Here is a 144,179-nt window from a genome sequence, read left to right as displayed (position 1 = left end):
GCCAGCGTTCTCTTCCTCTGCTGCCGCGTTCTACCTTTCCATTTTTCCTTCTCAAGTGTGGAACGATCTGCATGCCGTCCTTGATGCACCAGAACGACCACTGCATGCATCGCGGCATGGCGTTGATTGGGCATGCACGATAATTTGGTTCTGCTCGCAATATGGATGATACCTGAACGATGAAGTGAACAGGCATGCTAGCACGGGAGACCTATTTCCGCTATACAATACTAGAGTACTCATGTTCCTACTAGTAGTAGTAGTAGTACAACTGTGGTACACTTGATGGTCAAAATACTATTCATCCGGTCCTCACAGTGAAGTGACAACACCCTGCGCCTGACACTAGTCCAGGCGGCGTGTTCGGGTTACCAAAGTCAGCCTCACCCTGTGCACTGTGCAGTCTGTCACCGCCGCTGTACAGCACATTGGCGCCTCGCCTCGTCTCCCTCTCCGCTCCCATAGCACCACTCCATCTCCATCTCCTTCTCCGTCTCCGTCTCCATCTCCACTGTGCCCCCGTGTACCGCCGCCTCACTCGCCTCCCCCAGTACCACTATTCCCTCGCTAGCCGCTCCAGCACCGACATCCTTCTCCCCCGTAAATCAAGCCCCCTTCCAAACTCCACCATGGCCGAACGCGAACCACGCAACATCCATATGAGCCGCGATTGGAGAAATCTCCCCAGTGACATCCTCGACCTCTGTTGTTCATGTATGGATATGTTGAGCGCCCTGCGGCTGGCTACATGCTCGAGGGACATGCACACGGCCATCGTCGAAGCGAGGCCTAAGCTTTTCAAGACACCCTGCTTGCTGCTATCTGGTCTTGCGAGATTGGCTCACCATGATACGGAGGCGTGCATGATGCCCCTCGACTTCAATCCGATCTCCATTAGCCGAAACTTCTTTGCAGGTATGTAGTGGGTCGCCGTACATCATTTCCATCGACATCGATCCGATCACCATCACCCGAAACTTCTTGGCAGGTATGTACTGGGTCGGCATGAACTCCCACTGGATGGCTGCCTTCAGAGAAGACGGTAAAAAGTTGGTGCTCATGAACTTCCAGACCTCCCATGAGATTATCCTTCCTCCGTTGGATTATATAGAGTATTACCATCGTGGTCCAAGTCATCTAGATTACTACGTCAGTTGGACGGACCTTGTTTTGCAGAAGATTGTAATCTGCCAAGTGCCCACACAACATGCGAATTATGCAGACTTCAAGCTAATTGCCTTGTTCGACCGTGGACTCGCCTATCTTTACGCCGGTGCCTTCTTTAGCTGGAGACAACTCGGCTCGCAGTGGATCATTGTCAAAGCTGATACACACTTCTGTGATGCTATTGAACACAATGGCATCATCTACGCGATCGACAAAGCAGATGGCACCACGTATTGCTGGGACGACGCGTGTAAGTTGTTTTCGTCTCATGTTAATGATGACGCCATGACACTGTTTGAACTTTTTGTGATGATTGGCATATCCCTGTTTGAGCAGAATTTGAGTAGAACTATGGCAATGTATTAGAGATGCCGTAAATCAGCTATATTTGGAATGAGTTAATTCATGCGATTGTGACCATGTCATTACAGCCAATTTGTACCCTGAATAATCAAACGGTTAGGAATATATGGATATTATCCTTATTTTACAGTAATCTATATACTACTACTAAATTAGAGTGTGTATCAATGGCCATGTTAGTTTCCTCATTTTCATGATGTAGAAACATGCACCACACTGTTGGTTTCATCTAACCATACATTAGGGAAGTAAATGTGCATATGGAGAACTCTATATTTGGAAGTAGTGAAATCCTGCAATGCTTACCATGTGTACATACCTATATTCGCCCTTCAGTAATCAATGGCTAGAATAATATCCTCACAAAAATTTGCCCATAGAACACGAGTATATAACAATGCATGGTCTGTTAGTTACCTTGAAGAATTTGTTTGTGAGGACAGAACATGATTACTCCCTCCGTTCCCAAATATTTGTCTTTCTAGAGATTTTAACAAGTGACTACATACGGAGCAAAATGAGTGAATCTACACTCTAAAATATGTCTACATACATCCGTATGTTGTGTCTATTTGAAATGCCTAGAAAGACAAATATTTGGGAACGAAGGGAGTACATAACATGCATGACATGGTAGTTTCCTGTGAAGAATCGATTGCGAGATAACATGAGTATAACCATGCATGGCACTTCTATATTTTCGAACCCAGTATACATTTCCCTGTATTTTCCTCCCAGTTCCAACAGGGACATATCAATGATGTTTCTTGCATTATCCTACTCATACTCTGAACAATGCTGATCTTACATTAACAATGCCTGTCCTTTTTGATATGATGCAGTGTCCCTACAGTTACTGCCCTTTGTAATCACACCACCTTTGCCAAGAACAGGGAAGCACAACTGGTTCCTCGCTCGATCAGACGACGGCAAAAGACTGATGATCATTCAGACACATGAGCTGGAAAAGTTATATTGCAAAACCGCACTGTATACAAGCACCATGTAATACGTGAGTATCCGGACAGTGGCTGTTACGTCTATGAGGAGGATACCAGCTTGTTGGGGCCTTTAGGATTTTTTAGTTGGAGGCGGGTAAACAGCCTTGGTTCACACTCTCTGTTTCTCGGACTCAATTATCCGATTAACCAGGAGATCACCGTTGGCAAGGACCTTGATGGCAGAGAGGCTCTGTTTGCTATGGAAAACTGTGTCTACACGGCGAGCCCTAGGAGTTCGGGAGCAAACTCCCCTGATTGTCAACGATACAGCCTGCGGCCAAAAGAAGGTGAGAATGACAAAGGCATCCGGATTAACTTTGATCCTTGGATGTCTCAATTACGACATGCAGTGATGTGGTTCAAGCCTTCAGGTTGATAGGTAATTGGGTTGTTGCATCGAAAGGGTGGAGTACTGGTGTCTCCGGATCACTGGTCGCTGAAGCGGGGCTGCAAATTATGATGGTGTTGGATCATCTCTTCGAATGACTTTGTTGTCTTTGCTGCTATTTCTGGATGGGTAGTTCTTTCTTTTGTTATTCATATTCCTTGTCATTTGGTCATCCTCGTCTATGTCACTCTTACTATGTAATAGTTGCTTCTATTTAGAATGTCATTCTCGTCTGGATCACGAGAGTCTGAGCGCTGCAGATGGGTGCGTTTTGGTGGTGTAGCAAGACTTCTTATGAACTATCATGTCTTGCTGTTTATGTCAGTAGTAGTCACTAGTCAGTGTTTGAATGTTGTATATATCGTTGTTTCGAACTGTTTATTGTCTCGAACTACTGGTGGGCTAAATGAGGGCATCACCATTCTCCAGTGTTCAGAGTATATCTCCTTTTTTCAAGTTATATAATTTGAGCTCAGTGTCTTTTCGATGATGTACACTTGTTTGGGCCAGTGAGGTGTCGTTGAATATGGGCCGAGTAGTAACGCAATGCCAAACAGGTCAATTATGACTCTCAGGCCGGGCTCTCAAAAGATCCTGAAAAAAAAGGCCGGGCTCTCCAAAAAAGAAAGAATAAGGACTCTTAGGCCGACATGTGGGCGCCACCGGTGTTTTCGTGCGCTTGCGTGCCGAGAGCATATTGGCGCGTGCTCGAAATTCATGCTACCTTTTCATCCCCAGTCTCCCGCCCCTCCCCCACCTCTGGAATCTCGATTCCTACTCCAGTTCCCCCAAATCCCTCTCCTGTACTCCCTGTACTCAAGCGCACTATCATGTCGCCGGTCAACGCGGATCTCCGAGCTGGAGCTCCTGAGGTCCATCCTACCTTCGTTCGCTGCGTGCTGTCACTCAACAGTGGCATGGCGGCGCTTGACGACCAGTTTGCTGGCAAAGTGCTGATGGTAACCATCAACGGCGACCGGCCTCCCATCTCGCCGGGCGACCTTGTCAAAGCTCTTGGCATTGCGCACGGCATCCAAATAAGTGACTTGCTCGTCGAAGTCTGTCCGCCACCGGCTGATTTCTTTGTCAGGTTCTGGACAACTTTCGACTGCAGTCGTGTGTTCGAATCTTCCCGGCGTTTGTTCAGCGATGGCGCGCTGGTGAGCTTTGATCGGTGGCACCCAGGATGGGGCTCGGTGCCCTTTGAGCTTGAGTTTTTAACAAAGCTTACCTTCCACGGCATGCCTCGACGTGCTTGGAACAGCGAGTCCATGAACGAGCTTATCAATGACCTTCGAGGTGAGCTCGTAAGTATGTTTGTTCCTCCAGACAGCTGGGCTCTGACGGTTATGGCATGGATGAAGAAGCCGTCCACCATACCGAAGGTGATTGGTGTTGAGATACCGGTGCAGGAACCGGGGTTGTACTATTCATCGCCACCAAGGCCGCCGCGGACCACGTTAGGGATGTACCTGTATCGAGTGTTCGTGCATGTCGAAGAAGTGGTCAATCCATCAATCGAAGTCCTGCCGCCGCCGCTGGTGCTAGGGTCCGTCGACGACGTCCATTACAGGAGTCAACATCAGACTTTCCCCGTGTTGCTCGGAACGATGGATGGCACAGGGCCTACTCCATCGCGCGGCGGAGGCCACTGCTTCTTTGGGAGAAGAGGCAGGGCTGGCTGCCTGGATGTGCTCTAATTTGAGGTAACAACTGAATCTTGTCAGATACTAGTTAAATCCGAGTTATGGGTGTGAAGCACTGATATGCCAGTACATTTGATTGTGACCTGTTCTAATTTTGTACCTGAACTTTTTTTAGAAAGGGATGCACGTCAACTTAATGTGCTAGCAGAACTTATTGTCTTGTCTGTCTATTTTCTTTGCACAACATTCAAGATATTTCCCTGTCATTGATAAAGACGATGAACCATTATGTACGACTTCGTTGGTTTCAACATAGTCCTTCCCGTAGCGATCCACTGCTTCCATCCTGATTGTGCCGCCTGCGTGAAATTTTTGTATGCAAGTTCAGTGTGCTATGATGTTCTATATGATTGTGTCAACTATATAAGTTTTTACTGAGCATCAGCAATGCATATGGCTGAACTATGTATTTACGAGCATCGACCGATGGGTCTCTCTCTATCTCTCTCTCTCTCTCTCTCTCTCTCTCACACACACACACACACACGCACACACACACGCGCACACGCACAAGTGGGACCCGTTGAATTATTTATTTGCTCGTGACAGCTTTTAATTAGGTTCCACTGTAATCTAAATTTTTTCTTAAGTTATTAATTGAGGTCAGTGACTTCAAAAAGTTGTACAGAAGCCTTGTTTGGGCCTTTCTGGCGTCGCTGAATGTGGGCTGGGTAACCATGTTAGGTTGTACTGTACTACACAGGCCTTTTTTTCAACATCAGCAATGCAACTGGGCCGACAGTTGTACACAATATCCGGGTCAACTTGTTATTCTCCGCCCCGCTGGGCTACAAACTTTCCTAGGAGGTATGCATTACGCTTAACAAGAAAATGGACTTTAAGAAATAATAAATGGGATGTAATTATAATAACTGGACAGTTACTATGCACCAAACACGTAATTAGTTTGAAAAATATATTATTTTTGGAATTTGAAAATTTTAATTTCATTACTTGTTGCGCGCGCAATATTTTGTTGGATTTTAACGTAATACAACTTTATTTTGAAATTATATTTAACCTGACTAGAAATTTCGGATAAAAATATTTCGGATCCCATCAAAATGTGGGAATTTTTTTTGAATTCTGTTTTGAGCGGTTGTTTGAAATTATTAATCGTTGTCCTAGCTAGAAGTTGGGTTGTACTTTTAACAAACTGTAAATGGGCTGTAGTAAATTCCATTAATTAAAAAATGGGCTGTACATTCTTACAAATCGCAAATGGGCTATATGTTCTCTGCCAAATCCGAGCTGTGGGCCTACTAAGTTGACGCGTACCAAGGGCTTTGTCAACTTAGTCAATATAAACGATTCTAGCTGCAGTGATCGTACAATGTCCATCCAACGGCCGTAGTGCTTCTTCAACCTTTGGTCTTCTTGCTCCAGCCGCCCAAAGCAGCGCCGGTCGTGTCGCGTGCTCCTGCCTCCCGTGGCCGGCTGTGATGCCGTGGAGGCCTCACCGCCCCGTACTACTCCCACCGCTGGCTAGGCCATCCCTCTACTCACCCACACCCCCTGTTATTCTGCGGCGACGGCAGCCTCACACCGCAGCCGAACCAGTGAACCCTCGGACTCCTCTCCGCGCGGGCTTCCACTGCTGCGTCTTCCCCGGCTCCGCGTCGTCCCCTTCCTAGGCCTCGCCGTCGTCCAGACCACCGCCCTGGTGCTCTCGGCGCGGCGTGGTCAACGTGGTCAACGACCAACTTCCATCGGAAGAGTACTGTACGTGGAGAGGCTGACAGCTGGGTCCAGGCGGCCGCAAGGAAGTGCCTCCTTATTACGCGCAAAATAATTATTCCTCCACCTGACAGCAGGGACCCATCAGACGGGCCACCTTATTTCGCGAAAAAACGTTTCCCCCCTGACTGCTGGGACCCACCGGATGGGCCAGCGTATTTCGCGAAAAAAACGTTCCCCCCGCTGTCAGCTCGGACCCAACGGAACCCCCTGCTAGCTGGAACCCACCATGGTGGGAGGCTGACTTGTGGGCCTACTAAGTTGACTGGGACGGGGGCCTTTGTCAACTTTAGCCAATATGAACGATTCTAGCTCCAGTGACCGTACGATGTCCATCCAACGGTCGTAGTGCTTCTTCAACCTCTGGTCTTCTTGCTCAACCTGCCCAAAGCAGCGCCGGTCGTGCCGCATGCTCCTGCCTCCCGTGGCCGGCTGCGCTGCCGCGGAGGCCTCACCGCCCCCTACTATTCCCACCGCTGGTCAGGCCCTGCGGCGACGGCAGCCTCACACCGCACCCGAACCAGTGAACCCTCGTACTCCTCTCCGCGCGGGCTTCCACTGCCGCGTCTTCCCCGGCTCCCCGTCGTCCCCTTCCTAGGCCTCGCCGTCGTCCACCGCCCTGGTGCTCTCGGCACGGCGTGGTCAACGTGGTCAAGGAACGACTTCCATCGGACGTGGAATGTACGTGGAGAGGCTGACAGCTGGGTCCACGGCCGCAGCAAGGAAGTGCCTCCTTATTACGCGGAAAATAATGATTCCTCCACCTGACCGCAGGGACCCACCGGACGGGCCACCGTATTTCGCGAAAAAAACGTTTCCCCCTGACTGCGGGGACCCACCAGCTACATCTTCGCACGCAAGGAAGTGCGTCCGGGCAAAAAAAAACGATTCGCCCCATAACTGCTGGGACCCACCAGCTACATCTTCGCAGGCAAGGAAGTGCCTGACAGTCGGGACCCACCTGGTCGAAGCGTACGTAGCATTGTCATTCTGGTCGCGAACGTGTACGTACATACTGGTCGATGTAGAGGCGCGCACGTGTCGTAGTAGAGGCGCGCACGTGTCGTCGTAGAGGCGCGCACGTAGCATGTACACGTACGTACAGCGGCCAGTATGCAAGAAAGAAAATACGGCCACGTATGTACATACGGGCAGGGTCTCGAACGCCTACTCGCGCATACGTACGGCCAGGGCTCGTGTACATGGCTGGGTCAGAACAGAGAAACAACATCGTCATTGTGTTCATGGGGAGCCAACCGGCTGGGTCGGAACGGAATGCGTCGTCGTGTTCATCGGGAGGGCTTGGAAGGAATAACCGATGGAAACGAGGCCTGGCGTACCGCAGAACGGAGGAAATGGCCCTGTGTTCGACCGGCCACGTTTGAAATGGGATCCTGTTCATCGGGAGGGGTCTGGCGTACTGCAAAACAGAGGAAACAGACCTCCTACGGTCGAAACGGGGGTCCTGTTGATCGGGAGGGGTGTGGCGTACCGCAAACGGAGGAAACGGACTTGTGTTGGAGCGCTACGGTCGAAACAGGGGTCCTGTTCATCGGGAGGGGTGTGGCGTACCGCAAAACGGGACTCCATGGGACACTGTTCATCTCCACCGTCGACCCCCTCCAGCCTCCACGGGCTACTGTTCATCCACCGTCGACCTCCTCCAGCCTCCACCTGCGACTGTTCATCCACGGGCTCCTGTTCATCCAGCCTCCACCACGCGCTACCCCACCGGCTACTGTTCAACCAGCCCTCTCCACGGGCTCCTGTTCAACAACCCCTCCACGGGCTACTGTTCATCCAGCCCTCCACTGTCTACTGTTCATTCTGCCCTCCACGGGGTGGTCCTGTTCATCCTGCCCTCCACGGGGTCCTGTTCATCCAGCCCCAACCGGCTCGATCGATCAGGGTCCTGTTCATCCAGAGGCAACACCACGGGGTCCTGTTCATCCACCCCCACCGAGAACTGTTCATCCAAACCCCCTAGCAACGCTCTCTGTTCATCCAGAGGCAGCATCGATCGGCTTCAGTTAGCAGCAGTAGCGAAGGAATCGCTCGATCGGGTTCAGTTAACAGCCATCAATCGATCGCTCGGGTTTAGTAACGCGCAGCCTGCAGTGCAATCACTCGGGTTCACTTAGAGCCCAACGCCTCGCTCGGGTTCAGTTAGAGCCAACGCCTTGCACACACGCGCGTATGTGTATGAGAGAAACGCGCATCGCTCGGCCCCCGACCTCCCACCGTAACCGGGAACTCCCCGAAATTTTCCTCGCCCTCGCTTATACCACGGTTTTTCCGTCATGGACAGCCCAAAGAATGTCATGCAGCTGCGTCTCCGGCCCGCCCAGGATGAAAAGCCCATTTTCTGTCATGATTTTTTGTCATAGAAGTAGGAGCCCACCACATCTATGATGATACCGGGTTTTGTCACAATTATCTTCATAGAAGTGTCATATGTATGACAGAAAAAAATTCGTTCGGCCCAAAATGTCACGGATGTGTCTTTTTTGTAGTGTATAGTCAGGACCTCAAGGAGCATTTGGCAGCGGAGAAGCAAATCATGGCCGCACACGCGGATGAGGTCGCGATGGCTGTCATTCGTGCCGACCCCCAGATCTTGGAGGATCACCTCGCCGTCGAGGCCACCGTTGACGCCTCGCGCCGACGCTGCAACGTGGTTGGCTGCTTTAAACGACAGTTAGTGGCGTTTTCTCAAGCCACCGTCGGTGCCTTCGACGAAGACTACGAGGTGTTTTCTCAGCGTGCACGTGCTTACCTCATCTCGAGAGCCAGCAGGTTGGTGCCCGGAGCGGCTCAGGCAACTCACCACTACAACGAGGGCACCCATGATGCAGAGGCCTCACCCTCTTCCATGTCCAAGGAGCCAATCGTCATCGATATCTCCGACAATGAGGAGTATCTTGTCTTATTAGCTCACTATAAGGACCCATGTTCAGTTTGCTAGCTACTGCCTTTCCTTAACAAATTCTAGTGAATTGTGCTATCTACTTTCACCATGCAATCTTCTGCTATAGTGTATATGTTCTATATGTCGTGCAATGTGGTGTTCAATTAACTGCTTGGTTCAATTCTGCAAATGTGATGTTCAATTCTTCAGGGTGCAATATTTCCAAGTTGTTAAGCATGCTTGGTTTGGTTAACTGTCTGATCTTCTATTAGGAGTATGTTATATTGTTCAATTGGTGTTTAGTTAACTGCTTGGTTCATTTGTTGTGGCTTGGTTCACTTGTTGTGGTGTTTAGTTAACTGCTTGGTTCAATTCTGCAATGCGATGTTCAATTGTTGTGGCTGCATTTTGTTATTGTATACCATGTGAGGAATAAATCAAATTTGGCTGTACTAAATACATGAGAAACAAATATAATTGCTATATTTACAAGTTGTTAAGCATGCTTGGTTTGGTTAACTGTCTGATCTTCTATTAGGAGTATGTTATATCATGCAATGTGGTGCTCAGTTAACGTTTGGTTCATTTGTTGTGGTGTTTAGTTAACTGCTTGGTTCAATTCTGCAATGCGATGTTCAATTGTTGTGGCTGCATTCTCTTATTGTATACCATGTGAGGAATAAATCGAATTTGGCTGTACTAACTACATGAGAAACAAATACAATTGCTGTATTTCCAAGTTGTTAAGCATGCTTGGTTTGGTTAAATGTCTGATCTTCTATTAGGAGTATGTTATATTGTGCAATGTGGTGCTCAGTTAACGTTTGGTTCATTTGTTGTGGTGTTTAGTTAACTGCTTGGTTCAATTTTGCAATGCGATGTTCAATTGCTGTGGCTGCATTCTATTATTGTATACCATGTGAGGAATAAATCGAATTTGTTTGCACTTAATACATGAGAAACATATACAAGTGCTATATTTCTTCCTAATCATGCTTGGTTTGGATAAATGGGTTTTCCATGTGGCTTGAATTAATCTGATGAATCTGCAATGTGCTTATTTATCATCAACATATTTTACTGATAGCATGCGAACCCTTACTTAACCTGATGACTAACTACCTTATATGTGTTGCAGGGAAACAATGGGAAGCACTGAGGTTTACAAGATGGTACTAACTATTATACCTTGCCTTTTGTATTCCTTTGCCCCGTTTCCTATATAGAGAAGATATTTATGCACATCCTTGTTTTCAGGCTTCACTGATGATTACCTATCAAACCACCTCTGTGGTCAGGAGGCGAGGAAAGTTTTCATACAACACCCACGGTTCAATATTGAAGTGTTCCTGAAGAGGTCGAAGGATGGACGGTCAATCATCCACAGGCACTGGCCTAAAGTTGCAAAGGCCTTCAACATGAATGAAGGCTCAATATTCGCCTTCCGCTTCAGCAGTTTTCCAGATGAGATGCATCTCTCTATGTACCATCTATGATGCTAATTTCGAAAGGTTCTAGATGTTGCATGTGAAACTTGCTGCTGGTGCTGTTGTGTAATGGGGTAGCTGAGTGCTGAAGCTATATCATGTTGTACTCCGATGTATTTCAATTATGAAATCATGCTTCCTTAATATGGAAATGGAATATATTATGTGGTTAATATGAATGTCAATTAGATTAGTAAATGGATTATTAATAATAGGCCAATTAGCCTGCTAATTGGGTTTTCCTATTGCAAACGGTTAATGAGAAAACACCGTGGGCGATGACCTAAGGCAATGCACACAGTTTCTAGGAATAAACCGTGTTGGATCAATGAACAATCACACACGACATTCTCTTCAAAACTGTTTGCGTTACGCCACCTTACGCAAGCGTTTTCCTTGTAGTGACTGTGTGGGATGTATATACGAACGGAAACGTTTAGTGGTGATTGACTGTGTGGGATGTATTTACGACCAGAAATGATTTTGCCTGTATAATTGTATTTTTTTAGCACTACTATCGGCGTTCTGGGAACGGGGGTCCCCAGACTTGCCTGCCTGCGGCCCACGGCGTGGCTCTCCGAGCGGGCCCGTACGGCCCATCTTCACCAACAAACATTCGAGACCCTCGCGAGCGGCCAAGCCTCGCGAGGCGGACGACGCAACACCTCCTCGGGAGCGGCCTCACCAGGCTGGCTCGCGAGGGGCAGAGAGATCAAGGCAAGGCAAACCTCGCGAGGTTCCAATGACGTGAGCCATGACGATCGAGACCAGGCAGGCGCCAGCGCGCACAGTGTCCTTGTTTCCTCTTTGGTGCTAAGGAGGCAAGCGCAGGCGAGGAGTACCGAGGCGTCAAGCAAAGGTTTCCATATCAGTGCAACAAGACCAAGACCAGCAGGACGGCAAGATGGAGGTCACCATGGAGCCCAAGGCGGCGTCACCACCAGAGCCTTTGGCAGGCGAAGTCTGCTTTTGTTAGGATAACTTGTACTAGTTGTCCCCTTTCAAATTGGCCGTTGTTGGCTTCCTTCCCGCTCAATATTTGGGGAGAGGACCAGGGCCTCTATAAATAGGATTAGCCACCACAGTAGGAGGCAACTCGAACTGGATCGGGTCCTCACCCACCAGAACTCATCTTGAGCGATCCTCGTCCGCTCACCAACCCACCAAACAGAAGAACACCTCGCCTCAGGAGGCTGTTCTTCCCCTTGTACTGTTCATCCTCAGCCCGAGAGACAATCCACCACACTGGAGTAGGGTATTACACCACAACGGTGGCCCGAACCAGTATAAATCTTGTGTCCCTTGTGTTGCGAGTTCGTCGAGCTAGCCTTTGAGATCGCGGCGAGGTTGAGGGCGTGATTTGGTAGGGGGAGATCTTCGTGCGCACCCCAGTGTTCGAACCTTGAGGGTATTGCCGGAACCCGAGATCCGGCATTTGGCACGCCAGGTAGGGGTGCGCCGGAGTTTTCCTTTCATTGATTCCCGCTCCACCATCCTCGTGCCCATTCTCCATGGCTGGTGCCGCTCTTCCGACCGGATCTACGGACGCCCACGGTAGCGCCTGGGGGCTCCGAGCCCTTGCTCCCGCCTTGAGACAGGTGCAGTGGCCACCCAAGTTCAAGCCGGAGATGCCGCCGCGCTACGACGGCGCGGCGGACCCGCCAGCTTTCCTGCTGGCGTATGAGGAGGCCGTCCTTAAGGCCGGGGACGACGACAAGGTCATGGCCAACTGGCTTCCCATGGCCCTCGCTGGCGCACCACACGCCTGGCTGCTCAACCTCCCCGGATCCACGGTGGCATCTTGGGAGGAGTTGCGCGGTCTCTTCGTTGCGCGCTACGCGGCACCGGTGCACCACGCGGTTGCGGCCCTCCTCGGTGGCTCGCAAGCACCACCCTCGGATCGTCACGTCAAGCCGTTCCTTCGCCAGATCGGCGCCACTTCCAAACGCCCGGGGGCTCCACCGGGCTGGGACGCGCCCGAGGCCGACCTCACCTTCAACTCAGGGGATCATCCCGTCTCCACCATCGGCTCGGGTGTGCTCCCAATGCTTTGCACACCCACCATCTGCAACGTGTCCGTCACCAAGACGCTCATCGACGGCGGCGCCGGCCTCAGCGTGCTCTCCGTCGAGGCCTTCAACCTTCTCCACGTACCGCTCGAGCGGCTCCGCCCTAGCAAGCCTTTCTCAGGGGTTGGTGGAGGTTCCGCCCACTCCCTGGGGCGGATCCGCCTCCCCGTGACCTTCGGCACGTGCGACAACTACCGCACCGAGCTGTTCGACTTCGACATCGTCCACATCGGCCTCCCGTACAACGCCATCCTCGGGTACCCGGCCCTGGCTCAGTTCATGGCAGCAACCCATCTGGCCTACAACCTCATGAAGATGCCCGGGAGCAAGGGTGTCCTCACAGTGGCTGGGGACACCAAGGAAGCCTTGATGACGCTCAAGCTTGCCCTCAAGACCGCCGCGACGGCGCAGCCCGCTGACGCAGACACCTCCAAGGCCAAGGGAGCTGCACCAACCAAGAAGAAGCAGTTGTTCACTCAAGACAAGGCAGAAACCAAGCAAGTGCCAGTCGAGGAGGACGGGTCGTTGGGGGCAACCTTTACCATAGGTGCCAACCTCGAGCCTGATCAGGAGGAGGCGCTGGTGAAGTTCTTGCGCGCAAACAAGGAAGTGTTCGCGTGGGAGCCCGATCAGCTGGTAGGGGTCCCAAGAGGGGTGATAGAGCACCACCTGAAGGTGTGCCCCAACGTACGCCCCGTAAAGCAGAGGGCAAGGTGGCAGTCCACAGAGAAGCAAGCTTCATTGTCCAAGAGACCCGCAAGTTGGAGGTTGCGGGTGTCATTCGCGAGGTTCGGTATCCCGAGTGGCTGGCGAACCCTGTCGTCGTGCCCAAGATAGGAGGGAAGGAGCGAATGTGCGTCGACTTCACTAACCTGAACAAGGCCTGCCCCCAAGATCCATTCCCGCTCCCACGCAACGACCAGATTGTCGACTCCACCGCCGAATGCGACTTGCTGTGCTTCCTGGATGCGTTTTTAGGATATCACCAGATCAAGATGGCGGTTGAAGATGTGGAGAAGACAGCCTTCCTGACCCCGTGCGGGGTGTACTGCTACACTTGCATGCCGTTCGGGCTGCGCAATGCTGGCGCAACCTTCCAACGGCTAATGCACATCGCCTTGGGTCGGCAGCTCGGGAGAAACGCTGAAGCCTACGTCGACGACATTGTGGTGAAGTCTCGGGAGGCGAGGAACTTGCTCCAAGACCTGGAGGAGACCTTTGAAAGCCTACGCCAGGTAGACTTGCGACTCAACCCGGAGAAGTGCGTGTTTGGCATCCCTTACGGCAAGCTGCTGGGCTTCCTCGTGTCCCACAGGGGGATCAAGGCTAACCCAGAGAAGGTCAAGGCCATCGAAGACATGAGTCCACCGCAAACCCTCAAGGAAATGCAGAAGCTTGCTGGACGGGTGACTGCGTTGGGATGTTTCATTTCCAAGCTGGGAGAGCGCGCCCTACCCTTCTTCAAGCTGATGAAGAAGAAGGGCCCATTTGAGTGGACCCCGGAGGCCGACCAATCGTTTCAAGACCTCAAGAGATACCTGACCAGCCCACCAGTGATGGTGGCGCCGCGACCTCTCGAGCCCCTAGTCTTTTGCCTTGCCGCCACTCCCTACTCCGCCAGCGCGGCTCTAGTGGCGGTTCGGGAAGAACACCAAGCCAAGGGCACATCACGCTGAGCTACACCCCCAGCAGGGACGGCGCAGGACCAGAAGGGCGCCGCCAAGGCCGCAACTGCGGCAGCAGAGGATCAAGCTCAGCAGGGTGACGCCCCCGAGCCCGCAGGGACCCCAGCAAGCGATCAGGCGTTGGGGGCCCCACCGCCTCAGGAGGCGCCCCAACTTCCGGAAGGCGCAAGCCTCATCAGCACACCTGCCCTCGTCGAGCACCCGGTATACTTCGTCAGCACGGTGTTGAGGGATGCAAGAGCACGGTACCCCATGCCTTAGAAGCTCTTACTCGCGCTCTTGGTGGCCTCGCGTAAGCTGTGGCACTACTTTCAAGGTCATCCCATCAAGGTCGTCTCGGCCTACCCATTAGAGAGGGTGCTCAGGAGCCCCAACTCAGCCGGGAGGGTCGCCGAGTGGAACATCGAGCTACAGGCATTCCAGTTGGAGTTCAGCACCACCAGGGTCATCAAGGGAGCCGCGCTCACCGTTTTCGTGGCAGAATGGACGGACGCCCCGTCGCTTCAAATAGGCGAGGATCGGTCCCTCTCGCCGGGAAGTGAGGCGCCCGACGGCTGGGTCATGTACTTCGATGGTGCTTTCGCGCGCCAGGGCGCGGGGGCTGGAGTAGTGCTCATCTCGCCTACTCAGGACAAGCTCTACTACACTGTGCAGCTCTGCTTTCAGCAGGGCGAGAAGGTCTCCAACAACGGTGGCCCGAACCATTATAAATCTTGTGTCCCTTGTGTTGCGAGTTCGTCGAGCTAGCCTTTGAGATCATGGCGAGGTTGAGCGCGTGATTTGGTAGGGGGAGATCTTCGTGTGCACCCCTGTGTTCAAACCTTGAGGGTTTTGCCGGAACCCAAGATCCGACAACTACTGTATGTATTTCTGTATTTGAGTGCTCGCCGGTCGCGCACGACCTCATTTTGCCGAGCGTGTGTGCCAAGAGGGCATATCCCCAACGGTTTCTGGGTCGTGCGGGAAGGACCCCCCTATCGCCCACACTCACTTGGCGACGGTTCCAAATGTTGTCGCGGAAAGGGGTAAAAAACCGTTTGTTTAGGACCGACGCGTACTAGTGATGGCCTTAAGCCATGTTATTGTATTAAGTTCTCTTTTGAGATATTCGATGTAATAAGTGTGTGATTGCACTCTGTTATAAATCCTTCGAGTACTGTGTGTGTCAGCATTACCGATCCAGGGATGACACTTATGCACAAAGATTTGACCGTTTGAGGTCGGATCTCTACAAGCCGAGTGCCAAGCACGCTTGTCCTTGTTGCAGGAATCCTTCATGTCTCTGTAGTAGGGGTCGATGATAGCGTCGGCGAGGTGAACCAGTGAGTCCTTCTCATGCTCCTTGTTGCTCCACATCTTGTATTGGCCCTGGATGTCGACAACATTCTGGCAGGCGATGCCCGAATTCTTGAGCACCTTTACATCGTTGGCGATGTCCACCGTAGCGAACAGGTAGTGGGGGCTATTGACAAACCTGGCGAAACGCTCGCAAGGCCTTGTGGACAGGCAGTAGTGGTAGACGAGGATGTGGTTGCGCACGCACATCTGGGCGACAACAACCTTGGGATGAGACCTGTCACGAGCGCGGGTGTACTCGAGGTCAAACCCGACTACCTTGTACTTCTCCTCGGCAAGCAATAGCTCCATGATGTGGATGGAGTGCTCCACCAAGACCGGGTTGTTGGTGTACACCACCGAGAGCTCCGTGAACCTTCTGTGGGTGTCCACCACGGCATGCATAGTGAACTCATGCTCATTGTCGGCAGCCGCAAGGAGCGCCATTGGAGCCGCGCAAGATACCCTCTAAGAATTTGTCGTGGTGGGTGTGCTTCTTGCAATGGTGGGCGCGATCGAAAGGTTGAAGAGATACAAGAGTTAAATGGCCGCTGTAATAAATGGGGGAAGGCCGGCCTGTAATCGTCACGTCTTGTCACAGTGTTCATAGCAGAGGATTCCAGTGCACGCTGATGACCTACAAGTATAGGGGATCTATCGTAGTCCTTTCGATAAGTAAGAGTGTCGAACCCAACGAAGAGCAGAAGGAAATGACAAGCAGTTTTCAGTAAGGTATTCTCCGCAAGCACTGAAATTATCGGTAATAGATAGTTTTGTGATAAGGTAATTCGTAACGGGTAACAAGTAACAAAAGTAAACAAGGTGCAGCAAGGTGGCCCAATCCTTTTTGTAGCAAAGGACAAGCTTGGACAAACTCTTATATAAAGGAAAGCGCTCCCGAGGACACATGGGAATTATCATCAAGCTAGTTTTCATCATGCTCATATGATTCGCGTTCGTTACTTTGATAATTTGATATGTGGGTGGACCGGTGCTTGGGTACTGACCTTCCTTGGACAAGCATCCCACTTATGATTAACCCCCTCGCAAGCATCCACAACTACGAAAGAAGAATTAAGGTAAACCTAACCATAGCATGAAACATATGGATCCAAATCAGCCCCTTACGAAGCAACGCATAAACTAGGGTTTAAGCTCCTGTCACTCTAGCAACCCATCATCTACTTATTTGTTCCCAATGCCTTCCCCTAGGCCCAAAGAATGATGAAGTGTCATGCAGTCGACGTTCACATAACACCACTAGAGGAAAGACAACATACATCTCATCAAAATATCGAACGAATACCAAATTCACATGACTACTTATAACAAGACTTCTCCCATGTCCTCAGGAACAAACGTAACTACTCACAAATCACATTCATGTTCATAATCAGAGGGGTATTAATGTGCATAAAGGATCTGAACATATAATCTTCCACCGAATAAACCAACTAGCATCAACTACAAGGAGTAATCAACACTACTGGCAACCCACAGGTACCAATATGAGGTTTTGAGACAAAGATCAGATACAAGAGATGAACTAGGGTTTGAGAGGAGATGGTGCTGGTGAAGATGTTGATCGAGATTGACCCCCTGCCGATGAGAGGATCGATGGTGACGATTTCCCCCTCCCGGAGGGATGTTTCCCCAGCAGAACAGCTCCGCCGGAGCCCTAGATTGGTTCCGCCAAGGTTCCGCCTCGAGACGGCGGCGCTTCATCCCGAAAGCTTCCTTATGATTTTTTTCTAGGGCAGAAGACACCTTATACCAGAAGATGGGCATCGGGGGGCTTCCAGGTGGCCCACGAGGCAGGGGGCGCGCCCAGGGAGTAGGGCGCACCCTCCACCCTTGTGGACAGTGGGTGGCCCCCCTCTGGTGCTTTCTTCGCCCAATATTTTTAATATATTCCAAAACTGGCTTTCGTGGAGTTTCAGGAATTTTGGAGTTGTGCAGAATAGGTCTCTAATATTTTCTCCTTTTCCAGCCAAGGATTCCAGCTGCCAGCATTCTCCCTCTTCATGTAAACCTTGTAAAATAAGAGAGAAAAGGCATACGTGTTGTGACATAATGTGTAATAACAGCCCATAATGCAATAAATATTGATAAAAAGCATGATGCAAAATGGACGTATCAATTCCCCCAAGCTTAGACCTCGCTTGTCCTCAAGCGGAAGCCGATATCGAAAAATATGTCCACATGTTTAGAGATAGAGGTGTCGATAAAATAAAATACGGACATGAGGGCATCATGATCATTCTTAGAATAGCAACATATATATATTGTCATATGATTTCTTATGCTGAAGTAACAATCTATTCACAATGTAAAGTATGAATCAGAAACTTCATTGAAAAACTAGCAAACTATAATCTCAGTCGTTGAAGCAATTGCAATTTATCATAACATCGGAAAGAGTCAATATAAGAGCTTTTCAGTAAGTCCACATACTGAACTATCATTTAGTCTTTCACAATTGTTAACACTCATGCAATACTTATGTGTATGAAGTTTTAATCGGACACAGAGAAAGATAGGGGCTTATAGTTTTGCCTCCCAACCTTTTACCCCAAGGGTAATATCAACAATAATGCTTTATGAAAACCCACATCCAATTGGATATATATATCAGGATCTTTCCAACACATAGTTCTTGCCAAAGGATAAAGTGTAAAAAGGAAAGGTGAAGATCACCATGACTCTTGTATAAGGTATAAGACAAAAATAGAAGATAGGCCCTTCACAGAGGGAAGCAGAGGTTGTCATGTGCTTTTATGGTTGGATTCACAAAATCTTAATGCAAAAGAACGTCACTTTATATGCCACTTGTGATAGGGACCTTTATTATGCAGTCTGTCGCTTTTATTTCTTCCATATCACAAGCTCGTATAAAGCTTATTTTCTCCACACTAATAGATCATACATATTTAGAGAGCAATTTTTATTGCTTGCAGCAATGACAACTTACTTGAAGGATCTTACTCAATCCATAGGTAGATATGGTGGACTCTCATGGAAAAACTGGGTTTAAGGATATTTGGAAGCACAAGTAGTATCTCTACTTGGTGCAAAGAATTTGGCTAGCATGAGGGGGAAAGGCAAGCTCAACATGTTGGATGATCCATGACAATATAATTTATTTCGGATATAACATAACATACCCCATTACGTTGTCTTCCTTGTCCAACGTCAACTTTTTAGCATGTCATATTTTAATGAGTGCTCACAATCATAAAAGATGTCCAAGATAGTATATTTATATGTGAAAACCTCTCTTTCGTTATTACTTCCTATTAATTGCAACGATGACCAAAACTATGTTTGTCAACTCTCAACAACTTTTATTCATCATACTCTTTATATGTGAAGTCATTACTCTCCATAAGATCAATATGATCTCTTTATTTTTGTTTATTCTTTCTTTTTTCTTTTATTCCCTCAAGATCATAGCAAGATAACCAAGCCCTCGACTCAAGACTAATCTTTATTATATATAGCTCACGGACTCGATTACATAGATAAGGATCAACACAAAAACTCAAGATCATACTAAAATTTATTCTACTAGATCAAGACATAACCAAAAGGATTGAACTAAGAAAAAGGTAAAGATAGAAGTGTGATGGTGATACGATACCGGGGCACCTCCCCCAAGCTTGGCATTTGCCAAGGGGTGTGCCCATACCCATGTATTTATGTCTCTTTCTTAGGAGGTGGTGATGTGACATTCTTGGCGATGATGCCCCTTAGGATATGATTCTCTTCCTCAAGATTATTGGCTTGTTGCTTGAGATCCATTGTTTCCCTTCGGAGCTTACCCGTGACGGCTAAAGCTCACCATGGATGTTGCATAGCTGCGGGAGAACAAGTAACACTCTTTTTCATATTTTCATAAGAGAGAAATCTAGCATTGGGAGGGATGACCGAGTTTGGAATTGCTAAGCTATGAAGTTCCTCCATCGTGAATCTGGCTGGGAGACGAGAGGTAACTTGTTGATCCTCATCCATGGCATCTATCCTTTTCAAGTCGGCCTCCATCTCTTCCTCCATTGATGGCCCAAAGTGGTCAGCATCACTGTTTGCTCCTGGCCCCGGTGTCGGATGAGACACCCGACTCTCCCCGACTGACTCTTGAGAAGACATCTTGCTCTGATCTGCGGTAGAAACAACTCAAAACAAAAAATAGAGGATTGTGTCGTGGTACGGTGGTCAAAACCTTCGGGAGATTATATAATGAATTTTTACCGACCAAAAGAAATATCGTCCAAGAAAACGGAGTCCGGAGGGCACACGAGGTGCCCACGAGGTAGGGGGCGCGCCCAGGGGGGTAGGGCGCGCCCTCCACCCTCGTGGATGCCTCGTGTCCTTTCTGGACTACTTATTTTCCTATTTTCTTAAGTATTCCAAAATGGAGAAAAATTGCTGTTAGAACTGTTTTGTAGTCGGTTTACTTACCGTACCACATACCTATTCCTTTTTGGAGTCTGAAACATTCTGGAAAGTGTCCCTTATGTACTCCTCCGGGGTTATGGTGTCAATAACATTGGTTTCAACATTTATGGGATTACCTGAGATATAATGTTTGATTCTTTGACCGTTCACCACCTTCGGATTTATGCCTTCGAAGTTGTTGATTTTTTATGGCACCGGAATGATAGACCTCCTCGATAACGTAAGGACCTTCCCATTTAGAGAGGAGTTTTCCTGCAAAAAATCTTAAATGAGAGTTGTATAACAAAACATAATCACCTACATTAAACTCACGCTTTTGTATCCTTTTGTCATGCCATCTTTTAACTTTTTCTTTAAACAGTTTGGCATTCTCATAGGCCTGGGTTCTCCACTCATCAAGTGAGCTAATGTCAAATAGTCTCTTCTCACCGGCAAGTTTGAAATCATAACGGAGCTCTTTAATGGCCCAATATGCCTTATGTTCTAGTTCGAGAGGTAAGTGACATGCTTTTCCATAAACCATTTTATACGGAGACATACCCATAAGATTTTTATATGCAGTTCTATAGGCCCATAATGCACCATCAAGTTTCTTGGACCAATTCTTTCTAGATTTATTAACAGTCTTTTGCAAAATTAATTTAATCTCCCTATTACTCAGTTCTACCTGACCACTAGACTGTGGGTAGTATGGAGATGCAATTCTATGATTAACATCATACTTAGCAAGCATTTTACGAAAAGCACCATGAATAAAATGTGAACCACCATCAGTCATTAAGTATCTAGGCACTCCAAACCTCGTAAAAATAACTTCTTCAAGCATCTTAATAGAGGTGTTATGATCAGTACTACTAGTTGGGATAGCTTCTACCCACTTAGTAACGTAATCAACAGCAACTAAAATATGTGTATACCCATCAGAAGAAGGAAACAGTCCCATATAATCAAAGCCCCAAACATCAAATGGTTCAATAACAAGTGAATAGTTCATAGGCATTTCTTGACGTCTACTAATATTACCAATTCTTTGACATTCATCACAAGACAAGACAAACTTACGGGCATCTTTGAAAAGAGTAGGCCAATAAAAACCGGATTGCAATACCTTATGTGCAGTTCTATCTCCAGCGTGGTGTCCTCCATAAGCCTCGGAGTGACACTTGCATAGGATATGTTCCTGTTCATTCTCAGGTACACAACGTCTAATAACACCTTCTACTCCTTTATAAAGGTGTGGGTCATCCCAGAAGTAATGTCTCAAATCATAGAAAAACTTTTTCTTTTGCTGGTATGTGAAACTAGGTGGTATAAATTTAGCAACAATGTAATTATCATAATCAGCATAACGTGGAGCAGTACGAGAAGCATTTATGACAGCTATTTGTTCATCAGGAAAACTATCATCAATAGGGAGTGGGTCATCAAGAACATTTTCTAACCTAGACAAGTTGTCTGCAACGGGGTTCTCAGCTCCCTTCCTATCAATAATATGCAAATCAAATTCTTGTAGCAAGAGAACCCATCTAATAAGTCTAGGTTTAGCATGTTTCTTTTCCATAAGGTATTTAATATCAGCATGATCAGTGTGAACAGTTACTTTAGAATCAACAATATAAGGTCTAAACTTATCACAAGCAATACAACTGCTAAACATTATTTTTCAGTAGTAGCATAATTTCTCTGGGCACATAATCACTAGAACATTTAATTTCTTATCAACTCTTTGTCCTAGAACAACACCTACAGCATAATCACTAGCATCACACATAATTTCAAAGGGTAAATTCCAATCAGGTGGCTGAACAATAGGTGCAGAAATCAAGGTTTTCTTAAGTATTTCAAATGCTTCTACACAATCATCATCAAAGAAAAAAGGAACATCTTTTTGTAAGAGATTAGTCAGAGGCCTAGAAATTTTTGAGAAGTCTTTAATGAACCTCCTATAAAAACCGGCATGACCAAGGAAACTTCTTATACCTTTATATCCTTAGGACACGGCATCTTTTCAATAGCATCAACTTTAGCTTTATCAACTTCAATACCTCTTTCAGAAATTTTATGCCCCAAGACAATACCTTCATTAACCATAAAGTGGCACTTCTCCCAATTCAAGACAAGATTAGTTTCTTCACATCTCTGCAAAACTCGATCAAGGTTGCTTAAGCAATCATCAAAAGAAGTTCCATACACGGAGAAATCATCCATGAAAACCTCAACAGTCTTTTCACAAAAGTCAGAAAATATAGCAGTCATACATCTTTGAAAGGTAGCAGGTGCATTACATAAACCAAAAGGCATACGTCTATAAGCAAAGGTACCGAAAGGGCAAGTAAAAGTGGTATTTTCCTAATCCTCTTTCGACACAGGTATTTGAGAGAAACCAGAATAACCATCTAGAAAGCAAAAATGTGTATGTTTGGATAATCTTTCTAGCATTTGATCAATAAAAGGTAAAGGGTAATGATCCTTTCTAGTAGCTTTATTTAATTTGCGGAAATCAATTACCATTCTATAACCCGTAACAATTCTTTGTGGGATCAATTCGTCTTTATCATTAGGAACAACGGTAATACCTCCCTTCTTAGGGACACAATGGACATGACTTACCCACTGACTATCAGCAACAAGATAAATTATACCTTCCTCCAGAAGCTTTAGTATTTCATTTCTTACCACTTCTTTCATCTTAGGATTAAACCGTCGTTGGTGATCAACAAGCGGTTTAGCGTCGTTCTCCAATTTTATTTTGTGCTGGCATAGAGTGAGACTAATGCCCTTAAGATCATCAAGAGTATATCCAATAGCAGCATGGTGCTTCTTCAGAGTTTTCATTAAATTCTCTTCTTCCTGCTCTGAAAGGTTAGCACTAATAATAACAGGATATATCTTCTTTTCACCAGGATAAGCATATTTAAGAGTATCAGGTAATGGTTTAAGCTCAAACACAGGATCACCCTTGGGTGGAGGAGGACCCCCTAGAATTTCAACAGGCAAGTTGTGTTTCAAAATAGGTCCCTGTTTAAAGAATACTTCATCTATTTCCCTTCTTTCATTCATAAACATATCATTTTCATGGTCTAACAAATATTGTTCTAAAGGATCATTAGGAGGCACAACAATAGAAGCAAGACCAAGAATTTCATCTTTACTAGGCAATTCTTTATCATGGGGTTGTCTACGGAATTTAGCAAAATTAAAATCATGAGACATATCCCCTAAACCAACAGTAACAATATCCTTTTCACAATCTATCTTAGCATTAACAGTATTCAAGAAGGGTCTACCAAATATAATGGTACAAAAGTCATCTTGTGGGGAACCAAGAACAAGAAAATCAGTAGGATATTTAACTTTCCCACACAAGACTTCAACATCTCTAACAATCCCAATTGGTGAAATAGTATCCACTACAAAAAAATACACTTCTGTGATGATACGTGTTTGTCACAGTATGTCACGTTTTCTGTCATGCATGTACATCCATGACAAATTTATGACAGAATCAAGATAGTCATACCTGTACTGTCGTAGAAGTGTTCCATGACATTACCAAAATTATCATCACGAAAGTGTCCACTTCCATGACGATAAATCGCGCGTCACAGAAGTGCTTTCGTCAAGGGTGACAGACACGTGGCATCCACCGTAACGGAACGCCGTTAAGCTATCGGGTCCGGTTTTGGATCCGATAACCCGTTAACAGCCCCGACCAATGGGGATTTTCCACGTGTAAAATCATCATTGGCTGGAGGAAACACGTGTCGGCTCACCGTTGGGACAGATGTCATCCACTCATTGGACCGAAAGCGCCTATGATACGCCGACACGTGGCATGGCCTAACAGAGGCCCATTCGTGTGAAAAGGCCGGCCCGTTTGACTTGGTCAAAAGGTGGCGGGCCGGCCCACGACAAGCCTGTTAACGGCCTGTTCGCATATAGCCCATTTACAGCCCGCTATCCCAGGGCCCGTTTACAGCCTATCCGAATTAGGCCTAGTAGCGTCATCTGGGCCGTCCAATATAATTCCAGCCCGTTTTAACTTCCGGCCCATGTATGGCCCATGATGTCTTTCGGCCCATATGAGGCCCTTAGTAACCCTCGGCCCCTTAACGACACGTGGTAAAACTGGCCCGTAATGAACAGTGTATCACTTTATACCCATTAATGGCCCATTATTCCATTGGGCCGTTTCCAGCCCATGATATCTTTCGGCCTTCTCAGGGCCCATTTATTCTTGGGCTCATTTCCAGCATTCGGTTACTTACGGCCCGTTACTGCCATTTTCTGCTTGTGGGCCAAATTCAGCCCGTGGTTACAGTCCACCCGTTTGCGGCCCGTTAATACGTTGGGCCGTTTTCATGTCGAAAAAACCCCGTTGGGATGTTTTCATAGAGTTATCAAATACGGCCAATAAACGGCCCGTTATTGTCCATGAATAGTACGGCCCACGATTGGCGAAATGATGATACGCCCCGTAGAAGGCCCATGGATCGTACGGCCCATAAAAGGCCCACGGATCGTACGTCCCGTAGAAGGCCCATGGATCCTACGACCCGTATAGAAGGCCAATGGATCCTACGACCCGTGGAAGGCCAATGGATCATACAGCCCACAGGAGGCCCATGGTTACAACAGTCCGTGTGTTGCCATGATTATTTTGGCCTAGTTTCCAAAAATAGGTTATTGTGGCCACTAGAAAAACACAGAAAAAGAACTGCAGTGACTACAAGCAAACAACTAAACAAGACAATAAGGAAATAAATAAGCAAGCAATTAACGCTAGCCTATTACCGCTATTACACATATTACATCCACTGGGCATCAAAGTTTGCCACCAGTGCAAATATAGGGAACAAAGCAGGATATTAAATACACTGGCCGTCAAAATTGGCCACCAGTGCAAATAAACGCGGCAGCAAAACAAGAGCATAACTGAAACAACTTCATCAGAGCTCAAGAAACGTGGCATCCACCATGCTGGCAATAAGCTTAGCAAGCTTATTAGCTTTGTCCTGTTTGGCGCTAAAATCCTCCAACGCTTGCTGTTGCACCAGAAAGTATGCATCTGAATGCTCCAGGGACTTTCGCAGTCCTTCCGCTTCTTGTTGCAGCACAGCTAATCGATGTCTTTCAGCTTGTAGTTGAGACTCAAGAAACCGAACTGATTCAGACAATGAGTTTGAATAGCTTGTGCAAGCGGTAGTGGCCAGTAACTCCAACACTAAACCAAGACAGGACTTTGGGGTTGTCTCACTGTCTTCGAGATAGTCTTCCTTAGCTGTTTTATCAGCTTTGTTGGAGACCTACAAGGATGTGTCACTATCCTGAACATTATCTGCATTACTTCCTTTACCATTTCTTAATAAGGCACTCTTCCCCAATATTCTGTCAACATTCTAAAAGAAGAAACAAGCAGACACATAACAGTTTAGCATGTACTAGTATATGAAACTCATTTCGGTGAACCAGTTCATTAGTAAGGTGGACAAGATTAAACTACCAAGTCTTCTACTGCCAAGTACTAGTACATAATAAAAGCATCAAACAAACATATGTCTATGTCCTATGGTCACTGCATTGTCTTGCCAAATCAAAATAGAGACACGGTTCAAATCATATCAGTTCAAGACAAAGCAGCAGTGAAAGAATACAAAGTGTGGGAAACTACACGACACAACAAGATTTCAGATGGGTACCACGGGTCTACATGTACAACAACACTATTGGCTCTGTTGTGATGCTAGTAATGTGCATAGAAGTCAACTGTATACACAATTGAAATTGAAATCAACAGAGCTATTGATAAGAGCAAGCCTGTTAAAGAAACATGCGTGAACATACCTGCTGTGCCATTGAAGTTTCGATTGGATCCTTCAATTTAAAAATAAGTTTGTATGAGTAAATACAGTGATACAAGAGCAAAGCAGTATGCACGATAGCAATCATAGTTAAAAAAGGCGCGCCTAAGCGAGCGCTTAAGCGCGCCTAGGCTCTAGGCGTTGGCGAAACGCATTGCGCATAACTATGCTTAATCTGTGCATAACTGCGCATAAGCATGCGCTTTGGTCAGTAAAGCGCAAGGCGGTGGCAAAACGCACAATTAACGCCTAGCGCTTTTTTGAACTATGATAGCAATGGAATCTTAAATTAGAACAGTTGTTCTTCAGGTTTTGGCACTTGTTCTACATGAACAGAGTACAGTAAGACGCAAGAATATAGTACTTAAAAATAGAAAATGAGCTCATCGACCTTACCACATTCTTGGTTCGGGACCATACAGAACAAGGCGTTCCCAGTCATCATCCAGTAAATGTGTCTCAGGAGAACGTAAGGGAATTTGATGAGTTTCTTTGCCTGTGAAGTACGTTTTCTTCAGGTAATTCCGATACTGCCACCAAGCATTCTTGAAGATAGCAGAGGTATTAGCACAGGTTACCTCATCCTGAGTTTCCAAATCGGTCCTTCTCTATAGAGAAAAAATGGGAAAATTTGCTGTATTATAACCATCATGGAGGTAGGATGTATGGGACAAAGCAAAGTAATTGCCATGAATAACATTACTTACACATAACTCCTGGACAAACACCTGCAACTGGCATTTTCCTTCATCTTCAGTATAATATTTCCAAGATGGGAAGATACGCACATACGATTTAACAACATCAAATGCGATAGATGCTAAACTACGACTAGCTGGTTGTGCTTCCTCCACAGGAATAGGCGTACTAGCTGGTGGAGTTGGAGTTCGCCGTGGTAGTACTGGCCCTTTGGGCACTGGAGCTGCCTTACTAACTGCTCTTGTTTGGGAGCTCTGTGGTGGATATGGTGTTGTGTCAACAGGAACTGGGTTACTATCTGCTGGGGTTGGGGTTAGATTGGGTGAAGCTGGTTCTCTGTCCATCGCAGTAGGGGTACAATCTGTGAGAGTTTGGGTTATGTGTGGTAGGGCTGGTTCTCATGCATGTACAACCGGGGTGCTATCTCCACCAAGAGGTAGCACTGTTTTATTTGAAGACCGTGTTTTTAGTCCGCTAGATGCTGGCATCACCCGCTCCAATTCAAATGGCTGATAAATAGGAAACATAGTTGAATGTACAGACATTGTATGAGAGACAGATGCAATAGATAGTGTGGAAAAAAGAGGGCATGAAATAGTTGACATGTATATTGTTTAACTAAAACGGATAGCATGACATAATTTCACATATATGATGTCTATCTAAACTGGATAGCATAGCATAACATAATTCAAAGATATGATGAATAACTAAATATGATCGCATGACATAATTCACCTACATGTTATCTAAGTAATCAGGATCGCATCATTTAATTCACATATGTGATTTATATGCTAAACAGAGGGCATTAGATATGATGTCTGAACTAAGAACATGGTGTTGAATATTGTGTATATGATGTCTAATCTATGCAATGCAAGACACCATATGCATGATATGAGCAGTATAACCGTGCCAAGTTAGAGCATACACCTCGGTGGGGGAATAGGACTGGTCATCTATCTCGGAATCCATCTCTGAGGAGCTATCGGGACCCAACAAGAGATCTGCTTCGACAGGTAGCACTGTCTGCTCAGAAGGCCTTGTTTTCACTCCAGATTTTTCAATCTCCCACCCAAATGGCTGATTCACAGGAAGAGTAGTTTAATGTACAAACATTGTCGACAAATGGAAATGTAATGAAGAAAAGGATGGGCAAGATATCATTCAAATATATGACGCGTGGTTAAACAGGATGGCATTGCACATTTCACGTATATTATGGCTGGCTAAAAGACATGAGACTGCACAATTCCCATATATGATATAGAAACTAAACAGGTGGCATTACAAAACATGTCTAAAGTAAGCAGATGACATATATGATTTCAAAAGTAGGCACTGCAAGGCAACATATGCATGATATGACTAACATCATCATGCCAAGGTAGAGCAAACACCTTGGGGGGTAAATAGGAGTGGTCAGCGGCGTCTGAATCTGCCTCAAAACAGATATCTTCCTCTGGATTACAATCTGGAGAGGGGTGGGGAGGGTTTGCCATTGAACCCACCATGGAGCGATGTCTGCATGACATTGTATTGCCGCACAAAACTCTTCTCTTTTTCTCTACATGTTCAGCATGACTGTGTACAATATCTGACATGCATACGAAAAAATATGGTGAGATTATGTAAGGAGAGCATGCAGAATTTAGAGTGATGGTAACAACCAGTGGATGGATCCAAAAATAATGATAGCAGGCTGATGATTGCTTTAATTTAATAAAAAGACAGATGATGATTGCTTTAATATTTGTTTCCCACCCAAGATGAACAACATAGGCATACCCTAGGTGAACCAGATATTAGACAGAGATACTATTCATCGCTTCCTCGTTATGTGCCGTAAGATGTCAAGGCTGAAGCAGCCCCGGTGAGCCGTAAGACGTCAAGGCTGAAGTAGCACAAGACAGACATCGTCAATCTCAAGTGGGATTCTAATAGCATCTTCAATAGATGATGTAAAATAGATGTAAAATTTACATCACCAAAAACCACCTGACTACAACAGATGAGCTAAAAACTATCGACTCTGAACTTAACTGTCGAAACTGAAATTTACTGTGGAATCTGAATGTTACTGTCGAAACTGAACGCAATGGTAGCAGAGAGGCACTTGACATGTAGTTTAGGGAGGGCCTGCAGTGCATCTTCAACCTGCACCCCCCTGAGCCGCCAGCCACCACCGGCCGAACCGCTGGCCCCAGTGCCGCCTCGCCACCCCGAAACATCTCCACACCGCCGGTCCGCCGCCGCCCCGGCCAGCCCTATAGGCCCCCTGCCCCCACCCTGAACCCTAAGATGGATAGTGGGGTACCTCTCCGGCGAGGCCCCGTCATCGCTGCGGGTGGTTCTTCCTTAACTCCGGTGAGCCCTCCCACCCCCTGAAAATCAACTGACCAAAAAGTCGATTCAGTCGACTGAAGTGTAGCTAAATCGGAGCAGAGCAGCAGCACGAGCGAGGGGGAGAGCAGCAGCAGCAGCGCGAGCGAGCGAGAGCTGGAGCAGCAGCAGCTGGGCGAGCGAGCGATCGAGCGAGAGCCGGAGCAGCAGCAGCAGCAGCGCGAGCGAGTGAGCGAGAGCCGGAGCAGTGATACGTCTCCAACGTATCTATAATTTTTGATTGCTCCATGCTATATTATCTTCTGTTTTGGACATTATTGGGCTTTATTATTCACTTTTATATTAGTTTTGGGACTAACCTATTAATCGGAGGCCCAGCCCAAAATTGTTGTTTTTTGCCTATTTCAGAGTTTCGCAGAAAAAGAATATCAAACGGAGTCCAAACGGAATGAAACCTTCGGGAACGTGATTTTCGGAAAGAACATGATCCAGAGGACTTGGACCCTACGTCAAGAAATCAAACAGGAAGCCACGAGGTAAGGGGGCGCGCCTACCCCCCAGGCGCCCTCCACCCTCGTGAGCCCCACGTTACTCCACCGACGTACTCCTTCCTCCTATATATACCTACGTACCCCCAAACGATCAGATACGGAGCCAAAAACCTAATTCCACCACCACAACCTTTTGTACCCGTGAGATACCATCTTGGGGCCTGTTCCGAAGCTCCGCTGCTGGGGGCATCGATCACGGAGGGCTTCTACATCAACACCATAGCCTCTCCGATGATGTGTGAGTAGTTTACCTCAGACCTTCGGGTCCATAGTTATTAGCTAGATGGCTTCTTCTCTCTTTTTGGATCTCAATACAATGTTCTCCCCCTCTCTCATGGAGATCTATTCGATGTAATCTTCTTCTGGGGTGTGTTTGTTGAGACCGATGAATTGTGGGTTTATGATCAAGTTTATCTATGAAAAATATTTGAATCTTCTGAATTCTTTTATGTATGATTGGTTCTCTTTGCAAGTCTCTTCGAATTACCAGTTTGGTTTGGCCTACTAGATTGATCTTTCTTGCAATGGGAGAAGTGCTTAGCTTTGGGTTCAATCTTGCGGTGTCCTTTCCCAGTGATAGTAGGGGCAGCAAGGCACGTATTGTATTGTTGCCATCGAGGATAACAAGATGGGGTTTATATCATATTGCATGAGTTTATCCCTCTACATCATGTCACCTTGCTTAAAGCGTTACTCTGTTCTTATGAACTTAATACTCTAGATGCATGCTGGATAGCGGTCGATGTGTGGAGTAATAGTAGTAGATGCAGGAAGGAGCCGGTCTACTTGTCTCAGACGTGATGCCTATATACATGATCATGCCTAGATATTCTCATAACTATGCTCAGTTCTGTCAATTGCTCAACAGTAATTTGTTCACCCACCGTAAATACTTATGCTCTTGAGAGAAGCCACTAGTGAAACCTATGGCCCCCGGGTCTATTTTCCATCATATTAATCTCCCGTCAACAAGTTATTTCTGGCGCCGTCTTTATTTCGCTTTATTTACTTTGCATCTTTATCACAAAAATACCAAAAATATTATCTTATCATATCTATCAGACCTCACTCTCGTAAGTGACCGTGTGGGGATTGACAACCCCTTATCGCGTTGGTTGCGAGGATTTATTTGTTTGTGTAGGTGCGAGGGACTCGCGCGTAGCCTCCTACTGGATTGATACCTTGGTTCTCAAAAAATGAGGGAAATACTTATGCTACTTTGCTGCATCACCCTTTCCTCTTCAAGGGAAAACCAACGCAGTGCTCAAGAGGTAGCAAGAAGGATTTCTGGCGCCGTTGCCGGGGAGGTCTACGCAAAAGTCAACATACCAAGTACCCATCACAAACCCTTATCTCCCGCATTACATTATTTGCCATTTGCCTCTCGTTTTCCTCTCCCCCACTTCACCCTTGCCATTTTATTCGCCCTCTCTTTTTTGTTCGCCTCTTTTTCGCTTGCTTCTTGTTTGCTCGTGTGTTGGATTGCTTGTTTGTCACGATGGCTCAAGATAATACCAAATTCTGTGACTTTACCAATACCAACAATAATGATTTCCTTAGCACTCTGATTGCTCCTCTTACCGATACTGAATCTTGTGAAATCAATGCTGCTTTGTTGAATCTTGTCATGAAAGATCAATTCACCGGCCTTCCTAGTGAAGATGCCGCTACTCATCTAAATAGCTTCGTTGATTTGTGTGATAGGCAAAAGAAGAAAGATGTTGATAATGATATTGTTAAATTGAAGCTATTTCCTTTTTTGCTTAGAGATCGTGCTAAAGCTTGGTTTTCGTCTTTGCCTAAAAATAGCATTGATTCTTGGAATAAGTGCAAAGATGCTTTTATCTCTAAGTATTTTCCTCCCACTAAGATTATCTCTCTTAGAAACGACATTATGAATTTTAAGCAACTTGATCAGGAACATGTTGCACAAGCTTGGGACAGGATGAAATTAATGATACGTAATTGCCCCACGCATGGTTTGAATTTGTGGATGATCATACAAAAAATTTATGCCGGATTGAATTTTGCTTCGAGAAATCTTTTAGATTCAGCCACGGGAGGCACTTTTATGGAAATCACTTTAGGAGAAGCTACTAAACTCCTAGATAATATTATGGTTAATTATTCTCAATGGCACACTGAAAGATCTACTAATAAAAAAAGTGTGTGCGATAGAAGAAATTAATGTTTTGAGTGGAAAGATGGATGAACTTATGAAATTATTTGCTACTAAGAGTGTTTCTTCTGATCCTAATGATGTGCCTTTGTCTACTTTGATTGAGAATAATAATGAATCTATGGACGTGAATTTCGTTGGTAGGAATAATTTTGGTAACAACGCATATAGAGGAAACTTTAATCCTAGGCCTTATCCTAGTAATTCCTCTAATAATTATGGTAATTCCTACAACAATTCTTATGGAAATTTTAATGAGATGCCCTCTGAATTTGAGACTAGTGTTAAGGAATTTATGAATTCGCAAAAGAATTTCAATGCTTTGCTTGAAGAGAAATTGCTTAAAGTTGATGAATTGGCTAGGAACGTTGATAGAATTTCTCTTGATGTTTATTCTTTAAAACTTAGATCTATTCTTCCTAAGCATGATATCAATGAGTCTCTCAAAGCCATGAGAATTTCCATTGATGAGTGCAAAGAAAGAACCGCTAGGATGCGTGCTAAGAAAGATTGCTTTGTGAAAGCGTGTTCTTCTAATTTCTATGAAAATAAAGATGAAGATCTAAAAGTTATTGATGTGTCCCCTATTAAATCTTTGTTTTGCAATATGAATCTTGATAATGATGGGACTGAATATGATCCACCTTAACCTAGAAGGCGTTCCAAAAATTCGGAGTTTTTAGATCTTGATGCTAAAATTGATAAAAGTGGGATTGAAGAGATCAAAACTCTAGATGTAAATGAACCCACTATTTTGGATTTCAAGGAATTTAATTATGATAATTGCTCTTTGATAGATTGTATTTCCTTGTTGCAATCCGTGCTAAATTCTCCTCATGCTTATAGTCAAAATAAAGCCTTTACCAAACATATCGTTGATGCTTTGATGCAATCTTATGAAGAAAAGCTTGAGTTGGAAGTTTCTACCCCTAGAAAACTTTATGATGAGTGGGAACCTACTATTAAAATTAATATTAAAGATCATGAATGCTATGCTTTGTGTGATTTGGGTGCTAGTGTTTCCACGATTCCAAAAACTTTGTGTGATTTGCTAGGTTTCCGTGATTTTGATGATTGCTCTTTAAACTTGCACCTTGCGGATTCCACTATTAAGAAACCTATGGGAAGAATTAATGATGTTCTTATTGTTGCAAATAGGAATTATGTGCCTGTAGATTTTATTGTCCTTGATATAGATTCCAATCCTTCATGTCCTATTATTCTTGGTAGACCTTTCCTTAGAACGATTGGTGCAATTATTGATATGCAGGAAGGGAATATTAGATTCCATTTTCATTAAAGAAAGGCATGGAACACTTCCCTAGAAAGAAAGTTAAATTACCTTATCAATCTATTATGAGAGCCATTTATGGATTGCCTACCAAAGATGGCAATACCTAGATCTATCCTTGCTTTTATGCCTAGCTAGGGGCGTTAAACGATAGCGCTTGTTGGGAGGCAACCCAATTTTATTTTTAGTGTTTTTGCTTTTTGCTTCTGTTTAGGAATAAATATTTGTTCTAGCCTCTGGTTAGATGTGTTTTTATGTTTTAGTTAGTGTTTGTGCCAAGTTAAACCTATAGGATCTTCTTGGATGATAGTTATTTGATCTTGCAGAAAATTCCAGAAACTTTCTGTTCATGAAAATAATTGTTAAAAATCACCAGAACGTGATAAAATATTGATTCCAATTTCTTCTGATCAATAAACAAATTGTCTAGGTCTTCCTATTTTGGCTGAAGTTTTGGAGTTCCAGAAGTTTGCGTTAGTTACAGATTACTACAGAATGTTCTGTTTTTTGACAGATTCTGTTTTTCGTGTGTTGTTTGCTTATTTTGATGAATCTATGGCTAGTAAAAGAGTTTATAAACCATAGAGAAGTTGGAATACAGTAGGTTTAACACCAATATAAACAAAGAATGAGTTCATTACAGTACCTTGAAGTGGTGTTTTGTTTTCTTTCGCTAACGGAACTCACGAGATTTTCTGCTGAGTTTTGTGTTGTGAAGTTTTCAAGTTTTGGGTGAAAATTTTGATGGATTATGGAACAAGGAGTGGCAAGAGCCTAAGCTTGGGGATGCCCATGGCACCCCCAAGATAATCTAAGGACACCTAAAATTCAAAGCTTGGGGATGCCCCGGAAGGCATCCCCTCTTTCGTGTACTTCCATCGGTAACTTTACTTGGAGCTATATTTTTATTCACCACATGATATGTGTTTTGCTTGGAGCGTCTTGTATGATTTGAGTCTTTGCTTTTTAGTTTACCACAATCATCTTTGCTGTACACACCTTTTGAGAGAGACACACATGATTCGGAAATTGTTAGAATACTCTATGTGCTTCACTTATATCTTTTGAGTTATATAGTTTTTGCTCTAGTACTTCACTTATATCTTTTAGAGCACGGTGGTGGATTTATTTCATAGAAAGTATTGATCTCTCATGCTTCACTTAGATTATTTTGAGAGTCTTAAATAGCATGGTAATTTGCTTAAATAATCCTAATATGCTAGGTATTCAAGAACGGTAAAAACTTTCTTATGAGTGTTTTGAATACTGACAGAAGTTTGATGCTTGATGATTGTTTTGAGACATGGAGGTAGTGATATTAAAGTTGTGCTAGTTGAGTAGTTGTGAATTTGAGAAATACTTGTGTTGAAGTTTGCAAGTCCCGTAGCATGCACGTATGGTAAACGTCATGTAACAAATTTGAAACATGAGGTATTCTTTGATTGTCCTCCTTATGAGTGGCGGTCGGGGACGAGCGATGGTCTTTTCCTACCAATCTATCCCCCTAGGAGCATGCGCGTAGTGCTTGGTTTTTGATGACTTGTAGATTTTTGCAATAAGTATGTGAGTTCTTTATGACTAATGTTGATTCCATGGATTATACGCACTCTCACCTTTCCATCATTGCTAGCCTCTTCGGTACCGTGCATTGCCCTTTCTCACATTGAGAGTTGGTGCAAACTTCGCCGGTGCATCCAAACCCCGTGATATGATACACTCTTTCACACATAAACCTCCTTATATCTTAATCAAAACAGCCACCATACCTACCTATTATGGCATTTCCATAGCCATTCCGAGATATATTGCCATGCAACTTTCCACTGTTCCATTTATCATGACACGTTCATCATTGTCATATTGCTTTGCATGATCATGTAGTTGACATAGTATTTGTGGCAAAGCCACCGTTCATAATTCTTTCATACATGTCACTCTTGGTTCATTGCATATCCCGGTACACCGCCGGAGGCATTCATATAGAGTCATACTTTGTTCTAGTATCGAGTTGTAATCATTGAGTTGTAAATAAATAGAACTGTGATGATCATCATTTTCTAGAGCATTGTCCCAAGTGAGGAATAAAAAAGAGAGAGAGAGAGAGAGAGAAAGGCCATAAAAAAGAGAGAAGGCCCAAAGAAAATGAGAGAAAAAGAGAGAAGGGACAATGTTACTATCCTTTACCACACTTGTGCTTCAAAGTAGCACCATAATCTTCATGATAGAGAGTCTCTTGTTTTGTCACTTTCATATACTAGTGGGAATTTTTCATTATAGAACTTGGCTTGTATATTCCAACAATGGGCCTCCTCAAGTGCCCTAGGTCTTTGTGAGTAAGCAAGTTGGATGCACACCCACTTAGTTTCTTTTGTTGAGCTTTCATATATTTATAGCTCTAGTGCATCCGTTGCATGGCAATCCCTACTCCTTGCATTAACATCAATCTATGGGCATCTCCATAGCTCATTGATTAGCCTCATTGATGTGAGACTTTCTCCTTTTTTGTCTTCTCCACATAACCCCCATCATCATATTCTATTCCACCCATAGTGTTATATCCATGTCTCACACTCATGTATTGCGTGAAGGTTGAAAAAGTTTGAGATTACTAAAGTATGAAACAATTGCTTGGCTTGTCATCGGGGTTGTGCATGATGAGAGCATTCTTGTGTGACAAAAATGGAGCATGACTAAACTATATGATTTTGTAGGGATGAACTTTCTTTGGCCATGTTATTTTGAGAGGACATAATTGCTTAGTTAGTATGCTTGAAGTATTATTATTTTTATGTCAATATTGAACTTTTATCTTGAATCTTTCGGATCTGAATATTCATACCACAATTAAGAAGAATTACATTGAAATTATGCCAAGTAGCATTCCACATCAAAAATTCTATTTTTATCATTTACCTACTCGAGGACGAGCAGGAATTAAGCTTGGGGATGCTTGATACATCTCCAACGTATCTATAATTTTTGATTGCTCCATGCTATATTATCTTCTGTTTTGGACATTATTGGGCTTTATTATTCACTTTTATATTATTTTTGGGACTAACCTATTAACCGGAGGCCCAGCCCAGAATTGCTGTTTTTTGCCTATTTCAGAGTTTCGCAGAAAAAGAATATCAAACGGAGTCCAAACGGAATGAAACCTTCGGGAACGTGATTTTCGGAACGAACATGATCCAGAGGACTTGGACCGTACGTCAAGAAATCAAACAGGAAGCCACGAGGTAGGGGGGCGCGCCTACCCCCCCCCCCCCAGGCACGCCCTCCACCCTCATGGGCCCCACGTTGCTCCACCGGCGTACTCCTTCCTCCTATATATACCTACGTACCCCCAAATGATCAGATACGGAGCCAAAAACCTAATTCCACCGCCGCAACCTTCTGTACCCGTGAGATCCCATCTTGGGGCCTGTTCCGGAGCTCCGCCGGAGGGGGCATCGATCATGGAGGCCTTCTACATCAACACCATAGCCTCTCCGATGATGTGTGAGTAGTTTACCTCAGACCTTCGGGTCCATAGTTATTAGCTAGATGGCTTCTTCTCTCTTTTTGGATCTCAATACAATGTTCCCCCCTCTCTCGTGGAGATCTATTCGACGTAATCTTCTTTTGCGGTGTGTTTGTTGAGACCGATGTATTGTGGGTTTATGATCAAGTTTATCTATGAACAATATTTGAATCTTCTGAATTCTTTTATGTATGATTGGTTATCTTTGCAAGTCTCTTCGAATTATCAGTTTGGTTTGGCCTACTAGATTGATCTTTCTTGCAATGGGAGAAGTGCTTAGCTTTGGGTTCAATCTTGCGGTGTCCTTTCCCAGTGACAGTAGGGGCAGCAAGGCACGTATTGTATTGTTGCCATCGAGGATAACAAGATGGGGTTTATATCATATTGCATGAGTTTATCCCTCTACATCATGTCATCTTGCTTAAAGCGTTACTCTGTTCTTATGAACTTAATACTCTAGATGCATGCTGGATAGCGGTCGATGTGTGGAGTAATAGTAGTAGATGCAGGCAGGAGTCGGTCTACTTGTCTCGGACGTGATGCCTATACACATGATCATGCCTAGATATTTTCATAACTATGCTCAATTCTGTCAATTGCTCAATAGTAATTTGTTCACCCACCGTAAATACTTATGCCCTTGAGAGAAGCCACTAGTGAAACCTATGGCCCCGGGCTCTATTTTCCATCATATTAATCTCCCGTCAACAAGTTATTTCTGGCGCCGTCTTTATTTTGATTTCTTTACTTTGCATCTTTATCACAAAAATACCAAAAATATTATCTTATCATATCTATCAGATCTCACTCTCGTAAGTGACCGTGTAGGGATTGACAACCCCTTATCGCGTTGGTTGCGAGAATTTATTTGTTTGTGTAGGTGCGAGGGACTCGCGCGTAGCCTCCTACTGGATTGATACCTTGGTTCTCAAAAACTGAGGGAAATACTTACACTACTTTGCTGGATCACCCTTTCCTCTTCAAGGGAAAACCAACGCAGTGCTCAAGAGGTAGCAAGCAGCAGCAGCAGATCCGGCTGGTATGGACGCCGCCGCCGAAGGGGCCTCGCACTGGGGGAGAGCCACCGTGGAGATGTCGCCCGCGGCGCCGGCTTCAAGGTAGCCGCTCTATGGGGGTGCGGGATGGAGCACCGTCGGCGCCGGGAGGTCGAGCAAAGGAGAAGGTGCGATGCGATGAGTGTACAACCTCTTTGGTGGCGCCGAGTAGGCCTCGGCTTCGTCCGAGGAGTCAGTGAGGATGTTGCGGTTCCGGTGGAGCAGGTTAAGGTGGCGCTATGGGGATGGAGCAGGTGCGATAGACAAGGCGATCGTCGGAGCAGCTCCTTGGAGGTGGAGGACGGGGCGGCTGAACCGGCGGGACAACGAGATGGACGACGAATCCTCATCCGGGGAGGTGGACGAGGGACGTCGAGCTATTGCGGTGGACAACGTCGTCGGGGAAGAGGCTCCGGCTGGGCAGCAGTGAGGTGGCGGACGGAGGAGGGTGGGGTTTCGCGGCTGGAGCGGAGAGGTTATGGCGGCCTGGGATTTCGAATGGCAAAAAGGAGGCGATGGGAGGGGGTGAACCACGACTTAGGGACGCGCTTGTCCAAAATGTAGGGTGTGTTACAAAAGTACCCCGCACCAATTTGAACTAGCGGCCCTTTCGGCTCAGGGTTAGAAGGGGGATTTCGCGTGTCGGGATTTGGCAGCTGGAGGGAGTTTTCGCGCGCGTTGTAATTTCGGGATAGCAAGGCGCGGGTTGTGAAGGCGCCAGTTTTGGGAGCACGATATCTGAATTTTTGGGATATAACAAGGCGCGGGTTGAATTTTAGGGACAAGCCTAACGTGTAATATTGTACTCATACGTACCAAATCAATTCGTACTTCCCTCAACCAAAAAGAAAACGAAAAAAATAAAACTATTCACACCACACAAAGAGAGAGTCTTGCCCCGTTTTACTATAAAAATGCTATTTAAAGCTACTCATACCAACAATTTAGTGCAATTAAATGCTATTCGGTAGTATGAATCCATGTTATGTCCAATTAAATTTTTTCGCTTGCTGTATAATGCATGTAACCTACTCATACCAACATTTTAGTGCATTCCAAATGTCTATACTACCTCTGCAATTCGAACTGAATTTGAATTCGTTTCTCTATTTCAATAACAAATCTACAATCATGATTGTTGCCAACTTCAACCATCATTCGTGCATTACCTTAATAACACACCACATGATTACTATAGAGATAGATATGAACTATGTGTACTACATGAACTCGAATTCTATTTTTTGAATACACTTGATGTTGATTCCAAATAATAGTACATTTGATGTACTAACTATATATTCATAATCTAAACCATGTTCCATACGTGTACACCGTGTTTATCACACATAGTATAGTGCCCCGCCCCCTACATTATGACAAGTATTTAGACCTGAGCTGCAAAAGCCACACATTAGCCCAAATTATGATCAATGTTCTATATGTTATACGTAGTACTAGCAAGATGCCCATGCGTTCCACAGAACATCAACATGATCAAGGGGAGGCCTAATTTGCAAATATGGAGAGGGGTGTGGGTATCTTTTTTCAAAATTGCCATAGTTTCCTTCCTATCCGTCAGATATAAATCGGACGGCCTATATTGCAGGATGGCACCATCATCAACAACTCCATTTTTTATAAGAGTAGAGATAAAATATATTATATGTAGCATAACATGTTCATAACCACACCATGTGTATCACCGTTATATATATTCACACATGCGTCGGTTTAAAACACTATGATAAATTCTTCAAATATCTGAATTCGCTTTTTATAATGAAGTATGATCTCTATTCGTCTTTTACACCCACACAATCCTCTTATCTTTGTAGCATGCAGACGCCCGCATCCCTCTCGTGCATGCAGACGCCCGCATCCCTCTAACCCTCCCTCAGCATTCTCTAGCTCCATCGCGCAAATTTGTCTTTTCACTTTAGGTCGTTCACCCACGGTGTGTGTAGGCCCCCCAGCTCCTTCTTTACGGCACACATCGATTGATATGCCTCTCTAGCCAGGTGTGCCTAGCACAAAACACAAGCTTCCCCTCTTCTCTTATCACCGTCCATGCCTCACTCCCACCACTCTTTTCATCAATCTCGTACTCGCACACTTCTCCCCCCTCGATATAGTATGACTCTCGCACCACCCCCTAGATGCATCCCTCTCTTTCTATCCTTCTCCCCGTGCCTCATTTGCTTCTAACACACACATGCATGTATACCGATCGATCTCCCAACATATACCTAGGTCGACTTTAACTACCCCCCCATCGATCGACGTACCTCACAAGTTATTTCTTTCCTTTCTCTGACAAAGGACGATTGATCTTCCAATGTAGTTATGTCTGCTTACCACATCCGTATCGCCCCCCCATCATTCGTGCATGCCTCCTGACCCGTCTCTCACATGCATGTGCACAGACAGGCAGCCATCCCCTCTCTTATTGATATTGCGGGCGTGCCCTCCGGTTGTTTAGCAATCCTATCCCACCATTTGTTAGAAGCAACTCCACTACCACCCCCTCCAACACTCTAGCTCTGTCTCTCTCCCAACCTTATTCCTCTCCTGCACATATGCATGGATGCCGATCGATCTCCCTTAATACATGAGGTAGATCAATCTCCCTTAATACATGAGGTAGGCCTCTCTCCTCCTCCACACATATACCAGCCATTGTACCTCTATAGTTAATTAGGCCTCCCTCCCCCCCCCCCACCACACACCGATAGTCGAGCGTTGTAGGTAGGTATCCATGCCACAGAGACAAACTGCACCTGTCCCCTCTCTCGTTCTAGTAGGCTAGCCACTCTATATCTTTGACGTGGGCACACACAAATTCGATGGCACTCTTTATCGACCCCGCGCGCGCGCACACACACACATCCTTCCTCTCTTCGATTCTATGGACACCTCAAGTCGATGATACCTCCACTCTCTTCTCGTGGATCGCCCCCTCTATATATATGATATATCCAGGACTCTATTTCACATACATTGCATATGTTACATTTTTTGATTGACCCCCCCCTAAAAAAAACTCTCACGAACCCACACACTATATCTCTCTACGTTTGTATATCTCTCACACAACCCCACGTAGGTGGTGTACGTATACAAGAAGAGAATAGGTGCACCGTGCACGTACTCACGCTTTGTGCCCAGCCACACCCGCGCGGGTACACGGTGGAGCTCATTTCTGTACGAAACGGCAGCCCACGTGCTAATTTGAACGCGTGTAGCGGTTGTTTACCTACGGAGGTCGTGTACCACGCGTGCACGAAACAAAGTTCGACTTGATGCGTTGGCACGTTTTAAATAAAGTTATATCGCTCAATGGCACGTACACAGAATATAAACCGATTTTTATGGAGAAAAAGGTAGTCCGCTCCACTATATACAATGGAGCCTCCCTGCCTGGTTTGTCTCTCTTCAGAGTATCTCACACAAAGCTGTGGTGGCCTCTCTCTCTCTCACCATTGGTCACTGATCCGGCCGCATCCCGTCCGCCGGCGGAAAGGGAGGACGTGCATCGTTTCTCCGTTCGACAGCGCCGAGGCAGCACGTCCCGATCTGCGGTACACGCCGTTCTCTCTGACCAAGCTCCGGCGCGGTAGGGCCTACGCCACCTGCTCGCTGCCGCAGTATGGGCAGATTCCGCCCGCCGCCGCTCACCTAGTTACATCCCGACGACCTCTAGGTATCCCCTCCGGCCTTGCTCCACTTCGCGTCTTCCCACGTCGCTGCATGTGGATCTTCCATAGTTCTTTGCACAAAACGTAGCTCGTCCAGGGTACTTTCCATATTGCAATCTCGTCTTCACACCGTTTTAGACAAACACAACCGTGTTGTTATCTTCCCTTAGGACAAGGAATATGCTTCTTTTTTGTTGTTGCAACTGTCATCAACAATATTTGTCTTTTTACAAATTTCAAATGGGCATATTTTAGAGTGTAGATTCACTCATTTTGCTTCATATGTGTACTCCCTCCGTTCCTAAATATTTGTCTTTCTAGAGATTTCAACAAGTGACTACATACGGAGCAAAATGAGTGAATCTACACTCTAAAATATGTCTATATACATCCGTATGTAGTAGTCCATTTGAATATCTAAAAAGACAAATATTTGAGTAGTCACTCGTTGAAATCTCTAGAAAGACAAATACTCCGGAGTATATTTAAGAACCGAGGGGGTAGTGCACAACCGCATGGGAGACTCAGACCGGTCGTTGCGCCACATTAATAGTGAGTAATGAGCAGTCAAATCATAAGCCCCACCTTTCCCACTGTAAGTTGCTCGGAAGAAGCAACCATCAATACGCTCTTCTTTGAATCCGCTCATACTACTCCATCTGTCATTGTTTACAAAGCGCGCTTCAGAAAAAGAGAAAATCTCTGGGACCAAGGCGACTAGCGATTGGCCTGAAAAATAGCATTGGTAGTTATAGCACGACGTCTGTTACTAGAGGAAATAATGCGTACACACATGCATGCAGTGCTTCCACCCCGGGTAGACACATGCATGCACGTACTCCACTCCGTAGTACTACATCGAGAGAAAATTGCAGTTACCACGCCCTAATTAATTGAGCATTAAACCAAACGCGTCTAAAGTCTCTCTGGTGGTGGAAATGCATTGAGAGAAATGCATCATAATGAAGCGCGCCCTATAAACTGTGACGGAGGGAGGAGTAGTATGAAGGTGCAAAACCAAGTACGTGTATGGCCAGTTGGTCAACGCACCTCGTCTTGGCATATCACTGACATGTGGGACCGGAGTGTGAGCAAACCGATCTCAATTGACGGCAAAATGGCCAACCCGCCGTTCCTTGAGAGAGACGAGGAGCGAGAACACACAGACGGGCTCGCATGGAGGCCAAGATATAATCGAGCAAGGTTGATCGATATCTTCATTACATGTTGGGCTGCCGTTTTCCGCCCTTCTCCGGAATAAATGTGTACTTTATCAAAGATTAAGAAAAATAGGAGTACAGAGGCTCCACCATGCGGTTCTAGTAGTAGTAGTACTCGTACTACTAAACCTTGCGCTTGGCTCTTCGCCTCTTCATGAAGTCGAACAATGATGGTACTCCGCATGTTCGGTACTAAAGTGTATGCCTCTGGCAATCTGACACCGAATGAACTGATGAATGTCCACCGCCTGGGCGAGGTACGTTGCATTAGTCAAAAGGCGTAAGCGAGCTTCACCTTGTCCTGCAAGCTTCTCCTCGTTCTGCGAGTTGACGGGACACACCAACAAGTAGTGCTAGTCCATACTCCCTCCTTTCCGGTTAATATGGCTTAATCTTTTTTGCGGGTAAATGAGAGAGCTTTATTCATATATAAGCATTCTTAGGACGATCAGCCAAGACACTGGTCACTAGGAAGCGAGGTACCCCGCAAAAAAAAGTAGGAAGCGAGGTGTTTCATCAAGCGAGCTCTCGGCCACATTCAAAGTGCAGCAAGCACGGTTCGCACAAAGATGTGCCGCAAGGTTTGCTAACCTGTTTACATGCTGAATAACAAAAAAGAGAGGAAATATTACCGAGCGCTCCTATTTGTAACAGGATATGAGCCAGAATTAAGCGAGAATTGTGGCGAGTGTTCCATGCAATCAACTTCCATTATCACATGCGAGAACCGTCGAAGAGAACCAAATGTGTTGAAGATTGCTTATTTTAAAAATATAATAAGTGCAGACGCTCCTCCATCCGGTTCCTAGTACTAGTAAACTTTGCGCTTGGCTGTTCGCCTCTTCGGGAAGTGCAACAATAATAGTACTAGTATAGTGTATGCTTCTGGCAATCTGACACCGAATTAACTGTTGCACATCCACCGCCTGAGTGAAAGACATATTGCATTAGTCAAAAGTTTCTCCTTGTCCTGCGAGCCACAGCGTGCAAGCTTCTCCCGTCCTGCAAGCTTCTCCTCGTTCGGCAAGTTGACGGGACACAACAAAGTAATGCTAGTCCATACTGCCTCCTCTCTGGTTAATATGGCTTAATTTCAAACGAGATAAATACAATGTCTGTCACTGTATATTTGTAAAAATATGGTCAGTGAACTTCATAATACGCTCATTGCGCTCAATATATACATTTTCTGGTGTTTATACGGTCACTAGCTCACCCTGGCTGAGTATGTGTGTGCATGCACGTGTAGGTTGAGCACTTGAGCGTGACCGTGTGTGCTCCGTCATGTGCTCGGACATGCATGCATTAGGGCATTGCGTGCGTTTTTGTGTCCATGTGTACGTGCGACTGTTGCATACACGTAGGGGGAGTACGTGTAGGGGCCACTAAAGGAGCAGTCAAATCACACAGTAAGTTAGTCGGAAGAAGCAACCATCATTTCACTCTTCAATGACACGTACGCAATATAAAATGGTTGATATGGAGAGAAAAAGAAAACCACTATATATACACTAGTAGGAGCCTAAGCTACAAGCCTGCTTGCTTGGGTTGCTCTCTTCACAAGCATCGAACGACGATGGCCACACCGCTGGTCACATATCCGGCCTGATCCCGCACCTGGGGGAAGGGAACAATGTTCTGCGTAGACGCGGTCGACATCGGCGAGGGAGAAAATCCACAGTCGGTGCGTCCCAATCGGGGGTCACTGCGGTATGGGCCAATGCCGCGTCCCAACTGCCCTTCTAGCTACAGCCCGATGTCCGTTTCGAAAATATTAGTGCATGTCAACAAAAATTATACTAGTGTCGTTGTTCTGTTTCGAAAAAAAACATATAAGCTGTTACTTCTTACCCAAAGGATCTTTATATCAAACAGACACAAAATATCCATTCAACTGTTCGAAATTACTTTCACTGCTAATCTGATGTTGAGGTAATTGCTGCATCGCCACCAAAACCCACCATCTCTTAAGCTAAAGTAGACCGAGCTAACCCCTATATTAGCATATTACTAAGATAAACAGAAGGCACTGTAGAATCATTTAGGACGTGAGCTTGTCAATCTGAATGTGGAGGGACACCAGCTTAGCCCCGGCCAGCAGCTTTGGCGGAACTGTGAAGAAGGTCAGCTCCTGCACGGCGACGTCGCCGGGATCCCTGCTCCTTGTCACCTCCATTTCCACCTTGACGGCGTCGATCCTGCCTTTGGGCTCCCCCGGCGGGCCGTTCACCCACAGCTTGGCCACATAGTGCGGCAGTGGGGACGCCCCCGCTCGGATGCAGACGACCAACACGGCGATAGGCGCAACGATGTCGAGCACGCTGCCGACCAAGAAAAACACGCGGTCGTCCTCCTCTGCGAACAGCAAGAGCCGTGGCTCCGACAGTGGCACTTACAGCTGGAGCGCCTTGCCGTACTGGATCGTGTGCACGGGCATGGGATGCACGGTGCTGATGTGGTGGGAGAGCCACGGCGGCGGGCCTTCGTAGCCGCAGACGGGCACGGGGCATTTGCAGGGCGCGAGCGGACACACGCTCTAGTGATCGGCGAGCTTGTGGTAAGTGACGTAGAGCCCATAGCCTTCGTGCGGGCACTCCACCCTCACCGAGGAGAGGACAGCGTCCACCGCCGTGTTCCGCACGTCGAAGCCACAGCCGCGCTCGCACTTCTGGCACTGCCGCTAGTTCCCGAGGCGCTCGACGCGGCAGTCCGCGCAAGCCAGGTGCCCTCCCTTGCACTGCACAAATCAATCGAACAACACATCAATCAAGAAACTTGCACCTTGCTCGATCAGCCGAATGGACGAGGTGTATTCGAACCTCATACACTGGAGGCTTCAAGGGGCGGAGGCACAAGGGGCAGTGGAGCAAGGTGAGGTCCATCGAGACCATAGAGAGCTCCATCGTCGGGTCCTGTTTCGTCTGCATGATCTCGCCCTCCTCGTGCACAACCATCTCTCGCTTTATTAGGGCCGGGGCATTACAAAGCTTTACCGTCACATATTCATACTACTTCAAGGTGCATTAAATCAACACATGCAAGTATCAAGAGGAGAGTCACGGCATGCATGCATGCGTTGTAATTAATGCATTGGTAAATGCAAATTATTGAAATATATCGAGTGCAGTGCTTTGATGTGTCGCGTCAACTCGTACAAGACCGAGAAGTTTGATTACTACAACGCCCTCTCGCCTTAACCACACCTGCCTTTGGCTGCATGACAGGTGGGCCACCGACCTGTTGGGCCCACCTGTCATGGGCGCAAAGGCAGGAGCAGTAAGTCAATGAAGCTGCGTTCCTCCCTCGCCCATGAGCGTGGTGGCTGGCAGGACTAGGAGAAGCTTTCGTACGCTACACGCTCTCCCTCCTGTACGCGGTGGACATGCAACAGTTCAATTGGTGTCAGATGGCCAGAAGCATACTGTAGTACTCCTCCACTGGAGTAGTACTCCATCATTTTGTTTGACTTCCCGAAGAGGCGAAGAGCCAAGCGCAGCCCGGACGCTCGTGTGGCAGTTTCATGTGTAGAGTAGTCTAGGATAGCGTGTACCGTGCATGTAAGCTTAAAATCGTTGGGGTCGTCTCCATGCTATATTTTTCTGATTAAAATTATCTTCTGGCCCTACCTGTCATCCTGGTGATTCTAGTTTGCATGCTCATCTGGTCAAGACAGGAATATATATTTTAATTTGTGGTGGGGTAAATGTTAGAGGTTGCAGCAAATGGAGTATTTTAAACTGCGGGTCTTTCAGCCAAGTTTAGAGGCAACCATGTGGGGCTAGTGCTATGATGTGTCGCATCAACTCGTACAATGACGAGAAGCTTGATTTTACTACTACACGCCTTCTCCCTCGCCCATGCGCGCGGTGGCTCGCAGACGAGGACAGGCTTTTGCTTATAGTACTACAACAAGCTATCCCTCACGCTCGCGGTGGACGGACATGCAGCAGTGGATTCGATACTGTAGAAGCAGTAGTAGTAACATCATTGTTCGTCTTCTCGAAGAGGCAAAGAGCCAAGTGCAACCCGAACGTGGCAGTTGCGAACCTTGGAGCACGCATATAGCCAGGCTCTTGCATGAGACAAAATTGCTATGTGAGCCCACTATTGTAGTAAGTACTTGCTAGTATAGCCCTGTAAACCAGAAAGGAGTATTTGCCTTTCTAGAGATTTCAACAAGTGACTAGACTACACCGAGACGGAGTACATATGGAGCAAAATGAGTGAATCTACACCGTAAATAAATACGTACTAGTTCTCTCGTTTTCCTCTCGGCCTTGGTCGCAGTGCACAATATTGAGTATACTAGTACTATCATCTTGAAATTTACGAAGTCACCATAGGCACCTCGTCGTTGACGGGAACGTCTCCTGACACGCGATAGATGCGAGCGGCAGTTGCCTCCATAGGTGCTTGAATGCCAAGGAGGGAGAGGGTAGCGGTTCCCGAGACGTTGAACGGTCAATGATGCATCCTCAAATTACTCTACATGCAGAGGGAATTAATTGGAGAAGCATAATAGAGCCAGCACGATGTGAATGCAACAGAGTTTGGATTCTCATATAAAGGCGCCCCACCACTCCAATCCATCTACTCCTTAGTCTCTGCACAACACTGCTCACTCCAATCCAAGACCAAGTGACTAGAAGCCAGAAGCACCTATGGAGGCGATGGACGCGAGCGGCAGTCGGCTGTGCCAAATCATCCAAGGCGCCGGCCTGCGGCCCCGCACCGTGCAGCGTTTCCAGACGATGCGGGCGACCGCCGGCGTTGTAGACCTAGCCGATGCCGGCTTCGCCTCTCGCATGGACGACATGATGGTCAACTCCATCCGCAAGTTCGCCGCCGTCAAGAAGCGCGCGGACGACCTTGCCGTATTGCTCCAGCCCGCGCGCCCAGGATCCTCAATGCCTGCCACCCTCATCGGCCTCCATGGTGACGAACTATTTCAAGCCCTGGTGGCCCTACAGTTGCCAGAGGTCGCGATGAAGAATGTGCACCTCGAGGCCACGCTCGTCGCGTAGCGCCTCGCCATGCAAGAAACCGTCAACCTGCACATCCATGTCTACGAGGAAATCGTCTACATAGGCCACTACAAGGCCAGCGCGGACAGAAAGACATTGGCCTTCTTCCAGCGGCTGTAATCTTTGGACGCCATTGTTCAGAAGCACGTCGACCTGGCCACGAAAGCCGCTGATACTTAGCCGCCGTTCGATGCATCTCTTCTTCTTGCCTCGTGGCCTTAATGTTTTATTAGTATAGGAGTATATGGCATTTTTATTCCAGTAGTAACATTTTCACTGTGAGGTGGGGCCGCAGTTGAGCAAACCGACCATCGACAAATCCCCACCCTGCCCACCGGGCATCGGCTGAGTTTAGAATTACTAGAAGAGAGAAACGAGGGAGAAGAGCTAGCTGTAGCACAGACGCTGTTGTCAGATGGGACTCGCGTTGATAGAATAGGAGTACTGAGCACTCGTACCTCTTTTTTTAGGGAAAAAACAGTCGTGTGTCTAGTACTACCACTAGTTGGGTGCGTGCGACCTATACCTGTCATCACTTTAGGTCTCCTTTTCGAACCGCAGCTACGCTTCACCGTACATATTTTTTCACGCATTTATCCTCCTACATGTACTCCTAGGCTATTTCCACATGCACCCTTTCGCCGACATGTGGGACATAGAGCATCTGGGTCGTAGTGCATGCACGACTTGGAGCATATGCCGGGGTACTTTACATTTCAGACCTCATGAATTACATGCAAACCCCCTGCAGAATAATAAATAAATAAATGAATTACTACATGAAACCAGATTATTTTCTTAGAAACCGGAGCACGTTCATTAAATTTTGGACATAACACATTTATAAAAAACTACCGGACCTAAACCAGTCTAAGGGCCTCTTTGATTCGCAGGATACTGAAAACACAGAAATGGGGAAAGTATGATGGCGATGAACCGAGACGAGGAGAACTCTACTAACTCAGTTAGAGGTTAGAGTTAGATTCTAACCTTGAACTAACTCTAAACCAAAGAGGTCTATGGATGGCAGGGTTAGATTGACAATAAATGTTCTTTCTCAATCACTGCGCAACACTGCTCACTCCAATCCAAGACCAAGTGACCAGAAGCCAGAAGCACCTATGGAGGCGATGGTCGCGAGGGGCACTCGGCTGTGCCAAATCATCCAAGGCGCCGGCCTACGGCCCTGCACCGAGCAGTGTTTCTAGATGGTGCTGGCGACCGCCGGTGTCGTAGCCCTCGCCGACGCCGGCTTCGCCTCTCGCATGGACGACATGATGGTCAACTCCATCCGCAAGTTCGCCGCCGTCAAGAAGCATGTAGCGAAAGCTCCTACTAGTCCTGCCGGCCACCACGCTCATGCGCGAGGGACGGGGTGTTGTAGTAATCAAACATCTCAGTCTTGTACGAGTTGACATGACACATCAAAGCACTGCACTCGATATAAGTCTTTTTACACATTTGAAATGGACTACTACATACGGATGTATGTAGACATATTTTGCTTCGTATGTAGTCACTTGTTGCAATCTCTAAAAAAGACTTATATTTGGAAACGGAGGGAGTACAACGCATGCATGCCGTGACCTCCCTTTTGATACTTGCATGTGTTGATTTGATGCACCTTGCCAAATTTTGACTATAAATTTAACTAACCAAATTTTCATGCATGTCACAAAAAATTACGGGGCTGTTTGGATTGTGACTATGTTTGTCTTATGTTGCCACATTATTTTTCCCACACTTGCCACACTTGCCTAACTTGAGTTGCTCAAATTGTTAGACACACTTTGGCTTGCCTAAGGGAATCTTGCCACACTTTTTGTGTCTATGACATGTGGGGTTCACTGCTAATAAAAAAATTCTTGTCTTAGGTGTGGCGAATAAAAAAAGACTTATATTTAGGAATGGAGGAAGTAGAAAATATAAATAATAATGCATGTTGGGGCAACCCACGTTTCCGATAATTTTAGCCGTGGGCTTGTTCACAATTTTTACGAGGGGGTGGTTGTTCATTTAATGGAGGGACTTGTACCAGACTTGAACGATACAAAGTGCGACCTGGCACACCGTAACACCACTTGGAACAAGCGGGTAGCTATCTGAAAAAACAATCAACAACTAAAAAAACGGCGACCTGGCACGTACTCCCTCCGTTTCTTTTTAGTCCGCATATAAGGTTTGGTCAAAGTCAAGCTTTGTAGAGTTTGACTAACTTTATATTAAAAAATATAAACATTCACAATATAAAATAAATATTATCAGATGCACCATGAAACGTATTTTCATACTATATAGTTTTAGTATTGTAGATGTTTATTTTTTTTATATAAGTTTGGTCAAACTTTGTGTAGTTTGACTTTGACCAAATCTTATGTGCGGAGTAAAAAGAAACGGAGGGAGTAGTACACAATTTTAAACGATTGTTTTGATGGAGTGAAAAAGGAAAACTACCCCACCACGTATATATTGGCCGGAGCCTCCGCGCTCTTGCTAGGGTTGCTCTATTCACACACTCTCATCCTCTCCAGATCTAAACAAGATAGGGGTGGTAACACTGTCTTTCTCCCTTCAAAAAACACTGTCTTTCTATCCTCACCGCTGGTTACAGATCCGGACGTATCCTCCTCCGCCGGTGAAGGGGAGGAGGGGCAGCGTTTAGGCCATCGTCAACAGCGAGGGAGGAGACCCACTGCCGGCCGCACCGTTATCTCTGGCCGAGCGCCGGCGCGAGAGGTCCTCCGATCCCTTCGTCGTTGCCCTAGTGTGGGCGGATCCGGCCTCCCGCCGCCCACCTATCCACATCCCGATGACCTTCAGGAATATCTTCCTTCGAAACCGCCTTAGCTCCCCAACTCACTACGTCGCTGCATGTGCATCATTTTCTACCTCTCAACCCCTCTCAATCAGATGGTCCAACGTCACCTTTTTTCTTCTTCTATTGTTAGAGGTAAAGCTACTTCATGGAGCCGAATCTTGTACTTGGTTCAAACAATAAATAAAGTGGGGGTGGGGGAATTTAGTATGTAGTACATCGGACTTGGTACAACCAGGAAGGAAAGGGGGTGAAAGTAGTACAGACTGGTCATCCAACCAGTCTCTTGGTCGAAAAGGGAAATATAGGGGTAACGCTGTACACAGTGGTATGACCAGGACTAGATTTGCTATCCACACATAGGAGTAGGTGGCTAGAGTGAACAAAAATGGGGCCAACCCAGTTATGTTTCTTGGATGTTTGTTTCTCGTGGCAACAAACTATGAATGACCACTTTATGCCCCTGTTTAGGTACATGGTGCTGGACTGCTGGGGCACCCACTGTCCCATGCCCTTATACCAAATATTTAGTTGTTCTTAATATAATTCCCCCGGTAAAAATGAAGCCATGCCACTGTTATAATCCATGACAAGTTTAGCCAAATGTTTTTGCTTGTAATTGTTTGAGACTCTGACTGTTTCCTCTGTAGCTTTTTGTGCAAAAAGGGATATCCATTTCACCTGGTTGCTATTGTGACCTTTTGGTGCATTGCACAAAACTCTTCTTAAAAGAAGTGACTTTTGTGCTGTTTAACTGGAATGTCAGAATGGAACAGTTAGTTCATTTCGGTGGAACTACACAAAGGGAGATCTGTGTTCCAATCCTCATCATCCATATTGGCACCATAACCTTCCTTTAGGTAAGAATGATATTTAATGCATGTGTTCATCTCTATTTTGCGACTGCCATGAGAAAATAATGCTATTTTTTACTAGTACACTTGTACTCCCTCACTGACAAAACCAATTCTGAAATAGAAGGCCAATCATGTACTTGGTTTCACCAACTGGTGAGGAGACTGAGAAATAGAGCATGAAGAGGAAGAAGAAGAAGAGTAAACAGTGCCAAGGCGATCTTGCTGAAGCCAGAGGCCTCAGTCGAGGCCATTCAAGGGCTCCGGCAATGACTACCTTACATGTGAGATGATCCTCCAGGGAGCCCTTCCACTTCTGCTTTCTCACTTAATTAATTACGAGTACTTAAGTACCACTAGTTTATTGCTGCCTAATTTTCCTGTCGGAGTTAAACAAATCTTTAGTAGCACCCTATGCTGAATCATGTACGTGTGTATGTTTGTCTATGAGGTGAATCATGTGGTGGAGCAGGGAGGGAATGCTAACTTTACCCATTAAGATAATGAGGGTGCTTCTATTTGTTAGTGTATGTTTCATCAACTAGTCCCACTATTACAGTAATCTCACTCTCTCAATATATGTGCCAACAGGGATGCTCGATTTTGGTGGAACTGCACAAAAACTTTGGGTGCTTCATTGCCTTGACAGCTTCCTTCCTTTCCTGTTAGTCGCTGATCTCGGCTTGCATTCTTCCTTTGCTGTCAGTCGCTTGGCTTATCTCGGCTTCCAGTCAAAGGAAATAGTAATTGATATGCTACCTCACACAGGTTGGTACTGGTCTTTATCCTGATTATTGTGCTTGTCATATGTATTGGTAATTTGGTATTGTGCTACTGTTTTCCAATTTCATAAAGGAGTAACTTGGAGCCTGAACTCGCAGGCAAATCATTACATCGGGTGATTTCAGTAGAACTGCACAAAAAGATCAGATGGACAGGTACTTATGTTGCTGCTATGTACTCCAAAGTTCACTTAGACAAGCATCGATGTTGACAAGAAGAAGTGCCGATATTCATTCGAGTATCAACCGGCGTCAACAAATTGTCAAACTCTAAGTATTAGGAGTGTGAACGCCAAAAATATTGCTTGGCGCATAGCCCAGAAAAACGCAGTCCAGTCTTTGGTCCCAACTTGTGGCTTTTGGTTATCTGCACATATGGTAGCGAACTGTATGGCATGGTGTCTAAAGATTCCAGACAAGTTGGTTGACGCGTATATTCATCTGGCACTTAATCAGTCTGCACGCCAGGGATGCTCCATTTCAGTTGAACTGCACAAAAAATTTGGGTGTTTCATTTTCTCAACCGCCTCCTTTCTCGTCTGCAATGTAGAATTTTGGCGAGATACAGGACCAAGATGAGCCAGTAAACTAGTTGGATGAAAGTAGTGTCCAAGTTGCTCAAACCTCCCTCGGCACGAGGCCACTATTTGAGGATAAACCTACAAGCAAAGTTCAGATTGTCTGTGCTGCCTCTTATGTACTCGAAAGTTTACTCATAGAAGCATTAATTTTAGCAAGAAGTACCTCCGACTGAACACCATTTACCAGTCTGCAATGTAGAATTTTGGCGAGCTACAGGACCAAGATGAGCCAGTAAACTAGTTGGATGAAAGTAGTGGCCAAGTTGCTCAAACCTCCCTCGGCACGAGGCCACTATTTGAGGATAAACCTACAAGCAAAGTTCAGATTGTCTATGCTGCCTCTTATGTACTCGAAAGTTTACTCGTACAAGCATTAATTTTAGCAAGAAGCACCTCCGACTGAACACCATTTACCAGTCTGTACCCTAGGTAATTAAAGTTCGTCCATGGATCATATTGGCTGTGATCTCAATCATTTGGATGCATAAACATACTGAACATGTGTATATCTGAATCTTTTTGTGAATTATCTATGAATATTGTTGTGTGATCTATCAATCATTTGGATCCATAGACATGCTGAACTTGTGTATATATGAATCTTTTCAGTTGTTGATAGTGAATGTTGGCTATGAATATGAACGTGTCCTGTGAACCTGAGTTTGATACAAATGTTTACCTTTTCTGTTGTGCTTGTGTGTGAACTTGTTAGTATGCCTACTGTGGGGTATGTGACGTGTGGGTGTCAACGGCACACCTTCTTCCCGAGAAGAATTGCACCTGCTTTGTTAGGGTAGCAACGGCGCATCAGCTCTTTTTAATGTTTTTGCTCTGTCTTGCCCCCTCCCCCGCTCAACCCCTGCCGTAATGTTTTCGGCTTCAAAACAAACATAGTACTGCGTTGTTTTTGGGGCTTGATGAAAAATCGAGTGCTGGTTTCTGTAGGTTGGCCCGCCCAGCAAATGGGCTGCTGGTCCACCATGGACTGGGAGGCTAAAAATACAAGTTGTGTGGTGCAGAGGCAAGTAAAAAACGCCATCGAGAGCCATCCGCTGAAGAAAAAAATCTCTCCTGATGTGCTTCTTCAGTCGTGCCGCCGGCCCCCTCTATAATCCAGTTCGCTCGGGGATCTGGTATCATTTTTTCCAGAGGGCGAACAAGTATCAGCTAGGCCTAGGTTTTGTATTTTAACATGCGTAGCCCACGGCATACGGGTGACAGTGGTTTCAACTTATTTTTTGAGGTCCATACCGGCCTATGGGCTTTTTCTTAAAGATCGGTAGCCCAATGTATTTCTAACCACATTATATATATTTATATTATTACTATTATCGTATATTTTATAGAGACTTATATATACATTATGAAAACATCCCACGTGTTATTAACTTATAAAAGTAAATGTTTAACAGAAGTTGGCAAGGAAAATCCAGGTTGTTTTTGACTCACAGACAAGGAAAATCCTTGTGATTGCGTACAAAAGCTTGCGAAGATTTTAAGGACCAATGTAATAATAATGCGCTCATTTTTATTCTGAGCAATAACTCGCTAATTTGTTAATTACGTATATAAAAAATGTGCCTCTCCGGTTTATTTTTGATATTAATTGCTCCTTCTAACATAACATTATATATATAACGAGCCCAGCTAATTCGTGTATTTGAAGGAAGTGCAAATGGGCTGGGATTTCTTAGATAATATAAATGGGCCGCATTGACGTGAAATTATTTGTTCACCCAGCCCAGCAAATGGATTGTACATTCTAGAAAACATGGGTTAAATATATGCCACATTTTTGCAGGCTGACATGTGGGCCAATAGGTCGAAGCCTACGCAGGGCGTTGTCAACTTGGTCGGCATGCACCTTCAATCTCTCGTCTTCTTCCTCCAGCATCGCCGGGACCGCCTGGTCCGGCCTCCGGCGACTAGCGGCTCTGCTTAGCATGCATCGCTGTGAAGCGCTACCCCACCGCCGGCCTTTGGTGCGCTCGGCACAGTATGGTCAACGTGGTCAACAACCGAAGTCATCGGAACATGACTGTACGTGAGAGGCTGACAGTGGGGACGCACCACATCCATGGACGCATGCATGTAACGGAACGCGGCGTGGGTAACGTGGTCAAGGAACGACTTCCATCGGAAGTGTACTGTACGTGGAGAGGCTGACAGCTGGGTCCACAGCCGCAACAAAGAAGTGCCTCCTTATTACGCGGAAAATAATGATTCCTCCACCTAACAGCAGGGACCCACCGGACGGGCCACCATATTTTGCGAAAAAACGTTCCCCCCTGACTACTAGGACCCACCGGATGGGTCACCGTATTTCGCGAAAAAAATGTTCCCCCCGCTATCAGCTCGGACCCACCGGATGTACCTCCTTATTACGCACAAAAAATGAATACTCCCCCTGCTAGTTGGGACCCACCTTGGTGGGTGGCTGACTTGTGGGCCTACTAAGTTGACGGGGACGGAGTGCTTTGTCAACTTAGTAAATATGAACGATTCTAGCTCCAGTGACCGTACGATGTCCATCCAACGGCCGTAGTGCTTCTTCAACCTCTGGTCTTGTTGCTCCAGCCGCCCAAAGCAGCGCCGGTCGTGCCGCATGCTCCTACCTCCCATGGCCGGCTATGCTGCCGCGGAGGCCTCACCGCCCCCTACTATTCCCACCGCTGGCCAGGCCATCCCTCCACTCACCCACACCCCTGTTATTCTGCGGCGACGACAGCCTCACACCGCAGCGAACCAGTGAACCCTCGTACTCCTCTACGCGTGGGCATCCACTGCCGCGTCTTCCCCGGCTCCGCATTGTCCCCTTCCTAGGCCTTGCCGTCGTCCACCGCCCTGGTGCTCTCGGCACGGCGTGGTCAACGTGGTCAAGGAACGGCTTCCATCGGACATGGACTGTACGTGGAGAGGCTGACAGCTGGGTCCACGGCCGCAGCAAGGAAGTGCCTCCTTATTATGCGCAAAATAATTATTCCTCCACCTGACAGCGGGGACCCACCGGACGGGCCACCGTATTTCATGAAAAAAACATTTCCTCCTGACTGCTGGGACCCACCAGCTACATCTTCGCACGCAAGGAAGTGCCTGACAGTCGGGACCCACGTGGTCGAAGCGTACGTAGCGTTGTCATTCTGGTTGCGAACGTGTACGTACATACTGGTCGATGTAGAGGCGCGCACGTGTCATAGTAGAGGCGCGCACGTGTCATAGTAGAGGCGCGCACGTAGCATGTACACGTACGTACAGCGGCCAGGGTGCAAGAAAGTAAATACGGCCACGTACGTACATACGGGCAGGGTCTCGATGCCTACTCGCGCGTACGTACGGCCAGGGCTCGTGTACATGGCTGGGTCGGAACGGAGAAACAGCATCGTCGTCGTGTTCATGGGGAGCCAACCGGCTGGGTCGGAACGGAATGCGTCTTCGTGTTCATCGGGAGGGCTTGGACGGAACAGCCGATGGAAACGAGGCCTGGCGTACCGCAGAACGGAGGAAACGGCCTTGTGTTCGACCGGCCACGTTCGAGACGGGATCCTGTTCATCGGGAGGGGTCTGGCGTACCGCAAAACGGAGGAAACGGACCTCCTACGGTCGAAACGGGGGTCCTGTTGATCGGGAGGGGTGTGGCGTACCGCAAAACGGAGGAAACGGACTTGTGTTGGAGCGCTACGGTCGAAACAGGGGTCCTGCTCATCGGGAGGGGTGTGGCGTACGGCAAAACAGAACTCCACGGGATACTGTTCATCTCCACTGTCGACCCCCTCCAGCCTCCATGGGCTACTGTTCATCCACCGTCGACCTCCTCCAGCCTCCACCTGCGACTGTTCATCCACAGGCTCCTGTTCATCCAGCCTCCACCGCGCGCTACTCCACCGGCTACTGTTCAACCAGCCCTCTCCACGGGCTCCTGTTCAACCACCCCTCCACGGGCTACTGTTCATCCTGCCCTCCACCGTCTACTGTTCATCCTGCCCTCCACGGGGTTGTCCTGTTCATCCAGCCCTCCACAGGGTCCTGTTCATCCAGCCCCAACCAGCTCGATCGATTGGGGTACTGTTCATCCAGAGGCAACACCACGGGGTCATATTCATCCACCCCCACCGGGAACTGTTCATCCAACCCCCCCCCCCCCGCAGCGCTCACTGTTCATCTAGAGGCAGCATCAATCGGCTTCAGTTAGCAGCAGTAGCGAAGGAATCGCTCGATCGGGTTCAGTTAACAGCCATCGATCGATCGCTCGGGTTCAGTAACGCGTAGCCTGCAGTGCAATCGCTCGGGTTCAGTTAGAGCCCAACGCCTCGCTCGGGTTCAGTTAGAGCCCAACGCCTCGCACACACGCGCGTACGTATGAGAGAAACGCGCATCGCTCGGCCCCGACCACCCACCGTAACCGGGGACTCCCCGATATTTTCCGCGCCCTCGCTTCTACCACGGTTTTTTCCGTCATGGACGGCCCAAAGAATGTCATGCAGCTGTGTCTCCGGCCCGCCCAGGACGAAAAGCCCATTTTCTGTCATGATTTTTTGTCATAGAAGTAGGACCCCACCACATCTATGATGATATCGGCTTTTGTCACAATTATCGTCATAGAAGTGTCATAAGTATGACATAAAAGATTTTCGTTCGGCCCAAAATGTCACAGATGTGTCTTTTTTTTTGTGATCTCTATTGGCAAGCTTAATTGTAACATCAATACATTCTATCTCAGCAGGTGCAATATCATGCATAATTTCTTCGTATAAGGAATGAGGTATTGCACTCGCACTAGCACCCATATCACATAAGCAATGATAGCAATTATCTCCTATTTTAACAGAAACAACAGGCATGCCTACAACAGGTCTATGTTTATTTTTAGTACCGCGTCTAGCAATTCTAGCAACTTCATTACAGAAGTAAATAACACGCATCAATATTATCGACCAAGAGATCTTTAACCATAGCAATACTAGGTTCAACTTTAATTTGCTCAGGGGTGTAGGTGTTCTAGCATTACTCTTACGAACCACAGTTGAAGCTTTAGCATGATCCTTAATTCTAACAGGGAAAGGTGGTTTCTCGATATAAGTGGTAGGAACAATAGGATCAACATTATAAGTGATAGTCTTTTCTTCAACTTTAATAGGTTCAACTACTTTTACTTCAATGGGAGGATGATATTTAAACCACTTCTCCTTAGGGAGATCAACATGAGTAGCAAATGATTCACAGAAAGAAGCTACTATCTCAGAGTCAAGTCCATATTTCGTGCTAAATTCACGAAAAGCATCGGTATCCATAAAAGATTTAACACAATCAAACTTAGGTGTTATACCTGACTCCTTACCTTCTCGAATTCCCAATCTTCAGATTTGCGTTTAATTCTTTCCAATAAATCCCATCTGAATTCAATAGTCTTCATCATAAAAGAACCAGTACAAGAAGTATCGAGCATGGAGTGATTATTGAGAGAAATCCGAGCATAAATTTTTTGAATAATAATTTCTCTTGAGAGCTCATGATTGGGGCATGAATATAACATTGAATTAAGCCTCCCCCAAGCTTGAGCGATACTTTCTCCTTCGCGAGGACAAAAATTATATATTTAATTACGATCACGATGAACCGGATGCATGGGGTAAAACTTCTGATGAAATTCCAATTTCAATCGGTTGTAGTTCCATGATCCAATATCATCACATAGCCTAAACCATGTCAATGCCTTTCCCTTCAAAGATAAAGGGAAGACCTTCTTATTGATAACATCCTCGGTCATACCTGCAAGCTTAAATAATCCACAAACTTCATCCACATAGATTAGGTGCATATCGGGATGTATTGTTCCGTCCCCTCTAAAAGGATTAGCTAGCAGTTTCTCTATCATACCCGAAGGAATTTCAAAGTAAACATTTTCAGTAGGTTCAGTAGGTTGAGGAGCAACTCCTTGCTCTACTGGTTGGGGTGAAGATACCCCGAACAAGCCCCTCAAAGGATTATTTTCCATAGTAACAAGTGACAGTAAATTTCAGCACACTATATAAATTTTTCCTTACAAAATTCCACCTACCAAAGGCACTTCACTCCCCGGCAACGGCGCCAAAAAAGAATCTTGATGACCCACTAGTATAGGGGATCTATTGTAGTCCTTTCGATAAATAAGAGTGTCAAACCCAACGAGGAGCAGAAGCAAATGACAAGCAGTTTTCAGTAAGGTATTCTCCGCAAGCACTGAAATTATCGGTAACAGATAGTTTTGTGATATGGTAATTCGTAACAGGTAACAAGTAAAAAAAGTAAACAAGGTGCAGCAAGGTGGCCCAATCCTTTTTGTAGCAAAGGACAAGTCTGGACAAACTCTTATATAAAGGAAAGCGCTCCCGAGGACACATGGGAATTATCGTCAAGCTAGTTTTCATCATGCTCATATGATTCACGTTCGTTACTTTGATAATTTGATATGTGGGTGAAGCGGTGCTTGTGTACTGCCCTTCCTTGGACAAGCATACCACTTATGATTAACCCCCCTCGCAAGCATCCGCAACTACGAAAGAAGAATTAAGGTAAACCTAACCATAGCATGAAACATATGGATCCAAATCAGCCCCTTACGAAGCAACGCATAAACTAGGGTTTAAGCTTCTGTCACTCTAGCAACCCATCATCTACTTATTACTTCCCAATGCCTTCCCCTAGGCCCAAACAATGGTGAAGTGTCATGTAGTCGACGTTCACATAACACCACTAGAGGAAAGACAACATACATCTCATCAAAATATCGAACAAATACCAAATTCACATGACTACTTATAACAAGACTTCTCCCATTTCCTCAGGAACAAACGTAACTACTCACAAATCATTTTTATGTTTATAATCAGAGGGGTATTAATGTGCATAAAGGATCTGAACATATAATCTTCCACCGAATAAACCAACTAGCATCAACTACAAGGAGTAATTAACACTACTAGCAACCCACAGGTACCAATCTGAGGTTTTGAGACAAAGATCGGATACAAGAGATGAACTAGGGTTCGAGAGGAGATAGTGCTGGTGAAGATGTTGATGGAGATTGAATCCCTCCCGATGAGAGGATCGATGGTGACGATTTCCCCCTCCCAGGGGGATGTTTTCCCGACAGAACAGCTCCACCGGAACCCTAGATTGGTTCCGCCAACGTTCTGCCTCGAGACGGCGGCGCTTCGTCCTGAACGCTTCCTTATGATTTTTTCCAGGGCAAAGGACACCTTATACCGGAAGATGGGCATCGGGGGGCTTCCAGGTGGCCCACGAGGCAAGGGGCACACCCAGGGTGGTAGGGCGCGCCCTCCACCCTCGTGGACAGTGGGTGGCCCCCTCTGGTGCTTTCTTCACCCAATATTTTTAATATATTCCAAAACTGACTTTCGTGGAGTTTCAGGACTTGTGGAGTTGTGCAGAATAGGTCTCTAATATTTGCTCCTTTTCCAGCCCAGGATTCCAGCTGCTGGCATTCTCCCTCTTCATGTAAACCTTGTAAAATAAGAGAGAAAAGGCATAAGTGTTGTGACATAATGTGTAATAACAGCCCATAATGCAATAAATATCGATATAAAAGCATGATGCAAAATGGACGTATCACACGCTTGACAACACCGCACCGCACGCGTTTCGTTTGACCACGCCTGGGATCGAAGAGGCGCCATTTTATCATCAGTGAGCCTGTTCCCGCCCTACCGCGCAAGCTTCCCACCCGGCTAGTTTGGCCATGCGTCGAAGAGGGACAAATCATGGGCGTTTATTGGCAAAAAGCTTTGTAAAAATGAAGTGTGTGGAATGACTTCGGTCATAAGTTTACCCGTGGGTGATGAGGTCAAAGTTACACATAAGGGTGATGATGGACACTCGAGTGCGATAATTAATTCTGCACTCTACAGGGCACACAGTTGAAGAAACCAACTATGTGCAATAATGTCGAAGATCGCAATCGAGTTAGCTATATAGATCGTGTGCTATGAGATCAACAAGGTAAACAGATTCGATAGTGGTTAATAAAATCTAAGTCCAGTGCATATTAAGGTCAAAATAGTGCTACAATATACGAGTCTCATACAATGCCATTTCAACGATTGTACCACAAAAGCTCGAAATATTACATGGTTCAAATTCCACAGTTATATGGCTCAAATTCTAATATTACAAGGTTCAAATTCCAGAGTTATATGGCTCAAATTCTAATATTACAAGGTTCAAACTGATATTAGAAATGAAATTCAGCTCATCAGCTGCAAACGCTCGCGCTGATCCGCTGAACATGGATATCAGAGAGGTTCAAACTAATATTACCACTTCTAAGTCTGGTTTCGAAACCTCATTATTTTTGCAAAGGGGTCAGCCACTGAGAAGTCATGTGTTGGGTTGACATGATGAATTCTGATTACTCTGTCATCTGAAGTTCCAAAATGAAATTAAGCATTTTCGGAGCCTATTCCATTCTGCCGCAGCCGCCGGCACTGATCAACAAACCATTCATTTTTGCGAAAAAAATGTAGGGCAAACCTCATTACCTTCAGCACCCTTGCTCTCACAACAAAGAACCTGGCGAATATAATCTCCAGTAAGGTCCCTCGGTAGGAGTTCAAAGTAATTTCCGAGAGATGCAGATCTAGGCATTCGACGTGATTGTTATATTGTGTCACATTATCCACCACCGGGCCTAATATTATCTGCAAAAAAAGAAAACATGATAGTGCCTACATGCGGTTTTGAACACCACTACAAGCCTATTTGGTTTGCAGGATTTGTAAAATGCACTAACATGCCATCTTCGATCCGACATGATTAACATGGGCATTTGATTACAATCTAGAAAAATGTAGCCTTCTTCACAAGAGGTTTGGAGTGGATGAAAAGTTCCCTAAGAAAATTAGTACAGATGAATCCAAATGAGAAATGCTTATGGATTGTAACCATATGGATGAAGCAACCAATATGGGGAGGGAGACATGTATGTACTGAAATCCTCCAAAGAATCCTTCAAAAATCATAGTACAATGTCATTGTAAACTTGGAAAAAGGTGTCACAAATTGAACTCCCTTATGGTTAATATTTAACAGGAAAGGAACATCACCTCGATATATAGCTTCTCCAGGCACGGAAACCATCTCAGGAAACTGACAACTTGCTCCAGGTTGGGGCCGATAGATTCTAGTGCCAAGACCTTCACCGTGCGCAGTTTCGGGGTCAAGCTTGTCGGAACCACTTTCTGGATGACAGACGAACATACATCTTTAAAATTAGAAATAATGTTAATTTGTAGAAGAAGAGGTAGAAGGCGGCTGTTGTACTTGAACGGGTGTGGATCCAATAACAAGTTCGGAGTATCTTTCAGACGAGTAGGCCACCACTGTCAATTTCGGTGCAGAAATGACATTGATTCTTGTTGGACCTTCTTGAGCAACTACAAGTAATCTGTCGAGTGCAGGTGTGTCCTCATTGACCATACCGTGGTACACATCTTGTGATGTATTCTTTCCGCACCAGCAACACACATAAATATTCCAGAGAGTCATGGAGGTGATGTGGAAGCTACTCAACCCATTGATCGCCTGAAGACGAAGGTACTCGAGTGTAGTACAGCCATGGAGCAGGCGCTCCATGTCACCGTTTGGGAGACAGATGGCGACGTGCTCGAGGTGCTTCAGTCATGGTAGAATAAGAGCGGGCGCGTCATTAAGGGGGGGATGGCAATTCCTGAACTTGGCGACGCACAGCGTGGGCGCGAGGCGGAGCGCGGACGTTGGCAGCAAGCACATATAACCATCATCAAAAGTGAGATCCTCGAGCTGACCTAGGGCGGGGGATCAGAACCAGTCGTCAAGCTTGGCACGGTCCTTGTCGTTGGAATGGAACTTGCCCATTCTAAGGCGTATGGTTGGGCCAAGGTGACAGCCGAGGATCTTGGAGAACGCATCCAAGCTTTTGCGATAGCCATGGCAGAGCTCGTGGGTGTCGATGAGGTCGAGAGGGGTGGAGTTCCATAGAGGGTGCCACTGCCGGGAAAGGACGGTTGTCCGCGCCCCATATTTGATTGGGAGGAGGGAGATGATGACTGTCAACATATCATTTGGGGGGCTGCTGATGAAGTCTAGGCCTGCTGGAGTCGCTTGTGGTTCTTGCTCGCCCCGCCTCCGCTTGTTGGCAGCCCCGTTCTCCACCTTCAGAGTCTCCTTGCCAGCGGCGCTTTCTCATAGAAGTAGGAGTACAGGGAATACTTAGTTAAAATGGGGCAATAGAAAAGTGTACTGGTAACTAGAAGTTATTAGGTAGGAATATAGTAAGAAAATGAAGTAACAATTGGTTGCTTAAATACTACAGAATTCATTTGATATTGCTGGGTAAGTCAACATGCAGATACTTGAAAAGAAAACTTACTTCGAACAAAGTCTGGACGGATGATATCGTCGGGGAAGTTAGCATATATCTCAAGACTAGGCTCTCTTATGTGTAGTGCAATTTTAGTGCCAGCTTTCAGTACATAAAACTTATAAATTTCTTTCCAAAGGCCAGTGCCAAAATAGGAGTCACCACGTTCATCAAGTCTTACAGTAGCAACGATTGTAAATCCATGGTTTGTGTTCAGTATGACATCCCTGTAGTCTTGATTTATGTAAAGGGAAATATTGTGCACTAGCAGAAATCATTTGCACAAATGAAACAACTAATCACTTATCACTTGTACCACTCAAACAATCAATACACTACACGGATCTAATGAAACTTACTCAGATTTCATTGATTGGGAGAACATAACCATAGGATTTCTATTCCAAAAAGGGGGAGGCAGGAGTAACCAGAGAAACCCTAGGATCTATTTGACACATAAATGGGTATAGATGACTAACCAGTTGTCTGTCATAGTCGGAGTCATCGCTGGAGTGGTCGTCGGAGTCGTCGCCCGAGTCGTCACCGGAGTCGGTGTGGAACTCCGCCTCCGACTGTAGAAGATCGACGTTGTCGACGACGTCAGGGTGCAGCGATACCTCGCCGGCGGTGACGGCAACCTCTGTCTCCATCTCCACGCCGTAATCCGGTGCTTCAGCAGCCCCGGCGTCGCCACTCCCTTCAATGGGGCGTTTCGGCGGCATCCTCATACACTGATAGCTTTGATGACTGAGAGCGGCGTCGAGGATGCAAGCAGAGAGAGAGGATTGTGTGTGTGGCGAGGATGGGGGGTGCGGCCGCTCGGGTGCACCATTAGTATGGAGTAGTGTGAGAAAGGCGGGCGGTGGTCAAACCGCTGGCTCGCCTCCCGGTGAGCCTGCGCACCGGACTGCTGGCATGCCTACCGTCGTTTCACACAGCTACTCGCACGCCTCCTGATGACACTGCGCAGCGAGCACGCCTCTGTCAATTCACACACCTGCACGCACGCCTCCCGGTCTGCCTGCGCGGCGGACTGCTCGCATGCGTCCCGTCAACTCATGCCTGCTCGCAAGGCACACGGGTCGTGTGATGGCACGTATATTATTTTTCTATTTGGATGATTAATGCTGCCGCTTTATTGCTTAACCGAAGCATGGCACGTATCCATTGTCGATCTAACGCTCGCGGTTCAAATAAATAATCCGTTTGGGATATTGCTTCCCAATTATTAATAATCTCCCGTTTGTAAGAAGATAAAGATTACATCAAAACTGGTCTCAAATTTGACCCAAAAAAGTACAATGCCACATTGTATTGGTGTCCATATGACAACACGATAAGTTTCATGAACTTCAAATAAGTTTTGGATGTACTCGAATTTAAAAATCAAGATTCTCAGTGTTTGAAATTTCTTGCACGGGGAGCAAACATGCACCCAATGAGACACATGTGTTTTTGCAATCCATTTAGGTGCACTGTCACATGTGCATGTAGCTCAAATTTGATTTTGCACATTATACCCCTAGAAAACCAATCAATGTACTAAAACATCTTAATGATCTCTATTTTTTTTCAAAATTAAAATGTCCCTCCTTTGGTAACATATGTTCACCGTGGGATAATTTAACATGTATCATAGTTGCAGTGGATTTGGGGTGTGTGTGGGTGTGTGCGTCTGGGGTTGGCGGGTGGCTCGCAGTACACTACGAGTCGTGAGGCACCATGTGGGTTGGCCGTTTTGTGAGGCAGGTGCCACATCAGAGTCGTGAATTTGTTATTTAAAACATTATACACAACCCTTTCATACATTAATGTTTTGGCCACATGCAATCGATGGTTGTCCTACACGACACTCGATACTCGCTTTCTGTGGGCCCGCAAGGTCGTCATCCATCACTTTGACAAACAACCGGCATTGAGATAAATTTGACCAGCAATGTAGAATGAGTCAATTACACCACAGGTGCTTGAACTTGGCAAGAAAAGTCAGTTTGGTGCTCAAATTTGCGGCATACATTGAACCGGTGACACAACTTGACTTGGGCGTGCATCTACGGTGCTAATCACATTTGTATACGCTTAACATGCTGACGAGGCACGCCAACGTGGCATAGGACCCACTGCCCGTGACCGGAAAGGGAGGGATGGGCGTCTGGCCTGGGTTTTTGCAAAAACCACCCTGAATTATTTTCATCACAAAAGAGCCCTTGATTTTTTTTCTTAAAAAACAATGAGGCCCACCCGTCAGGAAATAGTACAAAAATGAAACTAACACGCAAATGTCGGGGATTCGAACACACCAGCTCGTCCTAGCAAACGGAAGGTATTAGCCACCCCGCCAAGTCACTTATGGGATAGCATTATCTAGTGACCAGTATTTGTCTCAAAAACAAAACCTAATTGTTGCAGTGACCGCGGCCCATTTTTACCATGATAGTGTTTTTAATTCATAAATACTATTATAATTCATATTTACTATTTAAATTATATAATTGTTTTTTTAAATAATGTTTGAATATCTTTTAGAATTACGTGAACAGTAGTTTACATAATAATATTTCTCGTAAAGTTAGTACATGAATATCTATCTGAATGCATGAATACATCCAAAAATACATGAATATTTTTTGGACTATAAAAATATTATTTTAACTATAAAAACATTTTGAAATAATACTTGAATATTTAATAGGATAACATTGACATTCTTTTACATAAGAACATTTTTTAGAATTACGTGGAGGATATTTTAAATAATAATATTTTTAGAATTACGTGAACATTAAATAATTATATATTTCGGAATTACATTATCATTATGTTAAATAAGAATACATTTTTAAAATTACATGACAATTTTTAAATATTTTTTATAACTACAAGAACATTATATTAAATAAGTTAATTTGTTTGTATGTATAATCTTTTGAATTTTCGTATTTATTACATATGATATGAAAAAATAAAAAATAACTAACATGTGAAAATGGCACGCGGTGATTGCAGCCCAGTTAAGCCCTATGTACGTGCTTGTCGATAGGTCATTAGGGGTAGAAATCCCACTTGTACAGCAAGTGGTGCGCGGTGTGCTGGCTAGCCTGTCTGGACTAGCGGTAATTGTCATAGTGACAAAATTTAGGGGCTTTTTGTCAGAAAAATAAAAATATCAAGGTGTTTTTGCAAAAAATCAGGCCACACGCCCGTCCCCGCCTCCTGGTCACTGACATTTGGTCCCACGCCACGTTGGCGCGCCTCGGCAGCATGTTGTGCATATACAAAACGTGATTAGCATCGTAGATGCACGCCCAAACCAAGTTTTGTCATCGGTTTAATGTATGCCACAAGTTCTAGCATCAAACTGACTTTTCTTGCCAAGTTCAGGCACCTGTGGTGTAATTGACTCAAATCTTTTTTGTTTGTGTTATGGTGGGAGTATATATATATATAGTACGCGTCGAAGAAGTGGGAGGGGACTAGCATATATACTATACGTACGCGTCCGTGAACAAGTACACCTCACTCAGTGTCGGGACTTTTCGGTTTCCGACGCACGTGCCACATCAAAGTTGTGAAATTGGCTATTCAAACATCACACAACACCTCTTTGGGCCACAGGCATGCAGACGGTAGTTATCCTAGGACACTCACGTGTGACGCTTCCATCTGTGGGCCCACGAGGACATCGTCGATGCATGCATCACTTTGACCTACATCAGGAGAGGTTAATTAATTTCACCATCAAGGATGATTCTTTTTGGGTTGTATTATGGCAGGAGCATATAGTATGCGTCGAAGAGGGGGAAGGGGACCATCATATGTAGTACGCTTCATGAACCTCGCTCTGTGTGGGGACTTTATAGTTTTTGAGACATGTGCCACATCAAAGTTGTGCATTTTGGGTATTCAACATATGTTTGGCCCACATGCAAAGCGATGGTGGTTGTCCTCTCGCACCCACTTAAGCGGTTATCAGCCATATCGATGCTTTCCATCTGTTGGCCCGCTTGGTCCATCACTACTTTGCCTGACAACGTGAGAGGTTAATTTGACTTTGGAGGGGATTGTTTTTTATTTGTAATATGGTATATTTATAGGTCATGCTCGGGATGACATGATACAGTTTGAGCAAACACATGCATGTGTACGCATGAATCCCTCCCATCGAGTCGAAGTGGCTAGTACAACGACACGTTATGAATCGATCTCGCTCTGTGTGGGGACTGTATGATTTTCGACGCACGCGCCACGCACATCAATTTGTGAAATGGTATTCAAACATGCATGCACGCATCACCTCCATATTATTGCATGTAGTGGTTGTCTTCGAATGGTACACTCCCTCGCGTGGTTATCGGGGACAAGCCTATATATTCGTGGGCCCGCGTGGACATCCATGATCACCTTGACCGACAACAAGATAGGTTACCATGGCGGATTCTTCCTTTGGTTCGTGTTATCGTAGTATAGGTCATGGTGAGATTCAAACCTAATTAAGTTTGAGCGTATACTATGCATGCATGGATAAATACCCTTCATCGGATTGAAGTGTGGTGTGACATACATATGCATCGTCAACCTAACCCTCACTCAATGTGGGGATTTCTGGTTCGAAAGCACGATGCCACATCAAAGTTGTTCCATTGTGTATTCAAAACACACCTCTCCATACATATGTTTGGGCCACACGCAGGCAGTGGTTGTCTTCGAGGACTAGCTACTTGCGTGATTATTGGCGAGCTAGCCCATCTTCGGGATCGCATGGACGGCCATCACTTTGACCAACAACAAGAGAGAGGTTGTACGACCAAGGTGGATTATTCTTGGTCCGTTTTACGGTCCATCTTGGTGAGATTCCTCTCCGGCTCGCCGACTAAAAGTGTGTGTGTGTGTGTGTTTGTGGGGGGGGGGGGGGGGCTGCTACTTCGCACTTTGCTAGGTGCATGCATTCATAGATTAGGATTCCCTTCCTGCCGATAAGGGGGTAAGCAATACCGTGCGCTTTGCGAGATAGGTGCCACATCGAAGTTGCATTTGGTATTTGAACATCAAACCAACCTTTTCATACTTATATTTGGTCCACATGCAAGTGTGTTTGTGCTCTAACCCTCTCCCGCGTCATTTTTTGCCAAATTTATGAACATTAGACAAGTCGGATGACGCAACAGACATGGTTCACTCACACTAACAGTGTGCCACGCCGGTGTTGTGACGCCCCCGATTTGACCGTACACTAATCATGCACGCAAATGTGTACGATCAAGATCAGGGACTCCCGGGAAGATATCACAACACAACTCTAAAACATAAATAAGTCATACCAGCATTATAATACAAGCCAGGGGCCTCGAGGGCTCGAATACAAGTGCTCGATCATAGACGAGTCAGCGGAAGCAACAATATCTGAATACAGACATAGGTTAAACAAGTTTGCCTTAAGAAGGCTAGCACAAAAGTAGCAACGATCGAAAAGGCAAGGCCTCCTGCCTGGGACCTCCTAACTACTCCTCGAAGCCGAACTCCATGTAGAATCATCCTCGGGATCTCTAGCTCCTGGACTCCAGCATCTGGTTGCGACAATCAGGTATAAAAAGGGGAAAAGAGGGAGAAAAGCAACCGTGAGTACTCATCCAAAGTACTCGCAAGCAAGGAGCTACACTACATATGCATGTGTATATGTGTAAAGGGGCCATATCAGTGGACTGAACTGCAGAATGCCAGAATAAGAGGGCGATAGCTAGTCCTGTCGAAGACTACGCTTCTGGTCATCTCCATCTTGCAGCATGTAGAAGAGAGTAGATTGAAGTCCTCCAAGTAGCATCGCATAACATAATCCTACCCGGCGATCCCCTCCTCGTCGCCCTGTTAGAGAGCGATCACCGGGTTGTATCTGGCACTTGGAAGGGTGTATTTTATTCAGTATCCGGTTCTAGTTGTCATAAGGTCAAGGTACAACTCCGGGTCGTCCTTTTACCGAGGGACACGGCTATTCGAATAGATAAACTTCCCTGCAGGGGTGCACCACATAACCCAACACGCTCGATCCCATTTGGCCGGACACACTTTCCTGGGTCATGCCCGGCCTCGGAAGATCAACACGTCGCAGCCCCACCTAAGCACAACAGAGAGGTCAGCACGCCGGTCTAACCCTATGCGCGCAGGGGTCTGGGCCCATCGCCCTATGCACACCTGCACGTTGCGAACGCGGCCGCGAGCGACCTAGCAACCCACACGATCACGGCGGTTATGTCAACGCGGTCCAACACGGCGCGCGCCACTCAGTCGCTGACGTCAAGAAGGCTTCGGCTGATACCACGACGCCGGGATACCCATAACTACTCCCGCGTAGATGGTTAGTGCGTATAGACCAAATGGCCAGACTCAGATCAAATACCCAGAACTCGTTAAGCGTGTTATTGAAGTAACCGTGAACGCCGACCAGGGCCAGGCCCACCTCCCTCCTAGGTGGTCTCAACCTGCCCTGTCGCTCCGCCTCAAAGTAACAGTCGGGGGCCGTCGGGAACCCAGGCCCACCTCTACCGGGATGGAGCCACCTGTCCTTTCAGCCCCCTCATCAGAATCACTTGCGGGTACTCCTCGAGCCGACCCGACTTTAGTCACCACATGTGTCATGTATAATGTATATAGTATATACCCGTGATCACCTCCCAAAGTGATCACGGCCCAGTAGTATAGCATGGCAGACGGACAAGAGTGTAGGGCCACTGATGGAACACTAGCATCCTATACTAAGCAGTAGGGTAGCAGGTAAGGGTAACAACTGTAGCAACAATGACAGGCTATGCATCAGTATAGGATTAACCGAAAGCAGTAACATGCTACACTACTCTAATGCAAGCAGTATAGAGAAGAATAGGCGATATCTGGTGATCAAGGGGGGGCTTGCCTGGTTGCTCAGACAAGAAGGAGGGGTCGTTAGTGACGTAGTCGACCACAGGGGCATCAGCATCGTCACAGGGTCTACCGAAGAGAAGAGGGGGAGAAACAGTAAATACATAGCAAGCAAGTGCATAACAGGACAACAGGCAGAGCTAGACGTGTTCTAACGCGGTATGAGGTGATACCGGTGAAGGGGGGAAACATCCGGGAAAATATCCCCGGTGTTTCACGTTTTCGGACAGATGAACCGGAGGTGAAATATTGCAGGTTCACTATGCTAGGGACGCGTGGCGGACGAACGGACTGCGTATTCGGGTTCGTCTCGTCGTTCTGAGCAACTTTCATGTAGAAAGTACTTTCATCTGAGCTACGGTTTATTTTATATGATTATCTAAAGTTTTAAATCATTTTAGAATGTATTTCATTTATTTAATTCAACATTATCCAGAATAGTGCCTGCTGACGTCATCATGATGTCAGCATGATGTCAGCAGTCAACAGGGCGTTGACTGGGTCAAACTGACGTGCGGGTCCCGTTTGTCATTGGCTAGACTAACTCATCATGATTAATTAGTTAACTATAAGTGATTAGGTTAATTAATCATAATTAATTAAGTTAATTAATTAATTAATTAATATTTTTATAACTATTATTATTTTTAATTCCTTTTTTTTATAAAAACTTTCTGGGGCGGGGCCCCCTTGTCATAGGCCCCTGGGGGCCTTAGCGGGTCTCGGGCGCGGTTCTCAGGTGCCAGGACCCGGCTGGGGCACCTGAACGGGGCTGTGGGCGCCGGGTCGTCGGACCCGGGCGCGTGCTGGCTGGCCGGCGGCCACGGCAGGGCGGCCGCAGCTGACCGTAGTGGGGGACAGCAAGGTGAGGGGGCGGTGGCCAGGTGCGGCGCAGGGCGCACGGGGCGAGCGAGGTCACGCGGGGCTGCGGAGCTGCAGGCGCGAGGCCGTGGGCATCGAACGCGCGCGTGGTGACCGTAGTGCGCTAGTGGGGGAGCGGGAGCAGAGAGCTGCGGCCAGGGCGCGGACGTGCGTGGCCAGTATGCGGGCGGAGCGCGGCGGACGTGCGCGGGCGTCGGGACGGCCGTGGTGAACACGAGGACGCGAGCCGGAGCGCGCACGCGCAATGGGGGCATCAGGAGGGGAGTCGGACGGAGGGGGGCTCACCAGCCCTGTGGAGGTGCAAAGGCGTGCTTGGGGAGGGCCGGAGTAGCAGGGCGACGGTGCGCGATGGCGACGGGGACGGCGAGGCGATGACGTCCAGCTCGGGGAGGAAGTAGCGCGAGGGAGAGGCGGGGACGACGCGGTCCGGCGCGACGAGGGCGGTTCTGTGGCGAGGTGGTGGCGGGACGCGCCAGGCGGCGGCATCGCGGCGTCGGGAGCGGTGAGTTTCGGGCGTCGGCGCCCGAGGTTGGGGGCAATATCCCGATCCAGATCGGGATCGGGAGAGGGGGAGAGTGGGGAATCGAGAGAGTGGGCTAGGGTTTACAGTTGGGTAGTGGGGATTATGGGGAAGCAGGGAGAGCTGGGCCGGCCTGGTTCGGGAGGCCAGCTGGGCCGATTAGCCCCGTTGGGCCAGGGGGCCTTCTCCCTATTTTTTTATTTTTGCCTTTATGTATTCGGCTTTCTCATAAATGGCACGGTGTGTACTTATTTAGGCTATCAAAAGATTATGCAAAATATGAAACTTGGCTCATAATTTGTATTGCAATTTTTGACACTGCCATAAAAAGTTCGAGGTTATTTGGAAGAGTTTAGAATCATGTTTGAATTTAAAATGTTCATTAACATGCTGTTGGGCCACTGAATAAATTTCCAGGGGAAATTTGGGAATCCAAAAGTGGTTGGTTCCAACATGACAAATATCCAGGGATTATTTGCCACACTTTGAACATTTTAGATTTCATGTTTGAAAACTTTGAGTTTTGGACTTTAATTTGAATTTGAAATTTGAACCGGTTTCGAACCAACGCGAGTTTAGCAACAGTAATCAAGGTGACATGGCATCATTAGCAGAGTTTTACTGTAGCCTAATTATCCGGGCGTCACAATTCTCCTCCACTACAAGAAATCTCGTCCCGAGATTTAAGAGGGAAGTAAAGGGGGAAGGTTCGGGTTACGAAATTCTAGGGAGTGTTCTTGGTCTTGGTTGTTCTTCTTGAAGAGGTTGATCCATTACATTGATGTCTTCATTCTGCTGCCTCAGGTCATCATGATAAAGTTGTCGTCCTTTCTTCGGGAACTCCATCATACTTACGACAGAGTAAGGGGGTATTCTGGAAGAACGGACCTCTGAACGGTTGACTATCTGGTTGATAACATCGGGGAAGGTGGCGGAAAGTAACTCTCGAATGGAAATTTAAGACAATATCGAGAGCAAAGTAAGGAGGTATCGTGGGGAAGTTTCGAGCGGGAAAGCAATCATTCGATGCCTGAAGGGTTCTGAGCAACGGGAATAAGTATTGTGTCTGATACCAAAATAGATCACTAGGAAGGTGGCCCGCGAATTAAATACAGAGCCAAGTGTGAGGTATAACCATTAGAAACAGGGTTGTATAGAAGAGTCAGGTTTCGATCCTGTGGAACTGTGGGTTATGGGCCCACCATGTGGATTAAAAGTAGGAGGAACGGTGACATCTTGCACGGTCATGATAGCAAGACATGTCAGAGGGTAGCCTGTCGATTATATGTCAGCAACATCGTCGGTACCAAGGGCGAGGGACGAAGAGAACCATTTTCCTGCTCGTTGAAACAAGGCGGACCATTAGGCAAGGTTCTCGTCCATCGGTGGTTACCGAAATGTCACCAACAATAGTAACAGGGTCTTACTGACAGAGTTGTACACCGAGGTGTTTACATAAGCAGGAGAATATTACTGCTTAGATCATATAGATCACCAGAAAGGTTAAGCCAAACAATGGAAAGGAAAATATGATTATCAGATTAAACAGAAGAATGGAAAGGAAAATGTGTTTAAACACATATTTCAAGGGTATATCCTTCCCAAGGACAAGCAGAGCATGATATCCATGACATGATATAATGTAGAAAAATCTTTAGGTATGGGAGAGAATTTTCATGACATTACCCATACAGCGGTGTTTGGATAATTGCGCAGGAAACATTTAGCATTGTGCTTCAAATGTTTCCGTATAAAATCGGAGTACCATAGACATGCTTAGAGATAGCATTGACATGGTCAACAGGTGAAGATCAGACTTTGGAAACAAAAAGGATCCATCAGGAACAACTTATAGAATAAGTCTTACAATTTCCTCATGGAAGAATAGCTAACCTTGCTAAAAGGGAAAACTTATAACAATAGGTCCTCCGGCCAGGTGTGCTAGGCATGTCATCACCCTACCGGGCCATATAAAGACCAATGTTGTGACTCTTGAAAAATGTTCCAACCATCATATCTGACCGAGATCCAGATCTGATTGGTGTCAGGATACCTCAGACTTAGGATGCCTGAGAAGAAAAAGGTGCGGCACAATTTGACGAGATGACATTGTAAGATTCTCGGGAAATGAACTATGGAAGCGAGTTCCGAAACAAGAGTCCCGCAGTAAACCAACGAGAGGATGAGGAGGTGGCTGATGGAATCAGCGACAATTCATCGAGATTAACAAAAGGTGGATTTCCACAACTATGTGAACAAGGAGATAACATTTGTCAGATCAAATGGTATAATGATGTATGCTTGAGGAAAACATACACAATTTAAACATTGGTTGAAAGGGGCACCCGAAATATGGGCTGGGTTGCACGAACAACGTCGGAATGGAAATTTAGCAACCAGCACACTACATTGGAATTATTATTCATTAACTCTGAAGTAACAAGGTTTCTAGAGATATTAAATTCTCATAACAGAGTTCACTCAACACGGGGACCAAGAGAAGAATGATGATGGTGAGAAGCATCACTGTATCAAGAATCTCCTAAGAGGTGGTGAAACTCTCACGACATTCTTGACATAAAAGATGGTAATACTCCAGTCTAAAGAAGAACAATTGCTGGATTGCAAGGAACTCAAGGTATAACACAAAACAAGAACAAGTTTGTGTTGGAGGAAAGGTAGTAGAGTGGTCGATGATAATACTAATCATCGAGGGCAAGGATGGTCTTTCTCATCATGAATTTCATTGATATCCTGGAAGAGCTCGGAATGCTGATGATGATCACGACACATTTGTCGAGAGAATTCATGAAGATGTAATCGATTGGCGATGACATCAACTCAAGGGAATCATGAAGCAAAAAGTTATTGGAACCAGGGGTACGACACAAACTCGAAATCAAGTTTGTTGTTCAAGGCTAAATGATATGGCAAGGAAAATCGACGTAAGATTAGCTCACTGTCGAAATTTGTGCGCTGGGAAGGACCAGGTAGCACAGTTAAAATCGGCACGATAATGACATAGTTGAGCAGGCTAGGGATGACGTGATCGAGTACGAACTCGTAAGCAAAGGAGATTACTAAGAGTTGTTTAATCGTGTTGCGGACTCGATTCAGTTATCGATGTCCTTGAGTGTTTAATAACTCGAAGTCCGTGGACAATTGGAATCAATGAGAATGTAATGCTTGATGGAGAACTCATAAGAAGTTATGAAGTTCCGTGATAATCTCGAGATACCAGGGGGTAATACTCGACGACAGATCAAGGTAAAGGTTGGACTAGGGTATTGCCCTGCAGAAGACAAGTGCTCAAACTTGCATGAGAAACGGAATCAAGGAGAAACATGGTCGGAACCACGTCCATGGATACCAGATGAACTTATTACAAGGGGGTAATTATTATAAGAGAAGCTTCCATGATAGGATCTACATCGTGTCCATGGGCATGAACACAAAGGTTCAAGGTCGACTCCCACTTCTTCAATGCATAACCTTCCATTCGCCTCTCGTATTTTGATAATGACATTAGTTGTCGAAAGTTTTACCTGGTGCAATACCAGATAAGTATGTCCCGCGAAATCTTTCGGGTTCACACAGATTAAGGAAGGCATAGGTTCAACCCATCGGGGCATCGTAGAAAGATATACTACAAACTTCAGGAGTAAATAACACAAGCTCAAAAGTAGAGCATGGTTGACAAAGCAAAGGATACAATTTACCAAAGGCATTATGTATCTGAGGAAAAGCTCTCCAGCTTATTTAATATGGAGGACATTGTCGGATAAAATCCGACAAAAGGGTCTGGTGGTGCACAAGGGATCTGATGTGAGCATCAGTACTCAACCAGAGGAAGAAGAATGCAAGGAGATCCGACTATAGAAACAACTGACTAACTCACAAGCTCAAATGCAAAGGAATTATGAATTCCAAGACAAGGGATCAGAAGCAATGCTCTGATTAGGGATGGATAAGTTGAATAGCCTTAGGGGTACAATCGATGACGATTTGATTGGTCGAGATCCAGCTCATGTTAAAGATGTCTGAGCCGGAAGGATGAATTCTAGGATCTGATTGAGGATTGCGAGCATCCGCAACATATTGAATCAATGGACTCAAAAAGATAATGACAAAGGGTGCCAATAAGATTTCGAGACTTATGGGATTAATCATAATGCTAGTAAGCAAGAATTTCAAGAGCAACAGGCTGCTGAGGATTTTCGGAAGATCGAATGGTATTTCGAAGACTTTGTGGAATACTTGAATCAACTGGGGATGACCGGATACTCGGTAAGTGCGAGAATTATCCGTAGGGGTATTCAGGTGACAAGGAACAGCAAGGCAGTAAGCTCAAAGGATTCTCGGAACAACAGAGAGAATTTCGGGGTATCTTGTAATAACAAGATCAACTGGGAAACATTGTATGAATGGCGAGTATACGTGGTTATCCATAGGAGTTTATCGATGAAAGGGAATTGCAAAAGCGATGAACACAAGTTCTCGGGTTATCAGCGGAGAGTATCTTCAGGGCCTTCACGTGCAGCAGACGATCATCAGTAATAAGGGGCTCTCCGGGTGAAAGTGATAACGAGATCCTAATGTTAGATTTAGCAAAATTCACTTAGCCCGAATAGAAGAGAGATCAGGTCCCAGAGTATAGACAAGGAGTAAAAGATCCTAATACCACCCAATGGCGACGTGGGCCCGTAAGCCACACAGCCATGTTAGTAAAAGTTTTTCAATGACTAGACTCGACTTCGGCCAAGGAGTTGGAAAGGGGGATTCCAACAGGCAGTCGGCTCTGATACCAACTTGTGACGCCCCGATTTGACCGTACACTAATCATGCACGCAAATGTGTACGATCAAGATCAGGGACTCACGGGAAGATATCACAACACAACACTAAAACATAAATAAGTCATACAAGCATTATAATACAAGCCAGGGGCCTCGAGGGCTCGAATACAAGTGCTCGATCATAGACGAGTCAGCGGAAGCAACAATATCTGAATACAGACATAGGTCAAACAAGTTTGCCTTAAGAAGGCTAGCACAAAAGTAGCAACGATCGAAAAGGCAAGGCCTCCTGCCTGGGACCTCCTAACTACTCCTCGAAGCCGAACTCCATGTAGAATCATCCTCGGGATCTCTAGCTCCTGGACTCCAGCATCTGGTTGCGACAATCAGGTATAAAAAGGGGAAAAGAGGGAGAAAAGCAACCGTGAGTACTCATCCAAAGTACTCGCAAGCAAGGAGCTACACTACATATGCATGTGTATATGTGTAAAGGGGCCATATCAGTGGACTGAACTGCAGAATGCCAGAATAAGAGGGCGATAGCTAGTCCTGTCGAAGACTACGCTTCTGGTCATCTCCATCTTGCAGCATGTAGAAGAGAGTAGATTGAAGTCCTCCAAGTAGCATCGCATAACATAATCCTACCCGGCGATCCCCTCCTCGTCGCCCTGTTAGAGAGCGATCACCGGGTTGTATCTGGCACTTGGAAGGGTGTATTTTATTCAGTATCCGGTTCTAGTTGTCATAAGGTCAAGGTACAACTCCGGGTCGTCCTTTTACCGAGGGACACGGCTATTCGAATAGATAAACTTCCCTGCAGGGGTGCACCACATAACCCAACACGCTCGATCCCATTTGGCCGGACACACTTTCCTGGGTCATGCCCGGCCTCGGAAGATCAACACGTCGCAGCCCCACCTAAGCACAACAGAGAGGTCAGCACGCCGGTCTAACCCTATGCGCGCAGGGGTCTGGGCCCATCGCCCTATGCACACCTGCACGTTGCGAACGCGGCCGCGAGCGACCTAGCAACCCACACGATCACGGCGGTTACGTCAACGCGGTCCAACACGGCGCGCGCCACTCAGTCGCTGACGTCAAGAAGGCTTCGGCTGATACCACGACGCCGGGATACCCATAACTACTCCCGCGTAGATGGTTAGTGCGTATAGACCAAATGGCCAGACTCAGATCAAATACCCAGAACTCGTTAAGCGTGTTATTAAAGTAACCGCGAACGCCGACCAGGGCCAGGCCCACCTCCCTCCTAGGTGGTCTCAACCTGCCCTGTCGCTCCACCTCAAAGTAACAGTCGGGGCCGTCGGGAACCCAGGCCCACCTCTACCGGGATGGAGCCACCTGTCCTTTCAGCCCCCTCATCAGAATCACTTGCGGGTACTCCTCGAGCCGACCCGACTTTAGTCACCACATGTGTCATGTATAATGTATATAGTATATACCCGTGATCACCTCCCAAAGTGATCATGGCCCAGTAGTATAGCATGGCAGACGGACAAGAGTGTAGGGCCACTGATGGAACACTAGCATCCTATACTAAGAAGTAGGGTAGCAGGTAAGGGTAACAACTGTAGCAACAATGACAGGCTATGCATCAGTATAGGATTAACCAAAAGCAGTAACATGCTACACTACTCTAATGCAAGCAGTATAGAGAAGAATAGGCGATATCTGGTGATCAAGGGGGGGCTTGCCTGGTTGCTCAGACAAGAAGGAGGGGTCGTTAGTGACGTAGTCGACCACAGGGGCATCAGCATCGTCACGGGGTCCACCGAAGTGAAGAGGGGGAGAAACAGTAAATACATAGCAAGCAAGTGCATAACAGGACAACAGGCAGAGCTAGACGTGTTCTAACGCGGTATGAGGTGATACCAGTGAAGGGGGGAAACATCTGGGAAAATATCCCCGGTGTTTCATGTTTTCGGACAGATGAACCGGAGGTGAAATGTTGCAGGTTCACTATGCTAGGGACGCGTGGCGGACGACCGGACTGCGTATTCGGGTTCGTCTCGTCGTTCTGAGCAACTTTCATGTAGAAAGTACTTTCATCTGAGCTACGGTTTATTTTATATGATTTTCTAAAGTTTTAAATCATTTTAGAATGTATTTAATTTATTTAATTCAACATTATCCAGAATAGTGCCTGCTGACGTCATCATGACGTCAGCATGATGTCAGCAGTCAACAGGGCGTTGACTGGGTCAAACTGACGTGCGAGTCCCGTTTGTCATTGGCTAGACTAACTAATCATGATTAATTAGTTAACTATAAGTGATTAGGTTAATTAATCATAATTAATTAAGTATATTAATTAATTAATTAATATTTTTATAACTATTATTATTTTTAATTCCATTTTTTATAAAAACTTTCTGGGGCGGGGCCCCCTTGTCATAGGCCCTTGGGGGCCTTAGCGGGTCTTGGGCGCGGTTCTCAGGTGCCAGGACCCGGCTGGGGCACCCGAACGGGGCTGTGGGCGCCGAGTCGTCGGACCCGGGCGCGTGCTGGCTGGCCGACGGCCACGGCAGGGCGGCCGCAGCTGACCGTAGTGGGGGACAGCAAGGTGAGGGGGCGGTGGCCAGGTGCGGCGCAGGGCGCACGGGGCGAGCGAGGTCACGCGGGGCTGCGGAGCTGCAGGCGCGAGGCCGTGGGCATCGAACGCGTGCGTGGTGACCGTAGTGCGCTAGTGGGGGAGCGGGAGCAGAGAGCTGCGGCCAGGGCGCGGACGTGCGTGGCCAGTATGCGGGCAGAGCGCGGCGGACGTGCGCGGGCGTCGGGACGGCCGTGGTGAACACGAGGACGCGAGCCGGAGCGCGCACGCGCAATGGGGGCATCAGGAGGGGAGTCGGATGGAGGGGGGCTCACAAGCCCTGTGGAGGTGCAAAGGCGTGCTTGGGGAAGGCCGGAGTAGCAGGGCGACGGTGCGCGATGGCGACGGGGACGGCGAGGCGACGACGTCCAGCTCGGGGAGGAAGTAGCGCGAGGGAGAGGCGGGGACGGCGCGGTCCGGCGCGACGAGGGCGGTTCTGTGGCGAGGTGGCGGCGGGACGCGCCAGGCGACGGCATCGCGGCGTCGGGAGCGGTGAGTTTCGGGCGTCGGCGCCCGAGGTTGGGGGCAATATCCCGATCCAGATCGGTATCGGGAGAGGGGGAGAGTGGGGAATCGAGAGAGTGGGCTAGGGTTTACGGTTGGGTAGTGGGGGTTATGGGGAAGCAGGGAGAGCTGGGCCGGCCTGGTTCGGGAGGCCAGCTGGGCCGATTGGCCCCGTTGGGCCAGGGGGCCTTCTCCCTATTTTTTTATTTTTGCCTTTATGTATTCGGCTTTCTCATAAATGGCATGGTGTGTACTTATTTAGGCTATCAAAAGATTACGCAAAATATGAAACTTGGCTCATAATTTGTATTGCAATTTTTGACACTGCCATAAAAAGTTCGAGGTTATTTGGAAGAGTTTAGAATCATGTTTGAATTTAAAATGTTCATTAACATGCTGTTGGGCCACTGAATAAATTTCCAGGGGCAATTTGGGAATCCAAAAGTGGTTGGTTCCAACATGACAAATATCCAGGGATTATTTGCCGCACTTTGAACATTTTAGCTTTCATGTTTGAAAACTTTGAGTTTTGGACTTTAATTTGAATTTGAAATTTGAACCGGTTTCGAACCAACGCGAGTTTAGCAACAGTAATCAAGGTGACATGGCATCATTAGCAGAGTTTTACTGTAGCATAATTATCCGGGCGTCACAGGTGCCCCTGTCACGCACATCCGCACAGTACATTGGGCTCCACGAGGCTTCACCTCTCAAAAATATCTACCCACCTGCAGCTTTTTTCTGTTTGTAACACACGGTTATTATGTTACGACCGTGTGTGATGTTTCTTGTTCCCAATCCCGCCTGCATCCCTCGAAAATATCTGCCCGCCTCGGTCGGGTCGGGTCGGACCGTGTGGGGGTGGAGAAAAGGTGTGGCTCGCCCCGGTCCGCGGAAGAAGACAAGGCGCGACAGCAAAATACACCCGTGCCTTCTCGCCCCGAAGTCCCTGGGATACCCGCAAATCACCATTCCCCACTCCCCTGCCTCGGCCAGGGGCCTCCCCACAATTTCCTCTGATGTTTGCCTTCACCTACTCTCCCCCTCCCTCCCTCGGCTGCTGTAGCGACAGGCTTTTCCTCCCTCCTTTTCCGCTGCGCTGCGCCAATGCTCCCTCCGCTCCGCTCTTCATCACCCACCCACCACCATCACACCTCCTACTCCTCTGGCACTGCTCTGCTCGCTCGCCCCTGTGCGATGCACCATCATCCAAATTTTCAATAGCCCCGACATTTCACTCCCGCGTAGTAAAATTTTCAGTAGCCGCGTCATTTCCTCAAACACACCCCCGCCCCCTCTCCACACACACACACACACACACCAAAACCTCCTCGGGCGCGCGTGCACACACACACCCTCCCTCGCTTGAAACCCTAGCAAGGTCGCCGCCGTCGCAAGGCCTCCATTGTCAACATCTGCCAGTTTGCCCGTGGTGCTTACCCACCAATCTCCATACCCAGGCCACCCTAAGTTTCTTAGATGACGCCTGCCAAATGCCCCCTTTCCCACAGATCCCCATCCCCATCCCCCACTCCAGAGCGTCGCAGCCTAAGCCCGGCTACGCTTCCCGTGGAGCTCGAGGAGCGACTGGCCCAAAAGAGGTGTATCGTGGTCTCTTCACCCGACGTCGCCGAGGAAGCTAACGACCATTACTGGTCACAGGCACTCAATCAGCGGGCTAGAGTATGCGGGTATGTCGCGGACACCGGCTACGAGATCAAGGTCGTCGACAGCGATGGCCTGAGGCGGGCTATGTCACAAGTTAAGTGGCCCACCCCCAACCCCTCGGGTTCAACCGCCGTCGATCTCATCCATGGCCCCGCCGCTGATCTCCTCTGGCTCGCTGTCAAGAATTTTCCATCCTACATCGCCATCGAGCCCCTTTTGTCATTTTTGAAGGACACATTCTGTGATGCTGGCTTGGGATCCACAGCTTCCAAGTCAGACCTCATCGACGACGACCACGAGGAGGGCACCCTCTCCAGCTCTTCCAAGGGGAAAGAGCCCATATGCTCTTCCAAGGGGAAAGAGCCCGTCTGCGACATCAGGGAGGGCACCCTACAGCCATGCTCTTCCAAGGGGAAGGAGCCCATCTGCGACAACATGCAGCGCATCCAGGGTCTGTGCTCTTCCCACGGGAACGAGCCCATCTGTGACAAGTGAGGAAACCCATGATTTCTTTTGGCGTGCCTCTTCACAGGGGGAACCCATGATTTGTTTTGTCAAGTCCCTTTTGTAGTGTAGTGAGAATATGTCCAATTGTAATTGCTATATTTGGTTGTTTGTAGTATGCTTTGTTTATTTCAGTTGTTCACAATGTGATGCTCTATATGTGCAATTGTTTACTGTGCAGTACATTTCATCAATCCAGTTTTAGACATACCAATAGGAATGCATATATTTGCTTGTTGTTAAGCCTGTTATAGCTAGCATATGCCTCTATTAAAGTTTTTTGATTGTTTGGTTTTTTGTAGTTAGCATATGTCCATTTTCAAATGCTATCTTTGCTTGTTCGTAGTATGCCTTGTTTATTCCAGTTATTCACAACGTGATGTTCTATGTGTGCTAGTATGAACTATGCAGTTCAATTTCTTCAATACCAGTTTCAACAGTACCACTATGAATTACTACATTTGGTTGATGCATCTTGTAGTTAACACGCCTTTCCATTTTTATTTAACAATAACCAGTGTACTTAGACCGGCACAATACCAGTTTGAATGACTATGTTTTCTTGTTGTTAAATGTTAGGCCTGTTGCAGTTAACACACCTTTCCACTTGTTTTGCTTTACTAGCGTGCTTAAACCTACACATTGAAGCTATCTTTTGGAGATTATTTTGTCTGCCATGGATATATTTGGTTGATGTTTAGTTTGTTGTGCTTAACATGCCTCTCGATGTACCTACACAGGACAATTTAGGGAACCACCACTGTTTTCCATCGAGGTTAGTTTCATCCCATGGCTTATATATACTCACTGTTCAGGATATCGGTAGCTGGTACCATATAGGACGGGGGCTGATAAGGGACTAATCGGTGAATCGGATTTTTAACTGAATATATCTATAACCCATTTATCGTTAGGTTAACGAGGGCCATATGTAATATATCTTAGGCTACATAGCAACATGCACTGTACTTAATGTCTAAATATGCAATCCTAGGCTACATAGCAACAAGGAAGAGTGTTACCTTAACGTTCTGATGATGTCTAGATATACGTAGAAGAGCAGCAACAACAACAATAACAACAACACAACCATGTTTGGATACTCAACTTAGCTAGAGGTTAGAGTTAGTTTCTAGCTCATGACTAACCCTGAACTAACTCCATCCAAAGAGGTGTTTGGATGACAGGGTTAGATTGACAATAAATGCACTAGGAGAACTAGCTCCAATTAGCACCTCTTGGGTTGGATAGTTTTTTGGGTGGGTTAGATGCAACTAGCTCAAACTAACCCTCATGTTTGGATATACTTTAGGGCTATTTGAGCCCAAACTAGCTCAAACTAACTCTAACCCATGGATACAGCAGCAGTTAATCAGCTGATAATTTGCAAGAATGCAATAAGCTCCTTCTGTCCCATAATATAAGATGTTAATTCATCTAATATGTGAGTATATTGGATGTTATAAGATATTATAAAGAGTGTTGTACTACATCATTGTGCAATTGCTTTTTAGTTTCTAATATTAACTTGGTGCTTTTAGGTACATATGTCATTGGTAAAGATCCGCGCTTCGACCCTTTCTGCGTATGGGGCAATGAGATATCGATGAACCAGCATCAAGTGAGGAAGATGATAAAGATTGTTAGTAAAATGGGTCAAAATATGGCAATTAAACTATTTGTTTACACTTTATCCAAGACAACAATGAACAGCAGGATGGTAAGTAAGAACTCTGTAGCCTTCTTTTTACTGCCCATAATGAGTTTTGTTAGATGACAATGACTGAATCGTTTTCCTTTGCAGTGGTTTCCAAAGCAGTTTACTCAAGATTACCTCTCAAACTACATGATTGGTGGGCATGCAAAAGTTAAAGTATTTCTACCAGAGCACAATGATTATCTAGATGTTTTCATGAAGACACTGAAGGATGGGCAGTCGGCCATCACAAGGGGTTGGACTAGAGTAGTGTGTGCCTTCTGCATGGAGGAGGGCACAATATGGGCATTCCGCTTCACCTTGTTCAGCAACGAGAATGTATTTCACCTCTTTCTTTACCGTCTTTAATAGTACAAGTATACAACTATGGTTCGTCATTCTTTATTTGGTTCTTATGTAATTCTTGAACATATGTACCTATGAATCGAATAATGCATTGGTTGTTTGAACCTGATACATTCAAATTCAAATTCAAATTCGGTATAATTTGAAATAGCAGCAATTAAATTATGATGAAATTATGCTCTCCAGGTCGTTAAGGCACACACGGTTGGTAAAACACAAACGTTTGCGATATACACCATAATCCGACATGGTTCACGCAGAGGGAAACTTGTGCAAGCATGCACACAGTTGTCGTTTGCAAAGCTTGTGTGATGTCAGACAATATCACAAATGGTGCGGGCAAACTAAACATTTGTGATAGTTGCCTTATCGTACATGATTTGCAACCATGAAATGTTTCTGATGAAGTATGCATCGTAAAGGTTGCACCACAGAATTGCATGTGCGGTAGTTGTCGTGTACGATAATGTTACGACGGTTCGACGTTTCGTAGTCTTGTCCGACACTCATACGACGATTAGCTAATCTTCTTAATTAGTTATCGCATACAATTTGGGAAAAGCGAATGTGTGTGATTGTATGCTTATCATACACGTTCTATAATAGTGAACCGTTTGTGATGGGCCGCGCATCATAAACGTAGCACCACAGAATACCGACTGCGATGGCAATGCGAGCACAAACGAGTAGCGAGTATTGTATATGCATCAAGGCTCCCTATCCTCGACGGTTTCTGGGTTGTGTGGGAAGGACCCCCTATCACCCACACTCACTTGGCGGCGGTTCCAAATGTCGTCGTGGAAAGGGGTTAAAAACCGTTTGTATAGCACCTCGCTGTACTAGTGAGTTTTTTTTCACTTGTCCTTGCACGAGAGGGGCGGTAATAGGGATTCCCAGACCCAAAATCAAAAATTGCAAATAGTTAAACAAAACTACCCCAGGACTGATGTTGGTATGGATGGTAGCAGTGGATTCGGCTAGCCGTGGAGTGTGTTTATTGGTGGAGGGGGAGTAAACCTTTACTTTTATCGCTTGGGAACCGCCACTAATGTGTTTAGCAAGGAAGATATTGATAAATCTTGGTCGTAACATTGACAGGAAGGGTGAACCTCCCAAAATTACATTTATCTTTGTTTTAAAGCTTTGAGCTCTGGCACCGCTACAAATCCCTGCTTTCCTCTTCGAAGGGACTATCTATTTAATTTTATGTTGAGTCATCACCTTCTCAAATAAGTGCCAGATCTGAGAGCACTATTGTCATCCTCATGCATTGTGTATAGTTAATGTTGGATGCATCGTGACTGGATCATTTCTACCATGAATTACAATGTTTAGTCGCTGCTTGAACTTTGGAGGTGCTCTGCATTTATGTTTTGCGGTCTCGGAAAGGGCTAGCGAGATACCATTATTGTCATATTATATCATGGTTATTTTGACAAAGTGTTGTGATTTGAGATATTTTATTATTTCTCACTAGTTGCTTATGCCATTGATATGAGTTAATATAATTTTTAAGAGTTATTGTTGACATGGTTAGTCATGATATTTGCTGAAAACCTAGGTGCTACTTAAGCTTATTTATGTAAACTGATGGAAATAGGCCCTAGAGGCAATAATAAAGTTGTTATTATTATATTTCCTTATTTATGATAAAGGTTTATTATTCATGCTAGAACTATATTAACCAGAAACTTAAATACATGTGTGAATACATAAACAAATACCGTGTCCCTAGTGAGCCTCTACTAGACTAGCTCGTTGATCAAAGATGGTTAAGGTTTCCTAACCATAGACATGACTTGTCATCTGATAATGGGATCACATCATTAGGATAATGATGTGATGGACAAGACCCAACCGTTAACATAGCATGCGATCGTTTAGTTTGTTGCTACTGCTTTCTTAATGTCAAATACATGTTTCTTCGACCATGAGATCATGCAACTCCCGGATACCGGAGGAATACCTTGTGTGCTATCAAACGTCACAACATAACTGGGTGATCATAAATATGCTCTACAGGTATCTCCGGAGGTTTCTGTTGAGTTGGCGTGAATCAAGATTGGGATTTGTCACTCTGTATACGAAGAGGTATCTCTAGGCCCTCTTGGTAATACAACATCACAAGAAGCTTGCACGCAAAGTGACTAAGGAGTTAGTTATGAGATGGTGTATTATGGAATGAGTAAAGAGACTTGCCAGAAACGAGATTGAACTAGGTATGGAGATATGGACGATCGAATCTCGGGCACGTAACATACCGACAGACAAAGGGAACAATGTATGTTGTCATAAAGGTTCGACCGATAAAGATCTTTGTAGAATATGTAGGAACCAATATGGGCATCCAGGTCCTGCTATTGGTTATTGACCAGAGAAATGTCTTGGTCATGTCTACATCATTCTCCAACCCGTAGGGTCTGCACGCTTAACGTTCATTGACGATATAGTACTATATGAGTTATGTGAGTTGGTGATCGAATGTTGTTCGGAGTCCCGGATAAGATTACGCACATGATGAGGAGCTCCGGAATGGTCCAAAGGTAATGATTGATATATAGGACCATGCTATTCGGTTACCGGAAAGGTTTCAAAAAGTACCGGGTATTTATCGGAGTGCCAGAAGGGGCTCTGGGAGGCCATCGGTAAGTGGTGGGCCTTATGGGCCAAAGGGGGAAGCACACCTGCCCACAAGGGGGGCTGGCGCGCCCCTCCACCCCTTCCCACGCACCAAGTAGGGAGGGAAGGAAATGGGGAGGCGCCCTAAGGCAGCCAGCCCCCCTTTCCTCACCCCCATATCCAAATGGAAGGGGGCATGGCTAGGCAGGCCCTAGGGCTGGCCGCTGGCCCCTTGGGGGCGCCTGATACGTCCATTTTGCATCATGCTTTTATATTGATATTTATTGCATTATGAGCTGATATTACACGTTATGTTACAATACTTATGCCTATTCTCTCTTATTTTACAAGGTTTACATGAAGAGGGAGAATGCCGGCAGCAGGAATTCTGGGCTGGAAAAGGAGCAAATATTAGAGACCTATTCTGCACAGCTCCAAAAGTCCTGAAACTTCACGGAAGTCATTCTCGGAATTAATAAAAAATACTGGACGAAGAAAATACCAAAGGGGGGCCACACCCTGGCCACGAGGGTGGGAGGCGCGCCCTACCCCCTGGGCGCGCCCCCTGCCTTGTGGGCCCCCTGGTGGCCCTCCGGTGCCCATCTTCTGCTATATGAAGTCTTTCGTCCGAGGAAAAATCATAAGCAAGCTTTCGGGAAGAAACTCCGCCGCCACGAGGCGGAACCTTGGCGGAACCAATCTAGGGCTCCGGCAGAGCTGTTCTGCCGGGGAAACTTCCCTCCGGGAGGGGGAAATCATTGCCATCGTCATCACCAACGCTCCTCTCATCGGGAGGGGGCCAATCTCCACCAACATCTTCACCAGCACCATCTCCTCTCAAACCCTAGTTCATCTCTTGTATCCAATCTTTGTCCCAAAGCCTCAGATTGGTACCTGTGGGTTGCTAGTAGTGTTGATTACTCCTTGTAGTTGATGCTAGTTGGTTTATTTGGTGGAAGATCATATGTTCAGATCCATTATGCATATTAATACCCCTCTGATTATGAACATGAATATGATTTGTGAGTAGTTACGTTTGTTCCTGAGGACATGGGAGAAGTCTTGCTATTAGTGGTCATGTGAATTTGGTATTCGTTTGATATTTTGATGAGATGTATGTTGTCTCTCCTCTAGTGGTGTTATGTGAACGTCAACTACATGACACTTCACCATTATTTGGGCCTAGAGGAAGGCATTGGGAAGTAATAAGTAGATGATGGGTTGCTAGAGTGACAGAAGCTTAAACCCTAGTTTATGCGTTGCTTCGTAAGGGGCTGATTTGGATCCATATGTTTCATGCTATGGTTAGGTTTACCTTAATACTTCTTTTGTAGTTGCGGATGCTTGCAATAGGGGTTAATCATAAGTGGGATGCTTGTCCAAGTAAGGACAGCACCCAAGCACCGGTCCACCCACATATCAAATTATCAAAGTACCGAACGTGAATCATATGAACGTGATGAAAACTAGCTTGACGATAATTCCCATGTGTCCTCGGGAGCGCTTTTATCTATATAAGGGTTTATCCAGGCTTGTCCTTTGCTACAAAAAGGATTGGGCCATCTTGCTGCACTTTATTTACACTTGTTACTCGTTACCTATTACAATTTACCTTATCACAAAACTATCTGTTACCGATAATTTCAGTGCTTGCAGAGAATACCTTGCTGAAAACCGCTTGTCATTTCCTTCTGCTCCTCGTTGGGTTCGACACTCTTACTTATCGAAAGGACTACGATAGATCCCCTATACTTGTGGGTCATCAAGACTCTTTTCTGGCACCGTTGCCGGGGAGTGAAGCGCCTTTGGTAGGTGGAATTTGGTCAGGAAAAATTTATATAGTGTGCTTAAATTTACTCTCACTTGTTACTCTGGAAAGTAATCCTTTGAGGGGCTTGTTCGGGATATCTTCACCCCGACCAGTAGAGCAAAGAGTTGCTCCTCAACCTACTGAACCTACTGAAATGTCTACTTTGAAATTCCTTCGGGTATGATAGAGAAACTGCTAGCTAATCCTTTTGCAGGAGATGGAACATTGCATCCCGATTTACACTTAATCTAAGTGGATGAAGTTTGTGGATTATTTAAGCTTGCAGGTATGCCCGATGATGTTATCAAGAAGAAGGTCTTCCCTTTATCTTTGAAGGGAGATGCATTGACATGGTATAGGCTATGTGATGATATGGGATCATGGGACTACAAGCGATTGAAATTGGAATTTCATCAGAAGTTTTATCCTATGCATCTTGTTCATCGTGATCGTAATTATATATATAATTTTTGGCCTCGCGAAGGAGAAAGCATCGCTCAAGCTTGGGGGAGGCTTAAGTCAATGTTATATTCAAGCCCCAATCATGAGCTCTCAAGAGAAATGATTATTCAAAAAATTTATGCTCGGCTTTCTGACAACAATCACTCCATGATCGATACTTCTTGTACTGGTTCTTTTATGATGACGGCTATTGAATTCAAATGGGATTTATTGGAAAGAATTAAACACAACTCTGAAGATTGGGATCACGACGAAGGTAAGGAGTCAGGTATGACCTAAGTTTGATTGTGTTAAATCTTTTATGGATACCGATGTTTTCCGTAAATTTAGCACTAAATATGGACTTGACTATGAGATAGTAGCTTCTTTTTGTGAATCTTTTGCTGCTCATGTTGATCTCCCTAAGGAGAAGTGGTTTAAATATCATCCTCCCATAGAAGTAAAAGTAGTTGAAACTATTAAAGTTGAAGAAAAGACTATCACTTATAATGATCCTATTGTTCCTACTGCTTATGTTGATAAACCACCTTTCCCTGTTAGGATAAAGGATCATGCTAAAGTTTCAACTGTGGTTCGTAAAAGCAATATTAAAACTTATACACCCCCTGAGAAAGTTAAAGTTAAACCTAATATTTCTATGGTTAAGGATCTCTTGGCTGATAATATTGATGGTCATGTTATTTATTTATGTGAGGAAACTGCTAGAATTGCTAAACCTGGTGCTAAAGATAAACATATACCTGTGGTAGGCATGCCTGTTATTTCTGTTAAAATAGGAGGTCATTGTTATCATGGCTTGTGTGATATGGGTGCTAGTGCTAGTGCAATACCTATTTCCTTATACAAAGAAATTATGCATGATATTGCACCCGCTGAGTTAGAAGATATTGATGTTACCATTAAGCTTGCCAATAGAGATACTATATCACCGATTGGGATTGTTAGAGATGTTGAAGTCTTGTGTGGGAAAACTAAATATCCTGCTGATTTTCTTGTGCTTGGTTCCCCACAAGATAGCTTTTGTCCCATTATATTTGGTAGACCCTTCTTGAACACTTTTAATGCTAAGATAGACTGCGAAAAGGATGTTGTTACTATTGGTTTGGATGATATGTCTCATGAGTTTAATTTTTCTAAATTTCGTAGACAACCCTGTGATGAGGAATTGCCTAGTAAAGATGAAATTATTGGTCTTGCTTCTATTGGCGTGCCTCCTAGTGATCCCTTAGAGAAATATTTGCTAGACCATGAAAATGATATGTTTATGAATGAAAGAAGGGAAATAGATGAAGTATTCTTTAAACAGGGACCTATTCTGAAACACAGCTTGCCTGTTGAAATCCTAGGGGATCCTCCTCCACCCAAGGGTGATCCCGTGTTTGAGCTTAAACCATTGCCTAATACTCTTAAATATGCTTATCTTGATGAAAAGAAGATATATCCTGTTATTATTAGTGTTAACCTTTCAGAGCAGGAGGAAGAAAAATTATTGAAAACTCTGAAGAAGCACCGCGCTGCTATTGGATATACTCTTGATGATCTTAAGGGCATTAGTCCCACTCTATGTCAACACAAAATAAACTTGGAGAAAGACGCCAAACCAGTTATTGATCATCAACGACGGTTAAATCCTAAGATGAAAGAAGTGGTAAGAAAGGAAATATTAAAGCTCCTCGAAGCAGGTATAATTTATCCCGTTGCTGATAGTCAGTGGGTAAGTCCTGTACATTGTGTTCCTAAGAAAGGAGGTATTACTGTCGTTCCTAATGATAAAGATGAATTGATTCCGCAAAGAATTATTACAGGTTATAGGATGGTAATTTATTTCCGCAAATTAAATAAAGCTACTAAAAAGATCATTACCCTTTGCGATTCATTGATCAAATGCTAGAAAGATTATCCAAACATACACATTTTTGCTTTCTAGATGGTTACTCTGGTTTCTCTCAAATACCTGTGTGAGCTGATGATCAAGCAAAGACCACTTTTACTTGCCCTTTCGGTACTTTTTCTTATAGACGTATGCCTTTTGGTTTATGTAACGCACCTGCTACCTTTCAAAGATGCATGATGGCTATATTCTCTGATTTTTGTGAGAAGATTTGTGAGGTTTTCATGGATGACTTCTCCGTTTATGGATCCTCTTTTGATGATTGCTTGAGCAACCTTGATCGAGTTTTGCAGAGATGTGAAGAAACTAACCTTGTCTTGAACTGGGAGAAATGCCACTTTATGGTTAACGAAGGAATTGTCTTGGGGCATAAAATTTCTGAAAGAGGTATTGAAGTGGATAAAGCTAAAGTTGATGCTATTGAAAAGATGCCGTGTCCCAAGGACATCAAAGGTATAAGAAGTTTCCTCGGTCATGCCGGTTTTTACAGGAGGTTCATTAAGGACTTCTCAAAAATCTCTCGGCCTCTGACTAATCTATTACAAAAAGATATACCATTTGTCTTTGATGATGATTGTGTAGAAGCATTTGAACTACTTAAGAAAGCATTAATTTCTGCACCTATTGTTCAGCCACCTGATTGGAATTTACCCTTTGAAATTATGTGTGATGCTAGTGATTATGCTGTAGGTGCTGTTCTAGGGCAAAGAGTTGATAAGAAATTAAATGTTATTCAGTATGCTAGTAAAACTCTAGACAATGCCCAGAGAAATTATGCTACTACTGAAAAAGAATTCTTAGCCGTCGTATTTGCTTGTGATAAGTTCAGACCTTATATTGTTGATTCTAAAGTAACTATTCACACTGATCATGCTGCTATTAAATACCTTATGAAAAGAAAGATGCTAAACCTAGACTTATTAGATGGGTTCTTTTGCTACAAGAATTTGATCTGCATATTATTGATAGAAAGGGAGCTGAGAACCCCGTTGCAGACAACTTGTCTAGGTTAGAGAATGTTCTTGATGACCCACTACCTATTGATGATAGCTTTCCTGATGAACAATTAAATGTCATAAATGCTGCTCGTACTGCTCCATGGTATGCTGATTATGCTAATTACATTGTTGCTAAATTTATACCACCTAGTTTCACATACCAGCAAAAGAAAAAGTTTTTCTATGATTTAAGACATTACTTCTGGGATGACCCACATCTTTATAAAGAAGGAGTAGATGGTGTTATTAGACGTTGTGTACCTGAGCATGAACAGGAACAGATCCTACGCAAGTGTCACTTCGAGGCTTATGGAGGACACCACGCTGGACATAGAACTGCGCATAAGGTATTGCAATCCGGTTTTTATTGGCCTACTCTCTTCAAGGATGCTCGTAAGTTTGTCTTATCTTGTGATGAATGTCAAATAATTGGTAATATTAGTAGGTGTTGGGAAATGCCTATGAATTATTCACTTGTTATTGAACCATTTGATGTTTGGGGCTTTGATTATATGGGACCTTTTCCTTCCTCTAATGGGTATACACATATTTTAGTTGCTGTTGATTACGTTACTAAGTGGGTAGAAGCTATTCTAACTAGTAGTGCTGATCATAACACCTCTATTAAGATGCTTAAAGAAGTTATTTTTCCGAGGTTTGGAGTCCCTAGATATTTAATGACTGATGGTGGTTCACATTTTATTCATGGTGCTTTTCGTAAAATGCTTGCCAAGTATGATGTTAATCATAGAATTGCATCTCCTTATCACCCACAATCTAGTGGTCAAGTAGAATTGAGTAACAGAGAGCTCAAATTAATTTTGCAAAATACTGTTAATAGATCTAGAAAGAATTGGTCCAAGAAACTTGATGATGCATTATGGGCCTATAGAACTGCATATAAAAATCCTATGGGTATGTCTCCATATAAAATGGTTTATGGAAAAGCATGTCACTTACCTCTCGAATTAGAACATAAGGCATATTGGGCTATTAAAGAGCTCAATTATGATTTCAAACTTGCCGGTGAGAAGAGGTTATTTGACATTAGCTCACTTGATGAATGGAGAACCCAAGCCTATGAGAATGCCAAGTTGTTTAAAGAAAAAGTTAAAAGATGGCATGACCAAAGGATACAAAAGCATGAGTTTAATATAGGTGATTATGTATTATTATACAACTCTCATTTAAGATTTTTTGCAGGAAAACTTCTCTCTAAATGGGAAGGTCCTTACGTTATCGAGGAGGTCTATCGTTCCGGTGCCATAAAAATCAACAACTTCGAAGGCACAAATCCGTAGGTGGTAAACGGTCAAAGAATCAAACATTATATCTCAGGTAATCCTATAAATGTTGAAACTAATATTATTGAAACCGTAACCCCGGAGGAATACATAAGGGACACTTTCCAGAACGTTTCAGACTCCGAAAAGGAAAAGGTATATGGTACGGTAAGTAAACCGACTCCAAAACAGTTCTAATGGCAATTTTTCTCCGCTTTGGAATATTTAGAAAAATAGGAAAATAAGAAGCAGTCCGGGAAGGACACGAGGCTTCCACGACGGTGGGAGGTGCGCCCTACCCCCCTGGGCGCGCCCCCTACCTCGTGGGCACCTCGTGTGCTCTCCGGACTCCGTTTTCTTGCACGATACTTCTTTTGGTCGGTAAAAAGTTCATTATATAATCTCCCGAAGGTTTTGACCACCGTACCACGCAATTATCCTCTGTTCTTGTTTCGAGCTGTTTCTGCCGCAGATTAGAGCAAGATGTCATCTCAGGATTCCGACAGAGAGAGCTATGTCTCACACCTCATTGCTGACCCAAAGACCTATGGGGATCTATCTCCTTGTGGTCGAACTACGGATGAGGAGGAGGATGCTCATTTGATGAGGATTAATGATTCAAGTTCGGAGGAGGAGGATGTCCCTCTACCTCAACCTGGGGATATGCACGTGAAGTTCAAGAAATCTAGTCTCCCTAAGAGGGCTAAACTATCTAACAACCGATCTATTCCTTCTTGTTTTCGGCAGAAAAGCAAAGGAGATTTATGTGACAAGATCTTGAAGCTGGAATCGGAGGTCTATGATTTAAAGGAGGAAATTGCTCTTCTCAATTACAGTATGAAGAAGCTAAAGACACAACTGTCATCATCAACAACTCCATCATCACCTCCTCTGAAAAAGGAAAACTAAGTATCTGGGATGGGCACACCCCTTGGCAACCGCCAAGCTTGGGGGAGGTGTCCCGGTATCGTATCATCATCACACTCCTATCTTTACCGTTTTTCTTAGTTCGATCCTTTTAGTAATATCTTGATCTAGTAGAATAAAGTTTTAGTATGATTTAGTTCTGAGTTTTGCTCTATGATCCCTCTATGTAATCGAGTCCGTGAGCTATATAATAAAGATTAGTGTTGAGTCAAGGGCTTGATTATTCTACCATGATCTTGAGGGAATAAAAGAAAAGAGAAAGAATAAAAAGGAATAAAGAGTTCATATTGATCTTATGGAGAGTAATGACTTCACATAGGAAGAGTATGATGATTAAAAGTTATCGAGAGTTGACAAATTTAGTTTTGGTCATCGTTGCAATTAATAGGAAGTAATAAAGAAAGAGACGTTTCACATATAAATATACTATCTTGGACATCTTTTATGATTGTGAGCACTCATTAAAGTATGACATGCTACAGAGTTGATGTTGGACAAGGAAGACAACGTAATGGGTTATGTTTTCTTATATCTGAAATAAAGTATATTGTCATGGGTCATCCAACATGTTGAGCTTGCCTTTCCCCCTCATGCTAGCCAATTCTTTGCACCAAGTAGAGATACTACTTGTGCTTCCGAATTCCCTTAAACCCAGTTTTGCCATGAGAGTCCACCATATCTACCTATGGATTGAGTAAGATCCTTCAAGTAAGTTGTCATCGGTGCAAGCAATAAAAATTGCTCTCCAAATATGTATGACTTATTAGTGTGGAGGAAATAAGCTTTATACGATCTTGTGAAATGGAAGAAATAAAAGCGACGGACTGCATAATAAAGGTCCATATCACAAGTGGCAATATAAAGTGACGTCCTTTTGCATTAAGATTCCGTGCATCCAACCATGAAAGCGCATGGCAACCTCTGCTTCCCTCTGTGAAGGGCCTATCTTTTGCTTTTACCTTATGCAAGATTCACGGTGATCTTCACCTTTCCTTTTTACATTTTATCCTTTGGCACGCACATTGTGTTGGAAAGATCCTGATATATATATATATATATATATATATATATATATATATACATCCAATTGGATGTAAGTTAGCATGAACTATTATTGTTGACATTACCCTTGAGGTAAAAGGTTGGGAGGCGAAACTATAAGCCCCTATCTTTCTCTATGTCCGATTAAAACTCCGTAACCACAAGTATTGCGTGAGTGTTAGCAATTGTGAAAGACTAAATGATAGTTGAGTATGTGGACTTGCTGAAAAGCTCTTATATTGACTCTTTCTGATGTTATGATAAATTGGATTGCCTCAATGACTGAGACTATAGTTTGTTGGTTTTCAATGAAGTTTCTGATTCATACTTGACATTGTGAATACATTATTACTTGAGCATAAGAAATCATATGACAATATCTAAATATGTTGCTGCTATAAGAATGATCATGATGCCCTCATGTCCGTATTTTATTTTATCGACACCTCTACCTCTAAACATGTGGACATATTTATCATTATCGGCTTCCGCTTGAGGACGAGCGAGGTCTAAGCTTCGGGGAGTTGATATGTCCATTTTGCATCATGCTTTTATATTGATATTTATTGCATTATGGGCTGTTATTACACGTTATGTTACAATACTTATGCCTATTCTCTCTTATTTTACAAGGTTTACATGAAGAGGGAGAATGCCGGCAGCAGTAATTCTGGGCTGGAAAAGGAGCAAATATTAGAAACCTATTCTGCACAGCTCCAAAAGTCCTGAAACTTCACAGAAGTCATTTTCAGAATTAATAAAAAATACTGGACGAAGAAAATACCAGAGGGGCGCCACACCCTGGCTACGAGGGTGGGAGGCGCGCCCTACCCCCTGGGCGCGCCCCCTGCCTCGTGGGCCCCCTGGTGGCCCTCCGGTGCCCATCTTCTGCTATATGAAGTCTTTCGTCCGAGAAAAAATCATAAGCAAGCTTTCGGGAAGAAACTCCACCGCCACGAGGCGGAACATTGGGGGAACCAATCTAGGGCTCCGACAGAGCTGTTCTGCCAGGGAAACTTCCCTCCGGGAGGGGGAAATCATCGCCATCGTCATCAACAACGCTCCTCTCATCGGGAGGGGGCCAATCTCCACCAACATCTTCACCAGTACCATCTCCTCTCAAACCCTAGTTCATCTCTTGTATCCAATCTTTGTCCCAAAGCCTCAGATTGGTACCTGTGGGTTGCTAGTAGTGTTGATTATTCCTTGTAGTTGATGCTAGTTGGTTTATTTGGTAGAAGATCATATGTTCAGATCCGTTATGCATATTAATACCCCTCTGATTATGAACATGAATATGATTTGTGAGTAGTTACATTTGTTCCTGAGGACATGGGAGAAGTCTTGCTATTAGTAGTCATGTGAATTTGGTATTCGTTCGATATTTTGGTGAGATGTATGTTGTCTCTCCTCTAGTGGTGTTATGTGAACGTCGACTACATGACACTTCACCATTATTTGGGCCTACAGGAAGGCATTGGGAAGTAATAAGTAGATGATGGGTTGCTAGAGTGACAGAAGCTTAAACCCTAGTTTATGCGTTGCTTCATAAGGGGCTGATTTGGATCCATATGTTTCATGATATGGTTAGGTTTACCTTAATACTTCTTTTGTAGTTGCAGATGCTTGCAATAGGGGTTAATCATAAGTGGGATGCTTGTCCAAGTAAGGACAACACCCAAGCACCGGTCCACCCACATATCAAATTATGAAAGTACCAAACGTGAATCATATGAACGTGATGAAAACTAGCTTGACGATAATTCCCATGTGTCCTCGGGAGCGCTTTTCTTTATATAAGGGTTTCTCCAGGCTTGTCCTTTGCTACAAAAAGGATTGGGCCATCTTGCTGCACTTTATTTACACTTGTTACTCGTTACCTGTTACAATTTACCTTATCACAAAACTATCTGTTACCGATAATTTCAGTGCTTGCAGAGAATACCTTGCTGAAAACCGCTTGTCATTTCCTTTTGCTCCTCGTTGGGTTCGACACTCTTACTTATCGAAAGGACTAGATAGATCCCCTATACTTGTGGGTCATCAGCGCCCTAGGGTTGCCTCCTCTTCCCCCTCCACCTATATATATGACAGCAGGGACAGGGGCAACACACACCATGATCCCCAAGCCGTGTGTGGCGCCCCTCTGCCTCTAATTCGTCCTCGGTCATAATTTTTGTAGTGCTCGGCGAAGCCCTCCGGAGATAGTTGCACCACCACCGTCACCGTGCCGTCGTGCTACCGGAACTCATCTACTACCTCGCCCGACTTTCTGGATCAAGGAGGTGAGGACGTCATCGAGCTGAATGTGTGCTAAACGCGAAGGTGCCGTGCGTTCGGTACTTGATCGGGCGGATCATGAAGGTGTACGACTACATCAACCACGTTGATAAATGCTTCTGCTAAACAGTCTATGAGGGTACATAGACATACTCTCCCCTCTCGTAGCTATGCATCTCCATGGATAGATTTTGCGTGTGCATAGAATTGTTTTTTGTTTTCCATGCAACAGTCCCCACCAGTGGCATCAAGACCAAGGTCTATGCGTAGATGATATGCACGAGTAGAACACAAAGGAGTTGTGGGCGGTGATGTTCATACTGCTTACCACCAACATCTTATTTTCATTCGGCGGCATTGTGGGATGAAGCGGCCTGGACCAACCTTACATGTCCACACATATGAGACCGGTTCCATCGACTGACATGCAACTTGTTTTGCATAAAGGTGGCTGGTGGGTGTGTGTTTATCCTACTTTAGTTGAATCGAATTTGACTACGAACGGTCCTTGAAAAAGGTTAAAACAACAAACTTGATAATCATCGTTGTGGTTTTGCGTAGGTAAGAACGGTTCTTGCTAGTTGCCCGTAGCAGCCACGTAAAACTTGCACAACAAAGTAGAGGACGTCTGACTTATTTTTGCAGGGCATGTTGTGATGTGATATGGTCAAGATATGATGAGATATATGTTGATGTATGAGATGATCATGTTTTGTAATAAGTTCACGACTTACATGTCGATGAGTACGACAACCGACAGGAACCTTAGGGTTGTCTTTAATTATTGTATGACCTGCTTGTCAATCACTAAGTGCCATGTAATTGCTTTACTTTATTGCTATGCGTTAGCAATAGTTGTAGAAGCAATAGTTGGCGAGACGACCCCGACGCTACGATGGAGATCAAGGTGTCGTACCGGTGACGATGTAGATCATGTTGATGCTTTGGAGATGGAGATTAAAAGCACAAGATGATGATGGCCATATGATGTCACATATTTTGATTGCATGTGATGTTTATCCTTTATACATCTTATTTTGCTTAGAACGATGGTAGCATTGTAAGATGATCCCTTCACTTAATTTCAAGATAAAAGTGTTCTCCCTGAGTATGCACCGTTGCTGAAGTTCATCGTTTCGAAGCACCTCGTGATGGTCGGGTGTGATAGACTCTACGTTCACATACAACGTGTGCAAGCCAGTTTCACACATGCAGAATACTTGGGTTAACCTTGACGAACCTAGCATGTACAGACATAGTCTCGGAACACTAGAGACCGAAAGGTCGAACGTGAGTCATATAGTAGATGTGATCAACATACAGATGTTCAGCATTGATGACTACCCCATCTCACGTGATGATCGCGCATGGGTTAGTTGATTTGGATCATGTATCACTTAAATAACTTGAGGGATGTTAATTTAAGTTGGAGTTCATTAGTAATTTTATTAATTGAACTTAATTTATCATGAACTTATTAATAGTTTTTTCATATCTATGTTGTAGATCAATGGCCCGTGCTACCGTTCCCTTGAATTTTAATTCGTTCCTAGAGAAAGCTAAGTTGAAAGATGATGGTAGCAATTACACGAACTGGGTCCGTAACTTGAGGATTATCCTCGTTGCTGCACAAAAGAATTATTTCCTTGATGGACCGCTAGGTGATGGACCGCTAGGTGACAGACCTGCTGCAGGAGCTACTGCAGATGTTATGAACGTCTGGCAGACTTGATCTAATGACTACTCGATAGTTCAGTGTGCCATGCTTTACGGCTTAGAACTAGGACTTCGAAGACGTTTTGAACGCCACGGAGCATATGAGATGTTCCAAGAGTTGAAGTTGATATTTCAAGATAATGCTTGGGTTGAGAGATATGAAGTCTCCAACAAGTTCTATAGCTGCAAGATGGAGGAGAACAATTTTTTCAGTGAACACATACTCAAAATGTCTGGGTATCATAACCACTTGACTCGGCTGAGAATTGATCTTCTAGTTGAGAGTGTTATTGAGAGAGTTCTTCAGTCACTGCCAACATGCTACAAGGGCTTCATGATGAACTATAATATGCAAGGGATGACGAAAATGATTCCAGAGCTCTTCGCAATGCTTAAGGCCGTGGAGGTAGAAATCAAGAAGGAGCATCAAGTGTTGATGGTTAACAAGACCACTAGTTTCAAGAAAAAAGGGGAAGGGAAAGAAAGGGAACTTCAAGAAGAATGGCAAGCAAGTTGTCACTCCCGTGAAGAAGCCCAAAGCTGGACCCAAGCCTGAAACTGAGTGCTTCTACTACAAAGGAAATGGTAACTGGAAGCGAAACTGCCCCAAATACTTGGTGGATAAGAAGGATGGCAAAGTGAACAAAGGTATATTTGACATGTTATTGATGTGTTCCTTCCTAATGCTCGCAGTAGCGCCTGGGTATTTGATACTAGTTCGGTTGCCCATATTTGTAACTCGAAATAGGAGCCACGGAATAAACGAAGATTAGCTAAGGACAAGGTGACGATGTGCGTCGGGAATGGTTCCAAGGTCGATGTGATCACCGTCAGCACGATACCTCTACATCTACCTTCGGGATTAGTTTTAGACCTGAATAATTGTTATTTGGTGCCAGAGTTGAGCATGAACATTATATCTAGATCTTATTTATTGCGAGACGGTTATTCATTTAAGTCAGAGAATAATGGTTGTTCTATTTATATGAATAATATCTTTTATGGTCATGCACCTTTGATGAATGGTCTATTCTTGTTGAATATCGATCATAGTGATACACATATTCATAATATTGATGCCAAATGATAGTGCAACATACTTGTGGCACTGCCGTTTAGGTCATATTTGTTGGGGAACGTAGCATGCAATTTCAAAAAAATTCCTACGCTCACACAAGATCTATCTAGGAGATGCATAGCAACGAGAGGGGGAGAGTGTGTCCACGTACCCTCGTAGACCAAAAGCGGAAGCGTTAGGTTAACGCGGTTGATGTAGTCGAACGTCTTCATGATCCAACCGATCTAGTACCGATCGTACGGCACCTCCGAGTTCAGCACACATTCAGCTCGATGACGTCCCTCGAACTCTTGATCCAGTAGAGGGTCGAGGGAGAGTTCCGTCATCATGACGGCGTGGTGATGGTGATGGTGATGTGATCCGCGCAGGGCTTCGCCTAAGCACTACGACGCTGTGACCGGAGGAGTAAACTGTGGAGGGGGCCACCGCACAAGGCTAAGAGAACAATTGATGTGTTATGGGGTGCCCCCCTTCCCCCGTATATAAAGGATGGGAGGAGGAGGCGGGCAGCCAAGAGGGGCGCGCCATGGGGGGAGTCCTACTAGGACTCCACTCCTAGTAGGATTCGCCCCCCCCTTTTCCTTTCTTATCGGAGGGGAAAAGTAAGGAGAGGGGGAGGGAGAGGGAAAGGGGGGCGTCACCCCCTCCCCTAGTCCAATTAGGACTCCTATGGGGGGCACCCCATGCGGCCCTCCTCTCTCTCCACTAAGGCCCATGTAGGCCCAATACTTACCCCGGGGGTTTCCGGTAACCCCTCGGTACTCCGGGAAAATACCCGAACCACTCGAAACCATTCCGATGTTCGAATACTACCTTCCAATATATGAATATTTACCTCTCGACCATTTCGAGACTCCTCGTCATGTCCGTGATATCATCCGGGACTCCGAACAAACTTCGGTCACCAAAACACATAACTCATAATACAAATCGTCATCGAACGTTAAGCGTGCGGACCCTACGGGTTCGAGAACTATGTAGACATGACTGAGACACATCTCCAGTCAATAACCAATAGCAGAACCTAGATGCTCATATTGGTTCCTACATATTCTACGAAGATATTTATTGGTCAAACCGCAATAACAACATATGTTATTCCCTTTGTCATCGGTATGTTACTTGCGCGAGATTCGATCGTCGGTATCATCATACCTAGTTCAATCTTGTTATCGGCAAGTCTCTTTACTAGTTCCGTAATGCATCATCCTGCAACTAACTCATTAGTCACATTGCTTGCAAGGCTTATAGTGATGTGCATTACCGAGAGGGCCCAGAGATACCTCTCCGATACTCGGAGTGACAAATCCTAATCTTGATCTATGCCAACCCAACAAATACCTTCGGAGACACCTGTAGAGCATCTTTATAATCACCCAGTTACGTTGTGACGTTTGATAGCACACAAGGTTTTCCTCTGGTATTCAGGAGTTGCATAATCTCATAGTCACAGGAATATGTATAAGTCATGAAGAAAGCAATAGCAATAAAACTTAACGATCATTATGCTAATCTAACAGATGGGTCTTGTCCATCACATCATTCTCTAATGATGTGATCCCGTTCATCAGATGACAACACATGTCTATGGTCAAGAAACTTCACCATCTTTGATTAACAAGCTAGTCTAGTAGTGGCATACAAGGGACACTTTGTTTTGTCTATGTATTCACACATGTACTAAGTTTCCGGTTAATACAATTCTGGCATGAATAATAAACATTTATCATGATATAAGGAAATATAAATAACAACTTTATTATTGCCTCTAGGTCATATTTCCTTCAGTCTCCCACTTGCACTAGAGTCAATAATCTATATTACATAGTAATGATTCTAACAGCCATGGAGTCTTGGTGCTGATCATGTTTTCCTCGTGGAAGAGGCTTAGTCAACGGGTCTGCAACATTCAGATCTGTATGTATTTTGAAAATCTCTATGTCTCCCTCCTTGACTTGATCGCGGATGGAACTGAAGCATCTCTTGATGTGTTTGGTTCTCTTGTGAAATCTGGATTCCTTCGCCAAGGCAATTGCTCCAGTATTGTCACAAAAGATTTTCATTGGACCCGATGCACTAGGTATTACACCTAGATCATATATGAACTCCTTCCTCTAGACTCCTTCATTTGCTGCTTCTGAAGCAGCTATGTACTCCGCTTTACACGTTGATCCCACCACGACGCTCTGCTTGGAACTGCACCAACTGACTGCTCCACCATTCAATATAAACACGTATCCGGTTTGTGACTTAGAGTCATCCGGATCAGTGTCAAAGCTAGCATCGACGTAACCATTTACGACAAGCTCTTTGTCACCTCCATAAACGATAAACATATCCTTAGTCCTTTTCAGGTATTTCATGATGTTCTTGACCACTGTTCAGTGATCCACTCCTGGATTACTTTGGTACCTCCCCGTTAAACTTATAGCAAGGCACACATCAAGTCTGGTACACAACATTGCATACATGATAGAACCTATGGCTGAGGCATATGGAATGACTTTCATTTTCTCTCTATCTTCTGCAGTGGTCGAGCATTGAGTCTGACTCAACTTCACACCTTGTAACACAGGCAAGAACCCTTTCTTTGATTGATCCATTTTGAACTTCTTCAAAAGTTTATCCTGGTATGTGCTTTGTGAAAGTCCAATTAAGCGTCTTGATCTATCTCTACAGATCTTGATGCCCAATATATAAGCAGCTTCACCGAGGTCTTTCATTGAAAAAAATCTTATTCAAGTATCCTTTTATGCTATCCAGAAATTATGTATTATTTCCAATCAACAATATGTCATCCACATATAATATTAGAAATGCTACAGAGCTCCCACTCACTTTCTTGTAAATACAGGCTTCTCCAAAAGTCAGTATAAAACCATATGCTTTGATCACACTATCAAAGCGTATATTCCAACTCCGAGATGCTTGCACCAGTCCATAAACGGATCGCTGGAGCTTGCACACTTTGTTAGCACCTTTAGGATCGACAAAATCTTCTGGTTGCATCATATACAACTCTTCTTTAAGAAATCCATTAAGGAATGCAGTTTTGACATCCGTTTTCCAAATTTCATAATCATAAAATGCGGCAATTGCTAACATTATTTGGACAGACTTAAGCATCGCTACGGGTGAGAAGGTCTCATCGTAGTCAACTCCTTGAACTTGTCGAAAACCTTTTGCAACAAGTCGAGCTTTGTAGATAGTAACATTACCGTCAGCGTCAGTCTTCTTCTTGAAGATCCATTTATTCTCTATGGCTTGCCGATCATCGAGCAAGTCAACCAAAGTCCACACTTTGTTCTCATACATGGATCCCATCTCAGATTTCATGGCCTCAAGCCATTTCGCGGAATCTGGGCTCATCATTGCTTCCTCTGTAACATCCCAAATTTTCAATTTGGATGTTATACATAGGTCATCATATGCATATCATATTTTATTTGCATTTTTTTGTGATCCTAGAAATCTTAAGCAACTCAAGCACCCAAGGAGAGAGTGGGGGATTTCATATATTTTCATATTTGAATTTTTCTCAAATTTGAAAAGAGGATCAATTTGATTTTAATATTTTTCTCTCCAATTATTTCCAATATTAAAAATAAAAGAGTGAAGATAAAATGACTTCTTCAAAAGAGAGGGATATTGGAGAATAAATTTTAAAATCAAATTTATATTTTATTTGAATTAGAAAAATATTCATTTTTGAAAATTGCATTTTTAGGCCAGAAAAATGTTCACCTTGTTCTAAATATTAGGTTTAGACGGTGAAAATTGTTTTTCGCATTTTTAGAATTTATTTTATATTTTATTAGCATTTTTCTTTCGGGAGAATTTTATTTTAAAATAAAGTTTCGCCGCCCGACTGGGCCGAAGGCCCAGCCGAGCCGGGCCGCAGCCCGTGTCGCCCCGCAGCCTTCCTCTCGAGCGGGAGGAGACCCGCCGCCGCACGGACGCCGAGGGGAGTCCGGGCCGGACTCCCATGGCCGCCCCCTCGCCCAAGGAAGCACCCCCTTGGGCCTTTATATACCGCCGCCACGCCGCCGCTTCCACCCCACACCGCCGCCGCAGCCGCCGCCTCCTCGCAGCCGCACCGCACCCCGCCGCCTGCCGCTGCTGCTGCTGTGCGCCGCCTTGCGCCGCCGTCGCCGTAAGCCGCCGCCCGCCGCCTCGCCGGATCCCGCTGCCGCCGACCCGCCAGTTTTTTAGAACCGGTAAAGACCGCCAAACCGCCGCCCCGGTTTTCTTTTCTGGTTTTTTTCGTTAGATCGGTTTTGTTTTTTAGGGTTCGCTAATTAGCGAACGTTTGCTCGAACGTCTCTGTTAGCGAACGTATTCGTTCGTTTGTCCCTAATAGCGAACGTTCGTTCGTTAAGTGGTTAAACGTATTCGTTTGAACGTTCGTCCATGACAGATGTGAGAGCTTTAATTAATGGTTAAACTTAAGGTGGCTATTTTAATACACATCTGGGTGGATTGGTTGAGGCACCCTGGAGCACCCAGTGGTTGTCTGGGCACCTGGAGCAATCCAGCGTTGTCCTGGGATATCCCAAAGTACTCGTGCGATCATCCTACGGTTTGCCACCCAGGCTCAAAGGGATCATAAGATTATTCATGCTGGAAACTTCCGTGTGCAGCCACAAGCCATTATGGGCTCTGGCATAGTTGAGTATGTTGTGTGACCTATTTCAGTGGTAGACTAGCAGATGTAGGGGATGTAGGTGGTACTGTCTACCCAGAGTAAAGAGTTAATGCTTCTGAAAGACTGTGTCTCGGTCATCCGTTTCTCAAACATCATGTAGTGTGAGAAATTCAACAGAGGAGATCGAGTCTTGTGGGGAAAAGTGCGGAAACCTTTGTAGAGTGTATAAACTAATCATGGTTAGCTGTGTCCCCGGTTATGGACATCTTGAGTATCTGGTACTTGAATTATTGATTTGATCTCATCACGCTACTTAATTAATTTGTTGGGTTGATGATTATTAATTTGGGATTGAGTTGGAGGAACCTTCTCAATGTTTTCAACAAACTTTGTAGTTAAATAAAATATATTCCTTTGTTGTAGGAAAAAACTAGCTTTCTGCAAAAATTAACCATAGAGCCTCCCCCAGCCAAATATGCATATAGATATAGCTGTTACATGTTAATTGCTCTATAGTGTTATTTTGCCAGCATATTCCATGTGCTGACCCGTTTCGGGCTGCAACGTATTATGTTGCAGACTTTTCAGACGAAGAGTAAGGTGCGCTAGGTCGTTGTCGTGCACTCAGCTATGCCGTTGGAGTTCATGGACTCATTTACCTTCGAAGCTTCCACTGTTATCTTATTTAGATGGCCTTCAGCCATATTATTGTAATAAGTTATCTTTTGAGACATTCGATGTAATAAGTGTGTGATTCAAATCTATTATAAATCCTTCGAGTACTGTCTGTGTCAGCATTACCGATCCAGGGATGACACTTATACACAGAGATTTGACCGTTTGAGGTCAGATCGCTACAAGATGGTATCAGAGCACACGCTGACTGTAGTACGCGACCACTAAGATAAGCCGTAGGACACTCTTCTCTGCTCATTCCTGACTCTTCTCCACTTTCCACTCTATAGATGGCGGGCCCAAGGAACAAGTTTGCTCAACCGGATGAAGACACACCTTTTGGCCGACACCTGAAGGAAGCCACTAAGTACCTGATCGAGCATCGGAATACCAAGCTTCACGGGGACCTACACCGCCACTCTACCGGAAGAAGAGCGCTGGACAATTCGAGTACATGTTCCAGGAAGGACATTCACACCTGTTACTGAGCCCATAGAGTTTTCCTTTGATGCACCAACCTGGAGTCTAGGAAGGAGCATGGCAGCTCACATCGCCATGGACGCATCGGAGAAGTTTACCACAAGGATCTTAAGGACACCATCTATCAGATATGTGGACGCCAAGATGAGCAATGGGAGATGATTTGCACCAGGAAGGACAAGTCAATTGCAGCCTACATCCAAGAGTTGAACCAACAAATTCGTCGTCAGGAGAACCAGATGTGTGCTAGCATGATGGACATGAAGAAGGCAATGACCCGGAACATGGAGCTAGAAGAGGAACTCCAGTCTACACGTGATGGATATGAAGAGGATATTGCAGTACTACTGGAGAAGAATGAATACTTGAAGAAGAAGCTAGGAATATTCATGGGAGACCCTGCGCCAGGAGAGGACAACCATCCAGAAGACTACATCATCATCGACGACACCGACTCCGACCCCGACAGTGATGATGATTACAAAGACGAAGCTGGAGCGGATATCATGGAGTCTTCCACCTATCAAAATTTCTAGTCGACCACCATATTATCAGTAGAATTTCCTCCTTGTATATAGTAATAGTCCGAGTATTTTTGTAACGGTAGCTAGATCGATTGCATGCCCTTGTTTGAATTGAGTGATGTGATATGAATGTGTTTGTCTCATGTGCATATGGGTAGTGATTTCTCTTTCGACCTCACTTTATTCTTATCTCTCCCCTCTAAACCTATCAGATGCCTCCGAGACGTGACCCCGGATTTGTCTTCTCACCAGGAGCAGAGTATATGGCCAGCCGACGGTGTGATCGGTTACCCTTAACCATTGGTAGCCACGTTTTCCCCTCAGACCTAGTGATTTTGGAGTCACAAGGATTGGATATAATACTAGGTATGGATTGGCTATCGAAGTACGGAGGAAACATCAACTGTGCTAGTAAGTCCATTTTACTCACCACCCCGGAGGGAAAGAGGATCAAGTATGTATCCAGGCATGTGCCAAGGAGGACCCAAGTGAATTCTCTCTCGGGAGTTGTTCAGGAAGAAGTGCCTATTGTGAAGGATTACCCGGATGTATTTCCAGAGGAACTACCAGGAATGCCGCCAGATCGAGACATAGAGTTTTTGATAGAGTTGTTGCCAGGCACCGGACCAATATCGAAGAGACCATATCGGATGCCCGCTAACGATCTGGAGGAAATTAAGAAGCAGATTAAGGAGTTATTGGAGAAAGGTTATATCCGACCAAGTTCATCACCGTGGGGAGCCCCAGTGCTCTTAGTTGAGAAGAAGGATGGATCATTGAGAATGGTTGTTGATTATCGGGCTTTGAATGAAGTGACAATCAAGAACAAGTACCAACTACCAATGATCAATGATTTGTTTGACCAGCTGCAAGGAGCTAAAGTATTCTCCAAGATCGATCTTCGATCAGGATACCACCAGTTGAAGATCCGAGAACAGGATATTCCTAAGACAACTTTTACCACAAGGTACGGGCTATATGAGTACACGGTCATGTCTTTTGGATTGACTAATGCCCCTTCCTATTTTATGAGTATGATGAACAAGGTATTCATGGAATTTTTGGACAAGTTTGTTGTGGTGTTCATTGATGATATTCTGGTATACTCGAAGAATGAAGAGGAACACAAGGAGCATTTGCGCTTAGTTCTCGAGAAGCTCAGGGAGCATCAGCTATACGCCAAGTTCAGCAAATGTGAGTTTTGGTTGAAGGAAGTTGGATTTCTTGGACATGTTATATCAGGAGAAGGTATAGCAGTAGACCCTACCAAGGTTAAATCTGTCACTGAGTGGTTGGCACCCACCTCAGTTGGAGAGATCCGCAGTTTTCTGGGACTCGCATGATATTACAGAAGGTTCATTGAGAATTTTTCCAAGATTGTGAAACCCATGACAGATTTGTTGAAGAAGGACACTAAGTTTAAATGGACCGAAGATTGTGAAGCCAGTTTTCAGGAGTAGAAGAAACATTTGGTTACAGCCCTAGTGCTAATTCTTCCGGATATACGCAAGGATTTCCAAGTGTATTGCGACGCTTCTCACCTGGGACTTGGAGTTGTACTTATGCAAGACGGAAGAGTTGTTTCATATGCCTCACGTCAGCTTCGACCTCACGACTTGAAATATGCCACACATGATTTGGAGTTAGCAACAGTAGTGCATGCGCTCAAGACGTGGAGACATTTTCTTATTGGAAACCGTTGTGATGTATACACGGATCATAAGAGTTTGAAGTATATTTTCACCCAGAAGGAGTTGAATCTCAGGCAGAGGAGATTGTTGGGGTTAATAAAGGATTATGATATGAAGCTGCATTATCATCCAAGAAAGGCCAATGTCGTAGCAGACACTTTGAGCCGGAAGATTTATGTCAATACCCTCGTAAGCGGAGGATTACCGCAGGAGTTAGTCGACGATCTCAAGGAACTTCGTTTGGAGATAGTTCCAAGAGGTTTTGTTGCAGCAATGGAAGTTCAGTCTACATTATTGGGAAAGATTCGAGAAGCACAGAAGGATGATAAGGAAATTGCTGAGATAAAGGAGAAGATGAGCAAAGGAAAAGCCAAGGGTTTTCGTGAGGATGAGCACGAAACTTTATGGTTTGAGGATCGTGTATATGTGCCCAATAATGCGGAGATCAGGAAGTTAATACTTCAGGAAGCTCATGACTCGCCATATTCGATACACCCCAGAAACACCAAGATGTATTTGGATTTGAAGGGACGTTTCTGGTGGACAGGTATGAAGAAAGATATTGCCGAATATGTAGCAGTATGTGATGTATGTCAGAGTGTGCAGGCAGAACATCAAAAGCCAGCAGGATTATTACAGCCTATGCCGATACCCGAATGGAAGTGGGACAAGCTTGGCATGGATTTCATCACCGGATTACCCAGGACACGATCGGGATATGATTCTATCTGGGTAGTAGTTGATCGCTTGACCAAGGTAGCTCACTTTATCCCAGTGAAAACTACTTATACGAGCGCGAAGTTGGCCAAGATATATATGACCAGGATCGTATGTCTGCATAGAGTCCCGAGGACCATCGTATCGGATAGAGGGACATAGTTTACCTCGAAGTTTTGGAATCAATTGCACCAGACTTTGGGTACCAGGCCAGAGTTCAGTACAGCCTTTCACCCGCAGACAGATGGACAGACCGAGGGAGTCAATCAGATTCTGGAGGACATGTTGAGAGCTTGTGCGCTAGATTACGGATCTAGTTGGGATGACAATTTGCCTTACGCAGAGTTCTCATACAACAACAGTTACCAGGCTAGTTTGAAGATGGCACCTTTCGAAGCTTTGTATGGAAGGAGGTGCAGGACACCGTTAATGTGGGATGAAGTCGGAGATGGTCAGTTGTTTGGACCAAATTTAAACAAGGAATCTAAAGAGAAGGTTAAGTTGATTTGAGATAGACTGAAGGTAGCTCAGTCCACGCAGAAGAGTTATGCCGATACAAAATGCAAGGAGGTAGTCTATGAAATTGGAGACAGAGCATATCTTCGTGTGTCACCACTCCGAGGAGTCAAATGATTTGGAGTTAAGGGAAAGTTAGCCCCGAGATTTGTAGGACCATACCAAGTTTTGGAACGTATGGGAGAGGTGGCCTACAAGTTGGAATTACCCGAAGGATTGTCAGGAGTTCACGATGTGTTTCACGTTTCCTAGTTGAAGAAGTGCCATGCTGAGATGGCCGATATTCCTCTAAGAGATACAGTGCCCCTAGAAGCAATACAGTTGGAGAGTGACCTGACCTACGAGGAGAAACCCGTCAAGATTCTTGAGTTTGCTAGCTGAGTTACACGCAGCAAGGTTATCAAGTTTTGCAAAGTTCAGTGGAGCCACCATACTGAGGATGAAGCCACCTGGGAGCGAGAAGAAGACCTACGGAAAGACCACCCACACCTATTTTCTAGCCAACCCAAATCTCGATGACAAGATTCATCTTAAGGGGGGTAGGTTTGTAACATCCCAAATTTTCAATTTGGATGTTATACATAGGTCATCATATGCATATCATATTTTATTTGCATTTTGTTTGTGATCCTAGAAATCTTAAGCAACTCAAGGACCCAAGGAGAGAGTTGGGGATTTCACATATTTTCATATTTGAATTTTTCTCAAATTTGAAAAAAGGATCAATTTGATTTTAATATTTTTCTCTCCAATTATTTCCAATATTAAAAATAAAAGAGTGAAGATAAAATGACTTCTTCAGAAGAGAGGAATATTGGAGAACAAATTTTAAAATCAAATTTATATTTTATTTGTATTTTATTTGCAATTTTATTTGAATTAGAAAAATATGCATTTTTGAAAATTGCATTTTTAGGCCAGAAAAATGTTCACCTTGTTCTAAATATTAGGTTTAGATGGTGAAAATTGTTTGTGGCATTTTTATAACTTTTTATTTTATTTTATTAGGATTTTTTTCGGGCGAATTTTATTTAAAAAAAGTTTCGCCACCCGACTAGGCCGAAGGCCCAGCCGAGCCGGGCCGCAGCCCGCGTCGTCCCGCCGCCTTCCTCCCGAGCGGGAGGAGACCCGCCGCCGCACGTACGCCGAGGGGAGTCCGAGCCGGACTCCCATGGCCACCCCCTCGCCCAAGGCAGCGCCCCTCGGGCCTTTATATACCGCTGCCCCGCCGCCGCCTCCACCCCACACCGCCGCCGCAGCCGCCTCCTCGCAGCCGCGCCGCACCCCGCCGCCCGCCGCTGCTGCTGCTGCGCGCCGCCGTCGCCACCCCGCGCTCACGCCGCCGCCTTGCGCCGCCGTCGCCGCAAGCCTCCGCCGCCGGATCCCGCCGCCCGCCGCCTCGCCGGACTCGCCGGATCCCGCCGCCGCCGACCCGCCGGTTTTTTAGAACCGGTAAACACCGCCGAACCGTCGCCCGGGTTTTCTTTTCTGGTTTTTTTGTTAGATCGGTTTAGTTTTTTTTAGGGTTCGCTAATTAGTGAACGTTCGCTCAAACGTCTCTGTTAGCGAACGTGTTCGTCCGTTTGTCCCTGATAGCGAACGTTCGTTCGTTAAGTTTTTTCTTTTTAATTTTATTTTCGGCCAGGGACCTATTCGCGATACTTTTCTCACAGTTTAGTCTCTGATCTTTAAACCCTCGCAACTTTTTGTTCGTTCGTCGAAATCCAGTGAAACCAACGCCAAAATCTTCGTCTCGGACCCCTCTTTCCAGATAATCAACTTGAACATGGTTTTGACAATTTAAAATTTGGTTTCAAGCAGATTTGAATTCGAACTTCTTTTGATCGTAGTTTGAGTTTCGTATCTCTGATTTGATTGATTCTTTTTGCAAATCGAAGCTCTTCAGTTGAAATTTCAGTTTGGATATTTTCTTTTGAGTTTTACCCTGGCATATTACGCTTGAGTGCTTATGTATGCTATTGTTTGCTTACGTTAGAGTTTTCGGAGTGCGAAGCGTGCTACTATGAGTCACTAGGGTTTTCAGATCGTCAGCAAGGCAAGTAACACTTTGATCATACCCTTTATTACCCATTTTTTATGCATTAGTTTTCAATCCCCAAACACTGCATGGTTAGGACTTGAATACTTGTGAGTTTTGGGAAGTAGTTGATGAGGTAGAACCTATTGTCTTTAATTCAAACCCTGGGAGTTACTTTTACGTTATGCTTATACGGCTATTCTATGCTCGTAGACGTGGTTTGGGTTTGAGTGATCCATGACAGATGTGAGAGTTTTAATTAATGGTTAAACTTAAGGTGGCTATTTTAATACACATCTGGGTGGATTGATTGAGGCACCCTGGAGCACCCAGTGGTTGTCTCGGCACCTGGAGCAATCCAGCGTTGTCCTGGGATATCCCGAAGTACCCGTGCGATCATCCTACGGTTTGCCACCCAGGCTCAAAGGGATCATAAGATTATTCATGCTGGAAACTTCCGTGTGCAGCCACAAGCCATTATGGGCTCTGGCATAGTTGAGTATGTTGTGTGACCTCTTTCAGTGGTAGACTAGTAGATGTAGGGGATGTAGGTGGTACTGTCTACCCAGAGTAAAGAGTTAATGCTTCTGAAAGACTGTGTCTCGGTCATTCGTTTCTCAAACATCATGTAGTGCGAGAAATTCAATGGAGGAGATCGAGTCTTGTAGGGAAAAGTGCGCAAACATCTGCAGAGTGTATAAACTAATCATGGTTAGCCGTGTCCCCGGTTATGGACATCTTGAGTATCTGGTACTTGAATTATTGATTTAATCTCATCACGCTACTTAATTAATTTGTTGGGTTGATGATTATTAATTTGGGATTGAGTTGGAGGAACCTTCTCAATGTTTTCAACAAACTTTGTAGTTAAATAAAATATATTCCTTTGTTGTAGGGAAAAACTAGCTTTCTGCAAAAATTAACCATAGAGCCTCCACCAGCCAAATATGCATATAGATATAGCTGTTACATGTTCATTGCTCTGTAGTGTTATTTTGCCAGCATATTCCATGTGCTAGCCCATTTCGGGCTGCAACGTATTATGTTGCAGACTTTTCAGACGAAGAGTAAGGTGTGCTAGGTCGTTGTCGTGCACTCAGCTATGCCGTTGGAGTTGATGGACTCATTTACCTTCGAAGCTTCCGCTGTTATCTTATTTAGATGGCCTTCAGCCATATTATTGTAATAAGTTCTCTTTTGAGACATTCGATGTAATAAGTGTGTGATTGAACTCTGTTATAAATCCTTCGAGTACTGTGTGTGTCAGCATTACTGATCCAGGGATGACACTTATACACAGAGATTTGACTGTTTGAGGTCAGATTGCTACAGCCTCATAGTTTGTAGGTTCGTCATGGTCTAGTAACATGACTTCCAGAACAGGATTACCGTACCACTCTGGTGCAGACCGTATTCTAGTTGACCTATGAGGTTCGGTAGTAACTTGATCTGAAGTTTCATGATAGTCATCATTAACTTCCTCACTAATTAGTGTAGGCATCACTGGAACTGATTTCTATGATGAACCATTTTCCAATTCGAGAGAAGGTACAACTACCTCATCAAGTTCTACTTTCCTCCCAGTCACTTCTTTCGAGAGAAACTCCTTCTCTAGAAAGGATCCATTCTTAGCAACAAATGTCTTGCCTTTGGATCTGTGATAGAAGGTGTACCCAACAGTTTCTTTTGGGTATCCTATAAAGACACACTTCTCTGATTTCGGTCCGAGCTTATCAGGTTGAAGCTTTTTCACATAAGCATCGCAGCCCCAAACTTTAAGAAACGACAGTTTAGGTTTCTTGCCAAACCACAGTTCATATGGTGGCATCTCAACGGATTTAGATGGTGCCCTATTTAACGTGAATGCAGCCGTCTCTAAAGCATAACCCCAAAACGATAGTGGTAAATCCGTAAGAGACATCATAGATCGCACCATACTAATAAAGTATGGTTACGACATTCGGACACACCATTACGCTGTGGTGTTCCAGGTGGCGTGAGTTGTGAAACTATTCCACATTGTTCTAAATGAAAGACCAAACTCGTAACTCAAATATTCACCTCCACGATCAGATCGTAGAAACTTTATTTTCTTGTTACGATGATTTTCCACTTCACTCTGAAATTCTTTGAACTTTTCAAATGTTTCATACTTATGTTTCATTAAGTAGATATGCCCATATCTGCACAAATCATCTGTGAAGGTCAGAAAATAACGATACCCGCCGCAAGCCTCAACACTCATCAGACCGCATACATCAGTATGGTTTATTTCCAATAAGTCAGTGGCTCGCTCCATTGTTCCGGAGAACGGAGTCTTAGTCATCTTGCCCATGAGGCATGGTTCGCAAGCATCAAGTGATTCATAATCAAGTGATTCCAAAAGCCCATCAGCATGGAGTTTCTTCATGCGCTTTACACCAATATGACCTAAACGGCAGTGCCACAAATAAGTTGCACTATCATTATTAACTTTGCAACTTTTGGCTTCAATATTATGAATATGTGTATCACTACGATCGAGATTCAACAAAAATAGACCACTCATCTAGGGTGCATGACCATAAAAGATATTACTCATATAAATAGAACAACCATTATTCTCTAATTTAAATGAATAACCGTCTCGCATTAAACAAGATCTAGATATAATGTTCATGCTCAACGCTGGCACCAAATAACGATTATTCAGGTCTAAAACTAATCCCGAAGGTAGATGTAGATGTAGCCTGCCGACGGCGATCACATCGACATTGGAATCATTTCCGACGCGCATCGTCACGCCGTCCTTAGCCAATCTTCATTTAATCCATAGCCCCTGTTTCGAGTTGCAAATATGAGAAACAAAACCAATATCAAATACCCAGGCACTGCTACGAGCATTAGTAAGGTACACATCAATAACATGTATATCAAATATACCTTTCGCTTTGCCATCCTTCTTATCCGCCAAATACTTGGGGCAGTTCCGCTTCCAGTGACCAGTCCCTTTGCAGTAGAAGCACTCAGTTTCAGGCTTAGGTCCAGACTTGGGCTTCTTCCCGGGAGTAGCAACTTGCTTGCTATTCTTCTTGAAGTTCCCCTTCTTCCCTTTGCCCTTTCTCTTGAAACCAGTGGTCTTGTTAACCATCAACACTTGATGCTCCTTCTTGATTTCTACCTCCGCATCCTTCAGCATTGCGAAGAGCTCGGGAATTGTCTTTTCCATCCCTTGCATATTATGGTTCATCACAAAGCCTTTATAGCTTGGTGGCAGTGATTGAAGAACTATGTCAATGACACTATCATCAGGAAGATTAACTCCCAGTTGAGTCAAGTGGTTATGGCACCCAGACATTCTGAGTATGTGTTCACTCACAGAACTATTCTCCTCCATCTTGCAGCTATAGAACTTGTTGGAGACCTCATATCTCTCAACTCGGGCATTTGCTTGAAATATTAACTTCAACTCCTGGAACATCTCATATGCTCCATGACGTTCAAAACGTCTTTGAAGTCCCGATTCTAAGCCGTAAAGCATGGCACACTGAACTATCGAGTAGTCATCAGCTTTAGTCTGCCAGACGTTCATAACGTCCGGAGTTGCTCCTGCAGCGGGCCTTGCACCTAGCGGTGCTTCTAGGACGTAATTCTTCTGTGCAGCAATGGGGATAATCCTCAAGTTACGGACCCAGTCCGCGTAGTTGCTACCATCATCTTTCAACTTAGCTTTCTCTAGGAACGCATTAAAATTCAAGGGAACGGTAGCACGGGCCATTGATCTTCAACAACATAGATATGCAAAAACTATCAGGACTAAGTTCATGATAAATTAAAGTTCAATTAATCATATTACTTAAGAACTCCCACTTAGATAGACATCCCTCTAGTCATCTAAATGATCACGTGATCCATATCAACTAAACCATGTCCGATCATCACGTGAGATGGAGTAGTTTTCAATGGTGAACATCTCTATGTTGATCATATCTACTATATGATTCACGTTCGACCTTTCGGTCTCAGTGTTCCGAGGCCATATATGCATATGCTAGGCTCGTCAAGTTTAACCCGAGTATTCTGCACGTGCAAAACTGGCTTGCACCCGTTGTATATGAATGTAGAGCTTAGCGCACCCGATCATCACATGGTGTCTCGGCACAACGAACTGTAGCAATGGTGCGTACTCAGGGAGAACACTTATACCTTGAAATTTAGTGAGGGATCATCTTATAATTCTACCGCCGTACTAAGCAAAATAAGATGCATAAAAGATAAACATCACATGCAATCAAAATATGTGACATGATATGGCCATCATCATCTTGTGCCTTTGATCTCCATCTCCAAAGCACCGTCATGATCTCCATCGTCACCGGCTTGACACCTTGATCTCCATCGTAGCGACGTTGTCATCTCGCCAACTATTGCTTCTACGAGTATCACTACGGCATAGTGATAAAGTAAATAAATTACATGGCGATTGCATTTCATACAATAAAACGACAACCATAAGGCTCCTGCCAGTTGCTGATAACTTTTACAAAAACATGATCATCTCATACAATAACGTATATCACATCATGCTTTGACCATATCACATCATGCCTTGACCATATCACATCACAACATGCCCTGCAAAAACAAGTTAGACGTCCTCTACTTTGTTGTTGCAAGTTCTACGTGCCTGCTACGGGCTTCTAGCAAGAACAGTTCTTGCCTACGCATCAAAACCACAACGATTTTTCATCAAGTGTGTTGCTTTAACCTTCAACAAGGACCGGCCATAGTCAAATTCGATTCAACTAAAGTTGGAGAAACACACACCCGCCAGCCACCTGTGTGCAAAAGCACATTGGTAGAACCGGTCTCCTGAACATGGTCATGTAATGTTGGTCCGGGCCGCTTCATCCAACAATACCGCCGAGTCAAAATAAGGCGTTGGTGGTAAGCAATATGACTATTATCGCCCACAACTCTTTGTGTTCTACTCGTGCATATCATCTACGTATAGACCTGGCTCGGATGTCACTGTTGGGGAACGTAGCATGCAATTTCCAAAAAAATTCTACGCTCACGCAAGATCTATCTAGGACATGCATAGCAACGAGAGGGGGAGAGTGTGTCCACGTACCCTCGTAGACCGAAAGTGGAAGCGTTACGTTAACACGGTTGATGTAGTCGAACGTCTTCACGATCCAACCGATCTAGTACCGAACGTACGGCACCTCCGAGTTCAGCACACGTTCAGCTCGATGACGTCCCTCGAACTCTTGATCCAGCAAAGGGTCGAGGGAGAGTTTCGTCAGCACGACGGCATGGTGACGGTGATGGTGATGTGATCCGCACAGGGCTTTGCCTAAGCACTACGACGCTATGACCGGAGGAGTAAATTGTGGAGGGGGGCACCGCACACGGCTAAGAGAACAATCGATGTGCTATGGGGTGCCCCCTGCCCCCATATATAAAGGAGGGGAGGAGGAAGCGACCGGCCAGGAGGGGCACGCCATGGGGGGAGTCCTACTAGGACTTCACTCCTAGTAGGATTCGCCCCCCCCCCCCTTTTCCTTTCTTACCGGAGGGGAAAAGGAAGGAGAGGGAAAGGGGGCACCGCCCCCTCCCCTAGTCCAATTCGGACTCCAATGGGGGGGGCACGGCCACCCCTTGCGGCCCTCCTCTCTCTACACTAAGGCCCATGTAGGCCCAATACTTCCCCCGTGGGGTTCCGGTATCCCCTCGGTACTCCGGTAAAATACCCGAACCACTCGAAACCATTTCGATGTCCAAATACTACCTTCCAATATACGAATCTTTACCTCTCGACCATTTCTAGACTCCTCGTTATGTTGGTGATCTCATCCGGGACTCCAAACAAATTTCGGTCACCAAAACACATAACTCATAATACAAATCATCATCGAACGTTAAGCGTGCGGACCCTACGGGTTCGAGAACTATGTAGACATGACTGAGACACATCTCCGGCCAATAACCAATAGGGGAACCTGGATGCTCATATTGGTTCCTACATATTCTACGAAGATCTTTATCGGTCGAACCGCAATAACAACATACGTTATTCCCTTTGTCATCGGTATGTTACTTGCCCGAGATTCAATCATCGGTATCATCATACCTAGTTCAATCTCATTACCGGCAAGTCTCTTTACTTGTTTCGTAATGCATCATCCCGCAACTAACTCATTAGTCACATTGCTTGCAAGGCTTATAGTGATGTGCATTACCGAGAGGGCCCAGAGATACCTCTCCGATACTCGGAGTGACAAGTCCTAATCTTGATCTATGCCGACCCAACAAATACCTTCGGAGACACCTGTAGAGCACCTTTATAATCACCCAGTTACGTTGTGACATTTGATAGCACACAGGTGTTCCTCCGGTATTCAGGAGTTGCATAATCTCATAGTCAGAGGAATATGTATAAGTCATGAAGAAAGCAATAGTAATAAAACTTAACAATCATTATGCTAAGCTAACGGATGGGTCTTTCCATCACATCATTCTCTAATGATGTGATCCCGTTCATCAAATGACAACACATGTCTATGCTCAGGAAACTTAACCATCTTTGATTAACAAGCTAGTCAAGTAGAGGCATACTAGGGACACTCTGTTTTGTCTATGTATTCACACATGTACTAAGTTTCCGGTTAATACAATTCTAGCATGAATAATAAAAATTTATCATGATATAGAGAAATATAAATAACAACTTTATTATTGCCTCTAGGTCATATTTTCTTCAATATTGGTGTAAAGCGCATGAAGAAACTCCATGCGAATGGACTTTTGGAATCACTTGATTATGGATCATTTGATACTTGCGAACCATGCCTTATGGGTAAGATGACTAAAACTCTGTTCTCCAGAACAATGGAGCGAGCCAGTGACTTATTGGAAATAATACATACCAATGTATGCGGTCCGACGAGTGTTGAGGCATGCGGCGGGTATCGTTATTTTTTGACCTTCATAGATGATTTGTGTAGGTATGGTTATATTTACTTGATGAAACACAAGTCTGAAACATATGAAAAGTTCAAAGAATTTCAGAGTGAAGTGGATAATCATCATAACAAGAAAATAAAGTTTCTACGATCTGATCGCGGAGGCGAATATTTGAGTTACGAGTTTGGCCTTCATTTAAAACAATGTGGAATTATTTTACAACTCACGCCACCTGGTACACCACAATGGTGTGTCCTAACGTCGTAACCGTACTTTATTAGATATGGTGCATTCTATGATGTCTCTTACCAATTTGCCTTTATCATTTGTGGTTATGCATTAGAGACAACCGCATTCATGTTAAATAGGGCATCGTCTAAATCAGTTGAGACTACACCGTAGAACTATGGTTTGGCAAGAAACCTAAGCTATTGTTTCTTAAAGTTTGGGGATGCAACACTTATGTCAAGAGGATTCAGCCTGATAAGCTTGAACCCAAATCAGAGTAGTGTGTGTTCATAGGATACCCTAAGGAAACTATTTGGCACTCCTTCTACCATAGATCTAAAGGCAAAATCTTTGTTGCCAAGAATGGGTCCTTTCTAGAGAAGGAGCTTCTCTCGAAAGAAGTGAGTGGGAGGGAAGTAGAACTTGATGAGGTAATTGTACCTTCTCTCGAATTGAAAAGTAGCACATCAGAGAAAACTGTTCCCGTAATGCCTACACCAACTACACAGGAAGCCAATGATGATGATCATGAAACTTCAGATCAAGTTACTACTGAACTTTGTAGGTCGACCAGAACACGTTCCGCACTAGAGTGGTATGGTAATCCTGTCCTAGAAGTGATGTTGTTAGACAAAGGTGAACCTATGAACTATGAAGAAGCTATGATGAGCCCAGATTCTGAGAAATGGCTTGAGGCCATGAAATCTGAGATAGGATCCATGTATGAGAACAAATTATAGACTTTGGTGGACTTGCCCGATGATCAGCAGGCCATTGAAAATAAATGGATCTTCAAGAGGAAGACAGAGGTTGATGGTAATATCACTGTCTATAAAGCTCGACTTGTCGCAAAAAGGTTTTCAACAAGTTCAAGGTGTTGACTACGATGAAACTTTATCACCCAAAGCGATGCTTAAGTCTGTCCGAATCATGTTAGCAATTGCCGCATTTTATGATTATGAAATCTGGCAAATGGACGTCAAAACTGCATTCCTTGATGGATTTCTTAAAGAAGAGTTGTATATGATGCAACCAGAAGCCTTGTCGATCCTAAAGGTACTAACAAAGTGTGCAAGCTCCAGCGATCCATCTAAGGACTGGTGCAAGCATCTCGGAGTTGGAATATACGCTTTGATGAGGTGATCAAAGCATATGGTTTTATACAGACTTATGGTGAAGCATGTATGTACAAGAAAGTGAGTGGGAGCTCTGTAGCATTTCTGATATTATATGTGGATGACATATTGCTGATTGGAAATGATATAGAATTTCTGGATAGCATAAAAGGATACTTGAATAAGATTTTTTTTCAATGAAAGACCTCGGTGAAGCTGCTTATATGTTGGGCATCAAGATCTATAGGGATGGATCGAGACACTTAATAGGACTTTCATCAAGCACAAAGTTATGAAGAAGTTCAAAATAGACCAGTCAAAGAAAGGGTTCTTGCGTGTGTTGCAAGGTGTGAAGTTGAGTAAGACTCAAATCCCGACCACAGCAGAAGATAGAGAGAGAATGAAAGTCATTCCCTATGCCTCAGCCATAGGTTCTATAAACTATGCCATGCTGTGTACCATACCTATTGTGTGCCTTGCCGTGAGTTTGTCAAAGGGGTACAATAGTGATCCAGGAGTGGATCACTAGACAGCGGTCAAAATTATCCTTAGTTACCTAAGAGGACTAAGGAAATGTTTCTCCATTATGGAGGCGATAAAGAGTTCGTCGTATAGGGTTACGTCGATGCAAGCTTTGACACCGATTCGGATGACTCTGAGTCTCAATCTGGATACGTATTGAAAGTGGGAGAAATTAGCTAGAGTAGCTCCATGCAGAGCATTGTAGACATAGAAATTTGCAAAATACATACGGATTTGAATATGGCAGACCCGTTGACTAAACCTCTCTCACAAGCAAAACATGATCACACCTTAGTAATCTTTGGGTATTAGTCACATTGCGATGTGAACTAGATTATTAACTCTACTAAACTCTTTTGGGTGTTAGTCACATGGAGATGTGAACTATGGATGTTAATCACATGGAGATGTGAACTAGATTATTGACTCTAGTGCAAGTGGGAGACTGATGGAAATATGCCTAGAGGCAATAATGAAGTTGTTATTATTATATTTCCTTATTCATGATAAAGGTTTATTACTCATGCTAGAATTGTATTAACCGGAAACTTAAATACATGTGTGAATACATAAACAAATACCATGTCCCTAGTGAGCCTCTACTAGACTAGCTTGTTGATCAAAGATGGTTAAGGTTTCCTAACCATAGACATGAGTTGTCATTTGATAATGGGATCACATCATTAGGAGAACTAGCAATGTTACCCGCGCATTTGCGCGGCTAGTTGGTGCATATTTATATATATTCAATTTTTTATAAGCTTTGTGGTAACATAATTTCAGTTTGGCAGATAATAATGTTTACTATTTTTAATGTGTTGATGGTAAAGACGGTTAATACAATACCAAGAGCATTGGGATCTTTCACTAACTTTATGGACTTCTAAGCTATTTGTGTACCTTCAGTGAAGAATGATTAGGGCATGGTGTGAACGTGACTCAATACATTCTAGAGCGCGAGCAGTCATCATATGGAATTTTAGTTCCCAATCAGTATCCATCAATATTTTTTTGTATGTTGGCATCTGATGATTTATTGTCCCAAGTGAACTACCAGGTAGACATCTTCGGTCGCCATATGTCCATGGTTTTTCCAAGCAAACTCATATTACTCTAATTGGCTTTGTCAAAAGAAATTCTTATATGCTATCAAAAATACCCCCCTCCTCGTTCACCCCTCCACCTCTCTCATATACATATATTATGTTTCCAAATCATAGACATTATGTTTTTTGTTAAAAACATCCTCTTACTTACTCCTTATTTACGTGGATGAGTGATGTATAATCTAATTGCATGTTTTTACTTAAAATATATTCTAGAATTTAGCTATTTACATTTGGTGCTACTAAAGTACTTGAAAATTATATTGCATTTAAAAAAATGTATGCAAAGGGAGTTTGTATTTTTGTTATCCACCTAATAAGAGTTGTATCTGGTCAAACATTGAAGCCCATCATTTAAGTTATTAGAAAGATGTGTGACTTATGTGGGTAGTGATGTCTGTACTATGTGCGTCTATATTGAATTTGTTTTTTCTGAAATAATAATTATACATAATCTGAATTTTGAAATAGACATAGATTCTTTATCTATATAGAATAATATGATTGTACCTAGTGTCAAATTCATCGGGACAAATTCAGTTGAGTTGGATTCGCTATAAGTATGCAATCCTTGATTTTATGTCTATATAATAATCAATAATTTTTCTTCAAACATGTGAGAAAACAGTCCGCGGTATAATATTTTAGAGCTTATCCAACCTAATGTCTGCATACATTTGATCTATTGTATATGTGAAACTCCTATTTGCGTACATGTGTTAAGCCAAATCAAGGACCTACATTTTTTGACATCGCCAGCAGGTGAAAATTGATGGGTTGCAGCTCGGTCCGGTAGAAGAGAGGCAATCACACCTCTTGTTCCATTAGTGTGTTATATAAAAAAAACCTTTGCTTTCCTCGTATAAAAATAGAACTCTTCTTTCATTCGATCCTGACCGACTCCGGCCAATCCACGACTATGCACGTGAGCATGACACTTTTGAATTCTTCTATATGCATCAAACTGTACATGTATGTGTGAAACATTTCTTCTGTGCGTCGACTTTTAAATCTGAACCGTTAAATCGTGAAATTAATTATATATATAATTTTGCCTATACGCATTAAGTGTTTCTAATATTGCACCTTAATTCGTATATATTATTTATAAATTTTAACCGCATTTAATATATTTTATAATATGTTTCTAATATTAATTTTCAAAAACTAAAATGCTAGTTTATCATAAAAATATCATATAATACAAAGCAAAGTTGTATTATTTATTTGTCCGGTAAGTGTAATGTATTTCTCGATGGATCTATGTATTTTAGGATTTTCATCCTTTATTTATCACCTTGTTTTTTCCTTTTTGATGTGCTACTATTATTTGCTTTCCAGATGTGATGGAGCGTGAAGTTGGTCAATTGCTCGCAGGTTCCTTCGATCGGCTAAGAGAAAAGATAGGTGGCTCCTCTATGTACACGTAGCGTGGATAGCATTGGAAGTTTATTTCCTGTTGATAGAATTCGAACCGGATTTGGTAGCTGTCCTTGTAGTTGACACATAGTATAACAAAGCGTGATGATTGCTTCGCAACCTTTGAGGTGTCCTTTTCCTATACGTTTTCTTGTTGCACTTTTTCCATCATGGTACTTGTACGTGACAGATTATACATGTGCAAAACATTGCACCTTCAAAATATTTGCATATAACGTATACATCTTTAAATCTTAGCCGTTTATTTTTCATATTAACGGCTGAGGTAATTTAATCTGTGTGGACGAATGTGATGGCTTGTTTGCCTATTGTTTTAATTAAATAATAATAGATAGATGATGTGATGGACAAGACCCAACCGTTAGCATAGCATATGATCGTTCAGTTTATTGCTACTGCTTTCTTAATGTCAAATACATGTTTCTTCGACCATGAGATCATGCAACTCCCGGATACCGGAGGAATACCTTGTGTGCTATCAAACGTCACAACATAACTGGGTGATCATAAAGATGCTCTACAGGTATCTCCGAAGGTGTCTGCTGAGTTGGCGTGAATCAAGATTGGGATTTGTCACTCCGTATATCATAATAAGCTTGCAAGCAAAGTGACTAAAGAGTAGATGATGTATTATGGAACCAGTAAAGAGACTTGCCAGTAACGAGATTGAACTAGGTATGGAGATACAGACGATCGAATCTCGGACAAGTAACATACCGACAGACAAAGGGAACAACGCATGTTGTCATAAAGGTTCGACCGATAAAGATCTTCGTAGAATATATACGAACCAATATGGGCATCCAGGTCCTGCTGTTGGTTATTGACCAGAGAAATGTCTCGGTCATGTCTACATCATTCTCGAACCCGTAGGGTCTGCACGCTTAACGTTTGTTGACGATATAGTACTATATGAGTTATGTGAGTTGGTGACCGAATATTGTTCAAAGTCCCGGATAAGATTACGGACATGACGAGGAGCTCCGGAATGGTTTGGAGGTAAAGATTGATATATAGGACAATGCTATTCAGTCACCGGAAATGTTTCGAAAAGTACCGGGTATTTATCGGAGTGCCAGAAGGGGTTCCGGAAGGCCACCGGTAAGTGGTGGGCCTTATGGACCAAAGGGGGGAAGCACACCAGCCCACACGGGGGGTTGGCACGCCCCTCTACCCCTACCCACGCACCAAGGAGGGGGGAAGGAAATGGGGAGGCGCCCTAAGGCAGCCAGCCCCCTTTCCTCCCCCCATATCCAAATATGGAAGGGGGCGGCTAGGCAGGCCCTAGGGCTGGCTCCCGGCCCCTTGGGGGTGCCCTAGGGCTGCCTCTTCTCCCCCCTCCACCTATATATATGAGAGGAGGGAGAGGGGCAACACACACCACGACCCCCAAGCCGTGTGCGGCGCGCCTCTCCCTCTAGTTCGTCCTCGGTCATAATTTTCGTAGTGCTCGGTGAAGCCATGCGGAGATGGTTGCACCACCACCATCACCACGCCGTCGTGCTGCGGGAACTCATCTACTACCTCGCCCGACTTGCTGGATCAAGGAGGCAAGGACGTTATCGAGCTGAACGTGTGCTGAACGCGGAGGTGCCGTGCGTTAGGTACTTGATCGGGCGGATCATGAAGGTGTACGACTACATCAACCGCGTTGATAAATGCTTCTGCTAAACGGCCTACGAGGCTACGTAGACATACTCTCCCATCTCGTAGCTATGCATCTCCATGGATAGATCTTGCGTGTGTGTAGAATTTTTTGTTTTCCATGCAACGTTACCAAACATAAACAAGAACAAAAGAGTTCGTAAAAGTTTTTCTTTTTCACTTTCAGTTTGTCAACTGAATTGCTTGAGGACAAGCAAAGTTTTAAGCTTAGGGGAGTTGATACGTCTCTGTCGTATCTACTTTTCCTAACGCTTTTGCTCTTGTTTTGGACTCTGATTTGCATGATTTGAATGAAACTAACCCGGAATGACGCCGTTTTCAGCAGAACTACCATGGTGTAGTTTTTGTCCAGAAATAAAAGTTCTCGGAATGGAATGAAACTTTTTAGAGAATTATTTTACAATAGAAGAAAAATACTGGAGCCAAGAACCACCGGAGGGGGGGGCCCTGGTTGGGCACAAGACACCAGGGTGCGCCACCCCCTCTGGCGCGCCATGGTGGGTTTTCCCCACCTCGTGGCCCAGCAGACCCTAATTCCGACGCTATAAAATCCTATTTTCGGAGAAAAAAATCAAGGAGAAAGATTCATCACGGTTCACGATACTGAGCCGCCGCCACCTCCTGTTCTTCATCGGGAGGCCAGATTTGGAGCCTGTTCGAGGCTCCAGAGAGGGGAATCTTCGGTCTTTGTCATCACCAACCCTCCTTCATCACCAATTTCATGATGCTCCCCACCGGGAGTGAGTAATTCCTTCGTAGGCTCGCTGCTCGGTGAGGAGTTGGATGAGATTCATCATGTAATCGAGTTACATTTGTTAGGGCCTGATCCCTAGTATATCCACTATGTTCTGAGATTGATGTTGTTGTGATTTTGCCATGCTTAATGCTTGTCACTTAGGGCCCGGGTGCCATGATTTTAGATGTGAACCGTTTATGTTTTCACCATTATATATATGTTCAAGATCTGATCTTGCAAGTCATATTCACCTATTACGTGTAATGATCCGTAAACCCCAATGTGACAGTAATTGGGATACTTTCTGATGATGACCGTAGTTTGAGGAGTTCATGTATTCACTATGTGTTAATGCTTTGTGTTGATTCTCTATTAAAAGGAGGCCTTAATATCCCTTAGTTTCCTTATGGACCTCGCTGCCACGGGAGGGTAGCACAAATGATGTCATGCAAGTTCTTTTCATAAGCACGTTTGACTATTTACGGAATACATGCCTACATTGTATTTATGAACTGGAGCTAGTTTTGTATCGCCCTAGGTTATGACTGTTATATAATGAATATTATCCAACGAATTCACCGATCCAATGCCTATAAATTTTCCACATACTGTTCTTCCTAAGTTACTACTGTCGTTGCTACTGTTATACTTGCTACAAAATCATTGCTACCACCATTACCGTTACTCCTATTGTTACCACTACTATCAAAACTATCATACTACTATGCTACTGATCACTTTGCTGCAGATATTTAATCTCCAGGTGTGGTTGAATTTACAACTCAACTGCTAATACTTACAAATATTCTTTGGCTCCCCATGTGTCGAATCTATAAATTTGGGTTCAATACTCTACCCTCGAAAACTATTGCGATCCCCTATACTTGTGGGTTATCAAGACCTCCTCACTCCATTGGGAGATGGGAGGCTCTTGAGGACGCCTTCAGGGCAAATTTCGAGGGCACTTATGTCCGATCTTCGAATGCCAACGACCTCAACCACGTTATTCAACAGCCTGGCGAGTCGGCCTAGAAATTTTAGAATCAGTTCTTGACTAAAAAGAACCAGATAGTGGACTGTCCTGATGCAGAGGCAATTGCCGCCTTCTCGCATAGTATCGGGGATGAGTAGCTTGCACGACAGCTCGGGCAAGACAAGCCGAGGACCATGCCGGCCATCACTTCCCTCATAACCCTCTTGAAAGTGTGTTATATCGACTAGAGGGGGGGTGAATAGGCGATTTTTATGAATTCTTCACTGAGGAATTTGCGGGAAGAACTACTTGCAGCGGAATAAGTACTCAAGAGTAAGCATAGCAGAACATAGGCATGGTCATCATGATGAAATGAAGACAAACACAGAGTACAGAAAGCGTAAACACAGGATAGCACAGGATGAAGACAAACAGACTGAAGAAATTGAACTAAGGAAATTGAGAAAGTCTTCAGTCAAAGTCTACAAACACAGATATGAACAAGTGCACAACACAGTTATGAGCAAATGAAAGAGTTGAGGATAGAACCAGTTGGCTTGGTGAAGACAATGATTTGGTAGACCAGTTCCAACTGTTGTCTCAGTTTTACGTCTGGTTAGGGCCGCTAGGTATTTAAACCTGAGGACACACAGTCCCGGACACCCAGTCCTGAACACGTAGTCCAGGACACTTAGTCCTCACCATATTCCCCTTGAGCTAAGGTCACACAGACCTCGCCCAATCACTCGTGGTAAGTCTTCAGGTGACTTCCGAACCTTCACAAACTCGGTCACTTGGCGATCCACAATTTCCTCATGAATGCTCTAGACCATGACGCCTAACCGTCTGGAAGAAGCACAGTCTTCAAAGGTAACAAGCGTCGGATCCACGCAGGATCAATCTCTTCAGTGATGCTCAATCACTTTGGGTTTGTAGGTGTTTGGGTTTGGGTTTTTCCTCACTTGATGATTTTCTCTCAAAGTCCTCGGAGGATGGGATGCTCTCAAATGACAAGTTTCAGTTTCTCTCGGAGCAGCCAACCAGCTAGTGGTTGTAGGGGGCGGCTATTTATAGCCTAGGGAGCAGCCCGTCATGATAAGACATAAATGCCCTTCAATGGTATGACCGTTAGGTGGGTAGATATTTTGGGACAGCTGGCGCATAGCACAATAACGGTCGGAAATTTGAGTATCAAATTCCTCAGGGCTATCATGTTCTTCACTGTGTAGGCAATCCGCACTGGCGAATTCCTAACTCCTCAGTCAGGACAAATTCCTCAGAGACCAGAAGAACTTCGTCTCTGTCACTGAAGAATATGACTGAACTGTATGAGATTTCCAATGGCTTCACTCGAAGGGATTGGTAGGTGTAGGATTTTGAGTTGAGCATCACATGGAAATTTTTCCTTAGTATTTCCTCGACCCCCTTTAACAGTACGGTGTTTCCTATGACTCAAGAAAGAGAAAATGAAACTACGAAAACAAAAGTCTTCACGCTTCATATTCCTCAAATGAATACCAAGTCTTCAAGGTCACACCATTTTCTTCACTTTCAAAGTCTTCAGAAAGTCTTCAGAAATCCAAGGTCTTCAGTCGAAGAACTTCATTTTTAGGGGTTGACTTTTTCTGTAAATATCAAACTCCTCATAGACTTATAGACCTGTGTAAACTCATAAACACATCAGTCTCTTAACCTATAAGTTTTCAATACACCAAAATCACTAAGGGGCACTAGATGCACTTACAATCTCCCCCTTTTTGGTGATTGATGACAATATAGGTTAAGTTTTCAACGGGGATAAACATATGAAGTGTAAATACTGATATTGAGGAATTTGATTGCAAGATATAGAAGAACTCCCCCTGAAGATGTGCATAGTGAGGAATTTTCTTTTGAAGCAATGCACACTTGAAGAGTTGAATCATGGAGATCTCCCCCTATATCTTGTAATTCATACACGCATTTGACATAATATATGAAGAATTTGAAATGCATGATGAAATATGGTGATTGATGTAATTCAGCATGCGTGCAATAACATTAACGAGGAATAAGCATGCAGAAGAAACAGCAAAAGTATCAGGCCACCATAGAGTTTAAGTTTACAACTCGATCCAACAAAGTCATCAGAAGAACGAGAGTTGTAACTTTAGAAGAAAAAAACGCCCATATAAGATAGACCCGCTTGAAGACTAACTCAAATTTCTCCCCCTTTGTCATCAAATGACCAAAAGGGTCGAAAATGAAGACTAACGCCCCTGAAGAATATCAAGGTGATGAAGGAGCGCCAGTGTTGTTGGGGTCGTTTGTTGATGTAGGGCCTGCCGCAGTGTCGTTCAAATCTTCATGTTCATCAGTGTCACGTGATGAAGAATAGGAGCTGGCCACCAAGGAAGGAACCTTGACCTTCTTGTACTTCTTCGGAGGAGGTGCAGCCCAGTCAAGATCTTCCTTGAGACCCATTTTCTTCTGATCTTCTTCACCATATATGTGCGACAGAACAGCCCAGGTGCGGCTGAGGGTTTCATGAAGGTAGTAATGGTTTTTCTTCACTGCACTATGGGTAGCAGTCATGTTGTGAAGAATTGAACCAAACTGACGTTTAACCCATTTGTGATTGCGATCAACCTTCTGGTGAAGACTGAGGAGAAGCTCACGGTCAGTCATCACCCTGGGTGCTGTGCCTTGAGGATTTTGCTTGGGTGCGTTTGTGGCAGAGTCATGGGTGGCAGAGTCATCATTGGTGGAGTAGGATGCAGCCTTGCGAAATTAACCATCCAATGGACGAATGCCTTCATCAATAACAGCAGTAGCCTTGCCCTTTTCATCAGCTGAGGAAAATGTCCGTTTGAGGACTTCAATCGGGGGCAAGTAGCTGCAATGGTTCAGTGTATCCGCTTTGTAGTTGAGTGAAGACCTTGTTCTGATGAATCTCATAATCCATGGTGCATAAGGCTTCAACTCAAATGGTGACATTGCGACATTGGCCAGAGTCCTCATGAAGAAATCATGGAAGTTGACGGGAACGCCATGAATGATATTGAAAAGCAGATTCTTCATGATGCCAACGACTTCTTCTTCATTCGAGTCGTGGCCCTTGATAGGACTCAATGTCTTCGTCAGAATGTGATAGACAGTCCGAGGCCCATACAGCAATTCCTTCACAAGGAATTTTGTTCTTGGGGCCTGACCTGGCTTCAAAGGCTTCATCAGCACTTGCATATAGTGATCGGTAAGCTCAGGTTCATTGTAGACGCAACAAGCACCTTCAAGGGGCGGACTGAGAGGCAAAGCATGAAGCAATTCAGTAGCTGGTGCTTTGTAGTGAGTGTTTTTCAGACATCCAGTCCAGCACCCATGAATTCACGTCTTCAGAGTTGCCGGTGATGTGCAGAGTTGCATAAAACCGAAGCATTAGCTCTTCATTCCAATCACATATGTCAGTGCAGAAATATAACAGTCCAGCATCGTAGAGAACATTGAGGACTGGCCCGAAGCATGGCAGAGATTCCATATCCACGTGAGGAATGTGCTCATGATCGAAGACTTTGTTTTTGTTGAACAGCACTGAGGAATAGAAATTTGCCTGGCTGGCAGTCCAGAAACGCCTCTTCCTTATGCGAGCAGAGTCATAAGGGTTGTAATCACTGAAGAATACGTGCTCGCCGAAGAAATCATCAGCCTTGAATTTTTGCTTCCATGAGAATGGATCCTTTGGCTTGGGCAGTGGAGTGTCAGTCAGTTGCATGATGACCTCAGGAATCGCAATCTCAGGTTCTTCAGGCTGAGGAATTTTTGGTTCCTCTTCAGTGGCAGCCTAGTTCTTCAATTATTCATTCTCATTTTCTTCAGCACTAGCGGCTGGAATGTCTTCATGAGCTTCATCAGATCCCATTTGAACTGTAGTGGCTGGGGACTGAGAAATTTGTTGCAATGGAGTGAAGAGTGGAGAGTTGGGGTGCTGACTTTCCCAAAAGTCATCATTCATTACTGGTGTGGTACAGCCAATGTCCACATCTTCTTCTTCAATTTCTTTAACGCCAGCCTCTTCAGCAGTAAACTGAGGCATAGGCGAGGAAACTGTGGGGGTTGAAGGGATTTTATCCACTTCAATTTCTTCATCAGATCCGCTAGGGATCACATATTCTTCATCAAAAGGGATGATTTCCTTTGATGGCATGGAGGAAACTGGAACAGCATCAATTGGATGAGCAAATGAGCTTGTCAATTTCTTCATCTTCTTCGGTGCTGAAGAATCTGAAGGAGCTGATGCTTTCCTTTTCTTCACTACTGCACGCTCTGCAGCCTTGGTCTTCTTCACATCTGATACAGATGGAAGGATTGGAGTTGGGGTAGGCACAGCAGGAGCAGAGGAATGTGGTTGATTTTCTTCAGGCACAACTGATGCAGTTACCCTGACCTCTTCATTTTCTTCAGGCGCACCACTAGTGGGTGCCCTGGCATGTTCTTCAGCGGCTGGAGTCCAGTCATCAGCCCTGGAACTCACATTTTCTTCAGCAGCCTGATCGTCATCAGCGGTGCTGCCATGTTCTTCAGTTGGCTGAGCCGATGCTTCAGCCTGAGGAATTTCTTGTTGCGATGGGGCTGCAACATTTGAAGTGAACATCTTAGTCAGTTTGACAAACCTGACCTTGGCTCCTTTCCAATCAGCATAGTAAGCATTGAAATCACCGCTGAGGACTTTGATCTCAGATTGGATCTTCACAAGTTCATCAGTTGTCATAGAGACAACGTTGTTCTTCAGGAATTTCTCCTTCCTATACTGAGCTTTCTTGAGCTGTCTGGCCTTCTCAATTTTCCATTTTTCTTCTTGGATGAAGGCAGTCAGCATATGACTTTGACCAGGAGTCAGCTTGAAGTCAGGCGTCGGAGTGTTTGGGTCCTTGTGCCAGAGATCAATGTAGTCGAGGATCAACTTTGGATCCAAAAGCAGTGGCACATCTGTGCCCTTGGCTCTAGCGGCCCTGACTTGCCTGTCTCTGATGATTTCAGCAAGTTCTTCATCATCAGCTTCGCCTTCTTCAGACGGCACTTGGAAGGCGACTTGCCTCTTGTGAGGACTTGGGCGAGAGCCTCGTCCAGCAGTGGTCTTTGTCTTCAGCAGAGATGGTCCTGTTGAAGAATTTGGTGCAGCTGAGGAACTAGCTGAAGCTCCTGAGGCAATAGAGATGCCTGTTGTCCTTTGGCACGTGGCAAGATGCACAGGTGCTGAGGATTTGGTCGGAGCAGCTGAGGACTTTGGAGGAGCAGGAGCGGCTTGAGGAATTGGCCGTGAGGGCTTAGCTGAGGAAATTGGCCGTGAGGGCATTGAAGAAGAGGCACTTGGCTTGTGCGCAGGCTTCTTTGCCATGGATTTCTTCGGCCTTACAGAGGCCTCAGCAGCAGCAGTGGAGTCTTCGTTGAATTTCTTCACTGCATCTTTTGCCTGTTTGGCCAACTTGGCCTGGCGCTTGGCCCATTCTTCAGGAAAATCCTCACCGCGCTTGATGCTAGTGGGATCTGCCTCTTGGCCAGGTGCCAATGGTGGTCTTGAGCATGGAGGAGTAACAGCGAATTTCTTCATGTATTTTGGAGTCACATACCTGTACTCCCTCCACTCTTTTGCCCATCTCCTTTCTATCCTCTGAATGCGCACCTTGCACTGATTCTTATCTTCCTCAGGGGGTGTGCAGTACCCAGCATAAATGTCCTCAGGGATTTCAAAGGCAGTATTGATTTCAGGCCTCTTTCCTCCTTTCTGTGGCTTCTTTCCATCAGCCATTTTCTTCAGTTGAGGAATTTGAACAATTGAACTTTCTGAAGAAGTATGCAACTTTTCATCGAGGAACACTGCAAATGAGTTAAGTTGATGAGAACCTAGTGATTCAGCAGCGGACATGAGTACCTGTGAACAGAGTATAGTTGCGAGGAATTTGGAGAGGTCATATGCGTTCTCAGAAGGTTTTTCAAAAAGAACAAGTTTGAGGAATTTGACCAGTTGAGTCTTGAAAAATTTCACTAAGCGTTCTTTGTCTTAGGTTCCAGAGTTGTATAGATTGAAGATCCACATAATTGAGGAATCTTGAAGAAAAATGATGCTTAGGGAAACGAATCAAGAACAGATGAGATGTGAGGTGTTTAGTGTGTGAAAATTTTGAAGAATAAACACCTTTGAAGATTTTGTAGAAATCATTTGAATCAAAAGGGGCAGTAAAAGTAACTTTTAATTACCCTGAACGAAGAACACGACAAACTGTGAGGTGGAGAAGTGAAGTTCGTCTGTGTAGATCTTCCACGCCCTAACTTGGCGGAGGAAGACGGCTACGGCGGCGGCAGAGTGAAGATTTCCACGGCCGGCGTGAGTACGGCGGCGACGAGGTCGAGGCGGTGAAGCTCTTCCTCACCGGTGACGATGAAGTAGCGGCGGCGCTAGGGTTTGAGAAGCTTGAGCTGGAGAGAGGTCGAGCGGAGTAAAAGAAGTGAGGAAGGGGAGAGGGGGTATTTATAGCCACGGTGAAAAACTGTTCGCCCGAAGAAATTGGACGAACGTGCCCCTGACCCTTCTCATTCGCTTGACATGTGTCACCCACGTACTGAGAAGTGGAGATCGTGTTAGATCGTGGGTGAATACATAAGTATATCGTGGGATGCGGAATGGTTTGAGCGGCAAAGCCGAAAATTTGGATAAGATAAGTTAAAAGTTTTGTTCGCAAATTCTTCAGCTGACAAAGACACAGTGAAGATTTTGAGCGAGTTTCAAATAGAACGCACATGAAGAATTTGTGAATAGATTGGGTTGAGTATAGCATAGAGGGGGAAGGGTCCGATCACATTCACTTAGCAGAACCACCAACTTGAAGAATTAGCCATAAGTGAATGTTGTAGAGGACATAAACTCATATATATATATATATATATATATATATATATATGTGTGTGTGTGTGTGTGTGTGTGTGTGTGTGTATATGTATATATATATATAGCCAATGAAGAAAAACGACGGAAACAGTGAAGATTTTGCAAAGTTGAAGAATTTGAACAACTGAGGAATTTCAAAACTGAGGAAAAACTCAAATTGAAGATTTTCAACTTTTGGTGGTGGTGTGACCCACCGTATAAGAATCATGATTTCAGACACCGCGTACAATTGTCGTAGGGTTCTGAGAATCAAATTCTTCATTAATTTCTTCACACTTAGGGTGTTATTCTTCATTGATTGAAGAAAAACGTTTCTTCATGTGTTGCACATCTAAGTCATCAATTTTGCATCAGTGTTAGGATGAGTGTCCTTTTCAAAGAACATTAGAAGATTCTAAGATATTTAGCACACACCGCAACTTGCTAAATCTCTTCTCATCCAAGGGCTTTGTGAAGATATCGGCTAGCTGTTCTTCAGTCTTCACATGCTCAATAGAAATGTCGCCCTTCAACACATGATCGCGAAGAAAATGATGACGAATCTGTATGTGCTTTGCCTTCGAGTGCTGAACTGGGTTGTGAGCAATCTTGATGGCACTCTCATTGTCACAGAAGAGAGGCACATTCTTCACGTTGACGCCGTAGTCCTTGAGAGTTTGCTTCATCCACAGCAATTGAGCACAGCAAGAACCAGCAGCAATGTACTCAGCTTCAGCAGTAGACAGTGATACGCAGTTCTGTTTCTTCGAGGACCAACAGACCAAAGATCATCCGAGGAAATGACATGTACCAGATGTTGACTTGCGGTCCACACGATCACCAGCATAGTCAGAGTCAGAATATCCAATGAGATCAAAAACCGAGCCCTTGGGGTACCATAATCCTAGTGTTGGTGTGTGAGCTAGATATCGAAGAATATGTTTCACAGCCTTATGGTGTGATTCCTTCGGTGTAGCTTGAAATCGGGCACACATGCAAACACTAAGCATAATATCTGGCCTAGATGCACATAAATACAATAAAGAACCAATCATGGAGCGGTATACCTTTTGATCGAAGTCAATACCATTTTTATCAGTGCACAGATGGCCATTTGTGGGCATAGGAATTTTGACGCCTTTGCAATCTTGCATGCCGAATTTCCTCAGTACATCCTTGAGGTATTTCTCCTGAGATATGAATATGCCATTGCGCTGTTGACGAATTTGAAGACCAAAGAAGAATTTCAACTCTCCCATCATAGACATTTGATATTCTTCACTCATCATATAGGCAAATTCATCACTATAACGTTGGTCAGTACAGCCAAAGATGATATCATCAACATATATTTGGCACACAAACAATTCATCATCATATGATTTAGTGAAAAGAGTAGGGTCGAGTGAACCGGGTTTGAAGCCTTTCTTCATGAGGAATTCCTTCAAAGTATCATACCACGCCCGAGGGGCCTGCTTGAGGCCATAGAGGGCCTTATTTAGTCTGAAGACTTTGTCAGGATGCTTAGGATCTTCAAAACATGGGGGTTGAGCAACATATACTTCTTCCTCAAGCTTACCATTGAGGAATGCACTTTTCACATCCATTTGATATAAAGTGATATCATGATGGTTAGCATAAGCAAGTAATATGCGAATAGCTTCAAGTCTAGCAACAGGTGCAAAAGTTTCATCAAAATCAATTCCTTCAACCTGTGTGTAGCCTTGAGCTACAAGCCGTGCCTTATTCCTCACCACAAGACCATTTTCATCTTGCTTGTTGCGGTAGATCCACTTTGTGCCAATGATATTGTGTTTGCGAGGATCTGGACGATTGACCAGTTCCCAGACATTGTTGAGCTCAAACTGATGTAATTCTTCTTGCATGGCCTGAATCCACTCGGGCTCTAGAAATGCTTCATCTACCTTAGTGGGCTCTATGATAGAGACAAAAGCATAGTGCCCACAAAAGTTAGATAAATGTGAAGCTTTTGAGCATGTGAGAGGACCTGGTGCTTCAATGTCATCGATGATCTTTTCAACTTGCACTTCTTTTGCAACGTGAGGATGAGTTGGTTGTCGTCGCGGAATTTGATCAACATTTTCTTCAGCACCATTTTCTTCAGCATTTTCTTCAGGTGCATTAGCTCGACGTTCTTCACGTTCTGGAATGAATTCTTCAGCAGATTCTTCGGTAGGAATGACATCCTCGGTAGCCTTGAACTTGATAGTTTCCTCAGGTGCTGGTTCATCTATCACAGAGGGTAGGTGCTCTCTTTGCGAGCCATTAGTTTCATCGAACCGCACATCTACAGTTTCAACAACCTTGTGAAGAACGTTGTTGAAGACTCTGTAGGTGTGCGAGTCCTTTCCGTAACCAAGCATAAAACCTTCATGTGCTTTCGGTGCAAATTTAGCATTGTGATGAGGATCTCTAATCCAACATTTAGCACCGAAGACTTTGAAATAACTCACATTGGGTTTCTTGTCAGTGAGGAGTTCATAGGCAGTCTTCTTGAAGAATTTGTGAAGATATACCCTGTTGATGATGTGGCAGCAGTATAAATTGCCTCAATCCAAAAGTGACGAGGCGTCTTGTACTCATCAAGCATAGTGCGAGCCATCTCAACAAGAGTCTTGTTCTTGCGCTCCACGACGCCATTCTGCTGAGGAGTATAAGGAGCAGATAACTCATGAGTAATACCAAGTTCATCAAGATAGTCATCAAGACCAGAATTCTTGAACTCAGTTCCATTGTCACTTCTGATGTGCTTGATCTTCACACCAAAGTTGGTTGAAGCCCTCGAGGAAAATCGTTTGAAGACTTCCTGCACTTCATGTTTGTAAGTAACAATGTGTACCCATGTGTATCGAGAGTAATCATCAACAATAACAAAGCCATAGAGAGATGCGTCATTTGTGACTGCTGAGTAATGGTTAGGACCAAAGAGATCCATATGAAGCAATTCAAATGGTCGAGTAGTGGTCATGATAGTCTTCGCTGGATGCTTAGCCTTGGTCATCTTTCCATCTTCACAAGCTCCACACAGGTGATCCTTGAGGAATTTGACATTCTCAATGCCAATGACATGCTTCTTCTTCGCAAGCGTGTGCAAATTCCTCATGCCTGCATGACCAAGTCGTCGATGCCATAGCCAACCTTCTGAAGCTTTTGCAAGTAGGCACACGGCTGGTTGAGGTCATGTAGAGAAATCAACAATATACAAGTCTCCTCTCCTAAAGCATTTGAAGACTTTGGAATTGTCAGCTTCCATAACCACAACACAACGATACTTGCCAAAGACAACTACCATATCAAGATCACAAAGCATTGAGACAGACATAAGATTGTATCCTAAGGACTCAACAAGCATGACTTTGTCCATGTGTCGATCCTTTGTGATCGCAACCTTACCTAGACCCAATACCTGACTTTTGCCTTTGTCAGCGAATATGATATGCTTCAGATGCGATGGTGACAAAGGTGCATCCATCAATAGATTCTTGTCACCAGTCATGTGATTTGTACATCCACTATCGAGGACCCACTCAGTGGCTTTGGGTTGATCATCCTGCAGATGAATTTGTGCAGCTTATGAACTTCATATACTTCATCAGTGAAGAATATGACATCACAATTCATCAGACGAATTTCATCAAGCAATGCAACAGTTAAAACAGTATGAGGACGTGAGAAATGAAAGTTCATTTCTTCATGATTAGCCTGCGTCCTTTCAGGCACTCTTCAGGTCTCCAGCAAATTCTTCAGACGTTCAAACACGTCTGAAGACCTGACCCTGCAAAAGAGATTAGTTCTTTTTCTTCACCACCCACATCTGAAGGGGTGGCAAAGAGTTCATCACTCTGCGAGCTCCATATGAGAAAGGTGGCATAGAAGCCAATCCATTTCGTTTCATATAAGAGAAGTTAGGGTAAGCATATCAGTAAGCAGAGAAATTCTTCGAGGACTTATGAACATAATGATTAGAAGAATAATGCTCATATTCATAGCCCTTGGCTCTTCCCTGCGAAACAAAGTTGTTAGCACGATGATGTTCATATGAGGACTTTGATCCTTTTGAGGAATTTGATCCATGTGAGGAATTTGGTCCGTATGAGGACTTGGATCCATATGAAGAATTTGGTCCATATGAAGAATTTCATCTGGGGTTCATATTCTTCACAGGTGGTGTCATGAGGACATTCACCTGAAGACTTTCAAGGCACTTTTTGGGAACCCAGATTTTCTTCATAGGAGAACCGTTCCTGCAGTTAGTGCCAACATATCTAGCAAATACTTCACCATTCTGATTTTTAAACAGTTTATAGTTGGAGTCAAATGACTCATCAGAAGAATGAGAAGATTCACATGTAAAGCCAAATAAATTAGATGGATCAACTGGAGGTCCCTTTGCAGCAACCCATGAGGTTTTGGGGTACTGCTCAGGCTTCCAATATTTACCATTAGCATTGAGTTTCCTCTCAAAGGCAATACCCTCTTTCCTAGGGTTCCTGTTGAGGATCTGCTTTTTAAGCACATCACAAAGAGTCTGATGCCCTTTGAGGCTTTTGTACATGCGTGTCATGTACAATTCCTTCAGCCCTGCAATGTCAATGTTACTAGCAATGTCCTCAGATGAGGAATTAGTGATAGCAGAGACAGTTGAGGAATTTGTAGCATTAGAAGCATTTGCACATTCAGGTGAAGAATTAGCAGATTCACGTTCAATGCATTTCAAGCATGGAGGAACAAATTCTTCCTGAGCAGCGCTGATTTGTTGAGCAAGTAATGAATCGCGCTCCTTCTGAAGATCTTCATAACTCACTCTTAGCTTCTCAAGATCCTGCTTTCTTTGAAGAAATTCATAAGAAAGCTTCTCATGATCAGACAAGAGAGTGTTATGATGACCTTGAAGGTTGTCAAACCTAGTCTGAAGTCTCTGAAGATTTTCAGTCAAGGTTTTAGTGCGATCCATTTCTTCACCCAACATATCATCACTTTTGTCTAGCATGTTTTGAACCTTTTCAAGGGCCCTTTGTTGTTTCACAGCAATCTTAGCAAGTTTAGAATAGCTGGGTCCAAATTCATCATCAGATTCATCATCACTAGATTCAGACAGATAGCATTCAGTTACCTTTTCACCATCTGCCATAAGGCATGGTGAGGAGGATGATGATTCTGGTTCGAATGTTATCGTTTTGAGTGATTCCTTGAAATCCTCAAACCAGGGATCATCACAAGTTTGATGACCTTCATAGACGTTAGAGATGCGGTCCCAGATAAGCTTCGCATTGCAAAGATGCATAATGCGCCTGAATTCATCTCTGGATAGGCAGGAACAGATGATATCCTTCGCCATGATGTCAAGTCGAGTGTACTTGCGAATATCATCAGCATCCGCCATCTTGCATAGATCAGTAAGACCAATCTCAGTGACGGTCCACAGCTCGATGTTCATCGTCATGAGGCGCTTCCTCATCATGGCCTTCCACTTGGGATAATCATGACCGTCAAAGATGGGGCATGTCACTTTCTTCATACCTGCGGTCGACATAACTAAAACTCCAGGCGGTTAAACCAAAATCACACAGAACAAGGGAGTACCTTGCTCTGATACCCATTGAAAGTGCGTTATATCGACTAGAGGGGGGTGAATAGGCGATTTTTATGAATTCTTCACTGAGGAATTTGCGGGTGAGGAAATTCCTTAGCGAAGAACTACTTGCAGCGGAATAAGTACTCAAGAGTAAGCATAGCAGAACATAGGCATGGTCATCATGATGAAATGAAGACAAACACAGAGTACAGAAAGCGTAAACACAGGATAACACAGGATGAAGACAAACAGACTGAAGAAATTGAACTGAGGAAATTGAGAAAGTCTTCAGTCAAAGTCTTTAAACACAGATATGAACAAGTGCACAACACAGTTATGAGGAAATGAAAGAGTTGAGGAAATAGAACCAGTTGACTTGGTGAAGACAATGATTTGGTAGACCAGTTCCAACTGTTGTCTCAGTTGTACGTCTGGTTAGGGCCGCTAGGTATTTAAACCTGAGGACACACAGTCCCGGACACCCAGTCCTGAACACGCAGTCCAGGACACTTAGTCCTCACCGTATTCCCCTTGAGCTAAGGTCACACAGACCTCGCCCAATCACTCGTGGTAAGTCTTCAGGTGACTTTCGAACCTTCACAAACTCGGTCACTTGGCGATCCACAATTTCCTCTTGGATGCTCTAGACCATGACGCCTAACCGTCTGGAAGAAGCACAGTCTTCAAAGGTAACAAGCATCGGATCCACGCAGGATCAATCTCTTCAGTGATGCTCAATCACTTTGGGTTTGTAGGTGTTTGGGTTTGGGTTTTTCCTCACTTGATGGTTTTCGCCCAAAGTCCTCGGAGGATGGGATGCTCTCAAATGACAAGTGTCAGTTTCTCTCGGAGCAGCCAACCAGCTAGTGGTTGTAGGGGGCGGCTATTTATAGCCTAGGGAGCAGCCCGTCATGATAAGACATAAATGCCCTTCAATGATATGACCGTTAGGTGGGTAGATATTTTGGGACAGCTGGCGCATAGCACAATAACGGTCGGAAATTTGAGTATCAAATTCCTCAGGGCTATCATGTTCTTCACTGTGTAGGCAATCCGCACTGGCGAATTCCTAACTCCTCAGTCAGGACAAATTCCTCAGAGACCAGAAGAACTTCGTCTCTGTCACTGAAGAATATGACTGAACTGTATGAGATTTCCAATGGCTTCACTCGAAGGGATTGGTAGGTGTAGGATTTTGAGTTGAGCATCACATGGAAATTTTTCCTTAGTATTTCCTCGACCCCCTTTAACAGTACGGTGTTTCCTATGACTCAAGAAAGAGAAAATGAAACTACGAAAACAAAAGTCTTCACGCTTCATGTTCCTCAAATGAATACCAAGTCTTCAAGGTCACACCAATTTCTTCACTTTCAAAGTCTTCAGAAAGTCTTCAGAAATCCAAGGTCTTCAGTCGAAGAACTTCATTTTTAGGGGTCGACTTTTTCTGTAAATATCAAACTCCTCATAGACTTATAGACATGTGTACACTCATAAACACACTAGTCCCTTAACCTATAAGTCTTCAATACACCAAAATCACTAAGGGGCACTAGATGCACTTACACCTCTTTTGTGCTAGAGAGGATAGTTGGCTGGCCCGCGGCTTTCATGGCGGCGATGCCGGCACCTCGGAGGCTCGCGATTGCAACAGCCAGCCGAGGCGCAATAAAACTAAGCGCATGCACAAGAACAACAGTAGCGATGCCGAGGACGCTGCAGACAATGCAGGGTTTAGCGGCCCTAAGGCCGGACAGAAAAGAAACCCTTTAAAGGGAATAAGGATGGCCCCGACCAGCTTGACAGAATCCTTGACAGACCCTGCCAGATTCATGGCACTTCGGACAAACCTGCAAACAATACCAACTGGAACTGCTGGGTCTTCAAGCAGGCCGGGAAGGTAGCGACGGATGGGCCAAGTAAAGGCCACTCCCGCAGTGAGGACGAAGATGACGCTCGGCGACCCAATAACGAAGGCCAGAAGCAGTTCCCCTCCAAAGTAAAGGACATGAACATGATTTACGTCACTCACATCCCATGAAAGGAGCGGAAGCGAGAACTTTGGGATGTCTATGCCCTAGAGCCCATCGCCCCGAAGTATAATCTGTGGTCGGCCTATCCGATCACATTTGATAAACACGACCACCCGACCAACATCTGTCATGGAGAGTCTGCGGCTTTGGTCCTAGACCCCATTGTCGATCGGTTCCACTTAACATACGTCCTCATGGATGGAGGCAGCGACCTCAACCTAATCTATGTTGATACGATCAGAAAAGTGGGCGTCGATCCATCTAGGATCAAGCCCAGCACTACCACCTTCAAGGGTGTCATACCTAGTGTCGGTATCAAAACCGGCAGACCTCGGGGTAGGGGGTCCTGAGCTGTGGATCTTCGGATAGATGGTAACAGAAACAGAGAGACAATGTTTACCCAGGTTCGGGCCCTCTTGATGGAGGTAAAACCCTACTTCCTGCTCCCGGCATAAGGATTAGCTAGTTGTTTCTCTAACATACCCGAGGGAATTTCATAATAAATATTTTCAGTAGGTTGAGGAGCAACTCTTATTGCTTCAGGTCGAGGTGAAGATACCCCAAAGAAGCCACTCAAAGGATTATTGTCTATAGTGACAAGTGACAGTAAATTTCAGCACATAATCAACATGTTTCCTTACCAAATTCCACTTACCAAATGCACTTCACTCCCAGGCAATGGCGCTAAAAAGATTCTTGATGACCCACAAAGTGTAGGGGATCAATCATAGTCCTTTCAATAAGTAAGAGTGTCGAACCCAACGAGGAGCAGAAGGAAATGACAAGTGGTTTTCATCAAGGTATTCTCTGCAAGTACTGAAAGTAGCGGTAACAGATAGTTTTGTAGCAAGGTAATTCATAACAACTAACAAGTAACGATAGTAACCAAGGTGCAGCAAGGTGGCAATCCTTTTTGTCAAGCCGGAAAGTTCTCTTATAGTAAGCAAAGCGTTCTCGAGGACGCATGTGAATTGTCGTCTAGACACGTTCATCATGTTTAGTTGATTCATGTTTGTTACTTTGATAATTTGATATGTGGGTGGACCGATGCTAAGGTGTTGTTCTTACTTGAAAAACAACCCTCTCATGATTGCCCCATCTCTCAAGCATCCCCAACTACGAAATAATATTAAGATAAATCTAACTATAGCATGAAACATATGGATCCAAGTCAGCCCCTTACGAAATAACAAATAAACGAGGGTTTATGATTTTGTCACTCTAGCGACCCATCATCTACTTATTACTCCACAATGCCTTCCCTTAGGCCCAAGTATGGTGAAGTCTCATCTAGTCGACGTTCACATGACACCACTAAAGGAAGAACAACATACATATCATCAAAATATCGAACGAATACCAACTTCACATGATTACTTATAACAAAACTTCTCCCATGTCCTCAAGAACAAAAGTAACTACTCACAAATCATTCATGTTCAAGATAAAAGGTGTATTGAATATGCTTGAGGATCTGAACATACAATCTTCCACCAAATAAACCAACTATCATCAACGACAAGATGTAATCAACACTACTAGCAATTCACATGTACCATTCTGAGGTTTTGAGACAAAGATTGAATACAAGAGATGAACTAGTGTTTGAGATGAGACGCTGTTGGTGAAGATGTTGATGAGGATTTGTCCACCCATGATGAGAGGATCGTTGGTGATGTCCATGGCTTCGATTTTCCCCTCCCGGAGGGAAGTATTCCGGGCGGAATCGCTCCGCCGGAGAGCAAAAGTGCTCCTGCCTAGGTTCTGTTTCAAGACGACGGCGCTTCGTCCTGAAAGTCTTCTTTTGATTTTTCCTAGGGCAAATAGCATCATATAGGAGAAGATGGGCCCAGAGGCCTGCTGGTGGAGCCACGAGCTCACCAGGCGCTTCCTAGGGGGGGCATGAGCTGGTAACTCTCTGGTGGCCCCCTTCAGCTATTTCTTCTGCCGATATTTTTATATATTCCAAAATAATTCTCCATAAAATTTTAGGTCATTTGGAGCTATGGATAATATCTATCTCTGTCGTAGATTTTTTAGGTCCAGAATTCCAGTTGCCGTCAATCTCCCTCTTCATGTGAAATTTGCAAAATAAGAGAGAACATGCATTAGAATTGCATCATAAAGTGAAATAATGACCCAAAACATAATAAATAACAGTAGGAAAACATGATTCGAAATGGATATCACTCGCCTAGATCACGTACTGGTTTAGCTAAAAAAAGATCACATACTGGTTTGCTCGGTCACGGTTAACAGGTTGAATAGTTGACCAATGAATCGTTGACTTACAAAAAATTGAAAAAAAACACGAATTCAAAAACGGTTCATGTATTTTGGTAAAAAAGTTCAGGAGTTTGAAAGAAGGTTCATTGATTTTGAAAATGTTCATTGAACTTAAAATAGTTCATCGATTTTAAAACAAATTCGTCATTTTCAAATAAGAGCTCATCAAATTTTTTAAAAAAAGATCATTGATTTTCACTAAAGTTCATCAAAATTGAAAAAGGTTGTGTATTTCTTAAAAAGAAAGAAATAACAAAAAGGAAAAGAAAAAGGAAAAAGAGTAAAGAAAAGAAATCAAAAATAAAAAGAGAAAAACCAAACAAAAACCAGTCCAAAAAACCTAAACGAAAAAAACCTTGGATGGGAAGCTTCCAAAAGCTTCCCCAACTGGAAATAGCCCCCTCCCCCTGGAACCTAGATGGGCCAGATCATTTCCAAACGCTCCAGGCGCTAATTAACGAAATGCACGTTAACTGGTGTTGAAGACGCTGAATAGCGATTGTCGCGAGGTCAGACAACATGGTGGGGACCTCCTAACCATCGCCTTCAGCGCCACTTAGGACATTGGGCGCTCAGGTGAACAGTAGCGGGTCCTGGCCCATTAAATTCGCTCCATCGCTCGCTCCCTTGCTCAAAAAAAGAAATAATTGTTCCCTCCGTCATCACACCTCGCCGATATTCTGTTTTTTCGTCCGTACTGTGCTGCTGGTTCAGGAAAAAGACCGCCCTCCGTTTTTGCCAAATTAAAAGAAAGTTCATGGATTTTTCAAAACATCATGGGTTTAAAAAAGTACACAAAAATGACAAAGAAATACACAAAAAAATCATGAACTATAAAAAAATCATCGAATATGGAAAAATTTCATCGATTTTGATAAAAATTTCATTTTTTTAAAAAAATTCATAAAGTTTGAAAAGAATCATAGATTTTAGGAAAAGTTCTTTGATTAAAAAAACATTGAACTTGAAAAATGTTCATCAAATTTGAAAAAAAATCATCCATTTTGAAAAAAAGTTCATTGATTTGGAAAAAAGTTCATCGATTTATATAAAAATATAATCAATTTTAATAGAAGTTCATAAATTTGAAAAAAGGTTGATCGATTTAAAAAATAACAAATCTGAAAAAAAGTTTATTGATTTTGAAAAATGTTCATGTATTTAGCAAAAGGGAAAAAAGGAAAAAAAAATAGAAAATGGTAATAGAAAAGGAAAAAGAGAAAAAGGAAAAAGAACAATACCTTTCCAAAAAACAAAAAAGAACAAGAAAAATAAAAAACAATAAAGAAATAAAGGAAAAACAAAAAGAAATACAGAATGAAAAAGGTGTAATCAAGTTTAATGCACAATACTCTCGCGGGTTTTTACCTTTAGAAACAGAAAGGAAAGGAAGCTGGGCCGGCCCGCCGGATGAGGGGGGTGTGCGCCAATTTAAAGTTTCCACTGTAACCGGCGCCTAAAGCACCTAATAGGATACACCAACATGGTGTGCCTAGCAGCCACGGCGTGTCACGTTAAGCGTACTATGGGGACACATTAGTTTTCAATTTTGTGCACACAAATTTTTTGTTATTTTTTGTATTTTTCTCGGTTTTTCGTAGGTTTTCATAATTTTTCTA

Source organism: Aegilops tauschii, chromosome 5 (assembly GCF_002575655.3).
Source record: "Aegilops tauschii subsp. strangulata cultivar AL8/78 chromosome 5, Aet v6.0, whole genome shotgun sequence".
Classification (NCBI taxonomy): domain Eukaryota; kingdom Viridiplantae; phylum Streptophyta; class Magnoliopsida; order Poales; family Poaceae; genus Aegilops; species Aegilops tauschii.
The sequence above is the reverse complement of the archived record's forward strand: the minus strand, read 5'-3'. Positions refer to the sequence as shown.